At 47.8% G+C, this 121,896-nt stretch overlaps 2 protein-coding genes across 3 annotated transcripts in view; both read left to right on the top strand.

The window, feature by feature from the left end:
- Window positions 1–11,962, top strand: part of LOC119969891 (beta-1,4-galactosyltransferase 1-like) — a gene marked incomplete at its 5' end in the record, with an annotated part of 42,421 nt that extends 30,459 nt beyond the window's left edge. The window contains one exon of the mRNA XM_038803871.1: window positions 11,257–11,962. Coding sequence (XP_038659799.1) covers window positions 11,257–11,404 — 148 coding nt within the window. The remainder of the gene's footprint in view (window positions 1–11,256) is intronic.
- Window positions 11,963–34,971: 23,009 nt separating this feature from the next.
- LOC119970212 (inorganic pyrophosphatase-like) lies at window positions 34,972–100,318 on the top strand. 2 transcript variants are annotated; one of them, XM_038804465.1, is made up of 11 exons: window positions 34,972–35,234; window positions 49,260–49,324; window positions 69,134–69,187; window positions 71,641–71,760; window positions 76,414–76,500; window positions 80,125–80,251; window positions 84,624–84,751; window positions 86,284–86,369; window positions 90,279–90,348; window positions 94,967–95,055; window positions 98,792–100,318. In XM_038804465.1, exons 1-10 carry the CDS (start codon window positions 35,069–35,071, stop codon window positions 95,021–95,023), a joined length of 960 nt encoding a protein of 319 aa, XP_038660393.1. In that variant the 5' UTR covers window positions 34,972–35,068; the 3' UTR covers window positions 95,024–95,055; window positions 98,792–100,318. The 2 variants fall into 2 exon arrangements, with proteins under 2 accessions (XP_038660393.1, XP_038660392.1); XM_038804464.1 differs by having other exon boundaries at window positions 34,974–35,234; window positions 94,967–95,006.
- The last annotated feature ends 21,578 nt before the right edge of the window (window positions 100,319–121,896 follow it).

Here is a 121,896-nt window from a genome sequence, read left to right on the forward strand (position 1 = left end):
TTCACTCCCCTCCGGCAGGCCAACGATCTTAATATTCTGCCTGCGTGACTGGTTCTCTAGATCCTCGACCTTCTCCGAGAGCCGCTTCTGCTGATCGCGCATCAACCCCATCTCCGCTGCCATTGAGGCGAGCTGCTCCTCATGCTCCCCACCACCATTCTTCTGGGTCGCCTGGCCCTGGGCTGTCAACCTCGTCTCAACGTGGTCGACCACCGCCTTAATCGAATCCTCCGCCCGGGCCAGATCCTCCAGACTCTCCTTCCATTGCTCGGTGAACTTCTCGTTCAAGAAGCTCACCAGCTATCCATCGATCACTGAGACAGCAGGGCCACTTCCTGCCCCTCTGTCATCTCCACGTGCATCACAGATGCCGCACCAGCTCCAAATGTCTCGCCCCCTCTCGTTCGACCGATTCTGTCCCTCAGCTCCATAAACCAGAGGGTAAATCTTTTCCCCTCACTCTCCTGCACCTTTTTCGCCTTGCATCCACTTTTTAGCTGGGGAAAAGGTCCTAAAAAAACCGCCACGGGCGGGAATGACCAAATGTGTGGCCACTCGCTCCATTTTTTATGTTTTTTAATGGAAGGTTATTTTTGTAGAGCATTTTGAATAATTTCTTTGAATATTTCCCATTTACTGCCATATCTTTTTTTTTCAGCCTATTTATCAATTCACTTTAGCCAGCACCTCTCCCACATCAATATAATCTGCAATGTTTAAGACTTTAGTTTGGGAATGGAATGGAGTATGTAGCTTTCGAACTTAATGTGGAATTCAATTGTATCATGATCACTTTTTGCAGGAGTGTCTTTTACTATGAGATTACTAATTAAATCTGTCTCATTGCACAATACCAGGTTTAAAATAGTTCCACCCATAGTTTGTTCCAATTCATGTTAGATATAGAGAAATACAGCACAGAACAGGCCCTTCGGCCCACGATGTTGCGCCGAACTTTTGTCCTAGGTTAATCATAGAATTTTGGACAATTTTTCATGGCCAATCCACCCAACCTGCACATCTTTGGACTGTGGGAGGAAACCGGAGCACCCGGAGGAAACCCACGCAGTCACGGGGAGGATGTGCAGACTCCACACAGACAGTGACCCAAGTCGAAATCGAACTTGGGACCCTGGAGCTGTGAAGCAATTGTGCTATCCACAATGCTACCGTGCTGCCCTTAAGAAGTTAACCTACACTCCCTTATTCTACCCTAATCCAAGTACCTATCCAATAGCCGCTTGAAGGTCCATAAATTTTCCGACTCAACTACTACCACAGGCAGTGCATTCCATGCCCCCACTACTCTCTGGGTAAAGAACCTACCTCTGACATCCCCTCTATATCTTCCACCATTTATCTTAAATTTATGTCCCCTTGTAATGGTGTGTTCCACCCGGGGAAAAAGTCTCTGACTGTCTATCTATTCCCCTGATCATCTTATAAACCTCTATCAAGTCGCCCCTCATCCTTCTCCGTTCTAATGAGAAAAGGCCTAGCACCCTCAACCTTTCCTCGTATGACCTACTCTCCATTCCAGGCAACATCCTGGTAAATCTCCTTTGCACCTTTTCCAAAGCTTCCACATCCTTCCTAAAATGAGGTGACCAGAACTGCGCACACTACTCCAAATGTGGCCTGACCAAGGTTTTGTACAGCTGCATCATCACCTCACGGCTCTTAAATTCAATCCCTCTGCTAATGAACGCTAGCACACCATAGGCCTTCTTCACAGCTCTATCCACTTGAGTGGCAACTTTCAAAGAACTATGAACATAGACCCCAAGATCTCTCTGCTCCTCCACATTGCCAAGAACCCTACCATTAACCCTGTATTCCGCATTCAGATTTGTCCTTCCAAAATGGACAACCTCACACTTGTCAGGGTTAAACTCCATCTGCCACTTCTCAGCCCAGCTCTGCATTCTATCTATGTCTCTTTGAAACCGACAACAGCCCTCCTCACTATCCACAACTCCACCAATCTTCGTATCATCTGCAAATTTACTGACCCACCCTTCAACTCCCTCATCCAAGTCGTTAATGAAAATCACAAACAGCAGAGGACCCAGAACTGATCCCTGCGGTACGCCACTGATAACGCCAGGCTGAATATTTGCCATCCACCACCACTCTCTGTCTTCTATCGGTTAGCCAGTTTGTTATCCAACTGGCCAAATTTCCCACTATCCCATGCCTCCTTACTTTCTGCATAAGCCTACCATGGGGAACCTTATCAAATGCCTTACTAATATCCATGTACACTACATCCACTGCTTTACCTTCATCCACATGCTAGGTCACCTCCTCAAAGAATTCAATAAGACTTGTAAGGCAAGACCTACCCCTCACAAATCCGTGCTGACTATCCCTAATCAAGCAATGCCTTTCCAGATGCTCAGAAATCCTATCCCTCAGTACCCTTTCCATTACTTTGCCTACCACCGAAGTAAGACTAACTGGCCTGTAATTCCCAGGGTTATCCCTATTCCCTTTTTTGAACAGGGGCACGACATTCGCCACTCTCCACTCCTCTGGTACCACCCCTGTTGACAGCGAGGACGAAAAGATCATTGCCAACGGCTCTGCAATTTCATTTCTTGCTTCCCATAGAATCCTTGGATATATCCCGTCAGGCTCGGGGGACTTGTCTATCCTCAAGTTTTTCAAAACGCGCAACACATCTTCCTTCCTGACAAGTATCTCCTCAAGCTTATCAGTCTGCTTCACGCTGTCCTCTCCAACAATATGGCCCCTCTCGTTTGTAAATACTGAAGAAAAATACTTGTTCAAGACCTCTCCTATCTCTTCAGACTCAATACACAATCTCCCGCTACTGTCCTTAATCGGACCTACCCTCGCTCTAGTCATCCTCATATTTCTCACATATGTGTAAAAGGCCTTGGGGTTTTCCTTGATCCTACCCGCCAAAGATTTTTCATGCCCTCTCTTAGCTCTCCTAATCCCTTTCTTCAGTTCCCTCCTGGCTATCTTGTATCCCTCCAGCGCCCTGTCTGAACCTTGTTTCTTCAGCCTTACATAAGTCTCCTTCTTCCTCTTAACAAGACATTCAACCTCTCTTGTCAACCATGGTTCCCTCACTCGACCATCTCTTCCCTGCCTGACAGGGACATACATATCAAAGACACGCAGTACCTGTTCCTTGAACAAGTTCCACATTTCACTTGTGTTCTTGTCTGACAGCCTATGTTCCCAACTTCTGCACTTCAATTCTTGTCTGACAGCATTGTATTTACCCTTCCCCCAATTATAAACCTTGCCCTGTTGCTCGCACCTATCCCTCTCCATTACTAAAGTGAAAGTCACAGAATTGTGGTCACTACCTCCAAAATGCTCCCCCACTAACAAATCTATCACCTGCCCTGGTTCATTACCAAGTACTAAATCCAATATGGCCTCCCCTCTGGTCGGACAATCTACATACTGTGTTAGAAAAGCTTCCTGGACAGACTGCACAAACACTACCCCATCCAAACTATTTGATCTAAAGAGTTTCCACTCAATGTTTGGGAAGTTGAAGTCGCCCATGACTACTACCCTGTGACTTCTGCACCTTTCCAAAATCTGTTTCCCAATCTGTTCCTCCACATCTCTGCTGCTATTGGGGAGCCTATAGAAAACTCCCAACAAGGTGACTGCTCCTTTCCTATTTCTAACTTCAACCCATATTACCTCAGTAGGCAGATCCCCCTCGAGCTGCCTTTCTGCAGCTGTTATACTATCTCTAATTAACAATGCCACCCCCCCACCTCTTTTACCATCCTCCCTAATCTTGTTGAAACATCTATAACCAGGGACCTCCAACAACCATTTCTGCCCCTCTTCTATCCAAGTTTCTGTGATGGCCACCACATCGTAGTCCCAAGTACAGATCCATGCCTTAAGTTCACCCACCTTATTCCTGATGCTTCTTGCATTAAAGTATACACACTTCAACCCATCTCCTTGCCTGCAAGTACTCTCCTTTGTCATTGTTACCTTCCCCACTGCATCACTATGTGCTTTGGCGTCCTGACTATCGTCTACCTTAGTTGCTGGACTACAGATCCGGTTCCCATTCCCCTGCCAAATTAGTTTAAATCCTCCCGAAGAGTACGAGAAAACCTCCCCCCCAGGATATTGGTGCCCCTCTGGTTCAGATGCAACCCGTCCTGCTTGTACAGGTCCCACCTTCCCCAGAACGCGCTCCAATTATCCAAATACCTGAAGCCCTCCCTCCTACACCATTCCTGCAGCCACGTGTTCAACTGCACTCTCTCCCTATTCCTAGCCTCGCTATCACGTGGCACCGGCAACAAACCAGAGATGACAACTCTGTCTGTCCTGGCCTTTAACTTCCAGCCTAACTCCCTAAACTTGTTTATTACCTCCACACCCTTTTTCCTACCTACATCGTTGGTACCAATGTGCACCACGACTTCTGGCTGCTCACCCTCCCCCTTCAGGATCCTGAAGACACGATCAGAGACATCCCTGGCCCTGGCACCCGGGAGGCAACATACCTTTCGGGAGTCTCGCTCGCGACCACAGAATCTCCTATCTATTCCCCTAACCATTGAATCTCCTATTACTATTGCTTTTCTATGCTCCCCCCTTCCCTTCTGAGCCCCAGAGCCAGACTCAGTGCCAGAGACCTGGCCGCTGGGGCCTTCCCCCGGTAGGTCATCCCCCCCAACAGCATCCAAAACGGTATACTTGTTTTGAAGGGGAACGGCCACGAGGGATCCCTGCACTGTCTGCCTGTTAGTTTTCTTTCCCCTGACTGTAACCCAGCTACTCTTGTCCAGTACCTTTGGTGTGGCTACCTCCCTGTAACTCTTCTCTATAACCCCCTCTGCCTCCCGGATGATCCGAAGTTCATCCAGCTCCAGCTCCAGTACCTTAACACGGTCTCTGAGGAGCTGGAGTTGGGTGCACTTCCCGCAGGTATAGTCAGCGGGGACACCAGTGGTATCCCTCACCACCCACATCCTACAGGAGGAGCATGCAACTGCCCTAGCCTCCATCCCCTCTTACTTTACAGAATTAGCTGCCCCTTGGACCAACTGGACCTCCGCCCTCCGACTCTACTTCCAGTCAGCTGTACTCTAAACTCCTGGCTCCCTTCACGTTCTTTGATAAATATAGGAAATGAAATGTAAGGAGCACCTTACTCCCTCCTCACCTAACTCCCTCAGTCACCAAACTCTCACTGTAGCATTCAAATGCCACAAGCTCAGCACTCCCTCAGTCACCAAACTCTCACTGTAGCACTCAAATGCCACAAGCTCAGCACTCCCTCAGTCACCAAACTCTCACTGTAGCACTCAAATGCCACAAGCTCAGCACTCCAGTGCAAACAAAGTCTGCACTGTAACTAGCTCCTATTTATACTGTGACTCTAGCTTCTGAAAACTGGCCTAATGCAATTAACTAATTAATAAGCTCCAGCTGCAAGTAAGTCCAAGTAGAACCTTGTTTAAAGCTGATTCAAAATTCACCTTCTTATAGACCAAACAGCAACTTTTAAGTTAATTAACTAAATAAAAGAAATACTAGACTTTAAATAAAAATGAACCCTTATACTCCCTCAGTCACCAAACTCTCACTGCAGCACTCAAATGCCACAAGCTCAGCACTCCAGTGCAAAAAACCTGTTGTTCCTGGAAGTTACTACAACAGAACTCTGAACTCATCTTCTCGACTAGCTATCCCAATTTGATTTGCCCACTGTACGTACCCCATGATTACTGTATTGCTTTTGTTGCAAGCTCGAAGTATATTAATTAGAGCTCAGTCTGGTGGTATTTCTACTCTTGGGGTGCCGTTAACTAATCTCACCAGTGTTTTCTGACTCTAATCTTCACCCACACTGGATTTTGCTTCCTTCTGAGCCAATATCCTTTCTCACGAATGTCCTTTGCTTTCAGAGCTCTCCCATTTTGTCGGAGGTCCTAAAGTTAAAGGTTTCACCGTGATAATGTTGAGGGAAGCTATCGAAGCCAGCTGTGAATGCAAAATCCTAGAGTAAAGATCGGTGTTTGTATTATAGGGTTGTTCCTTTGAGAAATGTCGTTCCTTTCCAAATCTACAAGTTCTCAAAAGGAATTTTTATTCCAAACTGCTATATTTTTTGTGATGCCGCAAAGAGATAGGTTACGGAGGTGCCCACACACTGGATTCTTGTAAAACATGATGAGAGGTTTATTGAGGGTTTTGCTGAATACAATCGATGGTGATCTGCTCAAAGCCCACGCAAACACTCTGCTGACGTCACTGCACCTCACTTGATGCAGAACCAGCAAGAATGTGTTCCCAGGTACATAACATCCCTCCTCATTAGTGCAGCAACAAATAACATTTATACATTTATAAAACATCCACTTACATGTTAATTCTATACATGCATACAATTAGTCTCTCTGGTGGACGTTGATTCCTTTTTGGTAGAATGTGACGTTCCTGAACTCGGCTACTTGTGACCTCTGAAATGTCCTCCTTTTTGTGGATGGTACTTCTTGAGTAGTTATTTCAGTATCTGTCGCGATTGACATTAAAAAGTTCTCAGAAACAGAATGTGAACTTGTCATTGTCTCTGGTCTCCATTCCAAAATATAGGTCTCAAGATTTCCCAAAGAGAGAACCACTTGAAAAGTTTCTGCAAACTCACTTTCTGCTCCAGTGGAAAAAGTTCCACCATCTCAAATCTCTCCTTTACAATTTTTAGTACCCATCTCTGGTAACACAAATCTATAATGTTACGTTAAAGCACTTATTCACACAAAGGATAGAACTGTGATTCACACAAAGGTAGAAGTGTGGAACTTTTCCACAGTTTGCAGTTGATGCTAGCTCAATTAATAATTTTCAACCTGAGATCCATAGATTTTGCTATCCAAGAATGTTATGGAATATGGAGCAAAATTGGATAAGTAGAAATGAGCTACATATAGGCTATGATTTAATTGAATGTTTCTACTGCTATTCTCATTTGTACTATATGGCCTCGTTATCAGTTCAAGAATGTGGAGTCCATAATTCCACCCTCTGACTGGGTGCATCTCTGACGCAACAACTGGTTTTACCAGGATTTCCACTTGGCAAGGGGAGGACCACACATTGTGGTTTTGGGGGGGGGGGGGGGGGGGTCAGTTTTTTTTACCTGTTGTCCTATTCTTCAAAAGGGTGGGGCTTTGCCAGAAGTTCTATTGCTAATATGCATCTGTTTGTCTCAGTGAAAGGATACTTGGTGAGAGAACTGATTGCTTTAAACAGGTAACCAGATGTCTCCTTTTAGAACATAGAACACTACAGCGCAGTACGGGCCCTTCGTCCCTCGATGTTGCGCCGATCTGTGAAACCATCTGAAGCCTATCTGACCTACACTATTCCATTTTCATCCATATATCTATCCAGTGACCACTTAAATGCCCTTAAAGTTGGCGAGTCTACTACTGTTGCAGGCAGGGCGTTCCACACCCCTACTACTCTCTGAGTAAAGAAACTGCCTCTGACATCTGTCCTTTATCTATCACCCCTCAATTTAAAGCTATGTCCCCTCGTGTTGGTCATCACCATCCGAGGAAAAAGACTCTCACTGTCCACCCTATCTAACCCTCTGACTATCTTATATGTCTCTATTAAGTCACCTCTCAGCCTTCTCCTCTCTAACGAAAACAACCTCAATTCCCTAAGCCTTTCCTCGTAAGACCGTCCCTCCATACCAGGCAACATCCTAGTAAATCTCCTCTGAACCCTTTCCAAAGCTTTCACATCCTTCCTATAATGTGGTGACCAGAACTGCACGCAGTACTCCAGGTGTGGCTGCACCAGAGTTATGTACAGCTGCAGCATGACCTTGTGGTTCCGAAACTCAATCCCCCTGCTTATAAAGGCTAGCACACCATATGCCTTCTTAACAGCCCTATTAACCTGGGTGGCAACTTTCAGGGATTTATGTACCTGGATGCCGAGATCTCTCTGTTCATCTACACTACCAAGAATCTTGCCATTAGCCCAGTACTCTGCATTCCTGTTACTCCTTCCAAAGTGAACCACCTCACACTTTTCCGCATTAAACTCCATCTGCCACCTCTCAGCCCAGCTCTGCAGCTTATCTATGTCCCTCTGTATCCTATAACATCCTTCAGCACTATCCACAACTCCACCGACCTTCGTGGCATCTGCAAATTTACTAACCCATCCTTCTACACCCTCTTCCAGGTCATTTATAAAAATGACAAACAGCAGTGGCCCCAAAACAGATCCTTGCGGTACACCACTACTAACTGAACTCCAGGGTGAACATTTGCCATCAACCACCACCCTCTGTCTTCTTTCAGCTAGCCAATTACTGATCCAAACCGCTAAATCACCTTCAATTCCATACTTCCTTATTTTCTGCAATAGCCTACCGTGGGGAACCTTATCAAACGCCTTACTGAAATCCATATACACCACATCAACAGCTTTACCCTGATCCACCTGTTTGGTCACCTTCTCAGAAAACTCAATAAGGTTTGTGAGGCATGACCTACGCTTCACAAAACCGTGTTGAGTATCGCTAATCAACTTGTTCTTTTCAAGATGATTATAAACCCTATCTCTTATAACCTTTTCCAACATTTTACCCACAACCGAAGTAAGGCTCACAGGTCTATAATTACCAGGGTTGTCTCTACTCTCCTTCTTAAACAGGGGGACAACATTTGCTATCCTCCAGTCTTCCGGCACTATTCCTGTCGACAAAGACGACATAAAGATCAAGGACAAAGGCTCTGCAATCTCCTCCCTGGCTTCCCAGAGAATCCTAGGATAAATCCCATCTGGCCCAGGGGACTTATCTATTTTGACATTTTCTAAAATTGCTAACACCTCCTCCTTTTGAACCTCAATTCCATCTAGCCTGGTCGACTGAACCTGAGTGTTCTCCTCGACAACATTGTCTTTCTCCAGTGTAAACACTGACGAAAAATATTCATTTAATGCTTCCCCTATCACCTCTGATTCCACACACAACTTTCCACTACTATCCTTGATTGGCCCTAATCTTACTCTAGTCATTCTTTTTGTTCCTGATATACCTATAGAAAGCCTTAGGGTTTTCCTTGATCCTATCCGCCAACGACTTTTCGTGTCCTCTCCTCGCTCTTCTTAACTCTCCCTTTAGGTCCTTCCTGGCTAACTTGTAACTCTCAAGTGCCCTAACTGAGCCTTCATGTCTCATCCTAACATAAGCCGCCTTCTTCCTCTTGACAAGTGCTTCAACTTCCTTAGTAAACCACGGTTCCCTTGCTCGACAACTTCCTCCCTGCCTGACAGGTACATACTTATCAAGGACACGCAGTAGCTGTTCCTTGAAAAAGCTCCACATTTCGATTGTACCCATCCCCTGCAGTTTCCTTCCCCATCCTATACATTCTAAATCTTGCCGAATAGCATTGTAATTGCCTTTTCCCCCAGCTATAATTCTTGCCTTGCGGTATATACCTATCCCTGCCCATTGCTAAAGTAAACATAACCGAGTTGTGATCACTATCACCAAAGTGCTCACCTACATCTAAATCTTAACACCTGGCCGGGTTCATTACCCAGTACCAAATCCAATGTGGCCTCGCCCCTAGTTGGCCTGTCTACATACTGTGTCAGAAAACCCTCCTGCGCACACTGCACAAAAACTGACCCATCTATAGTACTCGAACTATAGTATTTCCAGTCAATATTTGGAAAGTTAAAGTCCCCCATAACAACTACCCTGTTACTCTCGCTCCTGTCAAGAATCATCTTTACAATCCTTTCCTCTACATCTCTGGAACTATTCGGAGGTCTATAGACAACTCCCAACAGGGTGACCTCTCCTCTACTGTTCCTAACCTCGGCCCATACTGCCTTAGTAGACGAGTCCTCTACCGCCGTAATACTTTCCTTGATTAACAATGCCACACCCCCCCCCTCTTTTACCATCTTCTCTGTTCTTACAGAAACATCTAAATCCTGGAACCTGCAACAACCATTCCTGTCCCTGCTCTACCCATGTCTCCGAAATCGCCACAACATCAAGATCCCAGGTACCAACCCATGCTGCAAGCTCCTCACCCACCTTATTCCGGATGCTCCTGGCGTTGAAGTAGAATGGGAGATGCAAGTTTGTGGTCCCTATATCTACGTGCTCTCTTGAGCATCCTTGGGAGATCAGGAACAGCATGATGTCACTCTGCCCATACAACTTATCATTCCTCCATTCTTTGATGCCGTTCCCAGAATGTTGTTTTGATATTTTTGTGACCTTATCTTGTGGCGTTCTCACTTTCAGGGAATTATGCATTTGAGCCCCTAGATTGCCTTGTTCTCCACACCTTTCAGCTTCTTGAATATGTACTTCATTCATTTCCTTCCAGTTATCTCTGCATTAAATATTACTGGCTACCAGTCTTCTTGTCCCACTAACCTACATCATCCTGTACTTCTTGCTGTATCTGTTGCTATTAGCTAAAAGGTTAGGAGGGGTCATTGGGTTGCGGGGATGGGGCGGGAGTGAGGGCTTAAGTGGGTCGGTGCAGACTCGATGGGCCGAATGGCGGCCTCCTGCACTGTATGTTCTATGTTCTAAACACCTACTTTTTTGTGTCGTCAGCAATTTTCAAAATACAAAGCCCAATTCCAATGTGTCTATATGTGGATCCAGCACTGACCCTTGGAGTGAATATTAACCTCTCTCCAATCCTAGCAATAGTAATAAATAAAAACTAAATGCTGGAAAACCTCAGCAGGTCTGGCAACATCTGTGGAAAGATTTCTCTCTCCACAGATGTTGCCTCCAACCTGCCGTGTTATTTCAGCATTTTGTTTTTTATTTCAGATTTCCAGTATCCGCAATACTTTTGCTTTTATTCCAGCCTTCGCAACTTCAACCAGATTTCCACCTATTGTGCCACACGATGGATTTTTCTAAAGCCCCTGTAAGCCATCCAGTCTAGTGCCTTCTGAAAACCTAAACATACTGTATCTACTGCATTGCTCATGCCTATCCGATTGGTCACCATTTCAAAATAGTTGCATTTTTCAAGTAGGACTTTAATAATTCGTACTGACATTTCTTGATTATCCCATACGTTTCTAAATACTCCATAAGATCAGTCTTGGGACGAAAGTAAATGGCCCGAGCAACGATACCGATTCACCTTTTCCATTTTTGAATGTGTACATTTTAGTAGCTAGTAATGTGATACTTGGTTATTCTGAAACATTTGCTTACAGGTTTCATCGAATTTCTCAAACGAGACAGACAATGCAACATGATGGTCTGAATTCACTTAAGTATAAGGTGTTGGAGGTCAAGAAATATCCCTTGTACACCTTCATTGATGTGGATATTGGTGGGCCTGGAAGAGCCCCCTCGAGATAACAGTGGTGACGAACTTCCTGGAGAGGAAAAAAAAACATCCATGAAATTTCAGTTCTTAAAAACCATTCTGCCTACTATGTGCCTTATTCAATTACATGCTGCATTTGCTCCTTGAATTCATCAAAGTTGATGTTGAAATCAAATTGCAACAGGGATTTATTTGCCTAAATTCCAGGAATTTGAACATCATGCATTTTCAAAATGCATTCTTTTATATCTCACACTGTTTTTACATGCAAGTTTTTAAAATGATCTCCCATCATGTTTCTTCGTCAAGAATTGACTTTGACTCTCAGGAACTCTATCACTGTTCTAAATATGTTGCTTTTTTAAATCATCTGTCAGCTGAGACATCATTTGTTTTGATTGTGTTACTCTGCTGTCTTTTGGATAGCTTTGGAAACATTCCTAATTTATTTGTAATCCTTATTTTTTTTTGTGCCCACACTAATGCCTGGAAAATGTGTTGCCTGAAGTGTGAAACAAATGCTGTGAAAGTAAGTTGTGATGCCCAGTTGTCAATGAATTACATTTCTCCATTAGAGGACATTAACTAGGTGAATTTGTTCTTTTTTTTAAACAGTACAATCTGTTCAACTTGAAACTTAAGGAGCTACATCCCATCTGAATTCAACTATCCATTGTGAAATCCCAATGTTGTGAAGGTGACATTAGCCCACTGGGGACCCTGGTTCTTGAGTTAATGCCTAGATTAGATTGCTAATTTTTATTTTGCATGTTCTCAGGATGTGAGCAGTCCTGTCAAGGTCCAATTTATTGCTCGTCCCTAGTCCTGGTGGGCCTTAACAAGCTATTGAGCTTCTTGAAAAGAATGAATTATATGCAATTTCTCATTGCCTGATGCAATGGGTGTTGATAGAAAAAAAGTTTGGGAATGTTTTACGGCAGGAATGGCAAGCGGCGCAAGGATGGACAATACAGCCTGCCACTGGGATCATGGCTGCATGTATCAGCAGATTCTGCTGGTGAGGGTTGCAATGTTTATGATTTTGGACTTGGGCCTGCCATGAGGAATACAAAAAGAGGTTAAGAGGACGGTGGTGGTGGGGGGGGGGGGGGGGTTCAGAGTAGGAAGGACAAATTGTTAACTCCTGCATCCCACTGAAAACACACACTGCATGAAGATGCATGCGTGCGCTCACACACACATACACACACGGTCATACATTGCTTTTTCTTTAAACATCAGTAAGATGGAACCGTTGCCACTTTTAGCCAAAGAATGTGATTCCGATGACATAATTCACAAGCTGCACTTTGGTCCTGCACGGAGTGTTTGCAAAGCTTTAAAGGGCAGAAGATTTGAATTGGGTGGGCCTTGCATTTCAAGATAGCAGCAAAGGGCCTTGACTGGCATCAGTCCAACCCTGGATTATGGCCAAAGTACAATCAAGGGAGTTTTCAGCATTTATGGCTGTAGCCAGTTTGCTGCAGCAGTTGTGTCAGCAAACAGCAATTCGTCACACACCACTGCAGTTACTTCTGGAACTCTCTTCCAGAATTATATTGCTAAAGATTTTTATCTTCTGGAGAAGTTTAAATCCAGTTAACTCTCTGATAGTGGACCATATCCTCTGTATAATGCCTTATAGTCATTAGCTGAACATGAATGAACGACCAACTTGGCAGGTGAGGCAGTTCACAATGGTAACCTGATTTTTAAAGTGTGTCTGTACTTGGCTGAGCTCCCAGTGTCCCGCTGCGGCCAACTCTTACTTGGAAATGTCCTGGCTTGCATTGTCTGGCATTTCTGTTTGCTTTGGCTGTTTAATTGACTTGTGGTTGTCAGCCTGCACACTGCTCTTCAGGATTCCTTCATTCTGATTTGTGGCAACCATTTTTGCATAGACAAAAGAAACTTGTCTACTTGTTCCTTGGGATGCTTTACATCAACGTTCGCTTAGCTACTGGAAACCAAGAATTCAGAGAAATCTGGGATTAGCTAATACATGCAGGGCAAGGTTAGTACTGAAACCTTGTTTCAAGAGTAAATAATGGGACTTCCATGGGTATTTAGAAAATGGTGTCTTATAATTTAAACCATTTTTCTTTTGGCTATGCTTAGATTCTTGACCCTATTCTCTGGTTGTGAATTGCACCAGGAAAGGTAGTGGCATCATGGTATTGTCACTGGATTAGTGATCCAGAATCATGCTCCCGTGTTCGAATCCCGCCATGGCAGATGGTGAAATTTGAATTCAATAAAAATCTGGAATTAAAGGTTTAATGCTGATCATGAAACAATTGTCGATTGTCATAAAAACCCATCTGGTTCACTAATGTCCATAAGGGAAGGTCCTTACCTGGTCTGGCCTACATGTGACTCCAGGCCCACAGCAATGTGGTTGACTCTTAAATGCCTTCAGGGGTTGGCAACAAATGCTGGCCCAGCCAGCGACGCCCATATTCCATGAACGAATATTTTTAAACATTGCAGTTGCACCTGACATAAATCGGGCTGCCTCACATGAATCTTCTCGAGGAGAAATCTTTGTAGGCTGCCTGACAATCTTTTGGAGCTTTTCTTTCTTTAGTCCCAAAGTATCATAGAGGTGAACATTACAGAAGGGGGCCACTGAATTTTAAATCTGGATTGGGGGATGAATCATGTCAGAGGTTCAGAATGCAGGGAGTCTGAAAGGGGAACCTAACCTGCCTGCTTGCCAGTTTTAATGAGGTGGTCTGAGGGACACGTGAGAAAGTTGCTTGCAAGAGGCAGGTTGGGGATTTAAATATTATAATGAGACCTCATGCCTTCATTTCAGCAGTCACAGGTCCCCCGGATCTCTGGGAATCGACCGCTTAGAGGAAGGGCTGCATCCGAGGTAAATACCTTTTACAGCATTGCTTGTGCGACAGGATGAGAAGTACTGCTTCCAACCCAACAAGCTACCCTGGGGCAACACCTACCAGCAATATTTCTGCTTCCATCAAAACTCTTTCCCCTTCCCATACCGACCACCATTTGTTCCCCCACATCTTGAATGCTATCTGCTCTCCCCTCCAACCTGAGTGGCAGTCAGATGCTTCCATTTGTTTCTACTTCTTTAAAATATTGTTGCAAGGATTTTAGAGCAGTGATACCTAGGACAATATAAAATTGATACCCGGACTCCGTAGCTGGTCTTGGCTATTTAGAATGGAGAGTAGTGTGGAGCAGAATCAGATTGAAATCTTCTATAAAACTGTTCTCCCAGTTCCTAAAATGTAACAAATGTGGTGAGCAATGGGAGGATATTTCACAGGCAGCAAATTAGGAAAAGTGAGGAAATAAAGCATGTTACCACTTGTGCAGACATGGGCACCCAGAACTGTTTTTAAACTGTTCAATGAAGAAAAACCTGCAGCTGTGATGTGTGAATTTGCTATGTTCGCGCTGAGATGAGGGAAATAGGAACAGAAGGGATCATTGCAATCTATTGAGCCAACCCCAAGAGTGAAAATGTGCCATGTCTTAATTTACAATCGTTCCTTTCACAAAAATATTCTACGCTTCTTCTTGAAGTTGCAGGCACTTTTCTCCATAACCACTTGGGCAGTCCAATCCACACATTCACCACCCTGCCAATTGCTAAACCTAAACGCTTCTGCGATTTAGTTTGTTCCCTGGTTACAGTTTGTGGTTCTGCCAAGTATTTTATATATGCCTCATTCTTCTTCAGTACACCACCATCTCCTGAAGGGCAACTAGGAATGGGCAAAAAATGCCGGCCCAACCAGTCATAATGCCCACATCCTGTAAATGAATTTTAAAAATTGGTCTTTTGAGTCTGTTCTGCCATTCAAGAAGATCACAGCCAATCTTCTACCTCAACTCCACCTCCTAACACGATTCCTTATTCTCCTTGATCCCTTTGGAACCCAAATTCTATCAACCTCTCGAGTGTTCTCAACTGAGCATCCACAGCTGTTTGAGGTGGAGAATTCGAAAGATTCACAAACCTTTTGAAGAAATTTCTACTCGACTCAGTACTTATTCGCTGACCCCTTCATTCTGAGCGTGTCACATGGACTAGATTCTGAAGATAAAAGCAATTACTGCGGGTGCTGGAATCTGAAACAAAAGCAGGAAATACCATATCAGCAGGTCTTACAGCATCTGTGGAGAGAAAAGGGAGCTAAAGTTTCGAGTCTGGATGATTTTGACAGTCGTTCAGACTCGAAACGTTAGCTCCCTTTTCTCCACAGATTCAGTCAGATCTGCTGAGATTATCCAGTATTTTCTGTTTTTGTTGCACTATATTTCAAAGCTCTTTAAGGCCAGGATGTTTCCACTCTAATTTGGTGTATGCAGCCCTGTATAATGTTTCCAACACTGATCCGTGAGACGCTCATTTTTTTTTTCATTTTGATGTAGCATGTCAAAATATTCCTGCTTGTGCATGAGCTGATTTCTGATCAACTCCAGAAATACATGCTCTCTTCTCATTTAGGCTTCCAAACCATAACCATTTGCCTACATCAGTTGCCAAAAGCAGTGCCAAAATTGGAGCTTACAGCATCTATTCCAATACGTATGTACCTTTTAAGAAGTTCAATGAATTTGTTAGACATGGTCTCCCTCCTGCGCACCCAACTGACTTCCTCTTTATTTCTCTGAATGTTTCACTTGTTGCGCGTTTTACTGGAGTGTATTAACACGCCTCCGTTTAAAGGCCGTGTGCTTAACACTGCTATGGCTCTGTGTATGTAATTATGCTCAGGAGTCGCCAGGTGCCGTATTTAGACACCTCACAAGTATATCAAGGTCAGGTTCAAAGTAATAAATCTGTACACCGATTAGTAAGTCCAAACGATTGATATTTATTATGACAAATATAATAAATACACATGCATACGCTAAAGAGACTAACTTACTTCTAATACTAAACAACTAAAATACTTATCTAGACAGGAACAGGCAAGGTCAGGGAGCAAGGCCTTCGTCCCGTTCTTGGTCTGCAACTCTCAGGTATTTAAAGTTGTCAGGGTCTAGCAAAGTCTGGATCCCGTAGCGAGCGTCGTAGTGGCACTTACAGTTCGATGGCTGATGGCTCAACGGCTAGTGATGGAACTGGAGTCGGGATGCGATGTATCAGCAAAGCGATGAAAACAGCAGAGAGCCGGAGCCAAACAGACAGAACCATGTGCGGGGTCTACTTTTATAGGTCCCCCAAAGTCCGTGCCCCTTCGGGGCGGTCTTTTACCTGCCATGTATCGATTGGGCCTTTTCCCAATCGATATCTTCCAAACCCCCCAATCTGAGGGTCGCTTCTCGATGGGTGGGGCGGTACCTATGGTTCTTTGTGTTGGATACTATGGTGCCGTTCTGTCTGGGCGTCTACTCAAAAGTATCCATTCATACTTAAATGTTTCTATTGTGCGGGCCTGGATCTGGATCACCTCATTACTATGTAGATCTTGTTGCCATTTACACCTTTGGCTGACACTCTGCACCTGGCCACAAACTGGTTTCTGTACGTGCAGAATGCTAATTAGTCTTCTGCAAACTGCTTGTCCTTGCTAAGACTGTTTTCTCCCTGCAGCCTTAGCAGTTCTCCATTTTGTAGCCCAGTGTCCACCTTGGGTGGCTACACACTGTATCCTCTTTTAAGATGCCCCCTCAATATGTTATAAGCTACAGTTTCAGTCAGAGCAGAGCCCCTGTTCTGTGCTGTTGTTTGTAGGGTGCTATGTCTTTTCGTCCGACGTCATTTCGTCCAACGACACTTCGTCCACGTCTTTTGGTCCAACGTCTTTTTGTCCGCCCGTCTTTTGGTCCAACGTCACCGTCCAATTATCCAATTACAAATTAACTCCGTATAAAACCATTCAATTGATAAAATGCAAGTACAATACAGCAAGTGAATTTAGTTGCTAAAATGCAAGTAATTGATAAAATGCAAGTAAAATGCAAGTTGAAAAATGCAGTTTAAAAATCTTAAAATCCAGTTTAAAAAATCTAAAAGTTTACTAATAATTTTTTTTGTCTAAGACTTTTTGTAACTTGACTTTTTGTAACTTGTAGCACTCCACTCCACTCCCCACATTAACTTTTTATGCAATAAAGGATTTTTATTACCGGTCTCTTTCCTTTAACGAGCCTCGTTAAAGGATAGATATTATCGTTCTCTTTCTTAATTCGCCCATCCCGAAAAAGCAAAGTTCATTGTGTCAACGAAGAGTAAAAGGAAAGTAGCTGATGGAAATAACTATATCTACGATTTTCATTCGAGCAGTCCAAACCTAGGAAAAGAATACTGGAGATGTGAGAAAAGAAGGCTATGTTCAGTGCGGATTCACACGGTAACGGAAAACAATGAGCCGAAAATTATTTATTTCTCTAATGAGCACCTTCATCCAGCTGATGTTGATTCGTTAAATGCTAGAAAAGCAGTTGCAGAAATAAAGCATGAAGCAGTGGAAAACATAGCAAGTTCGCGTAGCATACTAGCGGCCAAGTTTACGCAGCTATCAGAAAATACCTGCTCTCAACTCCCTAGGTTACCCGTCGTCTCAAGAACTATTCAAAGGTGCCGAAAAAAAATTCTGGATTTCCCGCTAATCCAGCGGCTAGACAGGGTTCTGAAATACCTGAAAAATATTGTAGACTTGACAATGGCGAACAGTTTCTGAGATACAATTCGGACGCCGAGGTTCAACAGCGCTTACTAGTATTCGCATCAGAAAGTGCTCTTCAGGATTTAGCATCATATCGTCATTGGGCATGCGATGGGACATTCAAGATTGTGCCACAACAGTGGTTTCAACTGTTCTGCATTCATGTACAAGTTAAAGGAAGCAGCTTTCCACGGGTCTTTGCATTACTGCCGAATAAAAGAAAGCAGACATACGAATTATTCTTTGACCAATTGAAAATTATGCAACCTAATGCAGATCCGATTGATATCATGGCAGATTTCGAAGTTGCAGTTCACAAGGCAATTGATTCATCATTCCTTAATTCATCTGTCGTGGCATGTTTGTTTCATTTGAGCCAATCTGTGTTTCGAAAAATTACCGATTTAGGCCTCAAAGAAAAATACAATACAGACTCTGAATTCTGCCTTAAAATTCGATGTTTTTCAGCATTAGCTTTCCTCCCCGTTGAAGATGTCGAAGAGGCTTATGAAGATTTGATAGACGATGAAGAAATACCTGCTGAATTCATCGTTTACTTCGACTTGACTTACATAGGCATTGTGAGAGGACGTGGTGCCAGACGAAGGAGAGAAACACCTACATTCCCGACAGCTGTATGGAATGTTAATCAGCGTGTTCTAGAAGATCTACCGAGAACAAATAATGCTGCTGAGGGGTTTCATTCTGCCATAAAGCGTTCGGCGGGTGAAGCTCATTTGAATATATAGAGGTTAATCAAAACTCTGAAGGAAGAGGAAGGGTTCATAATAGGCAAAAAGGCTCAAATTCTTCAGGGAGATCAGTCGACTTCTTGTACGCGATATAAGAAAATAACTGAACGCCTCAAAAAATTGATTTCTTGAGGAATGTTGCTTACAATTTACATCAATTTTAAGTAATTTCGGGAATTTTAAGTAATTAGTAAACTTTTAGATTTTTTAACTGCATTTTTAGATTTTTAACCTGCATTTTACTTGCATTTTATCAATTACTTGCATTTTAGCAACTAAATTCACTTGCTTTACTGTACTTGTATTTTATCAATTAAATGGTTTTATACGGAGTTAATTTGTAATTGGATAATTGGACGAAGTGACGTTGGACCAAAAGACGGGCGGACAAAAAGACGTTGGACCAAAAGACGTGGACGAAGTGTCGTTGGACGAAGTGACGTCGGACGAAAAGACGCGACAGGGTTTGTAGATATTAAAATTACAGACTTGAGTTTTCAGTGCAGCAAGGCAATATAATCCATTGCACCAGCTTGAGGTTCATGTCACAACTCCATTCTTGTTTTGACAAAGGATGCGTATCCCTTTGGGTTCTGAAATGATTAAATATTCCAACCATTTGAGTCTTTTAAAAGCGGTTGTGAGGTCCTTTTGTCTGGTTGGCCAGGCCTAGTTTATGAAATGCAAATTGCCATTGTATACTTCTCTTTGAATTTGGTGTCTCCAGACCGCATTGGGACCTTGGTGTGCTGGTCTCTGTGATACTACCATGCTAGCTGCTTTTGTTTGAGGGTCGCAGATAGACATAACTTCAGGAATTTTTAAATGGCCTTTCCCCAGTTTTTTAAATTAGCCATGCAAATATCTCTATATTTTGTAAAAATTATAGTGCACGGTCTTAGTCCCTTGACAATTGTTAAAGAATGCCATTTCTTCTAAGCACTGACACAAGAAATCTGGTTAGCTGTCAACCTTGATCTCCCAATAACATGGCAGGTCTGTGATTCTCCAGGGATCTTGCAGTTTCCCTGAACTTTTCACATTCCTTTGTCTTCATCTCATTTTGGATTTCTTCCCATACTTTTCTGTTCATCTCTGCTCTCTGACCTACCTATGGATTTTTGGTTGCGGAACATTCTCTTTCTCCTCTATCCTCCGATACTTTTGTTGTCATTCCCTTTTTCTCCTTCCTGTGTTATTGCGAAGTATGTTTATTTTATTTTATCATTAATATATGTTTGGAGTATTTCATTCCTACGTATAACCTCTCCTCTTACTATGGGGTGAATTTCCTCAGATTCTGTGCCTTTTTGCTGCAATGTCGGTGGTAAATGTAGGAGGGCATTGGCCTGAAAATTCATTACCCCTATGTTTTTTGGGGAGGGGAAGGGTAACTGAGAATAACAATTCAAATCATCGAATTTTGGGGCTTTAGCAAAGGAAAATGGGTTGCTAACCTCTCCTCTTACCGCTCAGTGACCTTGGTCTAATGCGGATTCACTGTTCAAATTGAGGATGGTTCCAAAAGTTTCCATCTTGATATTTTACACAGTCTGAGTTACTTGTTGTTTGTTTCTGTGTGTCACTGCTTTCCCGTTGTGAACGGCCTTAATGGTCGCAGTCCATAATTTTAGTTGTCTTCAATTCTGTTTTCACATTCTTGATTGACCTTGTACCAAAATATTCCTGTATGGTGAATTGTCAAAAACTGATCAATGGTTTATGAACGTTTTGAACAGGTGAGAAGATTTAAGTGTTGGAGCTGTTCCACTGAATTAAATGCTGTCTTGTTTCATAGTAGGTTTACAATTTGACTGTCTTTTTATTCAAAAAATACTATCCTTTCAAACTTGTTGGTCTGTTGCTAATTTGGAGAGCATGCATGTGCTGATTTTCTTTTGTACCTTTTATCTGGTGCTTTGAAAAGACTGTACTATTAATGCAAATTCAATAGCCATTTTGTGATGTCCATATTGTACTGCAAATTATACTAGTTAATTTTACTGTGCATCAGATTTTAAGTCTGCGTCACCATGAAATAATTTGACTCAAAACCTCGTGCTTGAATAGAATAGTGAGATATAGTCAGAAAACTATCTTTGCTATCTTCAAATGCCCCAAATGTTTGTGTAGTTGCACTAGCTAGATAAAGGATGATTCCGCTTTGGGGGAGGAATTCCAGTCACCCTGATGTCAAACATTGATTTGTCAGATGCAAAGTGGAATTCTCTGCGTTCTCTGCTGCAAAAGCACATGCTTTAATTCTAGCAACTGTTCAGTCCAACTATGTTTTACAAAAACAACTTCAGTGCAATAATTATTTATTCTGTGGTCATTTGTATTTTGTATTGAATCACCTTGAAATACAATTTGTTTGCGAGTGTGTTTGTACATAATTTGACTTTTGAGCCCTATAGTCCATTTAAAAAAAAACTCTGTATAATTGGTTTAAAACTACTAGCTGTCAGAAAATATTTCAACATTTATTAGATTTTTGTTTGCCAACAATTAACTTTTTTTTGTTGGACTTTTACGATAAGTAGAATTTTCTAATGAATAATTGCCTCAATTTATATAAAATTCTGAATGAACTGAAAAGCTCAGATTTTGGAGAAACGAAACATGCAGTGCAATGTGGATAGTGCTACTGTGCAACAAGGTTTTTTATTGAAACATCTCCCATGGTGTTGCTCCAGTTTAAATCAATGCTAATTATTATTCTGCTGTTTTGAAGCAGCTATGTGTAACATCGAGCGTGTCCCTGAGGCCAGATGGTCCAATTGTGAAGTTATTTAGATACAACTTATTTTCTATCAAGGTCAATTAGTGCACAGAGGGAAAAACAGAAATGATGGTTTCTCGTACAAATGGTTAATTTCACCAATATCTGTTTGCATTTTTCACAAGCTCACGCCCACACTCTAATCGCCTTTTCTCAGCCACTCTTTTATCCTGTTACTGTCTCCCTCATACATGCATCAAACTTCCCCTTCAATGCTTTCTTCAGCCAGTGCATGTGGCAAGCATTCAGAAAGTTGTATTTCTAGCACTGTGAACACGTGCATTAAGGTATACTAATAATCTTTATTGTCACAAGTAGGCTTACATAAACAGTATGATGAAGCTACTGTGAAAAGCCCCTAGTTGCTACGACCAAAGTACACGATTAGCATAATTTATCTCCTGACTGTCCAAAATTGATCAAGCCTCACGGAGGGAGAATTCAGAATGTCCAAATTACCTAACAGCAATAATCGCTTATTGTCACAAGTAGGCTTCAATAAAGTTACTGTGAAAAGCCCCTAGTCGCCACATTCCGGCGTCTGTTCGGGGAGGCCGGTACGGGAATTGAACCCGCGCTGCTGGCATTGTTCTGCATTACAAGCCAGCTGTTTAGCCCACTGTGCTAAACCAGCCGCTATAATAATCACCTGAAGATAGATTTGCATGTGGGGAAAAAAAACGTGTTAACCATGATGATTCTGCTGTATTCTTCCTGCTATGCCCTTTTTGGTTTCTTCTCTCTGACTCCCTATCCTATTGAGCTTTCTCTATTGTGGTGAAGAGCAGAATTTGTGCTCGTGCGCAGCTTTCTTCTGAACAAAAACAGTGCCTTTTCTGATGAATCGTGGATCTGGATAATGATAGCCGGACGTGTTAACATTATCCGTTAATGATTCTTCATTACGCACCCAGCACTGATGCATCAATCAGTGCATTTGCCCTTTAAATCGAGGAATCAATGACAAGGCAGCAACTTATTTGGCATTTGATTCTTCGTGTTTGTGTCCTGTCTTTTTGTAAAACTTTAGATTCTTAGTCCGGTAATTTGTTTCCTTTCCTTCTGTAAGATGTTTCTAGAGGCTTTGGGTCTTTTTTGAAACTTCTCGGAGCCTCAACAGTTCTGCATTTTGCTGTCCTCCCAATTTTATCTCCTGACTGTCCAAAATTGATCAAGCCTCAAACGCTCTTCTGTGTTCCGTTGGTGTATGGTTTTTTTTCCGACTAGGAGCTGTGAACACCATGGAGATTTTAAAAATTGAAGTCGATTGATGTTTACAGTCAGTTTTACAGACCCTTGCACTTTGGAATTGAATATGCAAATTGTTTTTACTTTGAAAAGCAATTATTGATTTCTACTTTTTCTAGACGACCAAAGTACACAATTAGCATAACTTTTATTAAAAAGAATCTTATCAATATTTGTACAAGCATGTTCACTTGGAAATAAATGCTTATAAAGTTTCAAGCTCTCTTTTTTTTGTTTCAAAAACAAATGTCAGACTTATTGATTTAAGATATGAATGCAGTGCTGAGGAAGTGCTGCACTGTCACACATACTGGGCTGGGTTTTCACTAAGAAAGGTGCATTCTGCCTAATATCTTAAGCTATGATCAAATCACCTTCTAAATCCTCTAAATTAGCACCGCTGCCTCACGGCACTGAGGACCCGGGTTCGATCCTGGCCCTGGGTCACTGCCTGTGTGCAGTTTGCACATTCTCCCCGTATCTGCATGGGTCTCAGCCCTACATCCCAAAGATGTGCAGAGCAGGTGGATTGACCACGCTAAATTGCACCTTAAAGTTTTGTGTAGCTGCAGCATAACTTCTGTCCCTTTTAGTAATTTAGTCCTTTAGCTATAAAGTTCAGCATTTCATTAGCCTTTTTGATTACCTTCTGTACCTGAACATGACACTTTACATAATTTATGTGCATGGACCTCCATCTTTTTGGGCCTCCACCATTTTGTAAGTATGTTGTTCTATCTTTTGAGTTGCAAGTAGATGATTTTGCATTTGTCTATATTATTAATACCTCAATAATTTTTTACTTCAGTCTCCATTTTGTCCCATGCCAGGGATCTTCATCAGCAAACTTCAGACATGTGGCTTTCTAACCCATCATTTAGGTCAGTGGTTCCTAATCTTTTAAATAATACACCACACTTCAAAGCGGCAGACAATTCCACAGCGCACCCACTTAGACTCTACTAGACAGGTTCAAAAAGTAATTAAAGGGGCTAATGGAATCTCAGCCTTTCTCTCCAGCAGGGGCTCTGTTACACAACAGTGGAAGTTCAGTTACGGATTAAGAGGGAAAAAAACAGAGGGAGCTAGGTGGAGGTTGTGGAGCCGAGCTGGGTGGGGGGGGGAAGAGGAGCCGAACCAGGCGGGGGAGCACATCCAGATGAATTCTGTCTCCGGCTGCTTTGAGAGTCGAGGGAGGAGATTGCAGGGGCTCTGACACTCAAATTTTTAATTCCCCTCTAGTGACGGTGCCAGATTACTGGAGATCAGCTAATATGGTCCCACAATTTAAGAAAGGTTGTAGGGGACTAAGGGATCTACAGACCAGTGAGTCTCATGTCAGTGGTAGGGAAACTATTGTAGAAAATTCATTCCTTCAGAATTTATCTCCAGTTGGTGAGGCAAGGCTTGATCACGGATGGTCGGCATGTCTTTGTCCGAGGGAATCGTGCCTAACACATTGAGAGGCAATGAGGTGTGTAGATGAGGATAGTGTCGTTGATATAGTTCATATGAAATACAGTGAAGCTTTTGACAAGGTCCCATGTGGGAGACTTATAAAGAAGGCAAATGCACATGGGATCCAGAGTAATTTGTTAAGGTGGATTCAAAATTGGCTTAGTTGTAGGAGACCGGGTGATGATGGATGGCTACTTTTTTATAATCTTCATTAGTGTCACAAGTAGGCTTACATTAACACTGCAATGAAGTTACTGTGAATATCCTCTAGTTGCCTGTTTGGGTTATCCGAGGGAGAATTCAGAATGTCCAAATTACCTAACAGCATGTCTTTAGGGACTTGTGGGAGGAAACCCACTCAGACACAGGAAGGGTGACCCAGGCTGGGAATCGAACCCGGGTCCCTGGCCCTGTGAAGCAACAATGCTAACCACTGTGCTACCTGCTGTCCTGAGTGACTGGAAGCCAGTATCGAGTGGCGTACCACAGAGATCTGTGCTGGGTCCCCTATTGTTTGTCATTTATATAAACAACATAGATGATGGGGGGGGGGGGGGGGGGTTCCAGGGTTCGGATCAGTAAATTTGCGGATGACAAAGATTGGCTGGATGATTAACAGTGAGGTTGTGTCTTGGGTTACAAGAAGATATAGACGGGATGGTCAAATGGGAAGATAAGTGGCAGATGGAATTAATCCTGAGGTGATGCACTTTGAACACCCATGTCAAATTACTCCTTCCAATGAATGGCCTGACACGGGGATGTTCCGAGGAACAAAAGCGTGTTTGTTCACAGTCATCAAACCTGTAGGGCAGGTTAATAGGGTGGTGAGAAGGTGTATGGGACACTTGTGTTTATCAATTGAGGCATAGATTACAAAAACAGGAAAGTCATGTTGAAGTTGTATGGAACTTCAGTGAGGTCACCACATTATTAGAAAGGATGCGATTGCAAGGAAGGGGGTGCAGAGGAGATTCACCAGGATGTTGCCTGGGATGGAACCTTGTTATGAAGCTCGAGAGGCTGGATAGGTTTGAGCTGTTTCCGTTGGAGCAGACTGAGGGCGACGTAATTGAGGTGGTACAAGATTGAGGGGCATGGATGGATAGGGAGCAGCTGTTCCTCTTTGTTGAAGGGTCAGTCACTAGGGGACACAAGTTCAAAGTGAGAGGCAGGATGTTTGGGGGGGGGGGGGGGGGGGGGGGGGGGGGGGGGGGGGGGGGGGGGGGGAATGAAAACCTTTTAACCAGAGGGTTGTGACTGTCTGCAATGCACTGCCCAAGAGGATGGTACAGGCGGATTGTCTCTCATCCTTTAAAAAGTATCTGGTCAAGCACTTGATATTTTAGAACATTTCAAGGCTCTGGGCAAAGTGCTGGCAAATGGGATCAGATAGGTTGGTCAGGTGTTTTTCATTTGTTGGTGCAGACGCCATGGGCTGAAGGCCTCTTTGCTGTATTTTCTGGGGTTCTTCAGTTGCGAAATTAATTACATGCCCACTCATGACAATAAGCGATTTAAAAAAAAGACCTGAACAGCTACTATTGCACCAAGTAGGGGGAATAAAAATACAGTTTAAGTGGGCAGCACGGTAGCATGGTGGTTAGCATAAATGCTTCACAGCTCCAGGGTCCCAGGTTCAATTCCCGGCTGGGTCACTGTCTGTGCGGAGTCTGCACGTCCTCCCCGTGTGTGCGTGGGTTTCCTCCGGGTGCTCCGGTTTCCTCCCACAGTCCAAAGATGTGCGGGTTAGGTGGATTGGCCAAGCTAAATTGCCCGTAGTGTCCTAAAAAGTAAGGTTAAGGGGGGGGTTGTTGGGTTACGCGTATAGGGTGGATACGTGGGTTTGAGTAGGGTGAACATGGCTCGGCACAACATTGAGGGCCGAAGGGCCTGTTCTGTGCTGTACTGTTCTATGTTCTATGCTTTTGGCTGAGGTGTTTTTGTTTAATAAAACACCATGAAGAAAAGGTCGGATACAGGAGAATGGATTCACATCAAATTAAAACGTTGGCTGAATCCCAAGGTATTAAATAATTTTGGCCATAGGAGTGAAAATGGAATTTCACAATTATCTCTTGGCTTCCCAAGATAAAGCAGAATTTATCACAATGGAACGCAGGGAGCACTATTTAAGTGGTTCACTGGCTTATGTGCAAAATGAAAATAACCCCGAGGTTGTGAGCTCTGGCATATCCCAGTGCTTTGTGAGTTGATCACGGTAGGATAGAAATAATAATTAGTATTGATTATTGTTCTGCTCAGTGCCACTTTACGGCAGAGGTTTCAATCGGATTAATGGGTGGCACGGTAGCACAGTGGTTAGCACTGTTACTTCACAGCTCCAGGGTCCCATGTTCAATTCCCGGTTTGGACCACTGTGCACGGGAACTGCAAGTTCTCCCTCTGCGTGGGTTTCCTCCAGATGCTCCGGTTTCCAACACAGTCCAAAAAAGATGTGCAGGCTAGGTGGATTGGCCATTCTAATTAGTGTCCAAAAAGGTTAGGTGGGGTTACTGGGTTACGGGGACAGGGTGGAGGTGTGGGCTTAAGTAGGGTGCTGTTTCCAAGGGCCGGTGCAGACCAGATGGGCCGAATGGCCTTCTGCACTGTAAATTCTATGATTTTAATGATGCCAACAATTCATGCGTGAATATTTCAGCAAGAGTCCAGGTTTGCCTGGTCGAGTTCTAACTTCGAATCAGAATGGGAAATTCCACCTCGGGAATTTGAATCTATAATCCAATTCAAAAATAGTTCGTGTTTGGCTTGTCCAAACCAGGATCTTTATTGAGTCTTGTATGTTAAGATTGCAATCTGTTACAGAGCACATTATCATGGAGTCTCCTTATTACCCCTCCACCAACCAGTCACGTGTATATCTTGCTATCATGGCTGGATGTCTCTACTTGTATGGGAGTAGCTGGTCACCTGACCATGATCTTGATACCGCATGGTATGTCTGCACTGCCACCTACTGATTGGAGGTCGCACACCATCCATCTATGACATTGCCCATAAGCATATCACCACAGTAACAAAAACTCCATGTATCCCTGGGCAAGCCCACAGCCTCTCCTGATAACCAGGGTGATGTGGAGACTCGAGGCTGGCGGCCTCTCTGGTAACTGGGGTGGTGGGGAGATTCCAGGCTGACGGTCCTTCTGGTTGAATGACCACAAACTCTGGATTGTAACAAAACCCGCTTTAGAGCCAGGGCCCAGGCATTGTGATGTCATCTCCTTCCCTGTGCTGCTATTGGCCAGGCGTTCCACCAGTCATGGAAGAGGGTGGCTCCTGTGTTGCTGATTGGCTGTACCACGGATATACTTGCAACTTCACATCCAACAGCTCAGTCTCTGGGTTTTTTCATTAAGGTGGAGAGTGACGTCGTTGATTCAGAGACTAGGGTCCTGAATCTTGAGGGTAACTACAATGGTTATGAAGTGTGAGCTGGCTTTGATGGATTGGGAAAAGGAGTGGATAGGCAATGACAAACATTCAGGGTGAACTGCAAAAATTGTTTATTCTTGTTTGGTGCAAGAGTAAAACGGGAAAGGTAGCCAAACCAATTAGAGATAGTATTAAATGTAAGGAAGAGGCATACAGATTGGCTAGGAAAACAACAGACTTGAGGATTGGGAGCAGTTTAGAATTCAGCAAAGGAGGACCAAGGGATTGATCAAGATTAAGGGGCAAATAGAGTACAAGAGTAAGATTGTGGGGAACATAAACCTGACTGTGTAAAGCTTTCTACAGGTATGTGAAGAGAAAAAGATTGGTGAAGACAAATGTATAGGTCCCTTACAATCAGGAACAACGGAATTTATAATGGCAGTGCAGATAAGGCCTTATCTGCAATCTTGTAGTCTGGCAGTGCTGGTATTCTGTTGCTGCTCGTTTCTTCTGCTCTGGTCCCTCTGTGGATGGCCGCCTTGGTTGATGATGATATAATCGTTGTTGGCTGTCGAAAGATGCAGTCGAGAGAGCTAGTAGTGGGCTGCGCAGCACCCTTTATCCATGAGACCTTTTGGGCGGACCCAGGTGAAGGTCCAAAGGATTGATCAGGTCTCGATCACCCTGATCGATCTTAGCCAAATTGGGGGTGGGTGGGGGTCCCAATCATCCAAAGCCGTTGGTGTCTGAGGCACGTAGGCCTTCCCAAATAAGGAAAGCAACTTTTATTGTCAGTTTCTACCTGTCCCGGGGTGGCCTTTTGATGGCCTTATTCCAACGTTAGTGTCTTGTTATGCTCTTGACGTAGCATAAGCTGCTTCCTTGATGTGCACTCTGACAAAGGAAGGTTCAGTCTTGGAGATAGCTTTAACACGTTTGTTTAAACTGTTGACAATTCTCCTACTTGGATTCAATTCTACTGTTAATCCTTCTATAGCTACTCAGACTGACGAACCAGTCTGCTACAATCCACGTGGTGGGTGTGATGTTCAATCAACCCTGTGTCTGTACTCACTGAGCGTCTCCACTGGACAGAGGAAGATCATGTGTGCTGTGTCCTTTATATATAGGTCAGTGTAATGCCCTCCTGTGGTAGTGTCACCTCTGTGTGTACCGTGAATGCCCATTGGTCATGTCCTATCTTACTGACCTATTGGTTGAGTGTTTGTGTCTCATGTCTCTGGTGCTCCCTCTAGTGTCTAGCTAGTCTACGTGTACTTACATTAACCCCTGTGTATTTATAGTGATGCATATCACCACATCCCCTTTTTTCATGTTACAGATTTTCTGCGCAGCGTTAAAGAAAATTGAACAAAAACAGGCAGATAAGTGATGCTATGTGCAAGTTATGATAAGTAATCAGTAAACAATAAGACCAAATCACATGCATGAGTCCAAAACTCATCAATTATCATGGTCAAATGTCTTTCTTGTTGGGTTGGTGAGGTGGTGATGATGGTGGCATTGCATTGTAAACACCATCCTTGTCCCTGTGCGTGAGGAACCAAGAAGTGGTCAAATCACTTTGTCTGATTTGGAGTCTTTTTTCTTCCGATGCTTGTGGTAGCGAAGTTTGATGGCATCTGTCCTGAAAGCCAGGTTGCCTGTTGGTGGTGCAGCAAACATGAATTGGGAAGATGCATCGTCCTGCCATGGCATGTCATTGTACTGAGCTGAGCAGTAACAGTGTCCCTCATGGGCAGAGTAGTTCCTTTGGTGTAGTCTTTGTCGTGCTTGCTGTCGATGATGTTGCCTTTGGTAGGCGTCGTGTCGTTGTCTTTGGTTTTCATAGGTAGTGTTGTGACATTTGCTTGTGGAGAAGCTCGAGCGAATGTGGTTTGAAGTAACGTGGTGTCACCGGAGTCACCAGTGGTCTCACTGTGATTGTCGAGTGCCTCTGTACACACTAGCTGAGGTCTGTCACATTGCACATCCTGTATGGGAAGTGGGATGCTGTCGTCACTCGTCTCACACAGTGGGTAGAGCCTCAGTAGCTGCTTGCTGTTCACTTGAGCTGGGTAGACTGTCAGAGTCTTCTTGAGGCTCAAACAATGTGGGTGGACTGTCATAGTCGCTTTGTTGTTCACTGGAGCATGGTAGACTGTCATAGTCTTCTGGCTGTGCACATGAGTACGGCAGACTGTCATAATCTTTCTGTTGTTCACTTGTGCGTGGCAGACTTGCATCGTCGGCTGATGGTTGCTCAGAAAAGGTTGCTAGACCCTCATGGTCTTGTTCATGCAAGGACTGCGCTTTGGAGTTTTGCGTTGCTTCTATCGTGGAGGCTGTCCACGAGCTCGCTGTGGAGGCTTGTGCCACTCGAGTACATGCAAGGACTGCAGTGTGGAGTCTTGCATCGCTGTGTGGAGTCGGGAACCCTTCGTGGTGCGTGGACCACTCTGTGTGGCAGCAGGCCGCTCTCTGTGGGCTTGTACCGCTCTCTGTCTCTTGGTGTCAGGTCGCAGCATAATCCTGCACTCATGAATTGGGATGTCATATATGCTGGGCTGAGGATCCTCAAATCCGAAGAACACATCCGCGTCTGTGTAGGATTCTTCACTGCAGAACACATCTCGTTGCGGTTCAGATTTGGTACTGGGGTCGCCATCTCCAATGATGTAACCTTCGTCTGAGTTGTAATCTTCTAGGACCATATTGTTGCTTTTTGTGTCGGAGCTGACATTGGGCTTGTGATGTCCAAAGAAGAAATCAAGTTCGTAGTCTTCAAAGACTGTATCATCTCTTTGGGCGGTGCTAACTGCTTGTTGCAGGGTACTGCGGAGGTTACTTTCAGCTACTGGTCGAATTTCAGGCACTGTGCTGTTGTTCCAGGTGAAAGAATCAGGTTTTATGCCTCAAAACTTTTTTTTCCGTGTTTTGGGACATTTCCCCTTTAAGTGGGCGTGGTCTGGGGTCTCTGACATCATGAAGCATGTGACATAGGTCGTAGAAAGCGTTTGGGCATGCTCAGATCGCTGTTCCTTTACTTGGGGCCTTTTTCTCAACTGCGCATGTGCAGCACCTTTACCAAGCTGGCCACCGATCAAAATTGTCATTCTCTGCTCCGAGACCTCGGCCCCGAGACCTCTGCCTCGTGGTGAGTACTGGCGCCTCTTACCGTTTTCTTTTGGTTTGTTTGTGTGTTCCTCGCAGTATTGTTCGGATTTGTCCAGGACTGCCTGAAAGTCGCTCCTGTTTTGCCCTTTGGAGAACTTTAATGTTTTGAAGATTTCTTCTGCTCTAGCACCGGTGATGGTGAGCAGAAGCTCTGTCTTTTCAGCATCGGCCACGTCTTGTCGGTCTGCTGCTACCAGGAAGATCTCAAACCTTTGCCTGAACGCACGCCAGTTTTCACTGAGATTGCCGTGGCACCTAAGCTGCTGTGGAACTGGAATCTCGATCATCTTGCCTGGGTGGTGTTGCTGGTTCGCTGAGTTGTAACTATATGGATTGAAACAGCCACTCACTGGTACCATGTCTCGTTATGCTCTTGATGTAGCATAAGCTGCTTCCTTGATGTGCACTCTGACAAAGGAAAGTTCAGATAGCTTTGACATTTATTGAAACGGTTAACAATTCTCCTACTTGGATTCAATTCTACTGTTAATCCTTCTATAGCTACTCCGAATGACGAACCAGTCTGCTACAATCCACGTGGTGGGTGTGATGTTCAATCAACCCTGTGTCTGTATTCACTGAGTGTCTTCACTGGACGGAGGAAGATCATGTGTGCTGTGTCCTTTATATATGGGTCAGTGTAATGCCCTCCTGTGGTAGTGTCACCTCTGTGTATCGTGAATGCCCATTGGTCGTGTCCTATCTTACTGACCTATTGGTTGAATGTCTGTCATGTCTCTGGTGCTCCCTCTAGTGTCTAGCTAGTCCACTTGTTCTTACATTAACTCCTTGTGTAGTTACAGTGATGCATATCACCAGTTAGTTTCTGCATAAGTCTGCGCTGCAGCCTTTTGTATATTTACAGCCTTTCTGTGCTCAGACTTGGCCAAATTTCCCATCAATCTTTGTGGGTGGCCATTTGAGATGGCCACAGCATAATCCCCTTTTCTCACTCTTGCTCTCTGTTTTGTCATCCTTTTCTGTTAATCTCGCACCCAGTTGCAAATTTTTGCATTTTAAAAAAATTAAATTTTATCTTGCCCCTTGCCATCCATGGATTTTTTTTTATTGCTGAGCAGAGAGCTCTTGCTTCTTAGGGGTATGACCTGGTTGTACTACTTAGGGGTATGACCTGGTTGGCATTATCTGGTTCTTTATCACACATTGTTTGAACAGCTCCCACTGATCAGTTCTATTTCGTTCATTAACGGAATTTCCAATTTACTGTGAACAGTTGTTGTCTCATTGCATGAAGCCAGCCTTATCTAAACCTACAACTTTTGGAGCAGATCTGTGCTCCCTCTTTTCAAACACTATCTTTCTGACAGAAGCTAGTGAAAGTTGCAATCCATCATTAAAACCACTCTTTCTTTAATCATGTCTAACACTTAGTTTTAGGCATTCTATCACTAACCAACTTTCACCAGGCGCCTGCCTACACACAATTCCTACCACAATGTTATTGAACCTCTGCCAGGTGGCCAGCTAATAGTGCACTCCCACTGACACCAGACCTCAAAAAAATAAACACTTAATCATCTGAAATCCTTCAGTCGAGACTGGAATGCACTCCGTACTCTACAAACTGATGAAAGCCCCATCTTGCAATAGCACGCCTGCTTGACTGCAAACATTACCACTTGGGTCAGTGGTTGATTTGAGTTGGTGGCGTACAACCCTCCACCTGCTAGTGGTTGAGCCAGGGAAAATGTGGCCGTAAGTGGAAGGTGAGGAACTGCTCAAATTGTGACTGTGATCATCCAAGTTGGGCCGTGCCACCCATATACAGAACTTTTGAACCGAGTGTCCTACTGCTGGTGGCATCAGTGCTATTCACACTGCATCAGCTGAAGTCACTGAATGGATTGTTAAACTTGATGTCAAATTCTTTTATTTTTAAAAAATATTTTTATTTGATTTTTAACATTTTATGTATAAAACAAAACAGTTCAAAACATCATGAACAACAAACACCCACCCCATTCCACCAACCAGTACTCCAATAACACAGCAACCATCCCCCTCCCCTTAGCAGCTGATGGTAACCATCTCTTTAAAATGCAGAATAAACAGGCCTCATCTCTTGTGGAACCCCTCAATCACACCTCCCTCAAGGTAAACTTTATAAAATAAATTTAAAGTACCCAATTATTTATTCCAATTAAGGGGCAATTTTAGCGTGACCAATCCACCTAATCTGCACATCTTTTGGGTTGTGGGGGTGAAACCCACGCAGACACGGGGAGAATATGCAAACTCCCCACGGACAGTGACCCAGGGCCAGGACCTTAGCGCCGTTGACCCAGTGCTAACCACTGTGCCACCGTGCTGCCCCCCTCAAGGTAAACTTGACTTTCTCCAAATACAGCAACTCCCATCAGGTCCCCAAGCTACACTGAGGCACTGGGTGGAGAGGCTGACCTCTATGCCAACAGGACCAGTCTGTGAGCAATCCGTGAGGCGAAAGCTAAATCATCTGCTTCCGTTCCCGCCTGTGATTCTGCCATGTCTGACACCCCAAATAAGGCCCCCAGGGGACTGGGCTCCAAATCCACGTGCAGGGTTGCTGACATGGTGCTGAAAAACGTCCTCCAAAATTTCTTCAACTTTGGACAGGACCAGGACATATGTACTGAATAGCCAGACCTCTCACACACCTTTCGCAAGAGTTCTCCACTCCCTCAATCAAACACCTATGGTCTTAGATCCTTTTTTTAGTTTCTGGATTTCATAACCGTGGCAGAAAGCAGAACCACAGGTGTGTATAAAGACGTGGCTGAGACATAAAGCTGTGATGAAACATGTTATAACTAGATCATCTGATTTTCTGATCAGGGGATAAATATTTTCGAGCACACCAGCGATGGCTCCTGCTCAGCTTTGAAATAATGCCACGGGATCATCCACCCACACAGGCAGCTGGAGACCTCTGTTGAATGACTCATTCAACACTCAATTAAATACAGTAGAGGAGTGCCAGCCTTGATTTTTGAACCTACGGCAGAAGTGCTACAGACTAAACCAAAACTGATTCCAAAAGATGCAACATAGTGCAGATGTTCTCAATCTGCTATGGAAACAGAAAATGCTGGAAATGTTGAACACATCTGGCAGAATCCATAGAGCGAGAAACAGCTTTTTTTTTTGCAAACTTTAATGGACAAGAATAGATTAGATTTGTGGTTTGGTATCAGAACGTAAGAGCAGGTGGATATAGTTTATTCAACCTCTTGAGCCTGCACATCATTCAGCTGGGTCATGGCTGATCATTACCTCAATGCCACTTTCACCTGCACTGCCCCATGTCCTTTGAAGTCTTTAACATCCAGAAATCTGGAATTCCAAAGATTTACCAACCTTTGAGTAAAGACATGCCTCCTCAGTCCTAAATGGTCTTCTATTTTTTTAAAAATTGTTTTGTTGTGGCTGTCAGCTAGGCATGGTAGCACTATTGCTTCACAGTTCCCGGGTCCCAGGTTCGATTCCTGGCATGGGTCACTGTGCGGAGTCTGCACGTTCTCCCTGTGTCTGTGGGTTTCCTCCTGGTGCTCAGGTTTCCTCCCACAAGTTGCGAGACCTATTGTTAGGTAATTTGGATATTCTGAATTCTCCCTCTGTGTACCCGAACAGGTGCCAGAATGTGGCGACTACGGGCTTTTCACAGTAACTTAATTGTTAAAGTAAGCATACTTGTGACAAAGATTATTATTATTAGTAGTAGTCTGCACCAGCTCAGTGGGCAGCTTGATACTTTTTAAATATAAATTTAGAGTACCCAATTAAATTTTTCCAATTAAGGGACAATTTAGCGTGGCCAATCCCCCTACCCAGCACATCTTTGCTTTGTGTGGACGAATGTGCAAATTCCAGAGACAGTGACCCAGAGCTGGGTTTCAAACCTGGGTCTTCAGTGCCATGAGGCAGCAGTGCCAGTGCTGCCCCTTGATACTTATTATAGAGAAAGGCTGTAACGTACTGCGGCTTTCAGCAGACGACAGTAAAGCTCTCCAGAGCGGGCTTGGTTTAGGGTGTGGTTGCCGCAATCCGACAAAAAAGGGGCGTTACGAGAGCGCTAGTTGCGCACAGAATGCTGGATGAGGAGGTGATGTAATTTTCCCCATTAGAGGGCGTGGGAAGTAGATAGACCTTCCGGTTGGAGCATCGGGGTGAGAGTGTCGATGCGAAGGTTCCCCCGTTCCTCGATGCCCAGAGATTCATTCCGCTGTCGCTATGTACGTTGTTGAGCGTCTGGCGCATAGTGCTCGGCTGCTGTTCAGTTGGACAATGAGATCAGCGGCCAAGGACCTGTGTGGCCGCCACGCAAGGATAACGAGCCGCAGCTACGGGAAAGAGGAGCGGGGACAGCCCTGGACACCGAACCATGGACTTTACCTGAGTGAGTGACTGGGCCAGCGAGTGTCAGGTGAAAGGTCAGCTGGCGGCTCTTGGTCAGACCGGAAGTGAAAGCCGCAGCCGTTTTGCCATTGATTATTGATGTCACCGTAAACGCGCGACCCATAACCGCCACGGGGCAGATTTAAAATGTTCTGGAATGTACCGGCCCAGCGTGCGGGCTGGGCGCCAGCACCCACTGAGCATCGGCCCCGCCCCCTCTGGCCCCGCCCCCCACTACGATCTTGCACCGGCCCCGCCCCCCACTCCGTTCTGGCCCCCATTCCGCACTGCTCCGCCTCCAATTTCACGCCGGCCCCGCCCCCCACTCCGTTCTGGCCCCCATTCCGCACTGCTCCGCCTCCAATTTCACGCCGGCCCCGCCCCCCACTCCGTTCTGGCCCCCATTCCGCACTGCTCCGCCTCCAATTTCACGCCGGCCCCGCCCCCCCACTGCGCACCTGCCCCGCCCCCCACACTGCGCCGGCGCCGACTCCCATCCACGCCGGCGCCCCCCCCCCCCGCCATCCACGCCGGCGCCGACTCCCTCAGACCCCATTGCCTCTCCCCCAGACCTCTTTGCCTCTCCCCAACCCCCCCCCCCCCCCACACATGGCCCCACCCAGCCCCTGCACTTCCCTCCCATGGCTGCACGACCCCATCTATCCAATCTTACTGGCACACAGGGAAGCAGCCCCTCCCCCATTGCCAGGCAGCTCCCCCACTACACCATGCAACCCTGTTGTGCCAGGTAGCCCCTTACCTGTGCTTGGCAGCCTCTCTTCCCCCTCCTCATGGCAGGCAGTCCCTCCAGCCCCTGTTTCACTGCCATATACCCAGGCTGTCCACAACACAATTGTACAAACGCAGTGGCAGGGCCTTTCTCTCTCACTATTAACAGGTTCCCACTTAATAGTGTCATAGTACCAGGGCATCTAATACCCGTCCCTCAGTAAGTACCAGTGTTCCAAGAACCAGTACAAAAATAAAATACTGCAGGTGCTGGAAATCTGACATTTCTTCTGCTGTATCTGAAAGTACTTCTGCTGGAAGTACTGATCAGGTTAGGCAGCATCTCTGAAGAGAGGGACAGACTTAATGTTTCAGGTTGATGGCTTTTCATCAGAGCCATCCCATTACCGCAACAACCCCATTCCCGGCTCCCAGGCAACCTCTCCTGATGGAAGGTCATCTCAACCTGAAACATTAACTCTCGGGCAGGGATCAGTGCTGAGGCCTTTATTGTTTGTTGTATATCTAAATGATTTGGAGGAAAATGTAGCTGGTCTGATGAGTAAGTTTGTGGGTGACACAAAGGTTGGTGGAATTGCAGATAGCATTGAGGACTGTCCGAGGATGCAGCAGGATAGAGGTCGGTTGGAGACTTGGACGGAGAGATGGCTGATGGAGTTTAATCCAGACAAATGTGAGGTAATCCCATTTTGGAAGGTCTCATACAGGTGGGAATTACACAGCAAATGGCAGATCCCTCAAGAATATTGACAGGCAGAGAGATCTGGGTGTACAGGTCCACAGGTCACTGAAAGTGGCAATGCTGGTGGCGAAGGTAGTCAAGAAGGCATATGGTTGGGGCATTCAATATAAAGATTGGAAAAGTCATGTTGTAGCTGTGTAGAACTTTAGTTGGGTGCTGCAGAGACCGACCACTCTCTACCCCTTCGCCAGGAAATCGAGAAAGGGCTGCCACCGCCGAAAGAACCCCTGTACCGACCCCCTCAGGGCAAATTTCATCCTTTCCAGCTTGATGAACCCAGCCATGCCGTTGACCCAGGTCTCCGAACTCGGGGGCCGCGTATCCCTCCACTGTAACAGAATCCTGTGCCGGGCTACTAGAGACGCAAAGGCCAGAATGCCGGCCTCTCTCGCCTCCTGCACTCCCGGCTCCGAAGCTACCCCAAAGATTGCGAGCCCCCAGCCCGGCCTGACCCTAGACCCAACCACTTCCGACAAAATCTCCGCCACCCCCTTCCAAAACCCCTCCAGAGCCAGACATGCCCAAACCATATGGGTGTGGTTTGCCGGGCCACCCGAACACCTCCCACACCTGTCTTCACCTCCGAAAAACCGGCTCATCCTTGCCCCCGTCATGTGAGCCCTGTGCAGCACCTTCAGCTGAATTAGGCTGAGCTGTGCGCAAGAGGAGGAAGAATTCACCCTTTTCAGGGCGTCCGACCAAGTCCCATCCTCAATCTCTTCCTCCCACTTCGCTTTGAGCTCTTCTACTGAGGCCTCCTCCTCCTGCATCAGCTGGTAAATAGCCAAGATCTTCCCCTCCCCGACCCACGTCCCCGAAAGCACCCTGTCCTGCACCCCCCTTGGCGGCAGCCCCGGAAACTCCTCCACCTGCCTCTTAACAAAGTCCCTGACCTGCATATACCTAAAAGCGTTCCCGGGGGGAGGTTCCACTTCCCCACCAGCTCCTCCAGAGTCGCGAACTTCCCATCCACGAAGAGGTCCCCAAACTGTCTGATGCCTGCCCTGTGCCAACTCCCAAATCCCCCACCCGTTCTCCCTGGCGCAAAACGGTGATTGCCCCGTATCGGGGCCCAAACTGAGGTCTTCACTTCCCCCCTATGTCGCCTCCACTGTCCCCAGATTTTAAGCGACGTAACCACCACCGGACTCGTGGAGTACTTTGCCGGGGGGAGTGGAAGTAGGGCCGTCACTAAGACCTCCAGACTTGTACCCGCACAGGATGCCACCTCCAGCATCTTCCATGCGCCGCCCTCCCCTTCCGTCACCCACCTGCAAATCATCGCCACGTTCGCCGCCCAATAATATCCACACAGGTTGGGCAGCGCCAGGCCCCCTACCTCCCTTCTTCGCTCCAAAAATACCCTCCTTACTCTCGGGGCCTTCCGCTCCCACACAAACCCCAGAATCGACTTATTCACCCTTCTGAAAAAAGCCTTCGGGATCAACATGGGGAGGCACTGGAAAAGAAACAAAAACCTCGGGAGCACCATCATTTTAACCGACTGGACCCTGCCCGCCAACGAGAGCGGCAGCGCATCCCACCTCCTGAACTCCTCCTCCATCTGCCCCACCAGCCTCGAAAAGTTAAGCCTATGCATAGCCCCCCAGGTCCTAGCCACGTGGACCCCAAGGTACCTAAAGCTCCCCTCAACCCTCCTCAACGGGAGTTCCACTATCTCCCTCTCCTGACCCCCCGGGTGCAGGACAAACAGCTCGCTTTTCCCCACATTTAGCTTATATGCCGAAAAGCCCCCAAACTCGTCAAGTATCCTCAGCACCTCTGGCATCCCCTCAGCCGGATCCGCGACATACAGCAGCAGATCATCTGCATACAGCGACAACCGGTGCTCCCCCCCCCCCCCCCCCCCCCCAGCACAATCCCCCTCCAACCCTTTGAGTCCCTCAGCGCCATGGCCAGGGGCTCAATTGCTAACGCGAAGAGCAGGGGAGACTGCTCGTCTAACTACTGCCTTTAGCGCTTCCCAAACCATCCCAACCTGCACCTCCCCGTTGTCATTGGTTTCCAGATACCCCTCGATACCCCTACGGATCCGACTGCACACTTCCTCCTCTGCCAAAAGCCCCACATTCAACCTCCATAGCGGGCATTGATCCTTCCCCTCCCCCAGCTCCAGGTCCAACAAATGTGGAGCATGATCAGAAATGGCTATCGCCAAATACTCCGCCCCCACCACTCTCGGGATCAGCGCCCTGCTAAGCACGAAAAAGTCAATCCGGGAGTACGCCTTATGAACATGGTTGAAAAAGGAGAACTCCCTACCCCCCGGCTTCAAAAACCTCCAAGGGTCCACCCCTCCCATCTGATCCATGAACCCCCTCAGCACCGAGGCCGCTGCCGGCCTCCTGCCCGTCCTAGACTTCGAGCGGTCCAGAGCCGGATCCAGCACCATGTTAAAGTCCCCACCCAGAATCAATCTCCAGGTCCGGGATCAGGCCCAGCATACGCCGCATGAAGCCCGCATCACCCCAGTTGGTGGCATAAACATTAACCAAGACCACCCGCTCCCCCTGAGGTCTCCCACTCACCATCACATATTGACCTGCACTATCCGCCACCACTATGGACGCGACGAACGACAGGCTCTTACCCACCAAAATTGCCACCCCACGGTTCTTCGCATCAAGCCCCGAGTGAAACACCTGTCCCACCCAACTCTTTCTTAGCCTCACCTGATCCGTAACCCTGAGGTGCGTCTCCTGGAGCATAGTCACATCCGATCCCAGCCCCCTCAAGTGGGCCAAGACCCGGGATCACTTCACCGGACCATTCAGCCCCCTCACGTTCCATTTGACCAACCAAACCCGAGGGGTCGTCCCCTTCCCTCTACGCCGATCAGCCATAGCTCTTCCTCAACCCACCACGTGCCCGGGGAACCCCCCAAGCCCGCTCCCCACGGTGGCAAACCCCCCCCCCAACCACACCCTTCACCATCCATTCCCTCACAGTCCCTGCAGCAACAACCCGGCACCCCCCCCCCCTCCCCCCCCAAACCCCCCCACCTTCCCCCCAAGTTAGGCCCCCCCCCCAGCTGCGTTACCCCCAACATTATACTTCCGTGGGTCAGCTGACTTCTGCTGACCCCGGCTACTCCCGCCATAACCACGACCCCCCCCCCCCCCCCCCCCCCCCCCGGATGCAACACAGCCACCAATCCCACCCTCCCAGTGGCGGCCCCGCCCCCAATTCCTCCGGCGCGGAAAGAAAGCCCGCGCTTCCAACCCGAGCCCCTCCCCTCAACCCAACACGCGGGAAAAAGACGGACACATGACCCATCGGGACCCCAAACTACTCCCCAACCCACCAGTGGAAAAAAACAAAAAAACCATCACAATAAATAACCAACAGCCCCAAAGAAACCCCGAAAGAACCCAAATAACCATAACTCAAATAGCAAAAACGGCAAAAACAAACAGGAAACAACCATCAGCAAACACAGCCACTATGGGCGAAAGGATACCCAAGAGGACAAAGCCTCCAAACAAAGTACATTTCCCCCCAGCCCCCCAGTCCTCAGTCCGAATCCAAGTTCTCAGCCTGGACAAAAGCCCAGGCCTCCTCCGGAGAGTCAAAGTAAGCTGGCGGTCCTTGTACGTGACCCAGAGGCGAGCCGGCTGTAGAAGGCCAAACTTCACCCCCTTCCTGTGGAGCACTCCCTTTGCTCGATTGAAGCCAGCCCTTCTTCTCGCCACCTCCGCGCTCCAGTCCTGATAAATCCGAACATCCGTATTCTCCCACCTGCTGCTCCTCTCCTTCTTCGCCCACCTCAACACGCACTCCCGGTCAACCAAGCGGTGAAAACGGACCAGCACCACCCTGGGCGGTTTGTTTGGCCTGGGCTTCCGCTGCAGCACTCGATGGGCGCCTTCCAGCTCCAGAGAACCACGAAACGACCCTGCACCCATCAGCGAGTTTAACATTAGGACCACATAGGCCGCCAAATCCGAACCTTCCAGCCCCTCCGAGAGGACCAAAATCTGTAGATTCTTCCGGCGGGAGCGGTTCTCCATCTCCTCCATCCTCGCCTGCCATTTCTTGTGCAGTGCCTCGTGCAACTCTACTTTCACTGCCAGGCCCAAAAGCTCATCCTCACTCTCCGAGTGCCGCAGCTCCCGAATCTCCCCGGTCTGAGCCGTCTGCGTCGCTGCCAGTTTGTCCAGCGAGGCCTTAAACGGCTCCAAAATCTCTGCTGTGAGCTCCTTGAAGGAGCGCTGAAGCAGCTCCTGCTGCTCCCGCGCCCACAGCTGCCACGCAGCTTCTGCTGCCCCGCCCGCCGCCATCTTGCCTTTTCTGCCTCTCGCCGTTCTCTGAGGTAAAACCGGTTTTTGGACCGCTCCACTGCGAGTCCAGTCCATCCACCGGCTGCTGGGCACACTGGCTGTGTTTCCCCCCCCCCCCCCCCCCCCCCCGGGGGAAAAGTCGAATTAGCGCCGTTGCGGGCTCTTAAAAGAGCCCGAAAATCCAAAAGAAGCGGGAGCTGCCGAATGTGCGGCTTAGCTCCACATTGCCGCCACCGGAAGTCACGATAGTGACATTTAAGGGGCATCTTGACAAATACATGAATAGGATGAGAATAGAGGGACACGGACCCTGGAACTGTAGAAGGTTTTAGGTTAGACAAGCAGAATGGTCGGCGCAGGCTTGGAGGGCCGAAGGGCCTGTTCCTGTGCTGTATTTTTCTTATTCTTTGTTTTTAGGCCCAGCATCACTTTCTCCTCCTTAAAGCTGGTTTTACGATGGACCTTACAACTTATAAACGTTTTGTTAACCGATTGCTATTTATAAGTTACTGAGGCCTACTGTCTATGGCAAAATGAGAAATGAAACATCTTCAGACACACGTGATCACATTGTAATGTCTTTATGCACGCTTAATACCACTGCAACGTCTTTATACAACCTTAATCACACTGTAACGTCTTGATACACATTTAATCACATCAAAACATCTTTATACACACTTAATCACATTGTAACATCTTTATACACACTTAATCACATTGAAACATCTTAATACATGCTTAATCACACTAATGTCTACATGCTTAATCACACTGAAATGTCTTTACACATGCTTAGTCACACTGAAACTTCTTATACATACTTAATCACATTGAAATATCTTTATACACACTTAATCATATTGAAACATCTTTATACACACTTAATCACACTGAAACGTCTTTATACACGCTTAATCACACTGATACCTGTTTATACACGCTTAATCACACTGATACCTGTTTATACACGCTTAATCACACTGATACCTGTTTATACACGCTTAATCACACTGATACCTGTTTATACACGCTTAATCACACTGATAACCTGTTTATACACGCTTAATCACACTGATACCTGTTTATACACGCTTAATCACACTGATAACCTGTTTATACACGCTTAATCACACTGATACCTGTTTATACACGCTTAATCACACTGATACCTGTTTATACACGCTTAATCACACTGATACCTGTTTATACACGCTTAATCACACTGATACCTGTTTATACACGCTTAATCACTGATAACCTGTTTATACACGCTTAATCACACTGATACCTGTTTATACACGCTTAATCACACTGATACCTGTTTATATACGCTTAATCACACTGAAACATCTTTATACACGCTTAATCACACTGAAATGCCTTTATACACGCTTAATCACACTGAAACATCTTTATACACGCTTAATCACACTGAAACGTCTTTATACACGCTTAATCACACTGATACCTGTTTATACACGCTTAATCACTGATACCTGTTTATACACGCTTAATCACACTGAAACATCTTTATACACGCTTAATCACACTGAAACGTCTTTATACACGCTTAATCACACTGATACCTGTTTATACACGCTTAATCACACTGATACCTGTTTATACACGCTTAATCACACTGATACCTGTTTATACACGCTTAATCACACTGATACCTGTTTATACACGCTTAATCACACTGATACCTGTTTATACACGCTTAATCACACTGAAACATCTTTATACACGCTTAATCACACTGAAACATCTTTATACACGCTTAATCACACTGAAACATCTTTATACACGCTTAATCATACTGAAACGTCTTTATACGCGCTTAATCACACTGAAATGTCTTTGCACACGCTTAATCACACAAACATCTTTATACACACTTAATCACATTGAAAGATAGAATAGAACCCCTACAGTGCAGAAGAAAGCCATTCAGCCCATCAAGTCTGCACCAGCCCTTGGACAGAGCACCCCACTTTAGCCCACACCTCCACCCAATCCCTGTAACCCAGTAACCCCACCTAACCTTTTGGACACTAAGGGGCAATTTAGCATGGCCATTCCACCTAACTTGAGCATCTTTGGACTGTAGGAGGAAACTGGAGCACCCGAAGAAAACCCACGCAGACCCGAGCAGAAAGTGCAGACTCCGCACGGTCACCCGAAGCTGGAATTGAACCCGAGTCCCTGGAGCTTTGATGCGGCAGTGCTAACCACTGTGCCATCATGCTGCCCTAATGCCTTGAAATGTCTTTATACTCACTTAATCGCATTGGAATGTCTTTATGCACACTTAATCGTATTGGAACGTCTTTATGCACACTTACTCGTATTGGAATGCCTTTATGCACACTTAATCGCATTGGAACGTCTTTATGCACACTTAATTGTATTGGAACGTCTTTATGCACACTTAATCGTATTGGAACGTCTTTATGCACACTTAATCATATTGGAACGTCTTTATGCACACTTAATCGCATTTGAACGTCTTTATGCACACTTAATCATATTGGAACGTCTTTATGCACACTTAATCGTATTGGAACGTCTTTATGCACACTTAATCGTATTGGAACGTCTTTATGCACACTTAATCGCATTTGAACGTCTTTATGCACACTTAATCATATTGGAACGTCTTTATGCACACTTAATCATATTGGAACGTCTTTATGCACACTTAATCGTATTGGAACGTCTTTATGCACACTTAATCGTATTGGAACGTCTTTATGCACACTTAATCGTATTGGAACGTCTTTATGCACACTTAATCGTATTGGAACGTCTTTATGCACACTTAATCACATTGGAACGTCTTTATGCACACTTAATCATATTGGAACGTCTTTATGCACACTTAATCGCAATGGAACTTCTTTATACACACTAAATCATATTGGAACGTCTTTATGCACACTTAATCATATTGGAACGTCTTTATGCACACTTAATCGCAATGGAACTTCTTTATACACACTAAATCATATTGGAATGTCTTTATGCACACTTAATCACATTGAATCACCAATGTGAATCTACAAGTTGTTTCATCTACGTGATACAGATTAGAAAAATAAAACAATACTGTACAAAGCAATTTTTTGAACTTTGTTCAATGCATAAACCAATTAGGAGATCATATGGTTTCTAAATGTAGATGTTATACTGTGTACTTTCTGTAACTTCAGTCACATAGTTGACATCCTGGATCAGCACCAGGGAATTGAGGGATATGGTGACAACTGTTTGGCTTTTGGCTGAAAAACAAGGACTGCTTTGATCAAGTCCAATTTAAACTTGTGACTGAGCCTGCCTGTCAGAGGATTACAGCTAATGGATGACTCCATCTATTTCACAAAGATCTCAGACACGGCAATCAGTCCGACAGAGGGCTGGATTCTCCGTTCCTGCAGGTAAGTGCTGAAGCCAATGGAAGATCCGTGGAGTTCCACAACGGAAAAATCAACACCACACACGCACCAAATCCACTACCGGTGAGGGGCTAGTACTGGCGCCGCGTGAAACACCTACGGAAAACGGTGGGAGAATCGGTGGGTCCGTGCTGGACACGCGCAGGATTGACAAGCTGCAGCCGCGCATACACTTACACGTCCACACACACACCGATTGCGCCCAAAAACATGGCGCAAGTTGTGCTGGACCGTGTACCCGTCCACCCCGACTCCACCTCCCAGCTACCCCCCACTACTCCCCTCAGCCCTGGCAGAAGCCCACCGGCCAGCGGCACGACTGTCGGCGACGTATGGCGGTGCTGGACACTATCTGTAGGCCCTCTCTCTCTCTCCGCAGCAACCACACCAGGCTCACAACAGTTGAGACCACATGTGGCCCGCGCCATCAGGAACTCGTCCCATCAGGCGGAGCATTGTGGATGGGCCCGATAATGAGATGCAAACTCGGTTGCAATTGTGCATGCGTGCGGCGCAATGATGCCGATTTGAAGGGGGCGGAGCATCACGATTCAGCTCCAAACCGGCGCCTGCCACGATTTCGGCGTCGGGAGCTATTCTCTGCTCGATCGCCGTTCCCGATTTCTGCGTTGGGCAACGGAGAATCCCGCCCAGAATCTTCAATCTGGCCAACACTTACCTGCTGAAGAATGAGCTAGCTCCTTGCAATCATACAAAGGGCAGTAGACTACTGCATCGCTCATAATTACCTAACGTCCACAGCCATCTAATAATCATGAATAGCTAGCCAATCTGTGGCTGTGACCATAATGTTTTGTGATTAAGTGGACAATATTGTCACCTCATGGATTCTTCCTAGTCGTTTGGTTAATTAAAGTTGACAACTGGAAGGCTCTTACAAACAATTGCAGGACCATAGAAAAATGAACTGAGGACCTATCCTTGAGCAGACCACCATTACAATGCTGTTGCCACTGGTCAGTTCAATAATTAAAATCTCAGGTAACCCATTCTTCTGGCTTTTAAAACCTGTAGAGCCTTAGCAGCTAATCTACCGAGTTAGTTGATGGCCTTTCTGTCAAGAATCCTTAAATGCTGTTTCTTGCAAAATATATGTTTAAAAGTTCATTACAAAGCTACAAGTAGTTAGACTAAACAACCTTTTTACCTGGTACTCTTTAATGATTCTAAAAGCTGTTTGTTTGTGCTACTGATAATTTACCTGGCTTTTAGGAACAGAAGAAATGGGAGCTCGAGTAGGCCATTTGGCCCTTTGAAACTGCTCCACTATTCAATAAGATCATGGCTGATCCTCTAGCTCAAACTCTACCTTCCCACATTATCACCATATCCCTTAATCCCTTGAAAACATTCAATGACTGAGCATTCACAGCCCTCTGGGTGGAGAATTCCAAAGATTCACAACTCTGAGAGTGAAGACATTTCTCCTCATTTATATCCTCAGTAGCTGATCCCTTATCCTGTGACTCCCATGTTCTCGATTCCACAGCTAAGGGGAACATCTCAGCTTCTACCTTGTCGAGTCCTTTAAGAATTTTATATATTTCCATTAGAACACCTCTCGTTCTTCAGAATCCAATGAATATTGGCCAAGTCTACACACTGTCTCCCCAAGGGACAATGCCCTCCTCCCAGGAACTAGTCTGTGAATCTTCAGGGAAAGTATATCCTCCCTTAGTTAGGGAAACTAAAACCGAACACTGTACTCTGCATTAGGGTTCGCCAAACTCGGGGTTGCGACCCACGGGTGGGTTGTGACGGGTGTCGGGAAGGTCATGGAGCGATCAGTCATGCCGTTCCCAATTGCAAGAGAAGTGCCCAACGGCCACAACCGTTGATGCTGACGGGTGTGTACGATACTTTGCTCCCTGAAGTCAATGACCAGCTCTTTAGTTTTGCTGACATTGAGGGAGAGATTGTTGTCGTTACACCACTCCACTAGGTTCTCTATCTCTCTCCTATATTCTGACTCATCGTTGTTCGAGATCCGACCCACTATCTCCGTGTCGTCAGCAAACCTATAGATGGAGTTGGAGCCAAAGTTTGCCACGCAGTTGTGTGTGTATAGGGAGTATAGTAGGGGGAAAGTACACAGCAACATCAACGCTACAACCAAGAAAGCACAAGAGCGCCTATACTTCCTCAGGAAACTAAGGAAATTTGGCATGTCCACATTGACTCCTACCAATTTTTACAGGTGCACCATAGAAAGCATCCTATTTGGCTGCATTACAGCCTGGTATGGCAACTGCTCAGCCTAAGACTAAGAAACTATAGAGAGTTGTGAACACAGCCCAGGCCATTACACGCCTCTCATCCATTGATTCTGTTTACACCTCCCAATCGTGGAGGAGGTTTTGTTGTTTATCCTTACTGATTGTGGTCTATGGGTCAGAAAGTCGAGAATCCAGTTGCAGAGTGGGGAGCCAAGTCGTAGGTTTTGTAGCTTTGAGATGGGTTTGGCTGAAATTATGATGTTGAAGGCGGAGCTGTAGTCAATAAATAGGAGTCTGATGTAGGAGTTCTTGTCGAGATGCTCCAGAGATGAGTGTAGGGCCAGGGAAATGGTGTCTGCTGAAGAGTACCCAATTAATTTTTTCCAATTGAGGGGCAATTTTTGCGTGGCCAATCCACCTAGCCTGCACATCTTTGGGTTGTGGGGGTGAATCCCATGCAAACACGGGGAGAATGTGCAAACTCCACATGGACAGTGACCCAGAGCCGGGATTGAACCTGGGACCTCGCGCCGTGAGGCTCTAGGGCTAACCCACTGCGCCACCATGCTGCCCCTGCTGAAGACAGATTGTGGCGGTATGCGAATTAAAGTAGATCTAGGCATTCTGGGAGTATGGAGTTGATGTGCCTCATGAACAACCTCTCGAAGCACTTTTTTACGATCGATGTCAAGGCCGGAGGATAGTCGTTGAGGCAAGCTGCCTTGTTCTTCTTTGGCACTGGTATGATGATGGTCTTCTTGAAGCAGTTGGGAACCTCAGAACGGAGCCGGGAGAGGTTGAAGATGTCCGCGAACACATCTGCCAGCTGGTCCACGCAGGATCTGAAAAGACCATCATCAATGTTGGGGCAAAGGAAGATTGGATACTAAAAAGATCAGAAGTTGACAATTAGAAAGCTTGATGGGCTGTTCTGGCGGAGGTTGTTGAACTACAGGAAGTAATTGATTTGGGGAGTGGGTATGTATTGATTATGAGGCAAGAAAGGTCTTTAAACACCAGGGTGAGAATTGTCATTCCGTTGGAGAACCAGGAACAAAAAGAGTCACATTTCCTCACTTAAGTTCCCTCAAAATTTAAATATCTATTTAATTGCTGTGTGCAGAACCTCCATTCCGGAGAAGAGTTATATTGGACTCAACAGCAATCCTGCTTCTCACCAAAGATGCTGCCAAACCAGTTTGTCCAGCACTTTGTTTTTTAACACATCCTATGTCACTTTAGGGTTCATTGTTCTTTATAGTGTGTGTGGTGGGTTAATGGACATGGAAGTGTCATAGCTTGGCATGGAAGTTACAGGGGGATGGGTGGAGGGCCAGAGCTTGGCATGGAGAGCACAGGGGGTTGGGGTAGGTGGGTGGAGGGCCAGAGCTTGGCATGGAGGGTATGAGAGGCCAAGCAGGTGAATGGAGGGAGATAACTTGGCATAGAGGGTACAAGGGGATCGATGGAGGGGCATAACTTGGCATGGAGGGTATGAGGGGCTTCTGGAGGTTGGTGGATGTTGGAACCAACAATTCTACGGACACGTGCTTGTAGGATTAGAATAGTGGTTTTAATATACTCACAACAGAGCCAGCCGGTTAGCCATTGAACTTTCGGTGAACTGGCCGGCTGACCATGTGGCACTGAGCTTTTATACAGGAGCTTCCGGGGGAGGAGTCCTGGGCAGAGCCAAGGGAGAAGCCCCATACAACTCGAGCATTCCCAGAGCTACTCCCCCTGGAGGACAGGTAGTGCAACTGCACTTACAATACAGACACATGTATATACAGATTACAATCCGGTACGAATCACATTCACGACATTGGAGGGCACTAGTTGGCATGGATTGAGCATGGGGAGTGTGAGGGGGTGAGGGCTAGAAGGTACATTGTCCTGAGGCAGGCGTGCCGAGCTGGGAAATGTCTCAACTTCCGCTGCCCACCTCCAAACTGAAAATACAACCCAAAATATCTGTGTTCTAGCACTCCTAAGTCTGATTGCATCGACTTCAATTCCTCCACGCTAAAGATCATTTAAAGAAAGAATAGAATTCAGTTTATAAAGCTTCTTCCGTAACAGTTATAGCCAATGAAGTACCTCTTGAGGTTTATTAACTGCTGTAACATAAGAATTACAGCAAACAATTTGGGCCCAGCAGGGGCCCAGAATCAACAACGAGTTGATGACAGATATTCTGTTTTAATGGTGTTGATCGAGGCAGAAATATTTGCCACGCCACCTGGGAGAGGTCCCATGCTTTTCTTTGAAAAGTAGGATGGGATATTTTAAGTTCTCCTGAGGGGGCAAAGGGGCCATTTATTTAATATCTCATCTGAAAGATGGGAACTTCGACAGTGCAGCACTCCATTATCACTACACTGGGAGAGCTGAGGTCCCTGGGAAAATAGTTGAATAACAAAAATTGCCTGTATACCCCCTCCTGCATTGCAAATTCTATGATTACTGGTAGGAATGTTGTGTATTCTGTCTCAGAATGATAACTGTCTAATCGTCATCATCTCCTTTCGTTTGCAGAGAATTCTGAGGGTAAATACATTTCTCCTTTTCATGATATTCCACTCTGTGCAGTGATTGACAAGGTAAATGCCACCACATGGTATTTTTGCTACATTTCAGCCTATTAATTTCACCTGTTTATTGGTCTACCAAAGGTGGGTCGACCATTCGCTCAGCTGGGTTATCGACTGTCATTCAAAGCAATTTCCGAAATATTTGGTATAAAATAGAACTTTTTAACGTACGAAGCAAATATTAGCACTCCACTTTACATCTTCTCTACATCTACAGAAATTAAGTGGCCTCTTCCTCTGCTTTATAACTGGTGCACATACGATGCTCTTAACCTTTCCTTCTGTGCTGGTGCTGTGTAGCTGAATTAATTATTTGTTTGGAGCGATGAATGGAACGACACAGCAGCATTGATTCTGTGGGACAAATGACTTGTTTCTGCATTATCCCAGCCTATAATTCTATATCTCGTACTCTTCCTCCTTCAGAACGCATTCCAAGTTATGGAAATAACAATGGGAGACCACCACGGCTCAATCTAGATTTTAGCTGTCCTTAATTCCAACCTCTTTACCTCTTTGTGCTGTTCAATGGTCCTCACCTCCTGCCTCGACAGTGAGTATGTCAGTAGTTTCTGCATGTCCAAATAAAAGGAAAGAATTTGCATTCATATAGTGCCTTTCGTGTTTCTAAGGACATTCCAAACCATGGCAGATAATTAACTTTTGAGGTGTAGTCACTGATGCAAGGAAATGTGACAGCCAATTTGAACACATCAGGGTCCGACATGCACAATGAGATGAACGAGCATACAATCTGGGTGCTTTTTAATAATGTTTGCTATGGGATAATTATGGATCAAGAGGCTGAGTAAACTCTGGAAGCCTCTCCTTCAAAATGCACTGATACAGAGCATAGGACATACAGTGCAGAAGGAGGCCATTCGGCCCATCGAGTCTGCACCGACCCACTTAAGCACTCACTTCCGCCCTATCCCCGTAACCCAATAACCCCTCCTAAACATTTTGGTCACTAAGGGCAATTCATCATGGCCAATCCACCTAACCTGCACGTCTTTGGGCTGTGGGAGGAAACCGGAGCACCTGGAGGAAACCCATGCAGACACGGGGAGAACGTGCAGACTCCGCACAGACAGTGACCCAGCTGGGAATCGAACCTGGGACCCTGGTGCTGTGAAGCCACAGTTCTAGCCACTTGTGCTACCGTGCTGCCCAGAGTTAATTGACATTTTCCACACTGAAATTGACAGATAATTATTAGATTAGAGTATTGAAGGATATGGTTCAAAGGCAGGTAAATGGAATGGACGTACAGATCAGCAATGACCTAATGCAATAATGGAACAGGCTGAAATCCTGAGTTTAATGGACTGGAGACGTCCTGTAGAAAGGACAGGGATGTGCTGGTCCAAGCTACAAAGTGAGAATTGCTATGTTAGATGTCATCTGTTGTTATCTTGAATCAGTGCCATTCTCAATTTAATTCTGCATTTATTTTTCTGTTAAACGATTGGTTGGATTTACAGTCAGCAATGGCACCATAGTTTCCCAAAGAATTTCTCTGGGTTTTTGCAATGTTTTTCCAAAAGGAAGTCAGTGAGATGCCACGTAAAAGGTTACTACACGAGAGATTGGGGGGAATATATTAGCATTGACTGAGCATTGCCTAAATAAGAGGAAATGGAGAGTTGGGATAAATAAATCATTTTGAGGGAAGCAAACTGTAACTAGTGAAGTGTCACCGAGATTCGTGCTGGTGTTTCAACTATTTCCAATCTGTAGTAATGACTTGGATGAAGGGACAGTGTGTATTGTAGCCAAATATGCTGACGATACAAGCTTGGTGGGAACGCAAGTTGTGAGAAGGACACAAAGACCCATATTTTTACTCTGAAGTCAGGTAGGGGGAGTCAGGAATTCTCCCAGCTTGCTGTGCCACCTACGGGGTGGAAACCCCAAAATGGTGGGATCTTCGCTCTGGGGGTGAGTAGTCCAGTATTATAGATTAGATTGGCCATAGGGGCTGCCGAGAGGGGCTATTTAAATGACCCACCCTCAGTTCTGTCCGACTTCATCACTGTTTTGTTAAATATTTGGCCCCCTCACCCTCACCTCTCAAAATCTCTCACCGCCCCATGCCAAAACATGCCTCCACCCTAATTGTTCTTATGGTGCCCATAGCAACTTAATGTTAGCACACTGGGCTAAATCGCTGGCTATTAAAGCAGACCAAGGCAGGCCAACAGCACGGGTTCAATTCCCGTACCGGCCTCCCCGAACAGGCGCCAGAATGTGGCGACGAGGGGCTTTTCACAGTAACTTCATTTGAAGCCTACTTGTGACAATAAGCGATTTTCATTTATTTCATGTTGTGCTGAAATAAAATACACATTTAAAAAAAAATCTTTCTATTGGCATTTTCAAAATTATATGCATTGCCGTTCATTTTCATTTATCGTACAGTCACAAAGGCTCCTTCTTAGGTTTCTCTGTTTATAGTCTGTCCCCCCGTTTTTACTGCTGCTCCCCATTTTTTCCTGCTGGGTTTTGCGCTCTCTCTCTCTCTCTCTCTCTCATCTCATCTCTCATCTCGCTCTCTCTCTCTCTCTCTCTCTCTCTCTCCCCCCCCCCCCCCCCCCCCCCCCCTCTTGTCCTGGCTATTTCCCCCTGGCTACTGGCTATTTATTTATTTATGTGTTGGCCACAAACAGGTCTTGGAACAGTCGGGTGAATGACTCCAATGTTTTGTGGAAGCCCTCTTCCGACCCATGGATGGTGAATTTGATTTTCTCTATTTGGAGAAATTCAGATAGGTCGGACAGCCAGTCTGCAGATTTGGGTGGTGCTGCTGATCACCAACCAAGCAGGATTCTACGGCGGACGATCAGGGAGGCAAAGGCAAGGGCGTCCACCCTCCTCCCTATGAAGAGATCTGACTGGTCTGATACCCCGAAGACCGCCACTTTCGGGCCTGGCTCCACCCTCATCCCCACCACTTTGGACATTGCCTCAAAGAAGGCTGTCCAGTACTCAGCAAGTCTGGAGCAAGACCAGAACATGTGGGCATGGTTGGCAGGGCCTCCTTGGCACCGTTCACATCTATCCTCCACCTCTGGGAAGAACCTGCTCATTCGGTTTCTGGTCAAGTGGGCTCTATGTACCACTTTTATAAAATACACATCTTAATACCTATTGCAACGTTTACTAAGTGAAAAGAACATTCATATTCATGAAAGCTCATTCATAACATGTAAATTCCCTCAAATATTTAAACCCTTATAAAAATAGACTTGTATTTATAATCCCACATCAAAGACAGCTAATCCTTTAATAACCTGTTTAAGCTTTCAATCAAAATGTTAAGTTAGGGTCACCTGCTACAATAATGGCTGGGGTTTTCTAGCCCAGCCATAGCAGATCCCGTCACAGCAGAACGGTGAGCCAGCCAAAAGTCCATTGATTTAGTGGGGCTGGAAGATCCTGTAAAAAAAATCTTTATTATTGTCACAATCAGGCTTACATTAACACTGCAACGAAAGGGCGGCGCAGTGGTTGGCACTGCTGCCTCACAGCGCCGAGGTCCCAGGTTCGATACCGGCTCTGGGTCACTGTCTGTGTGGAGTTTGCACATTCTCCCCGTGTTTGCGTGGGTTTCGCCTCCATGACCCAAAGATGTGCAGGGTAGGTGGAATGGCCACGCTAAATTGCCCCTCAATTGGAAAAAATTGGGGACTTTAAATTTATTTAAAAGAACACTGTAATGACGTTACTGCGAAAAGCCCCTAGTTGCCACACTCCGGCGCCTGTTCAGATACACAGAGGGTGAATTCAGAATGTCCAATTCACCTAACAGCGCATCTTTCGGGACTTGTGGGTGGAAACCAGAGCACCCGGAGGAAAGCTACGCAGACCCGGGGAGAACGTGCAGTCTCCTCACAGATAGTGACCCAACCTGGGAATCTAATCTGGGACCCTGGTGCTGTGAAGCAACAGTGCTAACCACTGTGCTACCATGCCACAAGCCGCAAAACATTAGTAATGACAGAGATGGCTCTTGGGGTAAAGCCGTCAAACAGCTATTATAACAGAGCAGATCTCCAACTCTTAATGACACAAGCAGCCTGTTTTTGCAAATGTGGAGATTTGAATATCTTCACTACTTGACAGTTCTAGATACCTTACCTGCCCTTCAGAAGTATTTGCATCTACTCTAAAAATTCATTTCCCACATACTGCGGGATGATGCCTTTGCTACAGTGGGGTCTGTTTGAGCTTAGCTCTGAATTCAAATGGCCCTGCTGAGTTTGGATTTCCATCATATGTGAGCCATGCCCCACTGCCTTTCCCTTACCAGCGAAAAGGGGATCTATCGGAAATGGGGTGAGACATCCAGATCCGATCCGGCCTGAGATTTTTAAAGGTCGGTGGAATTGTGTAGGCATTGCGAAAATCCAGGCAAAGAGTCTGCAAAGAGATATAGACAGGTGATGTGAGTGGACAAAAAACTGGCAGAAGGCATATAATGTGGGAAAATATTATTCAGGTGGCGAGAGACTGCAGAATGCTATGAATCCAAGGCATCTGGCTGTCAATCCCTGTACAGGAATCACAATAATATTTTTTTTAAATAATTTTATTAGGGTATTTGTAGTTTTCATAATAATAACAATAACAGCAACATAAACATGGTACAATAAACATTTCCATCCCCATCACATTCTTCACACCCCCAATAAAGCAATAGCCTAGCTCTCCCCCCAACCCCACCTTGGATTTCTGTTTCTGCTGACATTTTAATTATCTCAGAGAAAGTCGACGAGCGGCTGCCACCTCCGGACAAACTCTAACATTGACCCTCTTAGGGCGAATTTTATTTTCTCGAGACTGAGAAACCCAGTCATGTCACTAACCCAGGCCTCTAATTTCAGGGGCTTCGAGTCCCTCCACATCAGCAGGATCTGTCTCCAGGCTACCAGGGAGGCAAAGGCCAAAACATCAGCCTCTTTCGCCCCCTGGACTCCCGGCTCTTCCAACACCAAAAGTCACCACCTCTGGACTCGGTACCACCCGTATTTTAAGTACCGTCGACATAGCCTTAGCGAACCCCTGCCAAAACCCTCTAAACTTCGGACATGCCCAAAACATGTGGACATGATTTGTCGGACTTCCCGCGCACCTTGCACACCTGTCCTCTACCCCGTAAAACTTGCTCATCCTACCCACTGTCATATGTGCCTGGTGGACTACCTTGAACTGCATCAGGCTAAGCCTGGCACATGACGAGGATGTGTTAACCCTGCTTAAGGCATCCGCCCACAGACCCGCCTCTATCTCTCCTTACAGCTCGTCTTCCCACTTACCCTTTAGGTCATTTATCGGAGTTTCCTCCGACTCCATAAGATCTTGGTCGATATCTGATACCTTCCCCTCTCCCACCCATGTTCTGGAAACTACCCTGTCCTGTATCCCCCGTGGTGGCAGGAGCCGGAAGGTTGGAACCTGCCTTCTCAAAAAATCCCGTACCTGCAGATATCTAAACCCATTCCCTGCTGGCAGTTCAAATTTCTTCTCCAAAGCTTTCAAGCTGGGGAAGCTCCTGTCGATAAATAGATCGCCCTTCCTCCCAATTCCTGCTCTCTGCCATCTCTGGGACCCACCATCCTGTCTACCTGATACAAACCGATGGTTATTGTAGATCGGGGTTCAAACTGATTTCCTCCACTGCCCCCAGATTCTCAGAGTCGCCACTACGACCGGACTTGTGGAGTATCGGGCCAGCGAGAGCGGAAGAGGTGCCGTTATCAGTGCACTGAAAGACAACCAGGAATCTGGGGAGGACTGTAATTTTTACGGTCTGTACCCTCCCCGCCAGTGATAGCGAGAGCATGTCCCATCTCTCAAAGGCCTCTTTTATTTTTTCTACGAGCCGGGACAGGTTTAACTTGTACAGTGCCTCCCTTTCCCGAGCCACCTGGATTCCCAGATATCGAAAGCTCCTTCCTACCATTCTAAACGGCAGATCTCCCAGTTTCTTCTCCTGCACTCACGCCTGGATCACGAACATCTCGCTTTTCCCCATGTTCAGTTTATACCCCGAAAACGTGCCAAATTCCCCTAAGATCCGCATAATTTCCCCATCCCCAAACGGATCTGAGATGTACAGGAGCAAGTCATCCGCGTGAAGCGAGACAGTTCCAGTTCCTAGAGGTTCTTAACGCCTGGTCAATGGCTCTATGGCCAGAGCAAACAACAACGGGGAGAGGGGGCACCCTTGTCTTGTCGCTCTGTGTAGTTTAAAATAACCTGACCTCAACCGGTTCGTACACACACTCGCTACTGGTGCCTGATAGAGCAACCGCACCCAGTCAATAAAGCCCCCACCGAACCCAAACCTTTCCAGCACCTCCCACAGATAATTCCACTCCACCCAATCAAAAGCCTTCTCCGCATCCATCGTGACCACCGCCTCCATCTCCCCTCCCTCTGAGGGCATCATAATAACATTTAAGAGCCTTCTAACATTGGTCATGAGTTGCCTGCCTTTTACAAATCCCGTCTGGTCTCCCCCTATCACCCCCGGGACACAATCCTTGATCCTTGTGGCCAATATCTCAGCCAACAATTTGGCGTCCACATTCAGTATGGAGATTGGCCTGTATGACCCGCATTGCTCCGGATCCTTCTCCCGTTTGAGAATCAATGATATTGAGGCCTGCGACATTGTTGGGGGGAGGACTCCCTTCTCTCTTGCTTCATTAAATGCCCTCACCAGCAGTGGGCTCAATATCTCTGAGAACTTCTTATAGAATTCTGCCGGGTAGCCGTCTGGCCCTGGGGTCTTGTCCGACTGCACGCCCTCCAGACCCTCAGTTATTTCCTCAATTTCAATTGGGGCTCCCAGTTCTTCCACCAGTTCCTCTTCCACCCTCAGGAACCTCCACACCTACTCGTATAATTTACTGTAAAAGTCCTTAAACACCTCATTCACTCCCACTGGGTCCAGGACTGTGTTCCCATCTCTATACTCTCCCTATTTCCTTGGCCGCCTCCCTTTTTCTGAGCTGGTGCGCTAACATTCTGCTTGCCTTTTCCCCATACTCCTAGACCGCTCCACTTGCCTTCCTCAGTTGTTCCACTGCCTTCCCTGGAGTCAACAGCCCCAACTCCACCTGTAACCTCCGCTGCTCCTTCAGTAGCACCACATCCGGGGCTTCCAAATATCTCCTGTCCACCTGAAGTATCTCCCCAACTAACCTATCCCTCTCAGCTTGTTCCACCTTTTCTCTATGGGCCCATATCAAGATTAATTCCCCTCTGACTACTGCCTTCAAAGCTTCCCACACCTTTCCTGCAAAGACTTCCTATATCATTTATTTCCAGGTAGTTCTGGATGGACTTGTTTACCCGCCCATAGACCGCTTCATCGGCTAATAACCCACAGCCTCCATAGCGGGCGTTGTCCTCTCTCCATACTAACCCGTAGATCCAACCAGTGTGGGGCATGATCCGACGCTGCGATTGCCGAGTTACTCGGTATCCGCCACCCCCAATATCAGCGCCCTGCTCAGAACAAAAAAGTCGATCCGAGAATATACCTTGTGGACATGGGAGAAAAACGAAAACTATTCACTCTTGGCCGTCCAAACCTCCATGTGTCTACTCCCCCCATCTGCTCCATTAACTCCTTCAATCCCTTTCACGCAGCTGGCACCCTCCCTGTCCCGGATTTTGACTGGTCCAATTCTGGATCAATGACGGTTGAAATTTTCCCCCATGATCAAGTTATGATCCACCTTCAGTCTCCTCAAATGCGCGAACACGCGAGCCCTCATGACCAGCCCATTTAGCCCTCTAACGTTCCAAGTAATCAGCCTGGTCGGGGGACTCTTTCTCCCTCCCACCCCCCTGCCGACTAACTATCACCCTTTTTAGGCCAGTCTCCAGCTCGCGTCTCCCGCCTCCTCGAGCCCGCCCTCGGGCATCCGCCGACCTCGACCTCCCATTTGTCCCCCAGTAACAGTTCCTCCCCTGTCAGCAAAGCAGCTCCCCCCCCTCCCTCCCCCCTAGTAACAGCACCAGAAACCCAAACCCCCCCCATATCAAGCTTATCACCTGCTCGCTCCCCACTGTGCATCCGTGAGTCAGCTGACCTGATCGTTCCCACCCATGGCGCCAAACATTATATCTCCCCATTGTTCTCCCTGCTCTCCCCCGCTTAGACATACATATTCAAAGCATCACATTTCCCAGTAAACAAACAGTGGAAATAATTCCCTCTACGCAGCTCCCAATGAAACAAAGTTAATTTTAGAAACAGAAACAGTCCTTTATTATACATAGCACTACTTATTCAAAACAGCGTAAAAGTGATTTTCACCAAATTGCCACTGCAATGCTCTCCCCAAGTTTCAGTGTCTTTAGTTCACATCTAGTCTTTTGTCCTTGATGAAAGCCAATGCATTGTCTGGTGTTTCTTTTTTAAAAATATTTTTTTTATTCTCCTTTTTCACATTTTCTCCCAAATTTACACCCAACAATAAACAATAATCAGTAACGAATGTAATGTCAATCCCCATATCAATAACAACGATCCCATCCTCCCACCAAACTCCAGACATAAACAAATGACAAAAAGGAATCAGGAACCACCCATAGTCATCATTAACACATACAGTCCCCCTCCTCCCAGCCCCCAACCCCCCCTAATGTTCGATGTGATCCAATTCTTGAAATAATGCATAATGAATGACGCCCATGAGTTGTAGAATCTCTCCATCCTTCCCCTCAGTTCAAATTTAACCTTTTCAAGCGTCAAGAATTCCAGCAGGTCCCCCCGTCACGCCAGGGCACAGATCTCCATCCCAACAGGATCCGCCATCGGGCGATCAATGAGGCGAAGGCTACAACATCTGCCTCCGCGCCCGTTTCCAACCCTGGCTGGTCCAACACCCCGAATATGGCCTCCCGAGGGCCCGGGTCCAGTTTCATGTACACCACTTTAAAGATTACCCTAAACACCTCCTTCCAGTAATTCTCCTGCAACGTTCACAAACATCTATCCCCTCAAAGAGCCGGCTCATCCTCGCCCTTATAAGGTGCGCTCTGTACACCATCTTCAGCTGCATCAGCCCCAACCTCGCACACGAGGTGGAGGCGTTCACCCTCCAGCGCACCACACACCAGAACCCCTCCTCCATTACCTCTCCCTCTTTCTCCCACTTTGCCTTGATCACTTCTAGCAGCGCCTTTTCCTCTAAAATAGCCCCGTAAACCTCTGATAGTACCCCCTTCTCCAGTCCCCCTTTCGTCAACACCTCCTCCAGCACTGTGGAAGCCGGTTCTACTGGGAATTTCTGTATCTCCTTTTTGGCAAAGTCTCGAACCTGCATGTATCTAAATATTTCCCCCTGCTCCAGCCCAAACTTCGCTCCCAGCTCCTACAATCCTGCAAAACGACCCCCAAGAAATAAATCTTTTAGTGTCCTAATTCCTTTCTCCTCACATCTCCAAAAATTTCCATCCCTCACATCTCCGAAAATTTCCATTCCACTTCCCTGGCTCAAATCTATGGTTCCCCTGAATCGGCATTTCCCTTGAGCCTGCCCTCACCCCAAGTGCTGTCGAATCTGCCTTCAAATTCTCAACAAAGCTATTACTACCGGACTCGCTGAGTATCTCCCCGGGGCCGTCGGGAGCGGCGCTGCCACTAGCGCCTTCAATCCTGACCCCCTACACAAACTCTCCTCCATTCTGACCCATTGGGAGTCAACCCCTCTGACCCAGCTCCATACCTTCTCCACATTCGCCGCCCAGTAATAATACTCAGTATTAATCTGATTTAGAAGACCCAAAGCCCCTGCCTTCCTCTCTGTAGTAGCACCTTTTAAATTCTGGCCACCTTCCCTCCCCATATGAACGAGGAAATCATCCCTTCAGTTTCTCTAAAAAAGTGCCTTTGGCAGGAAAATCGGCAGGCATTGAAAAATAAACAGGAATCGCGGCAGCACATTTATTTTAACCGCCTGTTCCCGACCCACCAATGACAGAGGGAGACCATCCCACCTTGCCAGATCAGCTTTCACTCTCCCCACCAAACTAGAAATGTTGTACCTGCGGAGCCCCCCCCCCAATTCCAAGCAACCTGCACCCCCAGGTATCTAAAGTGAGTCCCTGCCTTACGGACTGGCAGCCCCCCCACCGCTGCCGCCACCTCCAGCCGAGACACCACAAAATATTCACTCTTGTCCAGATTTAATTTGTACCCTGAGAAAGACCCAAACACCCGAAACAGCTCCAGTATTTCCCGTATTAACATACTCAGTTCCGACATGTATAATAACAAGTCATCGGCATATGAGGACACCCTATGCTCTATCCCCCCCCCCTCACACTATCCCTTTCCATACCCCTAAACCTCTGACTGACTCAATGGAGCCAATGGCTCAATCAATTGTCTGGTGTTTCAAAGTAAAATTCCCGGTCCTCACACGTGACTCAAAGACTGGCCGGATACAGCATTGTGAACTTCACCCCCTTCTTAAAGAGGGCCGATTTTGCCCGATTAAATCCAGCTCGCCTCTTGGCCAAATCCGTGCAATGGTCTTGATATATGCGTAACTCGTAATTCTCCCACCTGCTGCTCCGTTATTCCTTGGCCCATCGCAGAATATGTTCCTTGTCCAGGAACTGGTGCATTCGTACCACCATCGCCCTCGGCGGCTCATTTGCTCGGGGCTTCTTCGTAAGGATCGAAATGAGGAAGAATTTGGTCTCTCAGTGGGTCATCTATCTTTGGAATTCTCTTCCACAGGGAACGGAGGCTGGGTCATTAAATATATTCATGGCAGAGTTAGATTAGAGATTTTTGATGTACAAGGGAGTCAACGGTTATGGGGCGGGGGAGGGAGGGTGCAGGCAAGAAATTGTAGTTGAGGCCATAATCAGATCAAGCATGATACTGTTGAATGGCAGAGTGGGTTTGAGAGGCCGAATGACTTATCTTTGATCCTAAATCTAATGATTTTAATTGTATTTGTGCTTTTAATTCCCACTTACAATGTTGATTCTTTTAGTCATGTTCCTATTCTGGCAATCTTTGCACTTCCACTCCTGGGGGTTAATCTTCGCTTTAGGCAATAGTCAGGCCGCAGCACATATCCCTCCTGATTTTTATTTCCATTGATGTCAAATCGGGAGAGATGTAAAACGTGCTGCTGACTCACAAAATTCCTTTTCACAGAATTGTTACAGCACAGCAGAAGGCCATTCAGCCCATCACATCTGCACCTGCTCTCCAGTGAGCATTCTGACTCAGTGCCATGGCCCTGCCTTTTCCCCCTACCCTTGCACATTGTTTCTATTCAAATAATCATCTGATACCCTCTTGAATCCTCGATTGAACCTGTCTCCACCACACCACCAGGCAGTGTATTGCAGACCTGAACCACTTGCTGTGGTTTTGCTTCTTTTGTAAATCAGAAGAATAAAAAAAAGAGTATTTCATTTGGCATTGCCGATTTCTATGTTTCACATTCATTTTTACTTCAACTTCTTTTCTCTGTGTGAAGTAATTGAATTTAAATATCTATTCATCTTCCCTCTTTGAATCTCAAATTCTTACCGAGTTTGCTCTTAAATTGCATTCATCTATCCTGAAAACCTTGAAGACAGAACCATAGAATCCCTACAGTACAAAAGGAGGCCATTTGGTCCATCGAGTCTGCACTGACCTGAAAGAGCACCCTGCCTCGACACACTCCCCCATCCTATCCCTAACCCCACCAAACCTACACATCTTTGGACACGAAGGGCAATTTAGCGTGGCCAATCCACCTAACCTGCACATCTTTGGACTGTGGGAGGAAACCGGAGCACCTGGTGGAAACCCACGCAGACACGGGGAGGATGTGCAGACTCCGCACAGACAGTGATCCAAGCCGGGAATTGAACCTGGGACCTTGGAGCTGTGAGGTAGAAGTGCTAACCACTGTGCTACCGTGCTGCCCAGTGTGCAATATTGGCTCGGTGTGCAGTGCAGCAGGAATTTAGCGAGAATGCTTTAGTTTATGCCAAGTGCTGTTTTTAGAGATGGTGACCATCAGCTGTGGGATTTTCCAACAATGAAATGTCAACAGTTGCCTGGCATCAATCTCCAGAAAGCCTGCAGGTGTCACTTCAGTCGGTGTTCCCATTTGAAATGAGCAATGACCCAGCTGTACCACCAGATGGTGCTGCTGAGCCTCCACTTGCTCAGTGCACAAATCTGCAGCCTGCCACCCTAGTTAGAGTTGAGTTCATAGTAGTTCAAAGCATGAATTCATAGAATCATAGAAAAGTTAATGCACAGAAGGAGGACATTCAGCCTCTCTCCAGAGCAATAACATTCTTCCTGTAATGTGCTGACCAGAACTGCACATAATGGGCGGAATTCTCCGACCCCCGCAGGGTCGGGGAATCGCCCGGGACCGGCGTAAATCCCACTCCCGCTGTGGCCGGAATTCTCCGCCACCCGTGAATAGGCGGGGGCGGGTATCGCGTCCCACCGGTTGGCGGGCCCCCCGCGGCGATTCTCCGGCCCACGATGGGCCGAAGTCCCACCGCTGTCAGGCCTCTCCCACCAACGTGGTTTAAACCACCTCTGAGCTGGCGGGAGCAGGCGACGCGAGCGGGTCCTGGGGGGAGCGCGGGGCGATCGGACCCCGGGGGGTGCCCCCATGGTGGCCTGGCCTGCGATCGGGGCCCAGCGATCGGCGGGCGAGCCTGTGCCAGGGGGGCACTCTTTTTCTTCCGCCGCCGCCACGCCCTCCACCATGGCAGAAGCGGAAGAGACCCCCTCCACCGCGCATGTGCCGGTGGTGACGTCAGCGGCCGCTGACGCTCCGGCGCATGCGCGGACTCCGGCCGACCGGCGAAGGCCTTTCCGTCAGCCCTGACGCCGGGCGGCGTGGAGCCAAAGGCCGCTCGCGCCAGTCGACGGAGCGGGAGCCACTCCGGCGCGGGCCTAGTCCCTAAAGGTGCGGAGAATTCCGCACCTTTGGGGAGGCCCGACGCCGGACTGGTTGCCGCTACGCCGGGACCCCCCGCCCCGCCGGGTAGGGGAGAATTTCGCCCAATATTCCAGTTGTGGCCTCACCAGTGTTTTATACAATTTCGCATTATATCCTTACTTTCATATTCTATACCTCTGCCAATGAGGGAGAGCATTCCGTACGTTTTCTTAACAATCTTGTCAACCTGCCAATCTTGTCTAGCCAGCCCGAGGACACCCAGGTGCCCTTTCTAATCCCACCTTCCTGCACTTGGTCCATAGCCCTGTAGCTTACAGCACTTAAGGTGCAGATCCAGGTACTTTTTAAAAGAGTTTAGTGCCTCTGCCTCCACTACCAACTCAGGCAGCGAATTCCAGACTCCCCTCTGCGTTAAAAAGTTCTTCCTTGTGTCCCCTCTGCACCTTCTGCCATGTATCTTGAATCGATGTCCCCTGGTTCTAGAATTCTCCACCACCACTCTATCTCTTCCCCTCATAACATTGTACACCTCAATTAAGTCACCCCTCAGCCTTCTTTGTTCCAAGGAAAATCACTGGTGGTTCCTGCTCATGCAGGAAGTGGGAGGAAATAGGCAGAATGCCTGGAGGTCATAGGTAGCAACAGGGTCATAACTTATACTTTGGATCATGAAATAACAAAAAAGTGGTAACTGAGGAGGAGTTATAGACATTATACATCTGCGAAAATCACTGTAAGGTAATGGGACTCTCATAATATTGTATCCCTGTGTGGCGCTGTCAGAATAATTCAACAGTGGGTCAGTTTTAAAATTGTCATTTTCAAGTTCATCCATGGCTATGCTCTTCCCTATCTCTGTGCCCGCCTCCAGCTGCAAACCTCTTGAATATTCTCCAGTCCTCTGGCTTCTTGGGCATCCCCACCTCCTTCACTCCCGCTGTTAATGGTTGGGTCTTCAGCTATCCACACCCTAACTTTAGGAATTCCTTCCTTAACCCTCTCTGCCTCTCTTTCCTCTTCTGCTTTCTTCTCCTTTAAGACGCTCTTTAACTAAGGAGCTTTAAGGGCTCTGTCCTCATGTCTCCTTTTATTTGGTTAGTTGATTGCGGTCTTGTGAGCCCCGTGAGACATTATATTGCATTAAAGGCACTATATAAATGCAAGTTGTTGTTCATTCACTTTGGCTCCCCCATCTAATGTTGCCACCAGCCTTTTCTTTGAAATCTCTGCCCAATCTTTCCCTACTTCAATGGAGAATGGCGCACATGTTAATAAAGATGAAGAAAATTAAGTTCACTCAGTCCCCATAGGGCACAGATAAAATTTCAAACTCAAAATGCTACCATACTCTAGGAGCAGCAAGGATAAGCACATTTCCTCCCCTTGGAACTGTTCTCAAATCGCAGATGGTAAAATATCAGGGGCTGGTGCGTATTCCCAGAAACACAGATTGCACTAAACAAAATGCTGTAATGATAGTTAGGATTCTTTAATATCTGACTGAATCACCATTCGAAGACTCAACCGGCTGTGCCATAAGTTCGCTTGGTCTGTGATTAGTCACAGGAACCATTCCACGGTGAAACAACAAAATTGTCCTAAACACAAAATGTTGGAAATACTCAGCAGGTCTGGCAGCAACTGTGGAGAGAGAAACAGTTGTTTCAGGTCAAGGATTATTCGTCAGATTATTTCAGATTTCCAGCATCCGCTGTATTTTACTTTTAGCCACGTTGTATTGATTGGGTGTTAAAGGACTGAGTTCTTCTCAAATAAGATATGGAACATAGATTCCCAAAGGAGCAGAAATGCTCCCTACCATTGTTAAACAAAAATTCATAGATTTAGCTGGAACCCATACTCTCTTTCCCCCTCCCGCCCACCCATCCACACTCAGCTCACTTCCTCCATGAAAAGCACCGATATATGGAAGGAATTTTCCATCCTGGACTTGGCAATCCATTTCACTCATGTAGTGCAATATGTTGCCCTGGTGAATGCAGTCAGTGCCACGGGATGTTCAGCTGTGAAGTGGGCAGGAGGATGACAGCAAACTGGTTCTCCAGACCTGGCCTAGTCCCCACTGTGTCTTTCAGCTACCACCAATCAGCACGCTATCTCTTGGAGATATTACCAGCTTCCACGCTGTCTTCTGGGAAAGCTGAGCTGCCACTCCGGCCAATGTTTCTTCCTATTTTCTCTGTCCAGTCCCATCATGAGTTTGATCACCATTACCAACAAAGGGCCAGTTTAGCTCAGTGGGCTAGACAGCTGGTTTGTAATGCATAACAAGATCAGCAGCATGGGTTCAATTCCCATACCGGTCTCCCCGAACAGGCGCCGGAAGTGGCGACTAGGGGCTTTTCACAGTACCTTCTTACTTGTGACAATAAAACATTATTATTATATCTCCTCTGAATCCTCTCTTCTCCGTGGAGAACAGCCCCAGCTTCTCCGGTCTGTGGAACTGAAATTCCTCATTCCTGGAACCATTTTCATGAAACTATTCCGCACCCTTTCTAATGCCTTCACATCCTTCTTAAAGAGTGGTGTCCAGCTGAGGCTGACCCAGTGTTGTGTAAAGGTTTATCTTAACTTGCTTGCTTTTGTATTCTACATCCCTATGTATAAGGCTCATGATTTGTACACTTTATTAATTGCTTTCTGAACCTGATCTGCCACCTTCAATAATTTGTGCATGTATATCCCCAGATCTCTCCCACTTTAGAATTGTACCTTTTATTTTATATTGTTACTCATTTTTCTGTATCGCCTCATATTTCTCTGCATTAAATTTCATCAGCCACTGTCTGCCCGTTCCACCAGCCTGTCGATGATCACTTGAAATTTATCACCATTCTCCTCGCAATTCACAACACTGCCCACTTTTGTGTAATCCACAAAGTTTGACAAGTCTAGGGCAAGAAAAGCAGGGACCTTAACACTGACCCCCTGGGGTATCTCACCTTATACCTTCCTCAAGTCCAAAAAAACTGACTCCACTTCCCCATTCACCACTGCTTTGTGTTCCTTTCAGCGTTTTGTATCCATGCAGCTACTGTTCCCGTTATATCATGGGCTCAAGCTATGCTGGCAAGCCTGTGACATGACCTCTTACCCAATGTCTTTTGAAAGTCAACGTCCATTACATCAACCGCATTTCACCAAGCGCTTCTGATACCTCATCAAAAAACTAAAGCGAGTTGGTTAACCACAATTTGCCCAATGAATGCATGGCAGGAGAGAGTGTACAAGGGAGGGCTTTAGATTCAGGGGGCATTGGAATCCATTCTGGGGGAGGTGGGGTCTGTAATTGCTGGATGGGTTGTAACTAGTTTGCAGCAGAGGGTGTTAACCAGCTTAACAGAGGGGTGAGAGCCAAGATGTAGTGTAGGAAAGGATAAACCAGGCACTCAAGGATTAGGGAAGACAGAGAGCATTAGAGTAAGAAATAGTAAGAAATTAATGGGGCCAGAATGAGATGTAATGTAATAAAGTCTAAATTAGGTTTACTGTACATGTATCTATTGGATGAAGGGTGGTTAAAAATGGTTAGTGAGCGACAGGTAAAAGTAGCCATATGGTAATATGATATACTGAGTGTATTCAATAGGTGACCAAGTAGTGGGAAAGGTATAGAGGAGCAAATTGAAGAGATGTGCAAAACTCTTTAATTATCCGAATATACACTGGGATAGTAATAGTGTAAAGGGCAGAGAGGGGGAACTTTTTGAAGTGTGTTTATATGAAATTTCTTGATCCGTATGTTTCCAGCCCAAAAAGAAAGAAGGGATTGCTGGATAACGGTCTAGGAAATGAAATGGCTCAAGTGGGTCAAATAATAGTCAGGGAGCATTTAGGGAATAATCCGGCAGGAAGGGGCGGGGGGTCAGTGTTGGTCTGTGCAATAGTTGCTCAGAAGTTAGAAGAGATTTTAATTTGGAAGGTTCCCAGTGTAGGGCAATTGACATGCAAAACCTGCCTGAGAACATCTTGGGGAGCCAAAGAAGTGAAATAGAAAATGAGAGACAAAGGAAGAGTATGACATTAATGATTTGGAAGAAGGAACTGAAGGCAGTGTTGCTAAGTTCGCAGATGATACAAAGATCTGTAGAGAAACAGGTAGTATTGAGGAAGCAAGGGGGCTGAAGAAGGATTTGGACAAGCTAGGAGAGTGGGCAATGAAGTGGCAAATGAAATACAATTTGGAAAAGTGTGAGGTTATACACTTTGGAAGGAGGAATTTAGGCATAGACTACTTTCTAAATGGGGAAATGCTTAGGAACTCAGAAGCAAAAAGGGACTTGGGAATCCTTGTTCACGATTCTCTTCAGGTTAATGTGGCAGGTTCAGTCGGCAGTTAAGAAGGCAAATGCAATGTTAGCATTCATGTCAAGAGGGCTAGAATACAAGACCAGGGATGTACTTCTGAGGCTGTATAAGGCACCGGTCAGACTCCATTTGCAGTATTGTGAGCAGTTTTGGGCCCCGTATCTAAGAAAGGATGTGCTGGCCTTGGAAAGGGCCCAGAGGAGGTTCACATGAGTGATCCCTGGAATGAAGAACTTGTTGTATGAGGAACGGTTGAGGACTCTGGGTCTGTACTCATTGGAGTTTAGAAGGATGAGGGGGGATCTTATTGAAACATACAGGATACTATGAGGCCTGATAGAGTGGACGTAGAGAGGATGTTTCCACTTGTAGGAAAAACTAGAACCAGAGGATGCCATCTCAGACTAAAGGGACGATCCTGTAAAACGCATTTGAGGAGGAATTTCTTCAGCCAGAGGGTGGTGAATCTGTGGAACTCTTTTCCACCGAAGGCTGTGGAGGCCAAATTACTGAGTGTCTTTAAGACAGAGATAGATAGGTTTTTGATTAATAAGGGGATCAGGAGTTTTGGGGAGAAGGCAGGAGAATAGGGATGAGAAAATATCAGCCATGATTGAATGGCGAAGCAGACTCGATGGGCTGAGTGGCCTGATTCTGCTCCTAAATCTTATGGTCTTACGGACAGGAGACCACAGCTCCTATAAAAGGAAATCTAAATGTCTTGTATCACTGGTAAAAGAGTGGGATAATTAGGGATCCAAAAATGGGACCTATGCATGGAGGCGGAAGGCATGACCGAGGTATTAAATTAGTTCTTTACATCTGTCTTTACGAGGGAAGACGATACTGTCAATGCCATAGTGAAATAAGGGGAATTGAGATACTGGATGGGCAAAAGGTGATACAGTATCAGAAAGGCTGGCTGAACTTAAAATTCGTAAGTCACTGGGACCACATAGGGTTCAGCTAAAGATGTGGAGGGAAAAAAGGGTGCACATCGCAAAGGTACAAACCGTAATCCTCCTTGGATACAAGGTCAAAGGACTGGAGAATTGTTAATGTTACACCCTTCTTCACAAAAGTGTGGGGATAAGCCCTGCAACTACAGTTTAACCTCAGTGGCAAAAAAGCTTTCCGAGATGACCATTTGGAACCAAATTAGTAGTCACTTGGGAAAGTGTGGATTAATTAGACAAAGCCAGAACTGTTTTGTTAAAGGCAAATTGTATTTATCGAACTTCATTCCGTTTTTTAATGAGATAACAGAGATGGTTGATGAAGGTCTTGTGGTTCATGGCACTGTGGCTGGCTCTGCTGCACAGGAGGGCAGGAAAAAGAGTGGCAGAGCTATAATGATGGGCGACTCGATGGTAAGGGCAATAGACAGGTATTTCTGCGGAAGCAAACGAGACTCCAGGATGGTATGCTGCCTCCCTGGTGAAAGGATCAAGGATGTCTCCGAGTGGCTGCAGGATATTCTGAGGGGGGTGGTGAACAGCCAGTTGCCGTGGTGCATATAGGCACCAACGTTATAGGTAAAAGAATATGATGAGGTCCTACAAGCTGTATTTAGGGAGTTAGGAGTTAAACTAAAAATAGGACCTCATAGGTAGTAATCTCATGATTGTTACCAGTGCCACATGCTAGTCAGAGTAGGAATGTTGGGATAGACGAGATGAATACGTGCCTTGAGAGATGGTGCAAGAGGGAGGGATTCAAATTTTTGGGAAATTGGAACCGGTTCTGGGGGAGATGGGAGCAGTACAAACAGGACGGTCTGCACCTGAGCAGGACTCGAACCAATGTCCTTGGGGAGTGTTTGCTGGTGTTGTTGGGCAGGGCAGGGGCTGGTTTAGCACACTGGGCTAAATCGATGGCTTTTAAAGCAGACCAAGGCAGGCCAGCAGCACGGTTCAGTTCCCGTACCAGCCTCCCCGAACAGGCGCTGGAATGTGGCGACTAGGGGCTTTTCACAGTAACTTTATTGAAGCCTACTCGTGACAATAAGCAATTTTCATTTCATTTAAATTAATGTGGCAGGTGGATAGGAAGTCGGAGGGAAGTAAAGTGGGGACAGAAACAAAAGGCAGTAAGGGGAAAAGTGAAAGGCAGAGAAACCAAAGTCAAAAATCAGAAAGGGCCACAACACAGAGTACGGAGACTGTGGAGAACTCAGTGAATGGGTCCAGTAAGGCTAAGAGAAATAAAACACAGGGAGAGTGTACGAAACATGACCGGACAGATGTTCTTTAAAAAAAAGACAAACAACATGGTTTGGAAGTGTTTGGAAATACTGGTTAATCAGATCCAATATTCATTCATTTTTATTTGACTTTATTAAAGGTAATTACAGGTATCCAGTCATAGCCCAGAAAACACATCCCAAGGCCGTGGACCACACACACAGGAATCACCAACATCTGGTTATTCTCTAAATTACAGCTTTGAATTGTGGCATCAGATGTACCTCAAGAATAAACATTATGCACTGCTGTTGCTCAGATGTTGCACTCTTTTACAGGGCTTGTTTAATATGGTTGTAGAAGTGCCTCGTTGGACAAACGCTAAAATGGAGGTGAGTTCTTGTGGTATGGAATAGAATTCCTCCAGTGCAGAAGAAGGCCACTCAGCCCATTGAGTTTCCACCGAACCTCTGAAAGAACACTCCACCAGGCCCACAACACTGCCCAATCCCTGTAGCCCCGCCTAACCTGAACACCGTTGGACACAAAGGGGAAATTTAGCATGGCTAATCCAACTGGAGTGGGGGAAGAAACTGGAGCACCCTGAGGAAACCCGCCCACACACTGGGAGAAAGTTCAAACTCCCAAGGCCAGAGTTGAACCCAGATCCCTGGCGCTGAGGCAGCAGTGCCAACCACTGTGCCACCGTGCCGCCCCGTTTATCAGCTTCAGTCAAATGTGTGGTTCGCGAGATCAGTAGTGCAGAGTAGCTGATGATTCAATGGAAACTGGTGTCCCTCTTGCTAACTAACAGGAGCTTGAGACAACTGGGATATGGAATTTAATGGATTCGAGAAACTTACAACATTGAAGGGACCACTTGGCCCATCATATCAACACTGGTTCTTTGAATGGGTGGGGTTCTTGGGTTAAACGGGTAGGGTGGAGGTGTGGGCATGGGTGGAGTGCTCTTTCCAAGGGCCGGTGCAAACTTGATGGGCCGAATGGCCACTCTCTGCACTGTAAATTCTATGATATCCAATTAGTCCCACTGCCCTGCTCTTTCTCCATAACCTTGGAAATTCTCTTTCAATTATTTATCTAATTGCCTGTTGAATCTGCTACAGGCAGTGCATTCCAGCTCAAAAATATTTGTTGTGCAATACAATTTCTCAGATTTTTGGCTATATTGAAAATCTTGTTTATAAAAGCATATACCATTCCTTGTTTGTCAGTTTGTGATCACAATACAGGGTAGCACGCCCGCCATATTTAAATGAATAATCATGGGTCAGTTAGGCTTGTTATCAAGCCAATTGATTCTGCTAAAACACTGCCCGCGTCATAAAATGTTTGGTGTGGGCAGCCTGGCGGGAGCAGGAAGCACAATTTTTAAACTTAAATATTTAATGGGTGGGAAGGGAGATGGGTTTGCTCTTTGGCGGTTGCCCTTTGGCGATCAATGACAGCTCTCCATGGATGGAAGCCCCCCCCCCCCTCCTGCTTTCCTTCCTTCCTACCTTAAACCTTTCAGGGTATTGTCCCATTTGAAGTCCTTCAAACTTACTGTGCCACTGTTCCTGATTCAAACATATAATTTAATAGAAATAAACCCAAATGGCTGGTTCATGCACCAAAATTTCTTTTTTCTAGAATATTGCTCAGCGTATCATTTGCATTGGCTTTAGATTTCTGTCATCGTGTTATGAGTATTCTGTGTTAGCATGGTTTTATTCGGGTATTTTGAAATGCATTATAAAAACTAATAGAAAGAAGGAACTTGCATTTATATAGAGCCTTTCACATCTTCCAGATGCCCCAACTCACATTACAGCGAATGATGTGGTTCTGATATGCAGCCACTGTTGTAATGTGGACAGATGTGGCAGCCACCTGTGTACACAGCACCCTGCCAACAGCAATGGGATGAGGGCCAAATGGTCTGTTTATGGTGATGTTTGCTGGCCAATTCGCTAGGAGAACTACCTGTTCTTCCTTGAATTTACTCATGTGATCTTTGAAGTCCCTCTGAGCAGGCAGACAGGAAAATCATAAAATACGCATATAAAATAAAATATAAAGGGCGGAATTCTCTGCTTCCGGGAAAAATCGGGAGTGCCGTCGTGAACTCGGCCGAGTTTCACGACGGCCTCGGAGGCCGCTCCTCGCCCCCTATTCTCCCCTCCCGGCGGGGCTAGCAGCGGCGCTCCGTAACTCTCGGTCGCGGGTGCGTCGCGCCAAGAATGACGTGGCCGGCGCGCCTAGTGACGTCAGCCGCGCATGCGCAAGTTGGCCGGCTCCAACCCGCGCATGCGTGGCTGATGTCATGACGCTGACGGCACGAACCCGCGCATGCGTGGTGGCCGTCTTTCCCCTCAGCCGCCCCGCAAGACGTGGCAGCTTGATCTTGCGGGGCGGCGGAGGGGAAATAGTGCGTCCGATTTGGACGCCGGCCCGACGATCGGTGGGCACCGATCGCGGGCCTGTCCCCTCCCGAGCACAGTCGTGGTGCTCTTGCCCCAAACGGCCCCCCAGAAGCCCCAAACGGGCATCTGGCTCCCGTTTCACGACGGCAGCGACCAGGTGTGTTTGCCGCCGTCGTGAAACGGTCGTGAACGGCCGGCCGCTCGGCCCATCGGGGTCGGAGAATCGCCGTTCGCCGTGAAAAATGGCGAGCGGCGATTCTTCCGGGTTGGGGGTGGAGAATTGCCAGGGGGGCGTGAAAAATGTCGGGGGGTCCTCCCGCGATTCTCCCACGCCGCGTGGGGAGCGGAGAATTCCGGCCAAAGTTCGCAGGAACTTTTTTCATTCTGTAGTTGTAACGTTTTTAAAATTTATTTTCCAGATTGCAACAAAGGTCCCTCTAAACCCAATCAAACAGGATATGAAAAATGGGAAAATGCGATATGTAGCGAATATCTTTCCTTATAAGGGTTATATCTGGAACTACGGAGCACTACCTCAGGTTAAGAAAGATGAAATTTTGTGAACTTCTGCCTATTTTGGAGTTCCATGGAATAAATGATTCAACTGTGTGTGGTACTGAACGATGTGGACAGGCAAGGGCCAGGTTTGACCTATGGGCTATTTTGAGTTAGTTCTATTGTAATTGATCCCGCTCTCCTCAGCTAAGAGGAGAACACCTGCAGCCTCCTACTCCTGATTGTCACAGTGGCCATTGATATAAAATACATGTGTGTGTCTGTATGTGTGGTAGTCTTGCCCCCAGTCCATCGTACTTGTTCTTTGATCAAAGCTTATCTCCCATAAATGTTGTTCTCACCACCATTAAGCTTTTAGAACTATGGTTTGGATGTTATTTCATTTTGCCAAATTATTCCAAATGCTCTGTAAACCGAGTTTCATTCTGAAGAACATCCCTATTGTGGACGAAGACTCAGGGGAGTGGGTGGTTTACTATGCCGAGAATGGAAAATCACGCGATTGTTCATCAGTGTCAAACACACTGAGTATGAAACTCCTGGGAGACTGAGTGATTCGCTCTTTCCGAATGTTGGGTCATTTCAGAAGATTGTCCAGAAGGTGAATTATCTTTTAAGGAGTGAAGAAGACAAAAGCAAAAATGGTGGCCAAATTCTTTTCCTTTTCAAGTCATTTTCTCTTGTGTGCACACACCTTACATTGGAATGTTTTTGTACTTTAGTTAATTGGACACTATGTTTAGTTTCTTGCCCATGCCTTAATTTTGCTGTGACAACTGCTATTACCTCTTCTTATTAGTCCAATTTTTAGAACACCAGTGAGTGCAAAGAGAAAGGCTCTCCTGACTATCAGGGAAGGAAATAGGCTGCTGTCACAGGCACTGTGAATCAGAGATCACTCTGATCCCATAGCAACATTGAGAGGAATAGTATCAATCGAAGGAAGGTTAGCAACAAGATTGGAAACAGGGAAATATAGGAAAAGGAAAGGTAGGAAGAATATTAAAGGCAACAAAATAGTTGAAGGGCTCTTGGAATTGCAGAGTGTGCAGAGAACGCAAATGTGAGGGCAACTGAGCTTACTCTTTAATTTACATTTCTTTCAAAATATCACACTGGAATGTTTATTATGTACTGGGGCCAAAGATAGAGAAGCGTATTCTATTCTTCAGTCCTCATGGCTTGTCAAATTTGCTTTTAGTTTATTCTCGGAATGTGGCCAGTTGTGACAAGGCCAGATTTATTGCCCAACCCAGTCCCTGTGCTGAAGGCATTCCATCCCGGCATAAGTTAGGGAATTCAAGGATATTGGACCAGCGACAATGAGGGAACTGTGATTTGCATCCCAAGTCATGATGGTATGTGAGTTGTAAGGAAACTTGAAGGTGATATTCCTGCAACAGTGATGCTCTTGACCTTGGCAGTAGATGCTGTAGAAAGGAATACACTGTTGAAGTAAGTTTGATGAGCTGCTGCAGTAAATGTTTTATATTGTACTTTGTGTCAGCTCAGAGTGCTGGCGACCCATGGGGTGGATTTTGAGTCCTGTGATGGAGGCTTCCTGAATGATGTTAAGCTTCTTGGGAGTTGTGACTGCATCCATCCAGGCAAGTGGAGAGAATTCCATCACACTTCTGCCATATGGTTTATGGATGGTGGAGAATTTCTGAGAGGTCACGAGGTGAATCACAAAGTGCCAATTGTCTGCTCTTCTCTAGAAGTCATGGTATTGTTACAACTAGTCACAGACACACTGGCACAAATGGATCTACCTATACTTTCCCATAGATTCCAATATTCTTGGGCCCACTCTGAAGTGTAACGAGCATTGGTCCACAACCATGGCAGCATTCTTTTCAACCAGTTTGGAAGGGAAAATCTGATGGACTCCTCTTAAAACCACAGACTGATTTTGGGCTTCACCCCCTAAAGCTATTAGAAGAGGAAAGGTTGTTAATGGAGCAAAGTGACCGTTAAGCAAAAGAGATAAGAGAAAGGAGGGCAGGACATAGGGAATGATGGATAAGAAACAGAATCAGGAGTAGGCCATTTGATTCCTGAGCCTGCTCCACCATTCAATATGATTAACTGATCTGATCAGGCCGAATTCCATTGCTCAGTCTGTTCCCCGTAATCCTTGACTGGTTCAATGGCTTTTTAAATAGTTTTTGAGGGAACTAGTTTCCTTGTGTCTTTACAATGTTTTTGTGTCATGGTATATATTTGATAGGTGTTCATAGGCCCATAATGCACTGGTTCCTCAGCGTCGCATTTAGTGGTTACCCCAATAATGCGCCGGGGTGTCCCTCTTGGAGGTTCTCACATAGGGGTTTACCCAACAATTATCAAGAAGTGCTAACTTCCTCTGGCCAATTGTGCTGAGCTGGGAACCGTCCAACAGAAGGTGATATTCCTACAACATTGATACTCTTGACAGATTTAAATTGCTTACTTTGGATGGATCTGCCAGTTTTACCCAGATAGTTACTTGGAAAAAGTTAGAGGACAATAATTATTTCTAATTCCAGAGTAACTATTTAAAAAATCCAGACCCCAGCTTTGTTTGGGATACCCCTCACGCACACAATCCACTAGGGGATACACCACACCACACCTCCCCAGCCTGACCTGACCCACCCCACACCTCTTCTGGTCTGACCGCTGTCATCCTGGACTGACACCCCCCCCCCCCCCCCCCCCCACCCCCCCTTTCCTGGATTGACCGCCCCTCCTGGACTCAGCCACCTCAAGTCTGAAAACACCCCCTTGGACTGAAGACTCCTCTGCTGACCCATCTCTGGACCAACCCCGACCACCTTCCCAAGTCCGACAACACCCTCCCACCACTCCCCTCCAGTCCAACCAGACCCCCTCTCTAGCCTGACCCCCTCCTCGAACTTTAAAACTTACCTGTTCCCTTTAAATTTTCCCTTTAAACCTCCCCTTTATGGCAGCTACTGTCGCAAAACGCGGTAGTGACTTACCTCTCTGTCCCCCGGTTACTCCACGCTGGTGCAGCTGAGGGTGTGCTTCGCTGCTCCTGTCTCATGCAGCCTGAGTGTGGATGTTTGGGTGAGATGGGGTCTTTGGAATCCCAGCGACAGTTAATCCGGCGAGAGTGACAATCTGCCGGAGATTTCCACTCTGAGCAAGTTGCGGGCTGATATCGATTAGTTACTTTTCCGTCCATGTGCAATTTGACCTAAACTACCTTATACCCTGCATTCACATCATTTTCCTAATTTCTTACAGATAAGAGACAGTTTTCTATGACTTGGAGACCCAGAGGGCATTTTTCCATGTCCTGTGGATCCATCAGAAATGCTGTCGGGCAGATTGAGAAAGTAAAACAAAGCAACGTAAAAGTTAATCAAATTGTTGAAGTAGGGACGTGAGAACAAAATGTTGAAATGCCACAGATGTTTAATAACAGATATTGGGCGAAATTCTCCGACCCCCAGCAGGGTCGGAGAATCGCCCGGGCCACCGAAAATCCCGCCCCCGCCGTGGCAGAAATTCTCCGCCACCCGGGAAGTGGCGGGGGTGGGAAACACGCCGCACCGAGAGGCGAGCCCCCTGCGGCGATTCTCCGGCCCCCGATGGCGGAAGTCCAGCCACTGGGAGGCCTCTTCCGCCGCCGAGGATTGAACCACCTCTGGTGGCGGCGGGATCGGCGGCGCGAGCGGGCCCCCGGGGTCCTGGGGGGGGCACGGGGCGATCGGACCCCGGGGGGTGCCCCCACGGTGGCCAGGCCTGCGATTGGGGCCCACCGATCGGCGGGCGGGCCAGTGCCGTGGGGGCACTCTTTCCCTTCCGCCGCCTCCACGGCCTCCACCATGGCGGACGCGGAAGAGAATCCCCCAGCGCGCATGCGCTGGTGGTGACGTCAGCCGGAGCTGCCGCTGACGTCACCACCGGTACATGCGCGAACCGGCGAAGGCCTTTCGGCCGGCGGCGGGCGTCAAAGGCTGCTGGTACCGGTTTTGGCGGCAGTCGGCGTGGTGCCAACCGCTCCGGCGCGGACCTAGCCCCCAAAGGTGCAGAGAATTCCGCACCTTTGGGGAGGCCCAACGCCGGAGTGGTTGGCGCCACTCCGCTACGCTGGGACCCCCCGCCCCGCCGGGTAGGGGAGAATGCCGCCCATTGTCTATGATTCTGGGATTTTCAATCATAGTCATAGAATTTACAGTGCAGAAGGAGGCCAATTGTGCCCATCGAGTCTGCACTGGCTCTTGGAAAGAGCACCCCACCCAAGCTAACACCTCTACCCTGTCCCCATAACCCAGTAACCCCACCCAACACTAAGGGCAACTTTGGACACTATGGGCAATTTAGCGTGGCCAATCCACCTAACCTGCACATCTTTGGACTGTGGGAGGAAACCGGAGCACCCGGAGGAAACCCACGCACACACGTGGAGAACATGCAGACTCCGCAAAGACAGTGACCCAAGCCAGGAATCAAACCTGGGACCCTGGAACTGTGAAGCAATTGTGCTAACCATTATGCTACCGTGCAGCCCTAATGATGTTTTGCATTCCATGAATCCATCAGTTTTTCCATTGAGACTAAAACCAGTGTTGTTTACAGCTACACTAGGACATGCACTATAACTATTTGAAGAACAACCCATTTTGAATTACGTCTTTAACATCCATTTTTTTTACCCCTAACAGACTTGGGAAGATCCCTGTCACAAGGATCCACATACAGGCTGTGCTGGTGATAATGATCCAATTGATGTCTGTGACATTGGGTCACGGGTTAGTTTTTCCAGCAGTTTATTACCTAACCAAATTACTTTCCAGGAATCATGCTGGACCAGTATTCTATTGGATGTTAATACAGAGCAGGGTGAAAAATACTATCATAGTTTCCTTTATTTAGAGTCAGGACCTGGGTCTTAGAATAATTACGTTACTTTTCATCTTGATGAATAATTCTATCATATTATAGTCGCTCATCCCAAACCCTGGCAGCTCCCCATTATCTGCACCCTCAGTGATGCTGCTCTGTGACCAGGCCATGCTCTGCAGTGCTTGATATCTTCCTGTGAGCCACGGCAGTCAAATTTGCAACAGCAATGTCCCATAAACAGCAATGAGATCGTGACAGAATTATCTACTTTTATTGATGTTGGTTGAGGGATAAAAGTTGGCAAAAACTTCCATAGAATCCCGACAGTGCAGACAGAGGCCATTCGACCCATCAAGTCTGCACCGACTCTCTGAAAAAGCACCCTACCTCAGTCCACTCTCCCGCCCTATGCCCCCAAACCTACAAGTTTTTGGACACTGAGGGGCAATTATTTCGCATGACCAATTCACCTAACCTACATATCTTTTTCCTCTTCTGAATAGTGACGTGACATATTTTATGCCCACTTAAGAGGACTGAGTGGGCTTCAGTTTAACACGTCATTGGAAAGACAGGGTTGCACCTCCTCAGAACTGGAGAAGCTTCAGTCTAGACTGTGCTCATAATGTGAAGTGGAGCTAGAATTCGCAATCTTCTGATACAGAAGTGAGATTGGTATCACTGAACGACAGCTGGCACCTAACTAACTGAAGCAACGTTGTCAGCGTGTCTGCAACAGTTCAGAAACTGCATGTGTAAGATATGATAGTTGCTGATAAATACTCTGATTATTGACATGCTTGCAAGTCCTTTGTTAACAACAGATTTGGCAGAGTTCTTGAAACATGCCATTGAAATATCTAAGTAAACTGATTACTTATTGATTTTCACAGACACTGAATTAACTAAGAAAGAATACAAGGTTAAATGTTGGAGAATAAATTTAATTTCCCAACGCTAACTATTATTTTAGCTGGGCTGTTGAATGGAATGAAAGACAGCTCATGCCTCCTTAAGAGTTCATTCAGAGCAATATTGATGAAAACTCAAGATTATGTCGGCCACGGAGGCTGGGACCAATTAGAAAGGCATGACCCGTTGAAAATGAGAATGAATTGAATTGTTAACTGTTTTTCCAGGAAATTGACACTCAAGGTAAAGAGGAATATTATTTGGGTTAGATTTTAGCTGAAATTGATTAGCACATTGGGGAATGTTGTAGCAATAATACAGTTGTACCGTATGTATTTGTCTCCCTGATTTGAACATTGTGCCTTGAAATCAAAGGTATGTAGTTCCTCTTCAATTGAGATGGTTTAGAACATTCTTTCCCGACCAATCACAGTCGGGGTGATTTTCAGCCCGCCTTCGCCGTCAGACAGGACGGTGATGTAGGCGGAAAATCCGGAGAGAAAGGGAAAACAGGACTCTCCGGAGAGATGGCATTTCCCGATCTCTCGCCAATAACGTCTTGAGGTTCATGCCCACATAGGGTGAGAACCTCATTTTAGTAGATTTAAATAATTTAGAATATGATTAGTCAGCACCCCCCCCCCCCCCCCGCCCGCCACATGATCCCTGTTCACTGATTATTCAAATGGTTTACAACAGCTTTTTAAAAACTAGATTCATTCGCAAAGGTTGGTATAGGCCCTAGGGCACTGCCCGCAGCACAGGGTGCAACCTGGGGACAGTCGCAAGGTGGGTCCTCTGGGGGTGCTATGTTGTCGGGGGGTAGTTTCCCATTATGTGTGGTGGAGGGAGAGCGCCAAGGCCATTGAGGGGGAACTTGCAGGTGTAGGGGGAGTGGGCAGCGAGGGGATACTTCTGCGCTGGTGGGGGTGGGGAGAGAGCCCAATGATTGTTGGGGGGGGAGGGAACAGAAAAAGCCTGATGATTGTGGGAGGGGGGTCGAGAGTGATCCCAATGGTTATGGGGAGGGGAGCGAACCTGATGACTTTTGGAGGGGGTTTGAGAGATCTGTATGATTATGGGGAAGGATGGAGGGGAGTGAGCCTGATGATCTAATTGTTATGCAGGGGAGAGATCTGGATGATTGTGCGGAAAGGGGGAGGGGAGAAAGCCTGATAATTTGATTGTTGTGTGGGGCGAGGGGGGGGGGGGGGGGGTGGAGGAGGAGAGAAAGCTCAATGATTGTTCAATTCTGATCGGGGAGCCCTTTAAACATGGCACCCCAATCTCGGTGGACTAGGCCTTGCCGGCTCTTATCAGGCACCCCCCCCCCCTGCCAGGGTGACGGCAAAACCCCTGCCCACTGATTTTGTTTCTTCAGCGAGGTTCAAGACCTGGAGTGAAAACTGTTCTGTTTAGCTGGAGAGCTAGACGCCAGTTTTCAGTCTGAGTCTGACGCTTTGGAAAAAATATGGTAACATTCTGCCCAATATTTAGCTACTGGTTATATCTGATGTGCCAGTATGAATTTCTTCCAATTTAGATGATGGTAGACTGCAGTTTAGGCTATAATCTTTTTTTTTACAAACATTTTATTAACGCATTTATAGTTTTATAACAATAAAAGATACAAATACAAATGTAAACATAGTTCAGTACATAACACATCCCTCCATCTCCCATTGTTCCCATCTAATCGTGACAAAAAATAGCCTGACTCCCCCCGCCCCCCCCCCCCCCCCCCCCCTTATTGAATCTGCCGACAGTTCAGTTTTCTCCGAAGAAGTCGATAAATGGCTGCCACCTCCGAACGAACCCCAACGTTGATCCTCTCAGGGCAAACTTAATTTTGTCAAGCCTGAGAAACCCAGTCGTGTCGCTAACCCATACCCCTGATTTTGGGGGCATCGGGTCTCTCCACGGTAGTAAGATCAGTCTCCGGGCTACCAAGGAGGAAAAGGCCAAAACATCAGCCTCTCTCGCCCCCTGGACTCCCGGGTCTTCCAACACTCCAAAAATCTGGACTCGGCGCCACCCTCATTTTTTTGTACTGTGGACATCCGCAAATCCCTGCCAGAATCCCCTGTGGTTCGGACATTTTCAAAACATGTGGACATGGTTTGCAGGCCCTCCTGCACACCTCACACACCTGTCCTCCACCCCAAAAAACGTGCTCATCCAGGCCACTGTCACGTGTGCCCGATTGACCATCTAGAACTGTATCAGGTTGAGCCTGGCACATGGTGAGGACGTGCTGACTGCTCAGAGCATCCTCCCACAGGCCCGCCTCTAACTCCTTACCCAGCTCATCTTCCCATTTATGTTTTGTCTCCCCTATCTGGGTTTCCTCCTACTCCACAGGTTCTTTATAGATTTTCAATACCTTCCCCTCCCCACCCCCATTCTAGAAACTACCTTGAGTTTAGGCTATAATCTGTTCTACATCATGGATTTATTAATCAGGAAAAGAATAAGTGAACAGAACTAATGTTAGATTTAAATGTAAAAGTAATGTGGGACACCTGCCATCCTCAGAATGATAGAAATTTCAATGCATTATCATTACATTTTCATGTGTGAGTTTTAACTGGGACATTATCCTCTTCTATTTCTACCAGGTGTGTTCCTGTGGTGATGTTATTCAGGTAAAGGTCTTGGGAGCTTTGGCTCTTATTGACGAAGGGGAGATGGACTATAAAATCATTGCGATCAACCTTGAGGACCCGGAAGCACAAATGTTTAATGGCAAGTTCAACTAGTCTACAATGTTTATTGCTGCTAACCCTAAGGGAATTACACTAGGTTTGACCATCTAGTGACTGTGGTTCTTGGTGAAGGAGGAGAGAGGAGATGGACTCCAAGGTGACACTCCTAGTCATGGAAGTTTTGGGGATTCCTTTGTCGCAGCATTTATAATCTGCAAGCCAAAATCAATGTACTGTTAATGATTAACCAGCGTGTCAGGCTCAATATTGACTGCTGGGTGTATTAGTCTGTCACTGAGCACTGAAATTCTCCATATATAGTTACAACCAGCTAATGCTATAAGACCATAGCATTAATGGGTTTCTACACTTATCAAACAGGCATAATTCTCCGGCCCCGACATTGGTGAGCATTGTCAGGGGGTTGGGCCAATGTTCGCCAATGTCTGGGCCAGAAGACCCCAGCCTAACGTAACAGCCAGAAAGGCTGCAATTAATTTGCAGTTTAAGAAAAAATAGAAAGAATTGCAATGGGCTTACTGCCCGAACAATATAAAAAAGGCGTCAAAACTCAGGCCTTTCAATCACCTCAAAGCAGCACTCAGAATGGTAAGCAGGGTTCTTGAGGGACTGTTTTTTGAGCAAACCTTACAAATAACGTTTGAAGTGTTTGTTCTATGTAAGACTGGGTGTGTGAGTACACATACAAAGGGCCTAATTCTTGCAAACAGTAATCAGATGAAATGGTCTGCAATGCACACACAGCTGCCAGATCCCCCAAAAGAACGGTCTAGCAGGAGAGTGGATTTCACGCATGAGCCATATTTTAATGGTCGGCTGCCACCTCCTTTTAAGATAACATGGATCTGCACCGTGGGCCGGGATTTTGCGGGCATTCCCATGGCAGATGCGGGAACCATTGGCCACCAGCAGGATCTTCCAGTCCCATCGAAGCCCATATCTCACCCAAACTTCCTCATTCAGGCTGGGCGAGACAGGAGTAGTGAAGCGCATGCCTGGCTGCATCGGTGTGGAGTAACTGGGATACGGAGAGGTAATTCACTTCAACTTTGCAGCACTGGCTGCCGTAAAGGGGAGGTTTAAAGGGACAATTAAAAGTTAAGTGAATCAGGCAAGAGAGGGAGGTTGTGTCGGACCGGAGAGGGAGAAGGGTGGAGGGGGTCTCAGGTGGAACCGGAGAGAGGAGGGGAGGGGGGGTCAGTCAGTCCAGGGGAGACTATCAGAGTAAGTATCAGGGTAAAACTGGCAGAGTCATCTGAAGTAAGAAATGTAAGTCGCTTCTGTCGGATGGTTCCCAGCCCACCCCAACTATCCAGAAGACGTTGGTGCTTCTGGGCAATTGCGGGCTAAACCTTTGCGTGGGAATTTCCGAGAGGAATCCCCCAGCGCATCACCCCCAAATGCAATGATCGGGGACAAGTGTTACATCACTGTAGTATTAAACTTTAAAGTCACAGAGAATTATAAAAATCATAACGATTAGAGTAAGACAAATGTAAAATGGTTTTCAGTAAGGCTTTGACTTCTTGCAACCCCTTCCATATGGTTAGTCTCCTAATACTTAAAGATTGTGGCCAGCATTCAACAAGCCTCCCGATTGCTGTGTGTAGCTCATTTGTTTTCATTACAAACTGCACAAAAAGTCTGTATAAGCATCCTGTGAATGTGATACAAGTGTTGTGTACGACATACACAACATGGTTAGTGTGTGTTCAGCTGTTGCTGAACACAGCTGGTTTTCAAAGGCTGTATTGGCTGAATACTGTGAGACTTAATTGCAGCTATGGTAGTGCTTCCTTTTCTAAACTGATTGAAGTAATGTTTGGTCTGAGCATGTATGTTTGTTTATACCAATCGAGAGCACTTAATAAGGAATTCACACTTAAAATACAAATGATTAAACAAAGAAATAACTTGCATTTCTATCGCGCTTTTCAAATCTCGGGTCATCCCAAAGTTGCTCTACGGCTATTTATGAACTTTCGGAGTGTAGGTACTGTGTAAACAAATTCAGCTACCAATTATCGCACAGAAAGGTCCCACAAATAACAGTGAGGTAAATGAGAAAATCATGTTTATTTAGTTGCCGTTGAGGTATAAATATTGGCCAGGGGACTGGAGAATTTCCCTGTTCATCTTAGAATTGTGTGGTTGATATTGCTTATGTTAGCAGACAGGGGTTTGGTGTAACATCTCATCTAATAAATGGCACCTTTGACTGTGTAGGACTCTTCAGTATTGCACTGAAGCATTGGTCTAATTGATGTGCTCTAGTCCTTGGAGTGGAGTTTGAATCCAGATTTAGAGATAGGCATACTACCACTGATTTAAATCACAGAATCCCTACAGTGCAGAAGACAGCCATTTGGCCCATCGAGTCTGCACCAATCCTTTGAAAGACCACCCAACCTTGGCCCAATCCCCTGTCCTGTTCCTGCAACCCCTTCCTAAGGGATGATTTAGCATGGCCAATCCACCTAACCTGCACATCTTTGGACTGTGGGAGGAAACCCGAGCATTTGGAGGAAATCCACGCAGATCTGGGGGGAATGTCTGTGGAGTTTGCAGTCACCCGAAGTCGGAATCAAACCCGGGTCCCTGGCACTGTGAGGCAGCAGTGCTAACCACTGTGCCACCGTGCTGCCCACAATTGTTAATAAAGTAGGAAGATCGGGGAGGGGGCAGCATGGAAGAGGATGGAGATGGCATCCTGTGTGGGCACGAGCCTGGAAGCGCTGGTAACGGTGCCGCTCCCTCCGACGAGGTATACCACGAGCCCGGTGGTGGCAGTTACCCTCAAGATTTGGGGGCAATGGAGGCGGCACAGGGGGGAGGTGGGGGCCTCGATGGGGTCCCTGATACGGGGGAACCACCGGTTTGTTCCGGGGAGAATTGATGGCGGGTTCCTGAGTTGGCACAGGGCAGGTGGCGGGAGGCTGGGGGACCTGTTCATAGACGGGAAGTTTGCGAGTCTGGGTGAGCTGGAGGGGAAGTTTGGGCTTCCCCGGGGAACACCTTTAGGTACATGCAAGTAAGGGTGTTTGTCAGGCGGCAGGTGGCGGGGTTCCCTCTGTTGCCGCCGTGTGGGGTTCAGGACAGGGTGCTCTCGGGGGTAAGGGTTGGAGAGGGGAGGATCTCGGAAGCGTACCAGGTGATGCAGGAGGTAGACGAGGCCTCGGTGGAGGAGCTGAAAGATTAAGGGGAGCAGGAGCTGGGTGAGGAGATTGAGGAGGGGACGTGGGCGGATGCCCTAGAAAGGGTGAACTCCTCCTCTTCTTGTGCGAGGCTTAGCCTCATACAGTTTAAGGTGCTGCATAGGGCTCATATGACCAGGACGAGGATGAGCCGGTTTTTTGGGAGCGAGGACAGGTGTATTAGGTGCTCAGGGAGCCCAGCAAACCATGTCCACATGTTCTGGGCATGCCCGGCGTTGGGGGAATTTTGGAAGGGGGTGGCAAGGACGGTATCGAGGGTAGTAGGATCCAGGGTCAATCCAGGCTGGGGACTCGCAATATTTGGGGTTGCAGCGGAGCCGGGAGTGCAGGAGGTGAAAGAGGCCGGTGTTCTGGCCTTTGCGTCCCTAGTAGCCCGGCGGAGGATTCTTCTTCAGTGGAAGGATGCGAGGCCCCAAGCGTGGAGACCTGGGTCAACGATATGGTGGGGTTTATTAAATTGGAGAGGGTGAAATTTGCCCTAAGGGGGTCAGCGCAGGGGTTTTTCAGGAGATGGCAACCATTCCTAGATCTCCTGGCAGAACGGTAAAAACAAACGGTCAGCAGCAGCAGCAACCCAGTCTCTTTGTTTTTGTTTTGGGTTGAATATCTGTTTTTTGCCAACGACGGGCGTTAATTTGAATTTTCTGTTATTGTTTTCTCTTTAGTGAAAATGTGAAAATATGAATAAAAATTATTTTTAAAAAAAATAAAGCAGGAAGATGAAGTTATGTGCTTTTAATTGTGCTAAGCTGTCATGGTTACAGAATAGTGTTTAAATCCTGAAAAGAAATCAGGATATTTCAGTCAATTGCCATTTCCCATCTGTACACCAAGCTGGAAATGTTTGTTCAACTTTGAGAGTCGTCATCCTCTAGCTCATGTTACACCATAAAGTTTTGGAGCAACATCAGCTGATGTTAAATTTGAGAACGTTTTTAAAGAAAAGATACACTTAACAAACTTGGGACAATGACTTTTACAGTTTCACCCTTGGTTATGCATTCTGTTGAAGTGTAGGTCACAGGATTCACCCTCTCATGCCTCTGGTCCAGCATTGGTCTTTTGTAAAGTAAAAGACACAATGCATTAAAGCCATTTTTTCAGTGAATGTTGTTCGGATGCGTTATGGAAATGTTGCTTTTATTATGAACTGCATTTTTGATTTATAACCCACAGACATTGATGATGTCAGGAAATACAAACCAGGCTACCTGGAGGCCACTGTAAATTGGTTTAAATTATACAAGGTTCCTGATGGGAAGCCAGAAAACCAGTTTGGTTTCAATGGAGAATTCAAAGACCGGGTATGCTTTGTATTGAATACAGTATTCTTTGTGACTTCTGCAGTGTGGATAAATCATTGAAGAAGGTGGGGGGGATACAATAAAAGTTGCATGAACAAATTTAATGTTTAATCTCCATGTCTACAAATACCTGACTGCATTTCTTTTGTGCTTCGCATAAGGCATTTATTCTGCTCAGATTCCCTGAAAAGAAGAAAGACTGTGTGTGTATAGTGCCTTTCACAACTTCAGGATTTCCCAAATTCTTTATAGCTATAGCAAGGACAACAATAGCAGAGCGGCAGCATTGACCACCCAGCTCTAGCTGCTGATATGCCCCGGAGAATTACCGGATTCGTGGCCGTGCATGCGCATGGCGGCAGCCTGCAGTGGTCGCGCCATGCTACATGGTGGAGGCCACTCGCAGACCCGGTGCGCAAACTAGTGCCCCCCTTCGGCCAGTTCGCGCGCCCCGAATAATGTACCCCTGCCCGCGGGTGGGTCCTTCCCCCGACTGTGGCGGCACTGGACTCAGTCCGCAACCTCAGTTCCCAACGGGACCCACGCCTTCGGGATCACGGCTGGTCGGGGGCGGAGCATCGGGAGGCTGGCCTCAGGCAATATCCTGAGGCCGTCATAACGTGGCGCTGCGTACTCTGCGCGTACCCCCTGACAAGTAGGGGCTTTGGAGGGGGCGGAGCATCGCGAAAGCTGCTCCACCCCTGATTTGGTCAGAATCGGGTTTTCTCCAGCCAATCGGCGTACACGATTTCGGCGTCGGCGACTGGAGAATCCCACCCCCCATCAGAAACTTAGGCTGGGATTCTCCGCTCTGGAGCCTAGGTGCTCCTGCCAGCGAAGAATCACTACTGGTCTCCGCTGGCGCTAAGGGCAGTGCCTGGTATGTGAGTCTCTTCCCCTCACCATGCTAATTTCATGCATTGGGGAATCCTGGTATCGGGCCACCATTTTGAGCTGGTGGCCCAATACCGAGGTCCCATGCCTGATCGGGGACAGGGCATTCTGTAAAGTAGTCTTAAAGATTGGGGCACCCTTTAAAAATGATGGTCCGATCTCTGAGGAGCCAGACCTGCCGGCGTCTTTAGGTCCCACAAACCTCATTCACGGCACAAATCACCCCAACCTCCAAATAAATGTTGACGTGTTGGTGGACTGCGATCTGGATTGAGCTGGCCCACCTGTGTTTCCCACCAGAGAGCACCATTAAAAATCTTTTGGGAGAATTACACCTAGTAAATTGCAACGGAAGCACTAGCTCTCAACTGTAGTATATGTGCAGAAAAGTCATTTGGAAAAACGGCAATTACTGGAAATAATTGTTCTCATTTTGTTTGCTAACGGAAATATTAAATAGTAACATTTTCTTGTGCAAAACCAATTGCAAACAGGTCAAAACCTAAGAATTGGGGAAATTATTCCCTTTTAGTGTTATTGTCGCTCTTTCCTAACCACTTTTAAACAATCTTAATGATAAATTTGACCATTCAGAGTCATGCAGATGGATAAACATGATGCTTGTATTCTGTTTGTAGAATTTTGCTATTGGAGTGATTAAGTGTACTCACCGATTCTGGCAGTCTTTAATCAGCAAGAAGACTGATGGAGGTGGTATATGTTGGTGAGTTTTAATAATCTTGAACTACAATGATGGTAGGGTTCTAAACTTGCTGAATATTTTTAAGAATCCTTTAAAAATATTTGTGAGTGTCTATGGTATTCCAATGAGCTCACCTCACAGTCGCTTCTGAAACGAGTAAACATGCATTAATTTCTGTGCATGAATTCCTGATATGGGGAATCATCTTTATTGCCATATGTCTCGGGAAAACTGACCTGCTACATCTTACAGGTGCTAAGAACGTAGATCTTGTTACCTCAAGGAGTGATTGAAATAAATAGCACAGGCACACCTTAAGCAGCTAGATATGTACATTAGGGAGAGGGGAATAGAAGGATATATTGATAGGGCTAGATGAACAAAGCCACTGCTGCACATAAACAAGTGTGTATCGGTGCCGGTGTCCTGACTGGATAAATGGGGAGAGTTAGCAGCAGAAGAGCATCCGGCTATAAACCACCTGCCAGATCCTTAAATGGTGGCTGATTTGAAGGGTAAACAATGAGAAATGTGGCGGCATGGTGGTTGGCACTGCTACCTCACAGTGCCAGGACCCTGGCTCGATTCCAGCCTTGGGCAACCGGTTGTTTTGAGTTTGCACGTTTTCCTCGTGTTTGTGTGGGTTTCCGTCGGGTGCTCTTGTTTCCTCCAGTTCACAGATGTGTGCAGGTTAGATCGATTGGCCATGCTAGATTGCTTCTTAGCGTCCAGTGATGTGCAGGTTAGATGATAGGGATGAGATGGGTGGGGGAACGGATCTGGGTAGAGTACTGTTTCGGAGTGTTGGTGCAGACTCGATTTGCCAAGTAGCCTCCTTCTGCACTGTAGGGATCTAATGGAAAAGCTGAAAGAGGAAAGAAGGCTGATACGATGAGATGAAGTGTGGAAGGGATGAGGTTCATGCAGTATGGGCCGAATGGACTGACTGTAAGCTCTATGCAATTCAATGTAATACCTTGGGCGAAATTCTCTGCAGACCGTCGTAACGCCGATTTCCGGCGAGAAAAATCGGTGTAGATGACTCCGGCGTCGGGGCCTTCTTTTAGGCCGCTATTCTCCGTTCCCGGAGGGGCCAGCAGCTGACTGACGCGATACGCGTCAGTTTCACCAGCTGCGGAAGTGGTGAGACCCGGCGTTTTGGTGGGGGGGGGGAGGAGGAGGAGAGAGACAGCCCGGCGTTTGGGGGGGGGGGGGGGGGGGGGAGGAGGAGGAGAGAGACAGCCCGGCGTTTGGGGGGGGGGAGGAGGAGAGAGACAGCCCGGCATTTTGGGGGGGGGGAGGAGGAGAGACAGACCCGGCATTTGGGGGGGGGGGGGAGGAGGAGGATAGAGACAGCCCAGCATTTTGGGGGGGGGGGAGAGGAGGAGAGAGACAGCCCGGCGTTGGGGGGTTTGCGGCGTTGAGTTGAGAGGGGGGGGGTTTGCGGCGTTGGGTTGAGGGGGGGGTTTGCGGTGTTGAGTTGAGGGGGGGGGGTTTGCGGCGTTGAGTTGAGGGGGGGTGGTTTGCGGCGTTGAGTTGGGGGGGGGGGTTTGCGGCGTTGAGTTGAGGGGGGGGGTTTGCGGCGTTGAGTTGAGGGGGGGGGTTTGCGGCGTTGAGTTGAGAGAGGGGGCGGCGTTGGAGGGGGGGGCGGCGTTGGAGGGGGGGCGGCGTTGGAGGGGGGTAGGGGTGGTGAAGGGGGTAGGGGTGGTGAGGGGAGGGGGTAGGGGCAGCGGCGTGCAGAGGAGGGGGGCGACGGATGCCCGGGGCCAACGCACCTTCGCCCCCCCTCTGCACGCCGCTGCCCCTACCCCAACCCCCCCTCACCACCCCTACCCCCTTCACCACCCCTACCCCACTCCAACGCCGCACCCCCCCACTAACGCCGCACCCCCCCCACTAACGCCACACCCCCCCACTAACGCCGCACCCCCCCCCACTAACGCCGCACCCCCCCCCCACTAACGCCACACCCCCCCCACTAACGCCATACCCCCCCCCTAACGGAGGAAGGAAGGGGGGGAGGAGGAAGGAAGGGGGGAGGAGGAAGGGGAGGAGGAGGAAGGAAGGGGGGGAGGAGGAAGGAAGGGGGGGAGGAGGAGAGGGGGGGGGGTGTGGGTACCGACCTTCAGAGGGAGGTGGACGGGGTGTGGGTACCGGCGTTGGGGGGGGGGGGGGGACCCGGCGTTGGGAGGGGGGGACCCGGCGTTGAGAGGGGGGGGACCCGGCGTTGAGAGGGGGGGGTTGCGGCGATGAGGGGGGGTTGCGGCGTTGAGGGTGGGGGGTTGCGGCATTGCGAGAGATGGGGGCGGCGTTGGAGAGGGGTAGGGGTGGTGGGGAGGGTGGTAGGGGTGGTGGGGAGGGGGTGGGGCATTGGAGGGAGGTAGGGGTGGTGAGGGGGGTGTGGTTGGGGTAGGGGACAGCGGCGTACAGAGGGGGGGGCGACGGTGCGTTGGCCCCGGGCATCCGTCGCCCCCCCTCTCTGCACACCGCTGCCCCCAAACCCCCCCCCCCCGATGCCGCAAACCCCCCGATGCCGCAACCCCCCCCGATGCCGCAACGCCCCCCCCCCGATGCTGCAACCCACCCCCCCTGATGCCGCAACCCACCCCCCCCGATGCCGCAACCCACCCCCCCCCGATGCCGCAAACCCCCCCCACCCCGATGCCGCAACCCCCCCCTATGGCAGCAACCCCCCCCGTGCGCAACACCCCCCCTGATGCAGCCACTACCCCCGATGCCGCAACCCCCCCGATCTGCCGCAAACCCCCCCAACCACCGATTACCGCAACCCACCCCCCCCAATTGCCGCAAACCACCCCCCCCGATTGCCGCAACCCCCCCCCTGATGCAGCGCCAACCCCCCGCCGATCGGCGCAACCCCCCACCCGGATGCCGCAAACCCCCCGCGATTGCCCGCAACCCCCCGACTGCCGCACACCCACACCCGATGCCGCAACCCCCCCATTTCCCGACTGCCGCAACCTCCCCCGATGCTGCAAACCCCCCCAATGCCCCACCCCCGCCCCCCCCCGATGCCGCAACCCCCCCCGATGCCGCAACCCCCCACGATGCCGCAACCCCCCCGATTGCCGCAACCCCCCCCCGATGCCGCAACCCCCCCACCCCCCCTATTCCGCAACCCCCCCCGATGCCGCAACCCCCCCGATGCCCCCACCCCCGCCCCCCCCCCCGATGCCGCAACCCACCCCCCCCCCCGACACTGAACGGCGTCAACCATCATCAATGGTTGACGCCGTTTTAAAGCAACTGTGATTTTCGCCGACGTGACCCGTGGCCACGTCGGCGGGACTTCAGCCCATCCGGGCCGGAGATTTGTGGAAACTAAAAAAAAAATGAAATCCCGCCGGCGCCAGCTGTTTTCAGAGGCTGCCGGCGGGATTTGCACAGCGCCGGTTTTTGGCCGGTCAGAGATTTAAAAACCCTGCGGGAGCGGAATTAACGCCGCTGCCGGCCGATTCTCCGACCCTGCGTGGGGTCGGAGAATTTCGCCCCTTAATTCCCAACTCAAACCAAGACCTGCCATTTGTGACCTTTCTTCCTCCTGACTGTCCCTGGAATTGGGTTTGACATGGTTTTGATATCATCAGTCACTTAGTTTAGAGCAGTTAAGGGCTGGGCAGGAACTGTCACAATGTTATGGCCCCCGTCTGTTGAATTGTTCCACATCTTTCTATTTTCAGGTTTACCTTCCTTAACATTGCACAGGGTAATTCAAAATATCCAATCTTCGCTGAGAATATAACCCCAAAATCTTGCAAACCAGCAGGAAGATATGAGTGGTTGATCTCCTAAGAGCTGGGCAGCACCATGGAAAATGATTCAACCATTAATCATTGTTATTCTATTTGTAAATGTTAGTGTTCAAACTTTATGGAACAAGTTTAGTCATTACCTTTTTTTTGACCTTAGCAAAAATGTGTCAATCCATGACAGCCCCTTCTGTTGTAGTCACGAAGAAGCAGAATCGATTGTACAATTGGTAAGTAGGAGGCTGTTAAAGAACATAGTAATGCAGTAATGTTATAAATTATTTATATGCTTTGTTTAGAAAGTGTCAATAACATTGCACCTCTCAGATGTATTTCTTTATCAATAAATTAGAGAAGCTAAGGTCCTAGATTTCCCAGAAAGTTGAATCAATCGGCAACAGCTGGTGAATTTAACCAGCTCTTAACTGAGCCATGCTAAGAAATGAAATGGCAGAACCTTAGGAACATTGTGGGCAAGAGCAATGGCCATGTGGCCCATCAAAGCCAATCCTTCTTGTAACCCCAACTCTACCATTCTGTCTCAAGGGAGGCTTTGTTGCAGATAAGCCATAGCTGTCAACTCTTGCTGCCTGCATCCTCACTCACGCCAAGTCCTGTTCACCCATCACCCCTGTCTTCGCCAGCCTATATTGGCTCCCAGTTAAACAATGGCTTCATTTTCAAATTCTTATACTTGTTTCTGAATCTCTCCATGGTGTCACCCTTTCCTACAGCTGTAACTTCCTCAAACCCCACAATTCTTCCACCCCCTCCTCAGGGAAATTTATGTTCCTCCAATTCGGGCAGCCACGGACATCCTCAATTTTAACCATTCCGCCATTGGTAGCCATGGCTTCAGCTGCCTAGAATACCCTCCCCAAAACCTTCTGCCTCTCCACCTCTCTCTACTCCCTCAGGACATTTTATAAAACCTATCTTTTTGACTAAGCTTTCGCTCACCTGCCCTAATATTTCCTTCTGTAGTTCACTGCCAAATTTTATTTGCAGCTCTCCTGTGAAGAGCTGTCGGAAATTTTACAATGTTACGGCTGCAATGATTGTTGAGGTGTCTGCGATTCTGTTCAGCTACATGAAGGACAGAGAGACTTTTTTTTTCTTTTCAAAGATTAGTTTAGATTCTGAATAACTAACAAGTATATTTTGGTGGTGAAGTCTTTCTAACTCACAGACACTCCATCTTCTCTGCAGCAGTTCTCAGAAATTGGCTAATAGATGTCAGCATCATCTGGTGCATAGAGATTATGGGTTAGACCTTCTGAATGTTCATGTTCAATGTTTGAGTGTATAATGGGCATCAACAACCAGAAATGGGTTGGAAATCACAAATGCCAGATGTCAGTTCACTTTGTGGGTCTGGTGCTGAAGGGAGCAGGCAGTTCTCATCAACATTATTTCAGTAAAGTTGCAATGATGTCATTTGGATGTGTGGGTGAGATTCCTCTCCCACCACTGGTCATGCTATTAATCACAGGCTTTTCCTGTGTGGTACTTGCCCATTAAATTAAAATTAACTCAACCCAGAATGTATGTCAGTGCCGTGCAGGTGACTGTGATTTGCTGTATTAACCACTTCCAGTCAGGCTTACTCCTGTTAGGAGAATTTGCCCTTCTTACTCATCAAACCTTCACCCACACTTCTCATGCTTTATACAATTCGAGATGCAGGCAATGCTGACCTTGCTGATTGTTGTCCACTCCTGGGCCTCCCCCTTTGAACAACTGCCCTCCTTGTGATGATGCTACTCCCAGTGATGTTAACCTTGAACCAGTCAGCACCTTCTGCTTTTCCTTCCCAAATGTTGAGAGTGCGGTATTGCTTCTGGTATCTCAAAGTATGTTCCATTTGACTTCAGCCACTCTGTGGAAATGCTGGAGATTGCCTGTTCTATCAAGTTGTGGAACTGTTGGTGTGACTGACATTGGTACGAGGATGATATTTCTGCTTCAAATTCAGAAACTTCAAAAGTTGCATCCTGTGGTGGCTTGAGACATACCCTGGAAGCTTCCAGTAGTTAAAGTAAGGGTTTATTGATGAAAGGCAAAAGTAGTTAAGTAACAGGCACGGAATACTATAGAACAGGTCTTAACGTTTCGGCATCCAGGTCCATATTGCCCGGGGTCCGGCTCCCAGAGCCCCGCACGGTGGCCCAAGCCAGTCACATGATCCATGGAGCCCGCCCCCTTAAAGTAGCCACACCACCACAGATCCTAATCCTGGTGCACATGTGGGACGCGATTGAACGGACTCGCCGCACCCAACTCGGTGATGTGCTGAGGCTGTCAAAGCTTGCAAGAGGCCTCTTGCGAGATTTGCGACGCTCAGAATATCTCAGCAAGACATCGCAATCTGGATCTCACCTCTTGCTGGGTGAGATCCAGATTTGCATATTTAAGTCAGCCATTAGGCTCATTTGAATATGCCGGCGCCCAATTCTCCTGAGGCCCGGGAACAAGCACCCGCGCCTGGGAGACCTCGCCATGGTGCCATTTAGCACTGGTCCACACAAACATGGACATGGGGTAACGGCACCTTGATGGCCCCAGGTGATACAACCCTGGGAATGGTGGTACCCTGGCACTCCTGCTGGCATCCAGGCACCTTGGCACTGCCTGGCTGGAATCTTGGCAATGCCATCTGGGCACCCTGGGTGGCACTGCCAGATTGGCAGGGACATTGCCAGGGTGTCAGGCTGGCAATGTTACGGTACGCGGGTGCCAGGTTGCCCGTGCCAGGGATCGGGGCCCCTGCCCTTAAGAGGTGGGTGTGAGGGGGGGGTCGAGCACCTGGCAAGCGGTAGTTTGGGGCGTTGGAGGGGGTTGGGGGGCCACGGTGGTGAGTCCGAGGGATCGGGAGATCAGGGTGGCATTTAAAAATGGAGCCCAAATTCTTCCTGCACAAGCTCAGCTTGTCAGCGCAGGAAGTGAGGTAAGTGCCGGCTGGGCGGGGCGTTTCTCACTGAGGCCAATAAAAGAGTCCTGTTTGATAGCGGGGGCGCTCGCGGGGCTGCAGATGCTGAGAAACACCTCACTGTACGCGGTCAAAATGAGTATCTGTTTATGGGTGTCACATCGCACCCGTGACCTGGATTAGTCAGCACTGTGGTAGCTGTGTGTATTGGGAAAACTATTTGGAGGATCACATCTGGTGATGATCAAATCCAACTAGTGCCAGTGCTATGATCTTGATTATCTTCAGGGCACGCTGTGAACAAAAGTTGTGAGTTACACAAGGTTTGTGGTGACAGAAAAACGCAAGTAGTCTCTGTATATTCTAATTTAACTTCCCGAAGCCATAATATCGAAGGCAGGACTTGCTCTGTGCCCACTTTTGCATTGAAATCCCTCCGTAGGAAAGATGTTCTGTCTTCAGAATTTTGCTGATAGCAATATCAAGCTCCTTATAGAGCTAGTGTTTTGCCTCTGTAGTGGAGGATAGATACTCCTGAGATTAAATGTGGGCAGCATGGTAGCACAAGTGATTAACACTGTGGCTTCACAGCGCCACGGTCCCAGGTTTGATTCCCCGCTGGGTCACTGTCTGTGTGGAGTCTGCACGTTCTCCCCGTGTCTGCCTGGGCTTCCTCCGGGTGCTTCGGTTTCCTCCCACAGTCCAAAGACGTGCAGGTTAGGTGGATTGGCCATGCTAAATTGCCCTTCGTGACCAAAAATGTGAGGAGGGGTTATTCGGTTACGGGGATAGGGTGGAAGTGAGGGCTTAAGTGGGTTGGTGCAGACTCGATGGGCCGAATGGCCTCCTTCTGCACTGTATGTTCTATGTTCTAACTGACCCTGTTTGAATTAAAGGATGGATGAAGAGAACACGTTCTGAACCGTTTGTGGGAGTTCTATCATCATGAACAGGCAGTTCCTTGTATGAAGCCTAGGCCTTACTCACATGTTTCCTCAGAACTCTTTCCCTGACAATGTTTCCCTGCCTGTGGAATGTTTTTCTTTCAGTGATCCGCTCTTCGTGAGCCTGGCCCTTTGTAGGAAAACTTTGTCAATGTTCAGCCTCCCAAGTTCCATGTTGATCACAGCTGTTTAGCACACATTATGGAGCAGCTGCAAGTCACTTGTCGATCCAGTGCAAATGGTCCTGACATTCCAGCTCATCACAGTGTTTGAATACTTCTTTATCTTTGTTGCCTGGTGTGATGAATTCTTGTTGAGTAGAGCAAGCTCCTCCCAGCACCCCCCCACCTCCATCAATTGAATCTGAGGGAAGGCAAAGCACTATGTTTGGCCCTGACTTGGTTGCAGGAGTTGCTCGATATATTTAGTCACGAGTCCACCTTTGAGCTCAACTTAAGTTTTTTTGTCAGGAATTACTCCCTTTGCCTTTAAGTATTCTAAGATATCCACAACGCGGTGGAGATTTTTGTATGTAGCTGGGAGTTTAGTACATGAGTGCCATCTATATCCATATGCCAGTGGACTTGCACACTGCATGTCTCAGGGTCAAACTTCTCGAGAGTTCCTCTGAAGCTTTAACCTGGGGCTGCAGGACACAGTTTCCATGTGTCGTCATGAGGGAGGCATAGCTGAAGACTTGCCGATGGAGGGGCTCCGTGCTGACAGGGAATGTGATGACTTGGTTTTAATATTATTAACTTTGACAGCCCACACTTGGCTCCAGATATTGAAACAATGTACATTGTACACTATTTGAATGCAGATAAAAATGTCCAAAAATAAAGAAAAGAGAAGGGCCTGTTCTGTGCTGTATTTTTCTATGTTCTATGTAAGTGCAATATTCAGCTGTAAAGGTGCAGATCCACTGGATGAGTCAGTCCACAAGAAAAATGTTAATTGTATTTTGTTTTATAGGCGCCAAAATATGTCAAATCAAGCAGTATCCCAGATGACGGTACGATATCATCATAATATTTATCAATGTATTTACCTTGGGAACAACGGTATGATTATGTTACTAATATAAAGGTGTTTGAAGCAGACAGCTAGTTCTTTTCATCAACAAGAGGGGAAATGTTGACTTTGTAAAACAGGCCATGGTGAGTTGGCAGCCCATTTTACATCCCCCTGATTTTCATTTCCATTCAATTCACCAAATGAGCTGCTGACTCGTTATCACCTGTTCAGTACTATTGCACAAGATCAAGATCTATTCCAACGAGTAAGAAAGGTGCAAATGCTTAAATCACCTGAAAATTCAGAAGAATTAAGTTTTAACATAATGCTCAAGGGTGGTGATGGGAAGCTTGAATCGAACATGAAGGAGAAAGGAATAGAAGGATTGTTATTACGGTGAGATGGAGTAAGGTGAATATGGAGCATGACCTCCAGCATAGATCCACTATGCCAAATGGCCTGTTTCTGCACTGTAAGATTCTCTGTACACCAGGTCCAACTCCCAATCTGTTTTGCCATTTTGAATTTGTCATTTGTTGGTCGTTCATTTCTCCCTGACCTCTATCCTTCACTCACTTCTATCTGTGTTACTTCCTCTATTTCTCTTTATGCTCTTCAATTATTCCTGTCTCTCAATCCTTCCATTTGTATTGATCTCTCTCCCCTCCATATCTGTTTGTCTACATCTCTGTCCCCTTTCTGTCTGTTTCACCCCTTCACTTCTGGACGTAGCTTTCCTCACCCACTTAACTCTTCCGCTCCACTTCATTTCTGATTCTCTCATCCATTTCTACATTTTTCTAACTGTCTTTCTCCTTGTGCCTTTACATCTTTTCATTTAACGCTTTTTTTCAATACCTTCTTACACTACTGTGTTTACATTATGCATGTGGTTGCCTCTGCAACTCCTGGAACTCTGACAAGGCATAAGAGGCAGCAACATCCAAATTCAGACAGGCTATTGGCAGTATCATTGGCACCACAAAAATCAAGGCCTAATTGTAAAGGAATGCTGGAGACATGACCATGATGAGCCTTGGGAAGGGGTAACCTGAGCGCATCCGATTTGTTAGTCTTCCATGAAGAATGTAGTTTGTTAGATGGGTAGGGATGTTAACATTCTCAGGCTTAGCAGAACTGTGTGAAACCATTTTAGAATTCAAAGGAGTGGTAGCAGGACCACTACCTTTTTTGATGTATTTTAGTGGCCTGGACCTGAGTATATTGGGCAAACTTTCAAAGTTTGCTGGTGACGTGGGAATCAGAAATACAGTAAAGAGTGGTGACAGAGGAGAGGAATAGAAACAGCTTTCTGGAGGACATAGACACAAGCTTGTTAAATTTGGGGGGGGGGCGGGGGGGGGGGGGGGGGGGGGGGGAGCATGGCAGAAGAAATTTAGCATGGATAAGTGTGAGTTCATTTATTTTGGAGGGAAGATTGAGGAGAGGCAACGTAAAGTAAATGGCACCACTTCAAAGGGGGTTCAAGACCTGAGCAGTGTAAGTACACAAATAAGGTGGCAGGACAAATTGAGGAAGCTTTTAAGAAAGTTACGGAATCCTTGGAGAGAACAAAAGCAATTACATTGTTCTAAACCCTGAAAAGTGTGAGGTTGTCCATTTTGGAAGGACAAATATGCATGCGAAATACAGGGTTAACGGTAGGGTTCTTGGGAATGTAGAGGAGCAGAGAGATCTTGGGGTCTATGTTCATAGATCTTTGAAAGTTGCCACTCAAGTGGATAGAGCTGTGCAGAAGGCCTATGGTGTGCTAGCGTTCATTAGCAGAGGGATTGAATTTAAGAGCCGTGAGATGATGATGCAGCTGTTCAAAACCTTGGTAAGGCCATATTTGGAGTATTGTGTGCAGTTCTGGTCGCCTCATTTTAGGAAGGATGCGGAAGCTTTGGAAAAGGTGCAAAGGAGATTTACCAGGATGTTGCCTGTAATGGAGAGTAGGTTTTACGAGGAAAGGTTGAGGGTGCTAGGCCTTTTCTCATTAGAACGGAGAAGGATGAGGGGCGACTTGATAGAGGTTTATAAGATGATCAGGGAAATAGAGAGTAGACAGTCAGAGACTTTTTCCTCGGGTGGAACAAACCATTACAAGGGAACATAAATTTAAGGTGAATGGTGGAAGATGTGGGGAGGGGGGGGGGGGGGGGGGGTGTCAGGTAGGTTCTTTACCCAGAAAGTAGTGGGGGCATGGAATGCACTGCCTGTGGAAGTAGTTGAGTCGGAAACATTAGGGACCTTCAAGCGGCTATTGGATAGGTGCATGGATTACGGTAGAATGCTGGGCTGTAGAATGCTTAATCTCGGACAAAGGTTCGGCACAACATCGTGGGCCGAAGGGCCTATTCTGTGCTGTATTTTCTATGTTCTAATACTGGTCAGTAGGAGTATTGTAGCCAGTTCTGGGCACCACACATTAGAAAGGATGTCGAGGCTTTCCAGAGGGTCACAGACGAGAGAAACTGGGGATGTTTTCCTTCCAGCAGAGAAGGTTAAGAGATTTGATGCAGATGTTCAAAATCGCAACAGAAAGGTCGGTAACCAGAGGACACATATTTATGTTAATTGGCAAAAGAACAAGAGCGACATGAGGAAACATTCTTTTTACACAGCGAGCTGTTTTGATCTGAAATTGTGGTGAAAGCAGATTCGATAATAACTTTCGAAAGGGAATTGGACAAATACTTGAAGGAGAAGAAATCTCAGAACTTTGGGATAAAAGCAGGGACTGGAACTAATTGGATAGCTTTTTCAATGAGCTGGCACAGGCACACTAGACCATGCAACCACCTTCTGTGCTGTATCATTCGATGATTCTTTGGTGGTCTGGTCAGAATCTAACCGCAACATACTTTCTGAACCATATATGAAGTAAGGGCCTAACCGATCTGTATGGCTCATTTCCACATGGGGCAGATATTCACCAGCATCAGCAGAGTTAAGGTTTCAATTTTAACAGTGAAAATGGGAACACTCTGCCTCAACTGAGTATGCTCAACTACATGGGTTTTCTTCTTTTCTCTTTCAAGCTTCAACATTTTGGATGAAGAAGCGAATGGAAGTGTGCTCTCATGCTGCATATTTGTTCATGTGCATCAATAAATTGTGTGCTTTTTAACAATCTTTTAACTGCAACTAGTGGTTCCAGTATTGTACATCATGGTGTCGATGAGAGGATGTGCACCAGAGAGCTGCTGCTAGAGGCAGAGTCGGTATACTTTGCCACTTTGCTCTTATCCCAGGCTGTGCTCCTTGAGCTTACCGATAACCTTGTTGCACTCCTCATATCTTCCCGTTTAGGAACTTTTGCACGAAGGCAGCAAAAGCCATCTGTTTGCCTAGCAACACTTTATAGAATTTGGAGTATACAATTAGCAATGCCAGTTGCACAGCTCCAATGTTGCAATTTCTACTGCAAGATTTATGTAGTGGTAGTGCACAATTTGTGGAATGAATGTCCTCTCGTCTGCTCTCAACATTGCACAGTAGAGGAAATAAATACCTTGATTCAAGCTTTGTGTGAAGAATGTACTTGTAAATTCATTACTACATAGCGCACGCCCACCATAAGATGGCAGTAGTAGGATTTGAAAAGATAAGCAAGGGGAAGATGAGCAATGTTTCAATATGGCTACTTGGTAGATATCTGCCCTTAGCAAACAAATACTATTGAAATCCTCGAAAGGAATCTAAGAATTAATGTCAGGCACACTACTCGGTATTTTGAGTGACAGAAGTGATCTTACATAGCTTTCTCTCTTTCTCCAGTGAACAAGTGGCACTTCTTCACACATGAACGTTGACCACATTGCCATGTGAAAGACAAATTCTGTTTTACTTTCAAAACTGATCATCTGAATTGTGTAAAACCGTAAATGCGTGAAATTGATCAGCGATACAGTTCTGCAGAATCCTGAAGAAAAAGTCCTGATTGACAATCAATCATTGCTTAATGCTTGATGATCGAAAGGCGCTGTGGTGCAAACTGTTGAAAGAGGTATTGACCAACCTGTGTGTGGATACTATTTGTAAAAGATTGATTTCTTACTGTTTTCATACTTTCAAAATGTCATGTCAAGTAATTATTTTTCCCATGTTATTGATCCTGAATTTCTCTGTGGTAGTAAATTGTAAAAATAATTGATTAATTTTTCATTGTCCCAGTCAAAAGCTGAGTTGAGAATGGCTTTAAAATACCATGCAATCACTAAACACATTTTAAGTTAATGACCTTTTCTGGTTCTTGTTTTGATATTGTTTCTGTTAGCTCAGTTGGCTGAATGGCTGGTTCGCGATGCGGATCGGCACCGACAGCGTGGGTTCAATTCCTGTACCAGCTGAGATTATTCATGAAGGCCCCACCTTCTCAACCTTGCCCCTCGCCTGAGGTTAACCTCGGGTTAAATCTCCACCAGTCAGCCCTCAAAAGGGGAGAGCAGCCTATGGTCCATTGAGACTGTAGCGACAATTAAATCCAAGATTATGCAATGGTTAATTTGACATGCAGACGTTAGTAACTGGTGTTCCTGTTACCAGGAATTCAGGTGTGCCTTGCCTTCACACCCATTGTGAAATCAGTAAGCTGAGCATTACAAGCAGCATGGAAATGATTTTTGTACCTTCACAGCAGGACAGAGATTTAACCACAGGCATGGACTCTCAATATCGCTTTTCCCAGATGCCCAATCTATTCCCACCCCTGATGTAAAACAGGCCCATTCATCTGCTTGATTAAAGAGAAACAAGTCGACTTCACATCAGGATATGAAGAGGGTGTAATTTTGGCTTTGGTCGGTAATGTACAAGAGGCAATACTGGATCAGCTTCATTGTTCCATTGAAGTCAACATAAATTAAAATTGGGGGAGAGCTATAATGTTTGGTTGATCAAATAGTCAAAATTGAAATGAAATGAAAATCGCTTATTGTCACAAGTAAACTTCAAATGAAGTTACTGTGAAAAGCCCCAAGTCGCCAATTGTCCACAGAGTGAGGAGAAAAAGAATAATTTTAAATTAACCTCGTGTCAACTAAATCTTGCCCTTAAATGAACTTTGCTTCTGAAGAACTTTGTTTTGATCAGCACTTGGCAGTATAACTGTACAATATCAAAGGCTTGTTTTGAACAGGTGCCGGAATGTGGAGACTAGGGGCTTTTCACAGTAACTTAATTGAAGCCTACTTGAGACAATAAGCGATTTTCATTTCATTTCATTTTTCAAATTGCGCACCTCCTTTGTTAAATGTAGATATTTAAAAGCTGATGCCAAATTCTGTAATAAATGCCTGAACCTGATGTTTGTTTGTCTTGATGTTTGTTCCCATCGCACAACTTGGTTAATCTCATCAAGTTTTAAATGAAACAAAATGAGCTTGGCTGTCTGAATTTTTCCCAGCTGATTCAAAGGAAACGTGCTTCCCCCGCTCACCCACCCCCCATCTCCTCTAACACCCCTCCCAACTCATACAGCCTAGGCTGACATTTCACTGTCACGCTGATGGAGTACGACTTTAGAGATGTTGGGCAGAATTCTCCCATTTTGAGACTAAGTGTTTGGTGGGAATGGGATGGGGAATGTGTTTCCAGCTCTGGAGGTGGGTGGGAAAACATGCCAAATCATCTGGTCTTGACCTCATTAATTATGCACCCGGGCGGGTTATGCCATTCAGTGGTGGGGCAAGCCTGATGGGACGTAGTCCGGCGACATGTCCGGATGCCAAATTGAAAAGGCACCTAACATCACTGACCCATTATTGAAGGCCTCCAAAAAACAAAGTGGGGCAGCACGGTAGCATGGTGGTTAGCATAAATGCTTCACAGCTCCAGGGTCCCAGGTTCGATTCCCGGCTGGGTCACTGTCTGTGTGGAGTCTGCACGTCCTCCCCGTGTGTGCGTGGGTTTCCTCTGGGTGCTCCGGTTTCCTCCCACAGTCCAAAGATGTGCGGGTTAGGTGGATTGGCCATGCTCAATTGCCGGTAGTGTCCTAAAAAAAAAGTTAGGTTAAGGGGGGGGGGGGGGGTTGGGTTACAGGTATAGGGTGGATACGTGGGTTTGAGTAGGGTGATCATTGCTCGGCACAACATCAAGGGCTGAAGGGCCTGTTCTGTGTTGTACTGTTCTATTCTATGAGGTACTGGAAGCACTCTGAGAATGAAAGTGAATCTCCAGGGGCATTCTGAGGCTGGAAGATGGACCTCCTTCAGGACACCAACTCGAGAAGGTTCACCTGTATGCACACTGCCGACCCCCTACTGTGATGTTCAGAGGTCCGTGTTGCTGGCGGCCTCCATCCTGAACTTAGAGGCAGCCCTAGGCATTATTCAGGTGAGCCCCGACACCTTCCCTCTACATTGGTCCAAGCACATTTCACGCCGGCTTGTTTTCGCACTAGCCTCGCCGAGAATCTGGTGCAGGGGGTTTCAGGCCTTCATTGGATCGTTGGATGTCATAATTCTTTTTCTGGGCCTCTTGTTTTGACTGAGTCTGGTCCGGAGGCAATGGCCCATCATCAATTCCTTTGATGGTGTGTGGCATGGCCCTGTAATTGAAGAGGAACCAAGGCCGTTTGGTGTCGAGCATGTCAAGAGATCTGTTTGTTTATGCCGCTTTGGATCACCTGTTCAGTGAAAACTATCCTTGTTCTTGACTTCTGAGGAGTCCCATTGTATACCTTCCCCCAATCTGGGGTGGGCGGGGGGTCTAGCCGCACACAATAATTTAATCGAATTGAAGTCATTCCTCGGCCTCATTAACCATTATGGGAAATTTGTCCCCAACCTAGCCACCTTACCGGCATTCCTGCACACATGGACAAAGTTATCATGACTTTAAACTTTGTGGACACCCTGCCCATATCCGCTTAGCAAATCCAGGCATGGATTAGAAGGATCGCATGCTGGCAAAGGAATAACACGTGATCCTAACCAGCAGAATTCAAAGGACACAGAGGATCTAAAGCCCTGCCAAGCTAAACACCAAGAATTCAGCGTGGAAGACACTCCTGTGGGAACCCGAGTGGTTGCCCCTCACCCATGCCAGTGCTCAATCTTTAAGCTACACAGCAGCCACCCATGAGTCTCCAAAATGTAGATGCTCGCGAAGAGCTACGGTGCCCCAGGCTTGACCCTGACATTAAAAATCTGGTAAAACAGTGCCCGTCGTGTCAGGAAAATCAGAAGCTCCCACCATCGGCCTCGCTACACCCTTAGGAATTACCTCTTCAGATACAATTTAAAAGGGGATGTAGTAGGAACAAGGCACCTGGGGTATACAAATCATAAACGGTGACAGGATAGGTTGAGAAAGTGATAAATAAAGCATCATGGATTCTGGGCTTTATAAATTAAGGAATAGTGTACAAACGCAAGGGAGCTAAGGTAAATCTTGAAATTTTAATAAACTGGTTCAGCCTCAACTGGAATTTTGTGACCAATTCTGTCTTCACAAAGGAAAATATGAATAATGTACTGTAAATTCAAAGAAATACATGTTTTAGTGAGGAGCTGAAGGAAATTAGTATTAGTAGAGAAATGGTTTGGGGGAAATTAATGGGATTGGAGGCGGATAAATCTCCAGGGTCTGATAATCTGCATCCTAGAGTACTTAAGGAAGCGGCTCTAGAAATAATAGATCCATTGGTAGTCAATTTCCAAAAGTCTTTGCACTCTGGAATGATTCCTACAGATGGGAGGGTAGCTAATATAACTCTGCTATTCATAAAGGAAGGTAGAGGGGATCAACAAAATTTAGGTCCACACAATTATGAGGGGCATAGACAGTGTGGATAGTCAGACTTTTTCCCAGGATAGAGGGGTCAATTACTTTGGGGCAAAGGTTTAAGGTGCGAGGGGCAAGGTTTAGAGGAGATGTACGAGGCAAGTTTTTTGCACAGAGGGTAGTGGGTGCCTGGAACTCGCTACCGGAGGAGGTGGTGGAAGCAGGGACAAGTGACATTTAAGGGGCATCTTGACAAATACATGAATGGGATGGGAATAGAGGGATACGGACCCGGGAAGTGTAGAAGATTTTAGTTTAGACGTGCAGCCTGGTCGGTGCAGGCTTGGAGGGCCAAAGGGCCTGTTCCTGTGCTGTACTTTTCTTTCTAGAGAGAAAACAGGGAACTATAGACCAGTGAGCCTAACGTCGGTAGTAGGGAAGTTGCTAGAGTACATTGTCAAGATTTCACAGCACAGCATTTGGAAACCAGTGGTATAATCAGATAAAGTCAGCACTGATTTACGAACGAAAATTCATGCTTGACAAATCTACTGGAATTCTTTGAAGCTCTAGCTAGTAGAGTTGACCAGGGAGAACTGGTGGATGTGGTTTATTTAGACTTTCTGAAGGCTTTCGACAAGGTCTCACACCGGTTTAGCTCAGTTGGCTAGACAGCTGGTTCGTGATGCAGAGGAAGAGCCAACAGCAGGGGTTCAATTTCCGTACCGGCTGTGGTTATTCATGAAGGCCCGCCTTCTCAATTTTGCCCCTCAACTGAGATACATGAGCTAAATCGCTGGCTTTTAAAGCAGACCAAGCGGGTCAGCAGCACGGTTCGATTCCCGTACCAGCCTCCCCGGACAGGCGCCGGAATGTGGCGACTAGGGGCTTTTCACAGTAACTTCATTGAAGCCTACTCGTGACAATAAGCGATTTTCATTTTTCATTTTCAGATGTGGTGATCCTCAGGTTAAACCACCACCAGTCAGCTCTCCCCCTCAAAGGCGAAAGCAGCCTATGGTCACCTGGGACTATGGTGACTTTAACCTTACCTTACATAGCAGATTACTATGAAGTTAAAACACATGGGATTGCAGGTAGTGTCTTGAGATGGATAGAAAGCTGGTTAGCAGACAGGAAGCAAAAAGTTGGATAGATGGGTCTATATTCAATTGGCAGGCAGTGACTAGTAGGTTACCGCAGGGATCTGTGGTAGGAGCCCAACTGTTCACATATATTAATGATTTGGATGAGGGGGCTAAATGTAGTATCTCCAAATTTGCAAATGATACAAAGTTGTGTGGGAGGGTGAACTGTGAGGAGGATGCACAGATGCTTCAGCGGGATTTAGGCAGGCTGAGTGAGTGGGCATATTAATGGCAGATGCAGTAAAATGTGGATAAATATGAGGTTATCCTCTTCGGTAGCAAAAATCGGAAGGAAGATTATTATTGAATGGATGTAAAATGGATACTCAGCGAGACCTTGGTGTCCTCGTGCATTAGTCGCTGAAAGTAAATGCGCAGGCACAGCAGGCAGTAAAGTAAAGAAGGCAATTTATATGTTGGCCTTAATCAGTAATGTTTTACTGAAATTGTATTGGACATTGGTGAGCCAACACTTGGAGTATTGTGAGCAGTTTTGGTATCCTAATCTGAGGAAGGATGTTCTTGCTATGGAGGGAGTGCAGCGAAAATTTACCAGACTGATTCCTGGTCATGAGGAGAGACTAAATCAGTTAAGATTATATTCATTGGAGTTTAGAAGAGTGAGAGGGGATCTCATAGAAACTTATACTTCTAACAGGATTAGACAGGATAGATTCAGAAAGAATGTTCCTGACGGTCGGGAAGTCCAGAACAAGGGGGTCATAATTTGAGGATAAGGGGTAAACCTTTTAGACTGAGATGAGGAGAAATTTCTTCACCCAGAGAGCAATGAATCTGGAATTCGCTACCACAGAAAGTAGTTGAGGCCAAAACATTGTGTAATTTCAAGAAGGAATTAGATACAGCTCTTGGGCTAAAGGGATCTAGGATTTTGAGGCGGAAGGCAGAATCAGTGTATTGAATTCGATCAGCTATGATCATAATGAATTGCGGAGCAGATTTGAAGGGCCGAATGGCCGGTGCTTCTATTTTCAATGTATGTTTCTATGTAATTCTAAACACCGTACTTTAGGAAGGACATGGAGGCAACAGAGAGAATACAGAAAGGATTTACGAGAATGCTTCCAGAGTTGGTACTTCAGTCATATGGACTAATTGGAGAAGTTGGAGCTATTCTCCTTGATGAAGGGACAGTTGAATGGAGATTTGATAGAGTTGTTCAACATCATGAGGTACCTGAACAGAGTAGATGGGGAGACACTGCCCATTGGTGGAAAGGTGGCCATTTTGAGAGGGCAGCCCAGTAACAAAGTCCCATGGGCAGCCACCACCCCGCACCGCAAATCAGTTCCCCACCCCTCCCCGCACCACAAATCAGCCTCTCACCTCCCCCGCCCCCCTCCCCCACGCATTGCAAAACTGTCCTCCACCCCTGAATTTTCTAGGTGCCTCCCTTCCCCCAAATGCAGGGGTGACCCAACCCACCTGCCCACCCATCAACCCTCTAAATAGGGAGACCCCCACCAGGACTCTCTGAGGAATGGAATCCTCCACAGATACCCCCTAACTAGAGAGACTTTCCACAGGTACCCCCTAACTAGAAAGACTCCCCACAGGTACCCGCTAACTAGAGAGACTCCCCACAGGTACCCGCTAACTAGAGAGACTCCCCACAGGTACCCGCTAACTAGAGAGACTCCCCACAGGTACCCGCTAACTAGAGGAGCCCTCCCAGAGACCCCGGAAAAGAGACCCCTGTCTGGAAGCCAAGTGCTGTCAATTTCCAGCTCAGCACTTCAAAATCACTCAAGTGTGAAGGGGCGTGATTGGGATGGACTTAGCTCTCTTTGATGTGATTGATGTTTGTAAACCTTGTGGGGTAAGATTCTCCGTTTTGTTCTTCTGCCAGAGGGGAATTAGTACCGATTTACATTTCCCATGGAGGTGCAAATCAAGAAGCAATTCACTATTGCTCGGCATGTAAATTAATGCATGGCGAGGAATAGATAGGATTCTCGAGGGAATCCTGCTAACGGGCCGCCAATTTGAGCAGGCCGACCAATTGCGAAGTAAACACTTAGAATCACCCACCCATGAGGGGAGATGAATGAATCAAAGCTGTAACTGTTTTGTGGAAGCTGTCAATCACTGCCCACTATGAAAAATGAATGAATGGTTTGCAGCTACAGAGTCTGAGCAGTTTAAACAGAGGTCACAGCTGCTATCTTTTCAAGAATGGACATGTGTTGCTTCCAGTTAAGAGTTACATCTGTAATTTCTGCCACTGCTCCTATCTGGACTGCTCTCTAGCTCCTGGACAGGGGCCTCATTCCTGGAGGTCCCTGTGGGGGGGAGGTCCTTTAGATATGGGGTCCCTGTGGGAGGTTCCTTTTGTTAATGGATCCCTGTGTGGAGGTCTCTTTAGCTAAGGGTCCCTGTGGAGGGTCTCCCTATTTACAGGATCTCCGAGGTGGGTTCCCATTCAGGAGTTCTCTGCGGGTTCCTCTAGTTAGGAGGTCTCAGTGAGTGTCCCTTTCGTTAGGGGACCCTGGGGAGAGGATTCCCCTAGTTAGCGGGGCCCAGGGGGATGGGGTCATCCATTTTCGGGAGCCTCTGGGGTGGGTGGAGCATTGAGGCGAGTCTGATAGGGTAAGGGGTGCATTGTGGGGGAAAGGGGAGGGTGGGCCTTGGATGGGGACAGAGCATGTGGTGCTGATTCCAATTTTTCCTGGACGCCCGATTCTCCGCCGCATTGGCGGCCCCACTGCCAGTGGCGGGAGGCAGACAATTTAGACCATAGTCATTTCTTTGGGCCTTGGGAAGTTTCTCCCCGGTCCATTCCTCATTTCGAAATTTTTTTGAGCACTGTGGAACTGAACTCGCTGGCAAGACCGACTCCTCAAAGATCGGGCGCCATTTTGAAAGGGTGCCCAAATCGAGAAGTGAGCTTGAAGGCCCGCCACAACCCCGCCCCCACGGGCAGTGAAGCCCCTGCAGACATGGATATTATTGCATTAATTCCCTCCCCCCCCACCTCAAGTTACCCAACTATGAGGTCGCTGAGGGCCCTCCTTTGTGGGCCTCTCCATCCCGTCTCTTGGGGCTCCCCTTCCAGAACCTCCATTTAACCCCCCCCAACCTTTGTGGCACCCTTCATTCTACCTTCGCCCCCCCCCCCCCCCGATCCTTAATGGTGCTAACCTGTCACCTGGGCACCATGATGCTGCCAGCCTGGCACCCAGGCAGTGCGCCAGGCACCATGGCAGTGCCAGGTTGGCACTGCCAGAGTGCTCGGTTGGCACTACCAAGGTGCTGGGTACCTCCCTGCCCTGTTGCCAACCACCTGAGGGCTCCACTGGCCCGTGAGACCCCCGGGTGGTCATCACGACTGGTGGAGACCAGTACTAATTGGCGTCCGGTTGGGTCCTCGCCGGTGTGGCCGGTGACTCCCAGATGCTTGATGAATGCAGCGTCAAGGTGGCTGCGCATATTTAAATGAGCCGATTGGTTTATTTAAATATCATTACCAGTATCGCGCCCAAGGAGGGTGTGATCCAGATTGGGCCAGTCATAGTGAGTCGGGTGACTCATGCGAGACTTCGGGACTGCCGCAAAGCCCGAGTTGGAACTCTCCCATGATTCACTAACTGTGCCCGCTCCACACCGGGCGCAATGCACTGGTAGAATCTACTTTACAGCTTCCATACACTCAGAGGTCTGGATTGTTTAATTTAATTTCCCTTCACACTTGAATTCATCTCAAGTAGCCTGCTTTGAACCTAACCGCAATGTTTCTAAACATCTAGGAGTAAGACCATAAGTTATCATTCATTCCCTTTCCAGATTCAAACCGGGGCAATCGCATCGGAACCCAATGCAATGTGAATTTCCCACTGCACAAGGCGTTTCCCACAGATCTCTTCTCAATGCAACCTGTTGGACATTCGGACAGAAATTGTAAAACTACAGCTGGAGTGCCTGTAGGAGCAGGAGAGGCTCATTGAACTGAAAATTGGGCAATTTACACGTTCCGTTCCTTCACACCCATGGAAACATCTACCACGATTTAACTGACTGCTGACACTGTGGCTTCTAGACTGCCCAATATTTGTAGGCCAAAAGACAACCTCCACTTTGGACAAACAACAGATGGTTTGATATGAATAAAACCCGAGATGGTAAAATGGCCTGGGCCTTACACTACAGCTCCCAGGTGGACTTCCCATGTGTCCTGCCACCTTTCGCCCAGAAGTTAAAATTGCCGCATAGGTTTTTCTATTCTTTCCTTATAACTTTGTGCTTTGATACAGGGGATTAGCCACATTCCCCTTCTCCACACCTTTCTGTGCATAGATATTTCTCATTCTTCAGTCTTGCAAATGGAGTGCAGTGTTCATGGTCATACTGCAGCCTAGTCAGAGCTCTGTACAGTTCCAGCATGAAAGGAAATGAAAATTGCTTATTGTCACAAGTAGGCTTCAAATGAAGTTATTGTGAAAAGCCCCTAGTCACCACATTCCAGCACCTGTTCGGGGAGGCTGGCCCAGGAATTGAACCCGTGCTGCTGGCTGCCTTGGTCTGCTTTAAAAGCCAGCTATTTAGCCCTGTGCTAAGCCAGCCACGATGCCCCCAAACTTACAGGGGGGAATTTTACCACCCTCCCACACTGAATATGTTTTTAGTGAGGTAGGCACATGAAATAGGATGGATGGCTAGCCCACTGCCCTCCCACCTATCTCAAAGCTGGACAGGTAAGACATCAAACTGACCACCCACCCTTAGGCCTATTGAGGCAGCGGTCATCAGCACCATGGGCAACACCGCAATCCCGGCCAGCAATGCCGAAACTCCACAACTTCCTCAGGGCGGTCAGGGTGAGTAGGCAGCACTGTGCCCCTGGCACTAACCCCGTCCCACAAGTCTGTAACCCCTCCCTCCCCCCACCTGAAGGGCAGCTGAACCCTCCCCCTGCACCACATGCTGGCACCCATACCGGCCGCCATGGCTGTGTGCCCTGGCCACTGAAGCCACCAGCTACCCACCCTCTGGGCTGCATGCAGCAGACTGTCTAACACTGTGTTTTCAGTCCGTCCCCTGTCCCCCATCCCCCACCCAGGTGAAGGCCACTCACAACCGTCGAGAGGGGGACAAGACTGGAGGGGGATCGTGGACCTGTGGCCTCTCACCGCAGCAGAACAGAGGGCTCCCAGGCCACGGTGCAATCATGCCTCTTGTCTTGTATCTTGCAGGAGCTGCTGGTGATGAGGTGGGCCATTCTTGCATCCCACGATCCCAACGACAACCACCGTCCCAGGGTCGGTCGGCCAGTGACGACGAGGACACCGACGGGAGTCATCAACCTGCATCCCGTGATATGCCGGGTCCGGGGAAGACATCGACTTCTCATCACAGCTGGATCCAACACCCTCCGCCATCCCAGAGACACTCCCCTCGGTTGGGCCGTTTAGTGAAGAGGCTCCTGGGGCACTATCTGGTGCGCACCACAGTCACGCTCCCGTACATCAGGTGGAGTTAGGAACCATCAAGGGGGTGGACGGTCAGAGAGCGGGCCCGGCCGCTGGGACTAGCTGTTCTTCAGATGGGTTTTGGGCTTCTGGGACAGGAGGTCCCATCGATTGTGGAGATGTAGTCGCAGAGCCAGGAACTGCATAAGGTGTTGTCAGTAAGCATCAAGCACCTGCAGATGCAGTTGGAGAAGTCCAACCGTGTGCAGGAGGTGGTGCCAATCATGCAAACCAACCAGACCAACATCGCACGGTGGCATCCGCGGTGGAGGCCTTGGGGGCATGCCCAAGGCATTGGGCAATCTGTGCAGGAGGTGGCCAAGGCCCAGGACAGGGTTGCCCTATCACAGGTAGCCATGTCCCAGTGCCATGTGGACTCTACAGTGATGCTCCTGAGTGTGACCAAGTCACAGCGGGCCATGGCTGAGAGCACAGCGGCATTGCCCAGGTGCTGGTTGACATGGCACAGACCCAGAAGGAGGTGGCACAGTCCCAGATAGTGATGGCGCAGTCACGGCTGATGTCACACAGACCCAGAAGGTGGTGGCACAATCAATGGGTGTTGTGGTGCACTCCCAAACGGAGGTGCTCCACTCCCAATGCTCCATGGTCACGAGCATGGAGACTCTGGTCAAGACGAGAATGGGTCTTCACGACAGGGAGAGCCAGGTGGTGAGGGACATCAGGGGTTAGCTCCACTCGCACCCCTATCACATGGAGGAGTAGCCTCGGGGCCATCAGGCACCCTGAGGGAGGAGAAAGTGATGGGGCCCGGTGACTCCCGCAGGGGAGGTGCCAGAACACTGCAGCGCATCGAACACCCCCTCCTGTCCTTGGCGCATCACTTGGGCAGCAGGCAGAACATGGTGGCACCATGCCTGAACAGCAGCCATACCCATCGAGGCATGGTCGCCCCCTGCTGTCGGCTGCCAAAGGAGAGCCATGTCACAGGGCAGAAATTACAGCGGGCTGCCTCCACTCCTGATGTCCTGCCTGTAGATCCCTCTAGACGTAGCGCTGTGACCCGGAAGGCCAGAAAAGTAGCCACCAGTTAATTTGGCATGGATGCAGGGCCCAGTGTAGTGTTAGGGGCTAGGGCACAAACCAGTATATATTTGTTCACATTAAGCACCTGAACACAATGTGCTCTGTCAGAAGGGTGTGAGGGAAGGGCTGGTCTGGGCTGGCCGCAGAGTGGGTGAAGGGGCGGGGAGGTGGGAAATGGGCGGACATTGTGAGTGGGCTTGGCCCAGGTATCACAGTTCAGCCAGCACTCAACCCTCTGGTATCCCACACTACCACTAGCCCCCCCATTTTGTTCCCACCTCCACCACGCCAGCAATTTGATGGGACCTTGTGATGGAATGGTCAGTTCACATGCAGGGATTACCCAGGTAGACGGTGGAAAGAGCTACTGTGGGCAGGAGTCAGACGTTGTCAAACAATGCGGAGCACCAGAGCTCATCCTGGTGTGGGTTGACCGATGGGTCAGAACTGCTGTTACTACCAACCCAGGGCTCACACCTGTAGTGCAACAGGTAGGAATCACGGAGGGGGTTGCTAGGGTGGGGGTGGGCAGGGAGAGTGGGTAGGTAACGCAAGGAGGGTGTCCATGGGAGTGGGTGGTTGGGTGTGGAGTGTAGGTGTGGGCTGTGATGTCTGTGACCCTGGCCAGTCCGCCTAGTCGGTGAACCTGGGGGCAATCAGGACACCCTCACACGCGTGGCACTGGCACACATTTAATACAGCCTCCTATTCCTGCCCACGGCGCATGTCATGCCCATCCTTGCCTACCCCGCGTCATCCTCGTCGGATGAGGTCTGGCCATCGTCGCCGCTGCCGACATGTTCATCGTCGTCCTCCTCTATCTCATTGCTCCTCCGCTGCGCAATGTTGCACGCCACCACAATGTGGGAGACCCCCCCCCCCAGTGCTATACTGAAGGACCTCTCCAGAGCAGTTCAGGCACCTTCAGGATGCCAAAGCACAAAATCAATCAATCATGCCCCTGCTCGCACCATTGTAGTGGGTTGTCTCGTTGGTCTGAGGCCTCTGGATAGGCGTCATTAACATGACCGCAGCGGGTAACCCCTATCTACCAGGAGCCAACCCCTAAGCCAGGGGTGTGCCTCAAAGAGACCAGGAACCGCTGAGTGTGCCAGGATGAAGGCGTCATGCAGATTGCCTGGGTATCGGGCGCAGACTTGCATGATGTGGATCTGATGCTCACATACCAGCTGCACGGTCATTGAATGGAACCCCTTTCAGTTTGTGAAGACCGGCCTGTCATCTGCAGTTGCTCGTAGGGGGGACATGCATCCCATTGATCAAACCCTTGACCTGGGACACCTCCCCGGTGTAGAGGTTCGGGGCGACCGTCACCTTGACGGCCATCGGGAGCAGATGTCCTCCCCCATTCCCCCGCAATGCCAGGTGCGCCATGTTCCAGCAGCTCTGTCGCACTATCCCCCTGCTCAGCCCGAAGTGAAGTGGTCAGGGAAGTGGTCCACGCCCTGGGTTCTGCGAGTATCGAGACCCTGGTCAGAGCGGGCATGGGTCTCCAGGACTGGCAGCACCAGGTAATGGGGCGCTACAGGAGTTCCCATGAAGTATCCCAAGGGCCACCGTGCACCCCGAGGGAGGTTATGGGGCCCATGCCAGTGACTCCCGCAGGAGAGGTGTTGGAACGCTACAGCACTTCTGATTCCCCCCTCCTGTACCTGGTGCATCTGATGGGCAGCGGGCAGAACAGGGTGGCATCATACCACCTGGGACAGCCGGGCAGCAGCCCGACTCATCCAGGCCAGGTCGCCCCAGAAAATGGGCGGCAAAGGGACCCAGGTCACAGGGTGGGAATCACAGCAGGCCGCCTCCACTCCTGATGTACCGCCTTGGGATCCATCGAGATGTAGTGTTAGGGCCAGTAAGACCAGGAAGGGAGACACCAGTTACGTTGGCACAGGTGCAGCACATAGGATAGCATTAGGGCTAGGGCACAAAGCTGTGTGTATATATATGTTAACTTGTTCACATGAGCAGTGCTACAGCGTGCCTCGGTGCTCTGTCAGAAGAGGGTGAGGGAGGGTTGGTCTCGGCTGGCCGCAGAGGGGGTGCTGGGGACTGGGGGTGGACTTGGTTCAGGGTCCCCAGTTCAGCGCTCCCTGCTCCGGCGTTCATCCCTCTCCACAAGATCCTCCGCCCTACTCCGCCACCTCACGGGTTTGGTGGGATCGTGTGATGGAATGGTCAGCTCAAATGGAGGGATCTCCCAGGTGGACAGTGGAACGTTCTACCGTGGGCAGGAGTCAGATGTTGTCAAATGGTACGGTGCCCAGAGCACATCCCAGAATGGGTTGTCATCATCTTCCATCCCATGGACCGGACCCGCTGTTACCTCCAACCCAGGGCCAGCACCCCATAGTGAGGCAGGTAGGATTCACGGAGGGGGTTGCAAGGGGTGGAGGGGCACAGGGAGAGTGTTAATAATAATCTTTATTATTGTCACAAGTAGGCTTACATTAACACTGCAGTGAGGTTACTGTAAACACCCCTAGTCGCCACACTCCGGCGCCTGTTCGGGTACACAGAGAGAATTCAGAATGTCCAATTCACCTGACAGCACGTCTTTCGGGACTTGTGGGAGGAAACCGGAGCACCCGGAGTAAACACACGCAGACACGGGGAGAATGTGTAGACTTCATACAGAGAGTGACCCAAGCCAGGAATAGAACCTGGGACCCGCGCTTTGAAACAACACTGCTAACCACTGTGCTACCTCGTTGCCCAAAAGGGGGTGGCCAGCCGGGGTGGGGGTTATGGGGAGGTGGGATGAGATGTCTGTGCCAATGGCCAGGCCCCTAGTCGGTTAACCTGGTGCCGATTAGAGCATCCCTTCCGTGCCGGCTCAGGTGCACTTGTTGCGTGATCTCCCATGCCTACCCGATGCCCTGCCATCCTCACCCTTCCTCTCATCCTCCTCGTCGGATAAGGCCTGGCGTTCTTCCTCCTCCTCCAGCGCGTCACTCCTCTGCTGCGCTGCGCAGTATTGTTTAGGATGCAGCAGGCCACCACGATCTGGGAGACTCTCCTAGCACAATACTGCAGGGTCCCTCCAGAGCGATCTAGGCCCCTGAACCGCATCTTCAGGATTCCGAATCACCGATCGATCACGCCCTGGTTGCGGCATAGGCATCATTGTATCGGGTCTCCGCGTCAGTCTATGGCTTCTGGATAGGTGTCATCTACTATGACCGCAATAAATAAACCCTGTCGCCCAGGAGTCAACCCCTCACCAGGGGATGTAACTCAAACAGGTCAGGAACCATCGTGTGTGCCAGGATGAAGGTGACATGCACACTACGTGGGTATCGCGCGCAGACGTGAATGATGCACGTCTGATGGTCACACACCAGCTGCACGTTTATTGAGTGGAACCCCTTTAGGTTTGTGAAGACCGGCCTGTCATGGGCCTGTTCTAATAGGTCAGTGTGCGTCCTGTCCATCACCCCTTCTACACCGGGGCCATCCAATTCCCGGGCATTCTGGTTGGCGTGGTCGTTTTTGAATTTAATATATTGTGGAGACCGGGTATATAAGTCTCTGTGACGGCGTGGATGTTATTGTGCACCAAAGAGATTCCGGACAGGTCCCCACTCAGTGTCTGGAAGGACTAAAAGGTCAGGGCGACCATCACCTTGATGGCCACCAGGAGCGGGTGTCCTCCCCCATACCCCCACGGTGCAAGGTGTGCCATAATCTGGCAGATATGTCCCTGCTCAGCCGGAATCTTCAATGGCATTCCAGATCCGACAAGTTCTCCCACTTCCTACTCCTCGGCCTGTTGGGCGGCAGTTCTCCGGCTGTCTCCTGTTCCTCTGGGGCAGGCTCCTTTGCTGCAGGGTCCTCCCCGAGCAGCTCCAGCTCATACAGTCCCGGAGCATATGGATGATTTATTAGCAAGCCACTGGCCTCTATTCTGGACTTGGGCTCACAGCAGCTAATTTTGGGGGCCTTAAATTGTATTTTAGATCCTCGAATGGATCGATCGAGGCCTAAGTCTTTGATTAAATCTGGGATGGCACAAACTCTGTTGCTTTTATGGAGCAGATGGGGCGTGCTGACCCTTGGCAGTTTTTGCATCGAGTGATCAGGACTTTTCTTTTTCCTCCCTTGTCTATCAGGTGTATTTTCAAATTGACATTTTCTGGTGGGTCGATCTCTCCTTCCTGGGGTGAAGAGGGCGGGGTACTCAGCAATTGTTCTCTCAGATCATGCCCCACATTTTGTGGATATGGTGCTGGAGCCGAGTCCTTCTCAACACCCGCCGTGGTGATTGGATACGCCGTCGTTGGCGATTAAGGGTTTTGGTGAGACGATGTCCTCCTCCATTGCAGAGTACATTACATTCAACAACAGTGAGTCTAGCTCATCTTCTTCGTTGGATTGCTTTGGATTAAATGTATTGTCACTTGTACCGAGGTACAGTGAAAGATATTATTCTGTTTACAATTCAGACAGATCGTTCCATACATGAAAAAAAATAGGACATACATAAACATACAATGTAAATACATAGACACAGGCAACAGGTGAGCATGCGGAGTGTAGTACTACTCAGTAGAGAAGATGTGTGGAGAGATCAGTTCAGTCCATAAGAGGGTCATTCAGGAGTTTGGTAACAGCGGGGAAGAAGCTGATTTTGACTCTGTAGTGAGTGTTCTCAGGCTTTTGTATCTCCTACCCGATGGAAGAGATTGGAAGAGAGAATAAACCGGATGGGAGGGGTCTTTGATTATGCTGCCCGCTTTCCCAAGGCAGCAGCAGGTGTAGACAGAGTTAATGGATGGGAGGCAGGTTTGAGTGATGGACTGGGCTGTGTTCACGACTGTAGTTTCTTACAGTCTTGAGCCAAGCAGTTGACATACCAGGCTGTGATGCAGCCAGATAAGCTGCTTTCTATGGTGCATCTGTAAAAATCGGTAAGAATCAATGTGGACATGCCGAATTTCCTTAGTTTCCTGAGGAAGTATAGGTGCTGTTGTGCTTTCTTGGTCATTACATAGAGTGGACCAGGATAGACTGTTAGTGATGTGCACACCTCGGGATTTGAAGCTATCAACCATCTCCACCTCAGCACCATTGATTCAGACAGGGGTGTGTACAATGCTTCGCTTCCTGAAGTCAATGACCAGCTCCTTAGTTTTGCTGACATTGAGGGAGAGATTGTTGTCGTTGCAGCACTCCACTAGATTCGCTATTTCCCCCCTGTACTCAGACTCATCATTGTTCGAGATCTGACCCACTATCACAGAATACTACAGTACAGAAGATACCCTTTGGCCCATCGAGTTTGCACCGACGCATGAAAGGCCCTGACCTGCCCACCTAATCCCACTTGCCAGCACTGGCCCACAACCTTGATGCACGATCAATTGCACAAAAGACACAGATTGGGTACAACTGTGGCTTTATTGCAGTCAGGTGCATGGCCTCCTACTGCAGCTGGCGAAATGGCAGATCAATGGAGGACACGTATATTTATACAGCTCCTAGTGGACGGAGCCAGTCGGCAGGGGCTACCGGCGAACCTGTAGTACAGGTCCTACCTTACATCCCCTAATACAGGTGTACACAGTGGTTCACCACATTCACCCCCTGTTAAGAATGAGTCCGGCGGGGATGGTGTGGAACTATATACAATGTTGCGAATTATGTACAGTGTCTTAGAAAATGAGTGGGAAAGGGGAAAAAAATGTCCATTTTGACGGTCCGGTGCCCGTCAGAGGGTCAGTCGATCCGGAGCTTTGGGAGCGACGTAACGGTGGCGGCGATGTCAATGCTGGCGGTGCTGATGTCACCGGCATTGGTACTGGTGGTGCTGGTGCTGGCCAGTAGTCGGATGACCCCAGGAGCGTGCCGAAATCTTCTTCGTCCTCTTGCGTGGGCAGCGGAAGGAGGGATGGACCTGGTGGGGTTAATGTTGGTAGCGCTGGGGGAGGGGAGGGTGGTGCATGGGTGGGGAAGTGTGTTTGGCTGGAACCTGACGGTGCCAGGTCCCTGAGGGAGACAGTATCTTGGCGGCCGTCGGGGAACTCCACGTAGACATACTGGGGGTTGGCGTGGAGCAAGTGTACCCTGTCCACCAAGGGGTCCGCCTTGTGGAGGCAGACGTGCCTAACGGAGCAGGACCGGTCCTGGAGCTGCGAGCCAAGTCGGGAGCGACACCCCGGATGTGGACTTCCTAGGGAAGGTAAAAACACGTTCATGGGGTGTGTTATTTGTGGCGGTGCACAGTAGTGACCGGATGGAGTGTAGTGCATCAGGGAGGACCTCCTGCCAGCGAGAGGCTGGGAGGTTCCTGGACCGTAGGGCCAGTTGGATGACCCTCCAAACCGTCCCGTTCTCCCTCTCTACCTGTCCGTTTCCCCGGGGGTTGTAGCTGGTCGTTCTTCTGGAGGCGATACCCTTGCTGAGCAGGAACTGACGCAGCTCATCGCTCATGAATGAGGATCCCCTGTCACTGTGGGTGTAGCCGGGGAAACCGAACAGAGCGAAGATTGTGTTGAGGGCCTTGTTGACGGTGGCAGACGTCATATCGGGGCATGGGATGGTGAAGGGGAATCTGGAGTACTCATCGACCACACTGAGAATATACGTGTTTCGGTTGGTGGAGGGGAGGGGCCCTTTGAAATCCACGCTGAGGCGCTCAAAGGGATGGGAAGCCTTCACCAAGCGCGCACGGTCCGGCCTGTAGAAGTGCGGCTTGTACTCCGCACAGGCCTGGCAGTCTCTGGTGACTGTCCGTATTTCCTCGACGGAGTAGGGCAGGTTGCGAGCCTTGACGAGGTGGTACAGCCGTGTGACCCCCGGGTGACACAGGCTGCCGTGCAGGGCCCGGAGTTGGTCTACTTGTGCGCTGGCACATGTATCTCGGGAGAGGGCGTCTGGGGGCTCGTTGAGCTTGCCGGGGCAATACAAAATCTCGTAATTATAGGTGGAGAGCTCGATTCTCCACCGTAAGATTTTATTGATTTTGATCTTGCCCCGCTGTGTGTTATTGAACATGAAGGCTACCAACCGTTGGTCAATGAAGAGAGTGAATCTCTTGCCGGCCAGGTAATGCCTCCAATGCTGCACAGCTTCAACGATGGTTTGGGCCTCTTTTTCGACGGATGAGTGCCGAATTTCAGAGGCATGAAGGGTGCGGGTAAAGAATGCCACAGGTCTGCCTGCCTGATTTCGAGTGGCGGCAAGGGCGACATCTGAAGCGTCGCTTTCTACTTGAAAGGGCAGTGTCTTGTCTACTGTGTGCATCCCTGCCTTGGCTATGTCTGCTCTGATACGGGCGAAGGCTTGTTGTGCCTCGAGGGGAAATTGAGTGGACTGTATGAGTGGGCGGGCCTTGTCCGCATAGTTTGGGACCCACTGGGCGTGGTACGAGAAGAACCCAAGGCAGTGTTTGAGGGCCTTGGGGCAGTGGGGGAGGGTGAGCTCCATGAGGTCAGGATCGGGCCCCAGAAGTCCGTTTTGGACTACATAGCCGAGGATGGCTAAGCGGGTCGTGCTGAACACACACTTCTCTTTATTACACGCAAGGTTGAGAAGAGTGGCGTTGTGGAGGAATTTAGCGAGGTTGGCATCGTGGTCCTGCTGATCATGGCCGCAGATGGTGACATTATCTAAGTACGGAAACGTGGCCCGCAAACCGTACCGGTCGACCATTCGGTCCATCTCCCTTTGGAAGACCGAGACCCCGTTAGTGACGCCGAAGGGAACCCTAAGAAGGTGATAGAGCCGGCCGTCCGCCTCGAAGGCAGTGTAGGGACGGTCCGATTTACGGATGGGGAGCTGGTGGTCGGCGGATTTCAGGTCAATTGCTGAGAAGACCCGGTACTGCGCAATCTGATTGACCATATCAGATATGCGAGGGAGGGGGTATGCGTCGAGTTGCGTGTACCGATTGATGGTCTGGCTGTAGTCCACAACCATTCTGTGTTTCTCCCCCGTTTTTACTACTACCATTTCGGCTCTCCAGGGGCTATTGCTGGTCTCGATGATACCCTCCCGAAGCAGCTGCTGGACCTCGGACCTGACGAAGGCCTTGTCCTGGGCGCTGTACCGTCTGCTCCTGGTGGCGACGGGTTTTCAATCCTAGGTTAGACTGGCAAAGAGGGAGGGGGGGGGTCAACCTTGAGGGTGGGGAGGCCGGAAATGTGAGTGGAGGTAGGGGCCCGCCGAATTTGAGGGTAAGGCTCTGGAGATTGCACTGGAAATCCAGGCCCAGCAATAGTGCAGCGCAAAGGTTGGGGAGGATGTAGAGATGGAAACCACTGAATTCTACGCCCTGGACAGTGAGAGTGACCGTACAGAATCCTCGGATCGGGACAGAGTGGGATCTGGAGGCCAGGGAGAACCGTTGATTGGTGGGGTGAACCACGAGGGAGCAGCCCCATACCGTATCTGGGTGTATGAAGCTTTCGGTGCTCCCCAAGTCCAGCTGGCAAGAGGTCACGTGGCCGTTGATTTTCACCGTTGTCGAAGTGGTGGCCAGGTTGTGTGGACGAGACTGGTCCAGCGTCATCGAGGCGAGCTGTGGGTGGTCGTCAGAGGTTTCGGATGGAGAGCGTCGGCGACCCAGATTGTGGGATGTAGTTGGCGTTCCAGCCCCATGGGGAAGACAAGATGGCGGCGGCTGGGGATCCTGTGGGGATCAAAATGGCGGCGCCATTGCGGGGGCGGGGCAAGATGGCGGTGCCCATGGGACGCACGTTGGTGGCGCTAGGCAAGATGGCAGCACCCATGGGCCGCACGTGGACTGAGGGGGGGAGATGGCGGCGCCCACTGACTGCACATGGCCCCGGGAGGAGAAGATGGCGACGCCAATTGTGCGTTAGGCAGGGGGGAGGGGGCGATAGCAGCGACTGCGCGGGCCTGGCACACAGCTGCGAAGTGGCACTTTTTACTGCAGGACTTGCAAGTGGCGGCGCGGGCCAGGCAGCATTCGCAGGGGTGCTTCTGTTGACCGCAGAAGTAGCAGCGGGAACCCCCGGGGTGCGTGGATTGGCGTGCGGCACAGGAGTATTGACTAGGCAGGGCCTCATTTGCAGGGTCCAGGAGGGGTAGGACAGGTGGGCCAAGCAGCGAAGGGCTAGGCCTGAACATTACGGGATGTGACCGTCATGGAGAGCGCTAAAGTTTTTGTCTCCGCTAGGTCGAGCTAGGTCCAGCAGTCGTTGTCGGATGAGGTCCGACGCAATCCCCATTACGAATGCATCGCACATGAGGAGATTAGAATGTTCGGTGGCCGTAATGGCCTGACAGTCACAGTCCCAGACGAGTGGGATTAGGGCCCATCAGAAGTCTTCGATGGACTCACCAGGGAGTTGAGAGCGAGTGGCGAGTACGTGACTGGCGAAGATCGTGTTCACTTTCTGCGCATAGTTTTCTTTTAGGAGTACCATCACTTCCGCGTAACACGTGGCGTCCTGGATCAACGGGAACACGTTGGAGCTCAACCTGGAATACAAGACCTGTATCTTCTGAGCTTCCGTCGGCGTGGGAGTTGCAGCGTTGATGTAAGCCTCAAAACAAGCTAGCCAGTGATTAAAGTCCTTTCTGGCATTGGGCGAGTGCGGATCCAGCTGCAGGCGATCTGGTTTGATTCTGATATCCATTTTGTTGCAAATCTGACTGCAATAAATTGACGCACGATCAATTGCGCAAAGACTCAGATTGGGTACAACTGTGGCTTTATTGCAGTCAGATGCGTGGCCTCCTGCTGCAGCTGGCAAAATGGCAGAACAATGGAGGACACGCATATTTATACGGCTCCTTGTGGGCGGAGCTAGCCGGCAGGGGCTACCGGCGAACCTGTAGTACAGGTCCTACCTTACATCCCCTAATACTTGTGTACACAGTGGTTCACCACAAACCTTGAATGTTATGGCATGCCAAGTGCTCATCCAGGTACTTTTTAAAAGGATGTGAGGCAACCCACCTCTACCACCCTCCCAGGCAGTGCATTCCAGACCATCATCACTTTTTGGGTAAAAAAGCTTTTCCTCAAATCCCCCCTAAACCTCCCACCTCTCACTTTGAACTTGTGCCCTCTTGTAACTGACCCTTCAACTAAGGGAAACAGCTGCTCCCTATCCACCCTGTCCATGCTCCTCATAATCTTTTACACCTCAATCAGGTCACCCCTCAGTCTTCTCTGCACCAGAGAAAACAACCCAAGCCTATCCAACCTCTGAAACTTAAATGTTCCATCCCAGGCAACATTCTGGTGAATCTTCTCTGTACCCCCTCCAGTGCAATTACATCCTTCCTATAATGTGGCGACCAGAATTGCACACAGTACTCCAGCTGTAACCTCTCCAAAGTTCTATTCAGCTTCTTCATGACCTCCATGCTTTTATATGCCCCGATTAATAAAAGCGAGTGTCCCACATTCCTTTATTAACTTCCCCTCCTGCCTTCAGAAATCTTTGGACAAACACACCAAGGTTCTTTGGAATTTCCCAGTGTCAGACCTTTCATAGTTATACTTCCTTATCAAATTACTCCTTCCAAAGTGTATCACCTCACACTTTTTAGGGTTACATTCCATCTGCCACGTATCTGCCCATTTGACCATCCTGTCTGTATCATCCTGTAACCCAAGACATTCAACCTCACTGTCAATCACCCAGCCAATCTTTGTGTCAACCGCAAACGTACTGATTCTACCCCCCACATAGTTATCTATGTCATTTATATAAATGACAAACGAGAGGAGGTCCAGCATGGATCCCTGCTGTACGCCACTGGTCACTGGCTTCCAGAAACTAAAGCAGCCATCTGTTATCGCCCTTTGTCTCCTAAGGCGATTATCAATCCACTTTATCAAATCACCCTGTATCCCATGTTCATTTGCCTTCCTAATAAGTCTCTGCAGACCTTGTCAAAACTTCATCGACTGCACTACCCTCATCTACACACTTGAAAAATTCAATCAAATTTGTTAGGCACGACCCCCCTCTGACAAAGCCATGCTTACTATCACTGATTAAACCTTACCTCTCCAAGCAGAGATAGATTCTCTCCTTCAGAATCTTCCCCAGAAGTTTTTTAACATAAATTTAGAGTACCCAGTTCCTTTTTTTTCAATTAAGAGGCAATTTAGCATGGCCAATTCATCTACCTGCACATCCCTTTGGGTTGTTGGGTTGAGACCCACGCAGACACGGGGAGAATGTGCAAACTCCACACGGACAGTGACCCAGGGCCGGGATTGAGCCTGGGTCCTCGGTCCCATGAGGCAGCAGTGCTAACCACTGAGCCACCGTGCTACCCCGACTTCTCCAGTAGATTCCCGACCATTGACCTGAGACACGGGTATCGTCGGCTGGCACTGCCATAGCCAGAAGTACACTCGGTGGCTCTGCTCCGACGCCCCCCGGTGGGGGTTACTATGGGCGTTGCCCTTGGGTGGGCCATGTGATGCACCGCCGGCAGGTGATGGTCAGTTGGGGTGGGGGTTTGT

Source organism: Scyliorhinus canicula, chromosome 8 (genome assembly GCF_902713615.1).
Source record: "Scyliorhinus canicula chromosome 8, sScyCan1.1, whole genome shotgun sequence".
In the NCBI taxonomy this organism is placed as follows: Eukaryota; Metazoa; Chordata; class Chondrichthyes; order Carcharhiniformes; family Scyliorhinidae; genus Scyliorhinus; species Scyliorhinus canicula.

Coding starts and splice junctions, on each gene's coding strand:
- LOC119970212 (XM_038804464.1), top strand. CDS start 35,069: ATGTACGTTGTTGAGCGTCTGGCGCATAGTGCTCGGCTGCTGTTCAGT. Junction 80,252..84,623: donor GGAAGCACAAATGTTTAATG/GCAAGTTCAACT, acceptor TATAACCCACAG/ACATTGATGATGTCAGGAAA. Junction 90,349..94,966: donor CAGAATCGATTGTACAATTG/GTAAGTAGGAGG, acceptor TTTGTTTTATAG/GCGCCAAAATATGTCAAATC.